At 34.8% G+C, this 137,408-nt stretch overlaps 2 protein-coding genes across 2 annotated transcripts; both read left to right on the top strand.

Moving 5' to 3' along the window:
- The first annotated feature begins 32,188 nt into the window (after positions 1–32,188).
- LOC129228022 (single-minded homolog 2-like) lies at positions 32,189–77,999 on the top strand. Its single transcript, XM_054862649.1, has 9 exons — positions 32,189–32,363; positions 33,391–33,566; positions 35,777–35,888; positions 37,627–37,712; positions 38,424–38,653; positions 40,999–41,105; positions 47,190–47,337; positions 51,125–51,393; positions 77,917–77,999. The coding sequence occupies exons 1-9, from the start codon at positions 32,189–32,191 to the stop codon at positions 77,997–77,999; spliced, it is 1,386 nt and encodes a 461-aa protein (XP_054718624.1).
- An 18,464-nt stretch (positions 78,000–96,463) lies between these two features.
- Positions 96,464–106,302, top strand: LOC129228066 (TD and POZ domain-containing protein 1-like). The gene is made up of 3 exons (XM_054862701.1): positions 96,464–96,559; positions 103,661–104,105; positions 105,324–106,302. Exons 2-3 carry the CDS (start codon positions 103,664–103,666, stop codon positions 105,899–105,901), a joined length of 1,020 nt encoding a protein of 339 aa, XP_054718676.1. The 5' UTR covers positions 96,464–96,559; positions 103,661–103,663; the 3' UTR covers positions 105,902–106,302.
- The last annotated feature ends 31,106 nt before the right edge of the window (positions 106,303–137,408 follow it).

Raw genomic sequence — 137,408 nt, 5'->3', positions numbered from 1 at the left:
AACACTGCATGATACTTCATCTGAGGCACAGCAGTTACACATTTTATCTTTCAGCAAGATTCTACTCCGTGTCACATCTCTAAATCCACTCATAGATTTTAAACAGAAAGAGGAATTTGGGTATCAAACTGGTCAAGCAACTCTACCATACCAATCTCAATTCGATCAAGAATTTGTAGTACCGTCAAATCTAAAGAAAGCGGTTCAAGACCTGGTGCCTGTCAACCAAACTGAGCTCGTTGCCGCATTAAAGAGGGTATGGAAACAGTGTCAAAAACGTTTAGTGTAAACAGGTGGTAGAATCCGTGTGAAAAAGGATTAAAGCACTGAATTTAGCAAAAAAGACGCATTCTAGTATTGATATTGTTTCTTTTGAAAGTGTTTTTCCCCCCTTTAATTTGAATATTCTAATTTTTTGACTCAATGTAAATCTTCATCACTATAAACGTTTGGATTATTCTGTCTAAGATTATTTTTAATTGAGTATATTTGAAAGGGTCCAAGAAACTTTAAGGTCCAACAAAGGGGCACGTTCATTTAAATACCTATTTTGCACTTATATTTGGTTGGAATAAACTTTTTTCCAAAAAGTGAGAAGTATTCCATTATTTTGAATTTGGGTTATAAAGTGATCACCGCTATGAATCATGTTTGTTTTAAAAAGCTTTGAACCAATAAAGCAAAAATGCGCGCTTTTTTTTAAGTGGAATTCTGCATTCAATTTAAGAGAACTTTATTTAATTTTTAGATTAACCAAATGCCATTAGAAGTATACTGTTTATCAAAAACCCCATACTCTGATTATTTTAAGAATTTTATCATAAAACAGTATGAAAAAGCAATTACAAAATTCAGATTTTTCATTATGCGATTTGAAAAATGCATCTCTTATTGATTGCTAAAAGTAGGTAGTACAGTAAAACGTGTGACCACCCTTGTAAGTTGACCACCTATCTAAGTTGAACGCTTTTTTCAGGCACGGAATTAGCCCTTATCACATAAATCAATCTTTGTAAGTTGACCACTTGTTTAAGTTGACCACCAAAGTAGTGCACCGCAAGTGGTCAACTTACACAGGTTTCACTGTAATTAATTCAGACATTATGTCATAAATTTTCCTATAGTCCTCGGTTTTAGTATTACTAAAAGTGTGCAACATTCTGCCCTCCCTTCATTTCACTATTCACCGGAAAAAAAAAAAAAAAAACTCATTTTACTAAACGAAGGCAAAGAACAAAAAAAAAACTGCACTAATGCATCACATGTTTGTGGGAAATGGTCCGTCACATACGCTCAATTCATTTAAGCGGCGTGTTTGACTCCAATTTCTGGCAATTTTTTAATGTTAAAGCTGAATTTCATTGTTTTTGAGGAATTGATTCATTAAAGCAGCCGATTCAATTGTCCGGCGCCCGATGTAACGGCATTTTTAATACAACATTCATAACTTTCAGTTAGTGTGTGCATATATATATGCACACATGCAGTGGCATAGCTACACTTTCTGCCGCCCGGGGCGGTTCCTCAATTTGCCGCCCTTTTGATGAGAAATAGTTAATACATTAAAGAGTCAAAAGTATTTTAATAAGATTTTAATGAAGAAGAAAATAAATTTATTTTTTCCCTTCTTATTTTTCTTGCAGAAGAGAAAACAAAAGGTCTTCGTAGCGCCACCGAAAAATTCCAAAATGTTAAGTCAAAATTGAGAATCTCAGGCAATTTTAGTAACGCATATAGAAGAAAGACTTGGAGCTCCCCTTTTTTTTTTTTTTTTCAAAATTAAAATTATTTTTATTTATTTGGAAACGTTAGGAGGTCGGAACTTCTCCAGGAATTTTTCGGAAATTAAAGGGTTAAAAGGGCAATTTGAGGCTATCTTTGGATACGTGAAGATATTGGAGAAGGTTCAGGGGCGCTCTGCCCGGAAAGTTTTTCATCTACACTGAAAAACAAGTAAAAGTAGGCTGTAAATGGTGTAAGGGCCTCCCCTAACTCCAACAAAGACCCTCTGGAATTTGCTGGAATTGAAGTTTAAAAACTCAATATTCAGCTAAAAGATGAAACGTGAAGGGCTGGGTGAGCGTTATCCCTTGGAAATGTTTCGAGACTTAAGGCCTGATACTACACTTTTAGGCTGTTTAGTGACGTTGAGGGACAGAAAGGTTCTGTTGCTCTTCCCGAAAAATATGAGATATATTGAGTGTTTAACAACGCAATTTTAAGCTGTCTTCGGAGGGTTCAAATCCAAATTCTCCGAGCTCAAAACACATTTTAAAGTTATCTTTGGCAACGTTGGACAATGGACAGCGGAAACGGGGGATGGGGAGGAAAATGGAGCCCCCCAAAACGCTGTTTTAGACTATGTTTAGCCAAGTTAAGGGAGAAAGGGATAGTAAGTGGAAAATACATTTTATGCTTTGTGACAGTAGGAAGGAGCATAAATGTCGGGGAAATTTTCCTAATTTAAAGTTTTAGAATCGCAAATTTACGGTCAATTTAGTTTCTCAAAGGGAGTTATAACTCCTTTTTGGATTCGCGCTTGAACGAATCACTTTAATGTTGACAAACTCAGAAGTTGCCACCATCCAGGGTAGGAGTAAGTCTCCCTCCCCCTCCCCTTCTCTAGATCTGGTACTGCTATATTACCAATTTTAGATGATTCTCTTTTTCACTGATAGAGGGCGATAAGATAAAGAGGGCCTTTTTACATTCGTTTACCCATAAGAAAAGCTTGCATCAAAAATCATTACTTTTTGTGTAAATATGAAAGGCTTTGCCTAGACATGATTTTACTGACTAAAAACATTTCTTTAAAATGAATGACTAAATGTGAAACTCATTGATTAAAGGAATTTGTTGATGTAAAACAGTATTGCAAGCAATCGTTATTTGAGTTGTGAATAAGTGTTTTTTATAAAATTAACATAAAATTCATTTTGTCTTGATGCAAGTTTTGTAATCAATTGCCAATAAAAGCAATTGTTGAAATGCTATTCTGAAAGTGAGCAAGAAATCGCCTACTATTTAAGACCTCTCTTCTTTTCTCTTGTTACACTTTCCTTTCAAAAAAACAGTGTTTTTATATATATATATATATATATATATATATATATATATATATATATATAAGGTGATTTCCAGAGGGAACTTTCTTAAAATCAAGGAGTAGCTTCATCATATAACGAAAGATTTGAAGCTTATTGTTTCCATATTAAACTTATTTTGTTCCGATAGTTAACCTTAACAGTAAAAGGAGAAAAAAAGAAAACAAAACATGGTCTCTAGACTATACACTACCACCTCCCTCAGTCTGTAGTTTCAAAGGTAGGAAGAGAAAAAACAAACAATAGCAAAGAAATGTCCACAAGAAAAACACATGTTTTGTATATTAGAGTACTTTTATTATCATAGTCGTAACAAAACCGTACAATTCGAAGCTTTTTTTTTTTGCCTCCAGTAATAGATTAAAAGCATGACTTTCTAATTGAGAAAACGCGTTGAATTTTTCCGCATCAAAAGTGTGAAACTGCCGCCCCCCAAAAAGTACCGCCCGGGGCACACATGTACAGTGGCTCCCAAAAGTGCTCGTACACTTTGAAATTTTTTAGTAAAACCAAAATTACGCAAAACTGAATTCAACTATGAAGTCCAATATTTTTTCACATCATTCCTATGTCATTCTAAATACAACCCAGTAGTGTTTTCAAAATATTGACGGATATTCTCTTTGAAATGTGTCGAAAAAACGAAGAGACAGAGAAATAACACTCCACAAAAGTCATCGTACACTCCAATATTTTCGAATAAATTCATGATTAAAATTATCATATGCCATTTATTTAATATTTTTGCATTGTGTTGACGCTTAAAAGTCATTTGACTTTAATTTTTTGTTTATTTATTCCTTAATATTGTGCTTATTACTTTAAAATGGCTGGTACTCGTAAAAAAACAACAAACACCATCCGAAATTTGATTTTTTTCCTCATGGTAGCGGTAAATTGGTTTAAAAATGTCTCAGAATTAGATAATGTATACCATTCGATAGTAAAGTGCTAGATAAAATGCTTTAAAGAAAAGACTCGGACCGAAAACAAGGTAAGAAAAGGTCAACGGCAAAGTTAACAAAGCGTGATCGGAGATTTAAAGTTAAAAAAAATTATGAACAATACACATTTGAATGCTGTAAATGTTTCTTCAGAGTTAAATGAAAAATTTTACATTTAATTTTCACCTAAAATTGCTCACCAAGTTCTGTGATTAGCTGGATTAAATGGGACCTCTTCCCGCAGAAATTTTCTTGGTCGTGCGAAAAACAGAATGCTTACGCTTTTCGTCGCAAAATCAATGATAAATAAGCTCAAAACGTTTTACAATTACGTCTTACTTACAGATAAAAATGAATTCAACATTTTTTGGTTAAATTGTTGTATAACTGTAAGTAGAAGAAAAAGTTTGGAATTTAATCTTAAGAAATTAGTTGGATTAGTTAATACGGTTTTGAAGCGAAAATATAGCTAGAAACAGTAAGACTCAAAGTGTGGTTGAACACTTACTCAGAAATTACGCAAAAAAAGAAAGAAAAAAGAATGAAATTTATTCCCAGGCGTTTAAAATGTGTTGTTGATACTGCATGATATTCTACTAAATAATAACTTAATAAAAAGTTAGATTATTCAATAATATATGGATATTTTTTAATGTGTACAAAGACTTTTGTGAGATAAAATTTCGGGCACTTTTTGGTTTTTTATTTAAAAAAAAAATAAGTTTTAACGCTTTTTAAAAACTTTTCATGTAGTTTTGTTAAAAAATGATAATAGATCTTATAATTAAATACCTATTCCGAAATATTAATTCTAACCAATGTAAAAGTTTGAGAGGTTATGAAGACACATGTTTGCACAAGGAATGCAGAATCACTAGTGTTCAGGCCCGACTAACTAAAAGTGAGGCCCAAGGCCCACAATAATTTGGAGGCCCCCTGAAGGCTAAGTAATTTGGGCCCCTTAGGAAGAGGGGGCCCCAGGCCCAGGCCTAGTAGGCCTGCGCAGTAATCAGGCCCTGCTAGTGTTGCTTCTTGAGCAAAGCTATCGAGCTGCTTGGCATACATAACCAAGTGCTTGGGGATGCTGTCTTGCTCATTCTGTCAAAATACGCTTAAAAACTGCTTCTTGTAGATTGACAGAACGTTGTATCTTTTTCTCAATTAGGGCCATAATAGCCCGCATTTACGGTATTTAAAAAAAAATCGTTTAATTTCACCCCTGCCTAATCACTTTTCTCAGGAGTGTTTGATCCGAAAATTTTAGGTTGCCGTTTCCGAAAATTTTGAGCAGACCAACACATTCCAAAACAGGAAAATTATTTAAAAAAAAGAACTTTTAAAATGATTTTTTTTTCAATGATTTTTGTATGCATATTTGATGAGTTTTCACGAGGGAAAGGGTGCTTCCTCATAGTTTTTGAAAATTTCGCACTGTCTTCAGAAAATTTTACTTTAATCTGCTATCACCCCTGGCTTTTCTACAGAAGTGAAACCCACAGAACACCCCTATAACACCTCCCCGAAGCTGTACAATAACAAGTTGGAACTTCTGATACTGTTGGGGGGGGGGGGGGTCCTAGCTTTTTTTTTTCTTTCAATATTGAAGTCAATTTTTAACTGTATTTGGTGATTTGAGGATATTAAAGTCTGAAAAAGTGAATTTTATGTTGTGTTTGATAACAATAGAGGGGGTTCCCTTTCAAAATTGTGTTCGAAACTGAAGTCAATTTTAGGCTATCTTGGGGAGGGGGTGAGTACTCCCTACAGTAAAACCTGTGAAGTTGACCGCTTTTTTCAGGCACGGAATTAGCCCTTACCAAAAAAAAACAACTCTGTAAGTTGATCACTCAAGTAGTGCACCGCGAGTGGTAAACTTACACAGGTTTCACTGTATGATATTGCTGAAAACGAAATTTCAAACTAATTTAGGAAGTTGAGAAAAAAAAATATTTCGCATTTTAGGCTGCATAATGCTCTTTTAAATATCCTCCCTGGTTCTCTACAAGCAGCACTGTCCCGTTCACCGGAATCCACTCCTCTTGGGCGGTTGCTTCCATATCCTACACATACACATACACGCTGGTAATTGCGAAAAACATAATTTGAATTCAAGATGTCAAAATGTTATTTATTTATTTATTCGTCATCTGTTTTACGTTAGCTTTATTATACAAACTCGCTTATTTAGTTTCCGCTGAAAAAAACTTCAAATACCAAGAATTCCCTGTAGTTAGTATTAAAACCAAAAAGCGGTTTTTTTTTTTCAAATATCTCAAAACGTCATTTCCGTAGATACACTGCCCACGACAGAATAGGATTCTACATACATTAAAGTAATAACCTGGAAATTGCCATTTTTGGACGAACGTCAGTCTGGCCCTGAAGTATACAGTTCCCTTGCAAATTTCTGAAAGTCATGTTCGCTTTTATCATTAAAGATCACTGCCAATTGCAGTTTTTTCCCAAAAAAACCTAATAAGGCACTTCCAACAGAAAAGCTTAAAATTGCCAGAAGGATGTTTAGCAACTGCTGACGCCTCTGCTAGTACAATAATGACGAATGAGCATTTTGTTTCGGCTCCAGACAGTACGTGACGGAACATATAATAATTCAATCAGTTACCATTTTTTTTCTGCAATTGCAGCTAAATTTCTCAGCAAATACTACGATGTGTGGCGACTGTGGGAGTTGGAAGAAAGAAAAATCTACATACAGGAGCAGTCGGAAATAAGATATGAAGTGTCAAGTAACGGCTATGTGAGTTACCTTGAAAATGAAGTGTCGTTAAAATGTTTGCAGTAATTTTCGTATCCTTTGCGTCATCGAGCTCAGAAAGTAAATCCAGGCAAAGCAATCCTTGTTTGGATTCGGGAGCGTCCCAATGGGAGGTCACGGGAAGTCGCTGTGACCTTCCAAAAATTTCCTTATTCGACAAATTTTCTCTGACGATTCGGCAAAATTATCATTCAGGAAAATTTGGAGTTCCTTATGTTCAGCAAAATTTTCATCATTTTTGCCGAAATTTGGAGTTTCATTCGTCAAAAATATCATTATTCGGCCAAAATTTAGTGTTTTATGCGGCAAATTGAAGATTTCTACCCTTTTGAAAATTTAAGTTCGGGGCACCCCTGTTTGGATTTTACTTTTCCTCCCGTCACTATGTCTTCGTTTCTCCTGATGCTATGTCTTTGATTTCTGTACAGGATCGAAACACAGTGTCGGATCTGGGGAGAACAAGCAGCCCCTTGCCCCGGGCGTCTTCACCCTAGTGTTGTGTGTGTTTTCTCCCCCCCCCCCCCCCGTCGTAGATTCGGCACTGTCAAAACAAGCGCACCATTATAAGTTAATCATTTGCATACTTTCAAAGTCAATATAGCGAGTTAATAAACACAGTTTATTTCTAATTGTACGAACTTTTGCAGTGTGGTTTTACGCAACGTAATGTAACATAGTCTTTCGCTTTTCAATAGCACTAAAAAAGACTAATAATGCTTTTTTTTTGTTCAATAAGTGCCATTATCGTTGATCTTCTAATATGGCGATATATTCGTGTCTCATTTTTTTTCAGATCGATCCTTTAAGCAGCGGTCGGCAACCAGTCGATCGCGGCCGTATTTCATTTTTTTTCCTTCTTTTTTTCAATTTAGAAAATTTATAGGCCAGTGCCAATAATGTTTGAGACTTAAAAAATTAGAACAGGATGAAACCCATTTTAAAAGTAAGAAAATATAATAAAATTAATTGGAAAAATAATTTACGGGCGATCTGAGTTCGGGAAAGGGAGAGGGGGGAAACTGTTTATCACGATTTCCGGCAAAACTACGAGTCCTATCAAAAAAAAGTAAATGACAAAGTTGTTTGTGATAACAAGAACTACAACTTTTGCATTTGCACTTTTTTTACATAACCTCAAAATTTATGCGAAAAATTCAAAAAAAAAACCAATTTTTTGGTTTTTTATTTTTATCTCCCATAAAAAAACTTTTTTTTTTTTTTTTTTTTTTACGAAACTTAGTGAAAAGTTACCTTTTTATGTCTCAAATACACTGCAATTTTTTGATTTAAATTATTTATTTTTTAATTTAAAAAATCGGAGCGTGTTTTTTTCGTTGGAATCTCACTTTCTGATGGTATAAAAAATATATACAATAGTGTGGGAAAATTTCGCAGAAAATTAAAAAACACGAAAAAGTTCGAATTTGAAAAAAAGAAAAATCATCATTACGTAAAATTTTAAGTTATTTATTAAAATTTACGCTTTAATTTATCAAAAAGTGTAAGATTCCATGTTAAATTGCTAAATTAAAAATCCATGGAGTATAGAGATTGCAAAACACACGCGAAATTAGTTAACAAAAGTCGGCATACAAGTAGTATGATAATGCGCTTTTAATACAATTACGAGTAAATTAAGCACATTTCTCAAACGAACTATTATGTTGTTATCAAAATTATTCTGTGTGTTTTGTTTTTGAATATGCTGTAATTTGTTTTGTGTTATCTCTTGTATTGTTATTTTAAATAGCTTCACATAATGTTCGGGTATATTAGAAAGAAAAGTATGAAAGAAATTTTTGATTAAAAAAACGACCATTTTTCTGCATCATTCAATTTTTCTTTAGGTTATGTTAAATTAAGCATACTATTAATGAAAGAAAATATAATAATACTTTTATTTTGTAGCTAATTGATTCAAATTAAAATACACGTAGTATTTACTTTACCTGTAGATTCCAAAAGTTTATTTTAAATAAGTAAATTCGTCACGATTTACTTTAAGTAACTTAACCTGGACGTGTATGTTTATAAATGATGTTGTTCATTGCTCGAACGATCTCAGCAGCTGCTGCGAAATAATCAGCAGGTAGTAAGGCCCAGACCTTTCTAGACCATTTCCCACTTCTGTACGAAATATTTTCTGAAGGCTACAATGTTCTATAGATCATTCAAGTCAAAAGTTATCCTCACATATAGAATAGTGAATATCACTGATCGCGTAATGCTCTGACGTCACCATGAAGAAAAGTGTCGACAGTAAATATTTGAGAATTTAACTTCAGCTTTAATTCATCGAACTTGTCAAAGTCAATGTAATGATGAGACTGCAATAGCTACGTTTCGTTCTTCAAGACAGAGAAAATGAAAGGAAGGAAAAGAAATAAAGACGCTCTCACATTTAATTTCCAATCTCACGTTGTAGTTATGCTTTTTTTTTTTTTAATATTTCAAAAGAAAAATACGACCGGTTTAAAATAACAATACAAGAGATAACACAAAACAAATTACAGCATATTCAGAAACAAAACACACAGAATGATTTCCATAACAACATTATAGTTCGTTTGAGAAATGTGATTGATTTACTCGTCGTTGCAATAAAAGTGCATTATCATACTGCTTGTATGTCGACTTTTGTTAACTAATTTCGCGTGTTTTTTGCAATCTCTATATTCCGTGGATTTTCAATTTTTTAATTTAACAATTTAACATGGAAACTTACATTTTTTTGTGCAATAGCGTAAATTTTAATAAAAAAAACTCCAAATTTTACGTAATAATGATTTTTTTTTTCAAGTTCGAACTTTTTTGTGTTTTTTCATTTTTTGCGAAAATTTCCCACGCTATTGTATACAGGGTCTTCCATTTAACCTGCAGGACCTTTATTTTCGCAACCGTTTAGTCCTAGATGTATGCTTCCAATTGCGAAAATGTTCAAAATCAGATGCAGAGTTGAGATATTGAAAAGTTTGAAGTGAAAATAAAAGTGAGTTAAAACATACAAACTTTTAGCTTTTTATACGGGCCCCAGGTCCCCCCCCCCCCCATAAAAAAGGTTTGCTTGTTTTTGTATAAAATTACTTTTTTTACAGTAAAAAACTATTATTTAGACGGACTTAAACAGCAAAACTTCATCTAATTACAAAATTTCCAGATTACTAATCCCCATCATTTAAGACTGTAACTGATCTTTATGATAAGTGTACTGGTGGATATCGGCCATAAAATCTTTTAGCTTTATGACCGCATCCCAATCACCATTTCCTATTTTTTGATGGATATGCCTCGTATTACTTGTTCTAGAAAATCACCAGTCATAATATGACAAGTGCCAATTTCTTGGCCATTTCCATTCCATTTGTAGAAACAAGAAACGAAACGAGTAGAATCCTATCGCAGTTCGTGATTGCGACGAACAATAATTTGAATTCAAGACGTCAAAATATAAGTGATTTTTCATTTCCTTTCTTTTTTTTCTCTTTCTTTTCTCTCTCTCTCTGTTTTTTGCAGATTTTCTACTTTTTAATGGCTTAATTTAGTTATTTGGCGGAACATTTTTCATTTTAATGGGGCTTTTAGTCTCGTTTTTTGACTCGTTATGCTCAAAAGTCCAACATGCAGACAACGTATGGAATCACCAAGCGAGTATAATTTCTTTACTTTATCCGAAAAAGAAAATGGCAATGAATTAAAATGAAATTTAATTGCCATCATTAATCATGCGCCAAATGTAATGCTTATAATCAGGGCTGTGGAGTCGGAGTCGGACTGATTATGGGGTAAAGGAATTGTAGTCGGAGTCGTTAGAAAACATTCCGACTCCGACCTCCTTTTTTTCTTGAATTTTCGCTGACTCTCCTTGCATTTTTTAAAAAACTGACTACGAAATTGAAAAATTGGTTCGATTACATGTATAAAAGCCTATTAATAAGAAAATAACTCATTAATAACCAGCTAGCTTGATTGTTTATCGAATTTTCTGTAATAGCCACCTACGTTCGTTCCCTTGTTTTCAATATTCTTGAACTAATAGCAACTATGAGCTTGGTTTTCTTATCTAACATTTTATATATTTTTTTAAACCACTTTTAAACAAAAATAATAACATTTTTTTTTACTTCGATCTCAGTTATAAAATCGTAAAAGGAATGTACCCCTTGAGCAAGTCGGGGCCCGTAGTTCGAGAGGTATGTGGATGTGGTGGTTGTATGTATCGGTGTTCTGTAATTCAACTTAGTGTTGGCGTGCGAAGGCGCAAATCCAAAAGATATAATAAAATATATGTTTTTTCAATCTAAAGACTACATCTACAACCTTGATTCTCAACAAAAAGTATGAAATAGAACAAGTATATGATTTCTTGGTTACAACACTCAAATAATTGCAGTTAATCTTAAAATCTTCATATCAAGGTTAATTCTAAAGCAGCCAATAAAATTAAAATTAAAAATTGAGGGAATAATTATAGGAAAAAGAAAAGCTATTTGTACAAAGCTGTATACCGCTGCATTTTCTATAAAATTTTCTCCAGGCGTACATGTACCCCATATTTCCCCGCAATACAAGTATAGTGCCCTATTTTCGTTGAAATTTCATAGATGAAATATAATTTCAGATTTAGTGGGGATTTTTTTTCAGAATTAAAGTCTGTGTAAGGTGTCCCCCACCAGATGGATCCCGGCCGGGGTGAACCGAACCCCACTCAAGAAAGGTTTTTTGATTTAGCAAGAAAAGAGTTTTTTTTTTTTTTTTTTTTGTCGAATTACAATTTTCAAAAATGAAAAGCACACGATTTGATCAACATCTATTTGTTGAACATTAATGGGGAGCAAGTTAAGCCTTTTCCATTTTTTTTAACAATGGGATGATTATGTGATTTCAATTTTAAAATCGTAATTATTGAAACAATTTGATTTTCAAATTCAATTTCTGACGTTGTATGCTTCTTGGGTTTACAAAAAAAATTACAACGTTTAAATTTTATAAAAATCTAATTAATACTTCAATCTCTGTACAGAGGTTTTCCCCCTTTTCATGAGGGGTGGGGGGGGGGGTGAATTGAAAAAAAAAAAAATAAATGAAAAAGTCGGAGTCGGAGTCGGGTGTTTCGAAATCCCGGAGTCGGAGTCGGACATTTTTTTTCCGACTCCGCAGCCCTGCTTATAACGAAAAAGTACCGAGAAATCCCGTTACAATGAAGATTAAAACAACGAAATATTCGTTTCAAGGAAAAGAAATCAGTCCCGATTTAAGTAAAATTACATTGCTGAAATTTCATTACAACGAAAACTTGCTGTCCCTTAAGGTTTCTTGTAACGGGATTTCACTTATCTGCGGCACATTGCTTGAGGACTACATATCAATAGTTTCACTCAGATAAAAATTGCTTCGTCAAAAGTGTTTTACTGGGGAAACCTTTTGATGACAGCGTCAGGGCATTGCCGTAGAAGGGAAGACAATTATTTATCCAGCTCTTTAAATCATTCCGCGAACTACACCTTCACAAACTGCCCCACGTGCGCAAACTCAACCCCCGACCCCTGACAAACGCATGTAGTCAAGTTTACACCTCTTCGATTGTTGCCCTCAACAATAACAGGCTGGAGTACAAAGAGCGCACGTGCACGCTTCTAGGTAATGTTGAGAGAAATAAAAAGAAGGAAAAGAATATCCCCTTTTTGAATTGTAATCCATTCACATTTGGAAATCGAGAAGGTTTTTTCAATTATTTCCGAGAACATTCTCTGATTCGGATATGGTATTGCTTGATCATTCTTAATCCAAAAAGTGCTTCCGACTTCCAGATATGTAACAAAAGAAAAAAAAAAAGATGCCAAATCAAAGTTTTCGCAATTTTGAAACATGCTTTTCATTTTTTCTTTTTGTTTTTGAACTTCTATGCTCTATAGCTAATTGTTCTGTGTTTCAAGTAAAAGTCGGGGGAATGTCACAGAACCTCTCCACTCCTGTACATTACAAAAAAAAGAAAAAAAAATCGTCTGAAATTGCGCATTTAAAACTTCAATATCGAAACATTTCCGGGTCACAATTCTGAACCTCATGATTTCGCCGAATATCACCAAAGATGGTCTTTAACTTGCAACTGCGTTTATAGGACTTTTAATTCTAAAATTGTTTCCAGGGAGTGGGAAAGTTCCCGATCCCTTCTTATGATAACATTTTTGATACTCATCTAAAATTGCTCTTTTAGAGCTTTAATGACGAAAAGGGACTGGGGGAGAGTTCCTGGAACTCCGTTCCTTTCCTTGAAGCTATCAAAGATGGTCAACACCTCTCGTTTTATATTCTTCAATTAGAAAAATTTTCCGGAGAATATTCTCCGAATTATCTTCCTCTAATCTAATGAATCACAAAGATCGTCGAAAAATAACTTTTCAAAACAGTTTTCGGGGGAGAATCCGTTTTTGCAAATAGCTAATTTAACTAATGATTTCGTGACTGTGTGACACAATTTTTCTAACATGAATACTATCACGTGTATTGAGTTGCTTATTTGATTCTAACCAAAATTTTACAATGATATGGTTATCTAACACGTCACGTTTCTTAGTTATAACCTCCATAACATTTTCGCATGCTCCCTCGCTTATAATGTGATAAAAATAATTTAATTCCAAATACATTTCAATAATTAGAAACATAAAACATTGGTATATATTGTGAAAAATATCGTCTGCAACAGTTATTGTTAAATAGAATACTTACTTCAATTTGAATGGCTGTAAAGTTTCTACAGTGGCAGCAATCATTATTTTAGCTTACCTCTTATTCCGCAAGAAAATGATTTTTCCATACTTACATATAAAACTCGGTTTGACGAAAATGAAAATATCCATTAAATTTCGCGAGCTGAAAATGTCGCTAATTTAATATGAAGAGAAAGTTGATTATGTATGTAAATTAAGCATATTTCGCGATAACGATGGTCTCACGAAAATTTAAACCTCGCGAAAATAAGTACTTTCTTTACACACAGATTGAGGTCTCTGCTATTCCACTAAGGACGCTTATAACTCCATTTATCCACAATGTTTTTCGAGTTTTTTATTCCAAGGACAATACACGTGAAAGGTTTACAAATACATAATGGGGTTGGGAAGATCACCCAGGGCTACAGGCGGGGAATCGTACCCGCGCCTCTCTGCTTACAAAGCAGTTGGCGAAAACACACGGCCACCGAGGGCCCTAAGTACTTTTACAATATTTTACTTTAGCCAATATGAAGTAAAGAGATGCCATTTTTATGTTGTAATCTTCCTCTCATGCGTAAAAAAAGTACCATTAAGGGTCTAACTGACTGTTAAAAATAGCTCCCCGAGTTCTCAAGCGAAAACAGTTTTTTAGTTAGATAATACTAGATCCAGAATAATAAAAAAAAAATTTTTCTTCATTCATTTGGACTAGAAATTTTCCATTTTTATTTAATCACTTCACATATATTATCTATAAAAAAAAAGACATGCTTCAAATCTACAACTTTTTTATTTTATTTTCATTACCGTATATACTCGCGTATAGGTCGATCTCGCGTATAAGTCGACCCCCCCTTTTTCAGAGAAAAAATCCAGAAAAAATCTAAAACCCGCGTATAAGTCGACCCCCATACTTTCCAAAACCATCGCGAATTATTTTCAAAGAAATTTCAAAATAATGAACACATTTATTTACAAATAAAATAGGAAATAAATAGGAAAACATTTCTAAAAGCCTTCAAACTCGGATTCCGAGTCGGACGCAAAAAAAAAAGTTCATTAAAGTCCGCTTCCGTCGTCATCGTATGCATCGTATGCATCGGCGGCTGCAGAATCGTCAATGATATCAGAGGTTGCGTTCGACGAACCTCACCTGTCAATCGGTAAGTGACCAGTTACTAACCGCGGCGTTCTATGATCAACCGGTTACCGCAGTGGTTACCATTCTAAGCAGTTGATTGGTTGATTTGAGCACGTGATCATTAGCTGTCACGTGATTAACTAACCGGTCGCTCCCGGTCGTGCTCGTCGAACGCACTCTCAGTCTGAATGGCGTGACTGTTGACGATAAATATTTTCATACGTTTCACGATATTTGTTAATTGCTGATTTGATCCTTAATTAAGAGGAATAAAATTATCTTTATGTGTATTATTTAGGTTTTTTTCAGTTATTATTTTTGAATAAGTTTAATTTTTCACACGATCAACTTATCAGCAACTACCTGTAACCGCACATCGGCATTTCTCGTAGCTTCCCGGCTCTCGTTGATCGGAAAAAAAATTTCGGAAAATTTGACCCGCGTATAAGTCGACTCCCCTTCCTTTGATCTCATTTTTCGGACAAAATTTCTCGACTTATACGCGAGTATATACGGTAGTCACCCCCCCCCCCCCGCCAAAAAAAAAAAAAAAAATCGTCAGGATCTTCCCTTGACCGATCAGTTGAGAAAATCCTGCATTGCTTTATCAGTAACAATTAAATCTTAATAAAGTTTGATAATATATGTGTAACGAACTGCTCCTGATGACCAGTTGATTCGTCTAGGATAGAAATTTTGTGATGTTGTGCAACACAGAGGTGGAGTTTCAAACATTTAAAATTTTTATTTTTTTCTGCTTTAAAGTTGCACTAAATTTTTATTAAAATAATTCATTATGCGTCTAGTTACTGCAGTAGCTCAAAGCCACCCTACATGGCAGGATACCTCTGAACCAGGCAAATAATTAATTTTTCAGATGAATTTAATGCTTCTTACTTCTTAACTTTTGAATAACTTAAGGAATTTCCTTCCGTTTTCTACCAACAAATAGAATGAAACTGCAGTACAACCTCGTTTATCCGGACTAAAGCAGACCACAGGCAGTCCAGAAAATCGAAAATCCGGGTAATAAGTATAACACATTCGTAAATAAGCACACCTATCTTTTATTACAGCATCGCTTTGTAACAAAATTACTTAAGATTGTAACTCGCACACACTTTATCATTTGAGACAGTGAGAATCAAAGGGAAGGGATGCAAGTACCAAAATGAAAATTTTGGAGACAGTCCAAATGATGTCGAGCTTCCCGGGAGCCGGATATATCGTCCAGATCCAAAACGTTCATGGACATAACGTCCAGATCTTAAACGTCCGAGGGACAAAACGTCCGAGGGACAGAACGTCTGACGGACATAATGTCCAGCGGACATAACGTCCAGCGGATATTACGTTCAGGGGACATAACGTCCGACGGACAGAAGGTCCACAAAAAAAGTCCACATTTTTGGACAGCTAGGACATAACGTCCAGTTTTCTGAGCAGGCTGGACAAAACGTCCGGATTTTAAAGTTTTTCCTTTGTCTCAACTAGTTTTGTTGAATTATTTGTGTAATACGTGTTTTTAATAAAGAATGAGTCTGTGTCTGTATAGATCCCTCCCCCCCCACACTGACAAGAGGGAAAGGTAATTTCAGTATTAGAACCCTCCTTTTTTCGGAACTTCCCCTCTGTTTTAGAGGTACTGCTATACAGCATGATTTAGAACTAAATTTGAATGAAAGTCTACCTAGGATCTGAACTTGGTACGCGTTTCACTTGAAACTTTAAAAATTTCACTTCCATCTCTTTGCCACCTCACTGCCTCATTTTTGGTTCAGCTGCAATACGACATTATATGTTTATTAGTGGCACAGCGTTGTGGGAGGGGGGGAGTGAAAACACCCCCTAGATTCATTGGTTTTAACATAAATGCAAATTCTAATACAGTAGCTTATGCATATGAAAAGGCTGTTTTGATTAAAAGGTGTTTTTGATCAAAAAAAAAAAAACCATCAAAAGGTGTTTTTGATCAAAAAAAAAAAACCCCTCCAAAAATAATTATTGATATATATATATGAAAAAAAAAAAAAAAAACTCTCTAGAAGGTATTTTTCATCAAAAAACGTCCTCCAGAAGTTATTTTTAATCGAAAACTCACCTCCAGAAGGTATTTCTGGTTGCCTTAGTGGATCACTATAATTTATTGCTCAACCTATGAAGGAAATGTGTATTTAATCAAAATAAAGAGCGAATACTTGGCACATTTATAGTTCCATTCTTGGTATCAAAATTTAGAATCATTATTTAAGTGAACTCATTTTTTTAACTCTAAAAATTTGATCCGGAAAAACGGGGATGCAAGGAAAGTTCTCGCTTTTCATCGATGTTTTTCCTTGTTTAAGAATAAATACTCGCTATGGATCGAAGCAGTTAAGAGTGACTGTGGGGGGTGGTGCGTCCCTGAAATACTCCCGAAGAGAACCACGTGCGTTTTTGTACACGCACCTGTGTGAGAACTGTGGGATTCGGTGTGGTCCTTTGTCATTGTTTCGCATTCGGCAATCCCTCAATTTCGCTTTAAAATCACATTCAACAAAACGTTTGAAGATGGATCTTTGGCAGAGATCTATAGTTATTACGGACCATTGATATCCATGGAGTGAAGTGGTTTTCCCCTGGGTTCTTGTCTCACGTGAACATATGTTTCCTGAAAAATTTAATGTTTTCTGGGGAAATTCAAAATGATTTTGCTTTTTTTTCACTAGTGGTACCCGCACGGCTTTGCCCGAAGTAGAAAATTAAAAGGTCATTTGGTTCGCCTGTATATATACAAATAATGGATGATGAATTTCTCGCCAATTGGCTATGTTTATTCGCTCTTCCATGCTACGGTTCCACGTCATGATAATTTCGTAATTTACTCATCCATCTTATGATAATTTTGCTCTGGAAAATGTTCTTAAAATTGGAATAGAAAAAGAACAAAATCGAATTTTCGAAAAATCGCTTCGAGGTGCACACTCCCATGCTACAAACTAACTTTGCCAAATTTCATGAACATCGGCCGAACGGTCTCGGCGCTATGCGCGTCACAGACATCCAGATATCCGGACAGAGAGACTTTCAGCTTTATTATTAGTAAAGATTAGAAATTCAATGCATTTCATATTCTGAACTCCCATATTTTTACTTTTTGCAAACATGCAGGATGGGGCCAACTAGGGTCTCCACTTTTTATAGGCCCTAAAATGTGTCTAATTGGTGATTCAGCCAATAGTTAAAATTGTGAAACTTGACTACAGTGAGCCCCGAAAAAGTGTTTATCCTAAGGCCGTCCTGATATATTAACCTAATTCTACTCAGAGCGTTTATGTAAAAAATGCGACTAAAATATTTTCCATTGTGCAATAAATTATACAATCACCCTCACCAGAGCCTGGTTAAATATCAGTCCTAGAGCGGAACCCGGTCTAGTCCAGGTCACACTGGCAATTTCATATACGGAATTTCACCCCCCCCCCCATATCCCAATTCTGATGGGTAGAAACAGTATCGGATTCTTAATTAACTTAGCTTTGTGATTATTCAGATATCAGATTTTAAGCAATAATCTGCATTTTTTTTCAAAAGTTTCTGCTCTAAACTTGAGCCTCCAAATGTGTCCAAAATCAAGTATTTTGAAGTTCATGAATTCTGAAGATAATTAGTTACTGTTTAAAGATATTGCACTTTTGGTTCGTCTTTTTTTTTTACTTACTCGTTCATAATCGCAGGGTCCAATTAAAATGTCAGGAGGACATAGGCCAAACGCTTTTTTGACCCCCTCCCTCCAATGTTGTCAAACTTCACAATTTTTGCCAGTGGCTAAAACAGTTTTAGCCAATAGGGGGCTCCTAAAAGATGTTCGGCCGTAGGCCATGGCCTAGTTTGTCTATCCAGTAATTAGGTCCTGCGCAATGGACCCCGTCCCAGTTTTCGAATTTCAGCAAAAACACTTAGACTTGACGATGCAATAGGTGGTTCAAAAAAAACTTTTTTTCATCTAGAGTCCAAGACACCCGAGACCCCCCCCCCCCTTTTTTTAACACTTACTAATAGTATTATGCTGTAAAAGTTTTAGCTTCATACTCAAATTTTAAGAGGGTGCCCAATGACCCCTTCATTTAACATTAGACGTATCATAGAAAATTACAAATTTAGAAATATTAAATTTCCCCAGCTGGTTTTTTGTAAATAATTATTTCATTGCAATGTATATGCATATTACTCGTGCATATTATAATATACATCATTGTTTTTTTCAGTTCAATGTATTTTTTAACCACCCTCCCCATACTGATTAAGTTTGGGGGAGCGGGTTGAGCACCCTCTTTCATTTGAATAGGAAGTTAAAATTCTTCCAGTGTATATAAATATTGAGGGGTGTCCTGTTATCTCGGAGAAAATTTTTTCCACGTGTATTTTTGAACCACTTTACGGTACATACTTCGTCTATTTCTATTACATTACTTAGCTCCATCTATTTTATGTAGTTTATTAATGTTTCCTCTTCCAGGTGAGAAAGTAACTGGGATTATTGAAAAATCCAATTAATTATTTGACATTTAAAGCAAAATTTTGAAATTAATAAAAAATTGTCTTTAAATGAAAGAAAGACCGCGCTTATAGACAGTAAACATATTCAAAATTTAATCATTCTTAGTTCAACTCATTCTCTGTTCAGCTAACATTTACAGCAGTTCAAATCGCAGACGATTTTAAATAAATATTGTATCAAACTTGATCACTGAATTTTTTTTACAATTCAAAGATTATTATTTTCTTATTAAAATTGTTTCAGTTCTTCTTCTATGCAAAATAAAATTATTATCACATTGCCTACAACGTCTTGTACAAAATACAAATCTTCTCCAGACGTTTTCCCCTTTCTTTCAATGAACAAACTAATGAACGTCAGTTAAAAATGTAATAAAATATCTTACTACGGTGTTTACGAGCGTGGACATAAATAAAAGAAAGCATTTCCCACTGTCAATCATAGCTTAACAATTCCTTTCGAAACGCTGTATAACTACAGGCAACTTCGTCAGTGGTCCGCCCCTTTTCCCAAGAAACGCCTACTACAGGTAAGACAAGTCCCAAAGCTTCAACAGGTGCTCAATTGCTTTCAATGAGAGACAGGACGAAAGGGAGTGTAGTGTGTGTGTGAAATACACCGGTTCGGGCTCCTATGGTGAGATAGATACATTGGAAATATTTTGAAGTAGTGGGATAGATCGAGAAGAGTGAACTATTGGAACAAGCGTGATCTTGTTTATATCTTTTGCTTTATAATGGGCTTTAGTGTGTTTCAATTTTAAGGAATGGATACATTTGATCAGCTATAGAAGTAAGTGATTTTTTAACTACAGTTAAACGTGGAAAATCCGAATGTTCTCCAAATGAAGTTTTTATATGTTTTCATTTTTGTTCAGTCAACAAATGACAGCTAATTTTTGTTAAAGTTTAGTTAATGTCTTGTTGTTAATTTTAAAAGTAGGATCTTGTTTATCCAGCCTTCGTTTATCCCGGTTTATCCGGGTCAAATGTATAGAGTGTAAAAAAAATCTATTCACTTAAATAATAATTTTCAAGTATCATACACAGAGCGGAAGTATAAATACCTCGAATATTTTATTTTTAATTTGATTAAATGTACAAATACTAACTCAACCGTGCTAAATTTGGTGGTACCTCATATCACAACATTTAAAAAGTAGAAGAGCTATAGTATACGATCATTATATAAGATGTGGGTAAACTTTGCCAGTTTACCCTAAATATCAAAGTTATCTATGATATAACTTTTAGTAGTAAATACAGGCTAAACTTGGGAGTGGTTTTGAGATTTGCAATGAGATCAAATTTTTGAGGGGAATTTTTATCAGCAAATAAGATTTTTTCCTTGTCTTAAGCATTTGCAAAAATATCAATGACATCTTTGTACTCTAGATTTTGAGTGAAATCATTATTTATTTTTAATTAGCAAGATAAATTAAGGGGATTTTGGTCTCCCTGAAATGTAAGAGGAGGGGCCTGTGCCCCGCATGAACCTGCAGTAATCAGGCTCTGCATCACTGCAGCTGAAATACAAATGACAAAGTGTTTGGGAGAGAAACGATATTTTATGTAATTTTATTGCAAAGAATTGTTTTTTTCTCGCTATAATAAAAGATAAGCCTGCACAACTACGAATGTATTTTACTTATTGCCCGGATTACCCGAATTTATACGGATTTGTTTATACGGATTGCCTTTGGTCCCAGTTAGTTCGGATAAAAGAGATTCGACTGTGTACATTTAACCTGAACAGTATTTGTTTTGGTTGTTTTCAAAAACCCGAACCCCCTATGGTTCCTATTAATTCGGATTTTTGACGCTCTACTACACTAGCGCAGCCAGAAATACCTTCTGGAGTTTCTTTTTTTTTTGATCAAAAATACCTTCTGGAGGGTTTTTTAAATCAAAAATACCTTCTGGAGAGGGTATTTTGATCAAAAATACCTACTGGAGGGTTTTTTTTAATCAAAAATATTTCCTGCAGGGGATTTTTTGATCAAAATAGCCCTTTCATATGAATAAACTACTGTATAAGAATTTGCATTTATGTAAAAACCAATGGCTGGGACGGGGGGGGGGGGGGAATTCAAGCCTAAAAATCCCTCTTGTCTGCGCCACTGCTCTACTATATTGTAATCTTATTTAGAAATTAGATCTATTTTAACCCATTTTGAAATTATGTTATGTTTATCTTCATATTCTTTGAATTTTAAATGTTTAGATGTACATGCTAAGGGGCTAACCGTAAATGTCTTACTTTTTTAAAACAAATTTGTACCCTTTGTCACGAAGTGTCACACTTCACTGTACCCCAACTCTCCTCATGTCACATGTGACGCTATTTTTCGTAAGCATATTGTCATAAAAAAGTGTGATGTCATACTTCTTGAAACCCCTTCCCTCCCCCTTGTCCCAAATTTACTCTCCCTCTCCCCACTCAAAGCGTTTGATTATTTGTGGACGTCCCCTTTATGAGTTTGAAAGAAAGTTTCTGATCAGTATCTTTCTTTGTAATTACCCGACTGTGTAGAACGTTTTGCAACTTTAAGATTTAAGTGAACTAAAAAAAACCTAACCACTGAAAAATCTGCTCTACATATTGTAAACTTGCATTAAGTTGCATGCTATTATCATTATCATTTTTCAATGCATGAATTAAATTAAACTTTAAATTTAATGAAACTTTATTAATCAACATTAATTATTTATATCAGTTAATCTGTATATTTCTATGTGTATTATATTTTCGTTAAACAGGAAGAGGAAGGGATGATGTTGCCTGATCCTTCTTAGTTTGTATTTTTTGTAAATGTACACCGAAAATAACTAAGTAATTATCTTTACTGATAATAAAGCTGAAAATCTCTCTGTCTGGATGTCTCTTACGCGCATAGCGCCTAGACCGCTCGGCCGATTTTCATGAAATTTGGCACAAAATTAGTTTGTAGCATGAGAGTATGCACTTTGAAGCTATTTTTCGAAAATTCATTTTTTTTTCTTTCTCTATGTTTTTACTTGTACCACCATTGGTTGATTTAATTCCTCTGCACCTAGCGAATTACTATAACATGGATGAGAAAATTACCATAACATTCACGAGAAAATTAACATAGCACATTGGCGAGAGAAATTCATCATACATTATTTGTATATATAGAGGCGAACCAAAAGTTTAAAAGGCGAAGCAAATCTCCTATTATATAGGATTTAAACTTCATTCTAGAATCTAAAGTTAACATTTTTTTTTAGTTGTTCAGTTCGAACGAAAATTCATCTCATTAGATTTCAATTTGAATAGGACAATTCACTCCATACTTTAAAATTTTCCTTTTTTCTATCTGCATTGAAATAATAAATACATTGTTAAAAATGTAACCCATTTTTTCTTGCTTTTAAAACAAATTTTACAAAAAAAAAAAAAAAAAAAGTGAATTGAAAAGCTTTTCTCATTAAAATTTCACAAAAGAAAGAAAAAAACCATAGAGAGGTTTTACTTCTACAACCACTTTTTTAATACCGTCACTTTCAAGGACAATTTTCTGTAACCATAAGTTGAATTACAAATCAAAAATACAGAACCAGAAAAATTGGAAATAAAGTTCCGGAATTTAGTACAGACCATTCCCGCTTACCCGGACTAAGTGGGACATAAAGCAATTCGGATAGACGAAAATCCGGAAAATACGGGTAATATGCTAAACACATTCTCAAATAAGCAGACATATTTTATTACAGCAAAAAACGATGTTGTGTAATAAAACTACATAGGATTGCTAAACTACACTAGCGCAGCCAGAAATACCTTCTGGAAGGGATTTTTTGATCAAAAATGCCTTCATGAGGGATTTTTTTTTTTAATCAAAAATACTTTCTGAAGGGGTTTTTTTGATCAAAAATACCTTCTGGAGGGGCTTTTTTAAAATCTAACATACCTTTTGAAGGGGATATTTTGTTCAAAAATACCTTCTGGAGGGGTCTTTTTTTTTATCAAAAATACCTTCGTGAGGGATTTTTCGATTAAAAATACATTCTAAAGGGGTTGTTTGATTAAAAATACCTTCTGGAGGTTTTTTTTTTTTTTTTTAAATCAAAAAACCTTCTGAAGGGGATATTTTGATCAAAAATACCTTCTGAAGGGGATTTTATGATCAGAAATACTTTCTGAAGAAGATTTTTTGATCAAAACAGCCCTTTCATATGCATTAACTACTGTATTATAATAGCTGCAGTAGTGTTGGACTGACACTCCGAATGCGTCAAGTTGTTTATTAGATTACTATAATTTATTGCACGACCGAATTGTACGTTGAACCAAAATGAAGAGCAAATATTTGGTGCACTTATAGTTCCGTTCTTGCTATCATAATTTGAATTATTATTTAAGTAAATATAAACTTTTTAAAACTGAAAAAATTTGATCCGGATAAACCCGAGAACCGAATAAACGATGTTCTTCTGTATACTTGTTTAGTGTTATTGCGATAGTCAACAGCGCATTCTTTCAGACCAAAACAGCAAATTATAATTATTTGGTGGAATGGACGAGCACGTTTTTGGATGGGCTCGGACCCCAGGAGCCCATAGTCGACGCCACCCTTATCAGTTAGATAGTTGTTTTAAAATTTCATCAATTGCTTCAATATGGATCTTTTCACCAAGGAGTAAAAATGTCGTGTTTGGTTGTAAATGCAAGCAAACAAAAGACAGGGAGATAAAATGGGTGATAATCTGAACTCGTTTTGGATTCTCCCTGAGGAGGGTGGGACCGTGTCTTTGATCTTTCAGTTTCGCCGCTTAGTGGCTAAAGGAGGGGGGAAACGGCCGTGTCTGACGTCATCCTGGAAGCACTGACTTGCGTATTTCCATAGCTCAATACTGGTTTGCATCTTCAATTTTAATTTTTCTGCTCGCACTGTTTATCGCACGGGCTCCCCTTTCCCGTGCCCTGGGCATGACATTTCCAAGAACCAGGAGAATTTTTTATACTTCATTTAAATTATTTTTCAAAAACTATCCTAGTGTTTTGAAATAAATTCTTTAATTCTTAGTATTCCTTCCTATATTGTTTTCCCTTTTTCGTTCGGTGAGGGGGGGGGGGTGTAGTTTATAATGAATTTAAAACACAGAAGCAAAAATAAAATAACTGATGACGAAAATTAAGAGCAGCTGCAACATAGGTTTTGGTATAATTGGAAAAAAAGGGGTCAGACAGTGATAGGGGCGGACGGGCCCGCCGACCGATGCGTCCTCAGTGTACCTTGGTTATTATTATTTTCTTTTTTGCACCCTCAAATTTGTGTGACTTCGGTTTTTTTTTTTTTTTTTTCATTCATTCTTTTTTTTTTATTTTTTTGCACCTTTTCAATCCTGAGCCTCTTTCTTTTTTTTTTCCCCCTTGTTTCCTCAAACCTAAGCTCTGTTTTTCTTTCATCCCTTGAACCTGTGTACCTTCGGTTTATTTATTTTATTTTACTTAATTTTTTACGGACTAAAACCTGTGCGCTTTAGGGGTGTTTCCCCCCCCCCTAAACCTGCGGACTTTCGAGGGTTTTTTTTTTCTTTTTTTTTTTTTTTTTTTTGAAACCTTTGGGAGTCAAGGTTGGTTCTATCTTGGGGAATCCTGTCCGCCCCTGAATAGTTATGGATTTCGGAGTGGTTTTTTAAAAATTACCTTTGAATTCGAAATGTTATGCACTTTTTTGTTATTTCATAATCAATGATGTTTATTGAATGAAATTATTTAAGAATGTAAATTAATTGGAGATTAATAAAAAATATGCATATATTTGATGACTTGTGCATCTTTTCATTTCAATTCGGAGTGTGCTGTTTGAATATCTCTTGAAATATAGTATGAGTTCTCAAAAATGTTTCATAGGATAATAAATCTCTTAATACAGCAGTCAAATATTGGAACAATGAGTGGTTTAAATGTCAAAGAATCAATATTTTTCCATTTTTAGTTGTTTTATCTATTTTGCAAATTTAAATATTTCATGGATTAATTTCTAGCAACATCTTAAACTGTTAAAAAACAAACGAACGAACAAAAAATCATTGGATGATGAACTTCAACGAATCGTTATGTGGTGTCATTTTCGGAGATTACATATTTTTATCATCTAGAGTTGTACATATATTCTACAAATGCAAACATTTCAGTACATTTATTCATTATAGTTTATTTCATTTATTTGTTCCATAATCATCAGTAATTACGTAGCTGATTATAATTTGAATTTTTATCATTGATAACCAGTTAAAAAGTCACAACAATAGTTCTTGGAAATATCTGTTTAAAGTAAAGGTAGTTGTTTTAAAAAATGATTCAATTGAATAATATTCCTTTGTGGGGTTATTAATAAAACGTTATGTGCCAACCTGTTGTGTCAGTTTCGTATAACGCATATTTTTCCATCTACAGTTGCGCATATATTCTACAAATGCAATTTTTTTGCAGTATATGTATTTATTATAGCTTATTTCATTTATTTCAATCATAAACATCAGTAATTACATAGTTGATCATACTTTGAATGTTCATTAGTGGTACCCATTTGAAAAGTCACAGCCAATAGTTCTTGGAAATATCAGTTTAAAGTAAAGGTTTGATCTTAAAAATATTTCATAGGATAATTTTTTTTTTTTTTGGGGGGGGGGGGGGGGTTATTAAAGAAACGTTATGTACCAACCAGCTTCTGATATTCCGTACATATTCCTCTATAGTTATTTTAATATTCTGCAAAAATAATATTTTAATATATGTATTTATTGTAGTCATTTATGTACACAGCTATTTGCATTTTGAATCAACATAGTAGTTACAAAATCTTTCCATTATACACGAGTAACAGTACTTGGGAAATATCTGCTTGTAATAACAGTAATTGCTTTAAAAATGCTTCATGAGGGTATTTAATTTCTTTCATAAAAGACGTATAAATGAAGTATTACCATGTGGTAATCAGTTTCTGAGTATTTGTATTTTTTCCTCTATGTTGTTGTATATATTTTATAAATGTAAATATATAACTATTTTGAACTAATATAGTTACTATATATTATTAAATTCAATCATTATTCATTGAAAAATTCGTTTTTTACTTCTCAGAATTAATATTAATTTATTATATTATTAATATTAATAATGATTCTTTCTCTCTTCTACAATTTTTTGAAGATAAACTTTAAAGTAAATGAATAACAGTAATTTCTCTTCCAAATCAGGAAAAGATTTTTTGTAGCAGTTTACGAATTTAATGACTCTCATAGATTACCATTTTCTTCAAATAAAATTATTTTAAGTTGTATTCAAACTTGGTTTAGTTTCATAATAATTATCGTTTGACATCACTCATGATCAAGTTTTGTTCTTCCATTTTATTCGAATTGAAAATAATTCTCGTAAAATATGGGTGAGACACTAATATCAAAGAAGGTAAGTTAAGACACGAAGACTTAATTTTTTTTTTTCCGAATTATGCTTTTACGTGCAAAAATAGGAGCGAAGCAATGCCATTTCCTATTGAAATCGTCTTAAAGTGCTCCGCGAGTGCTTCCGGAGCTACGTCACCAATTTCATACCCCCACAACCTGTTTCGGGAGATGGTCCAACCCTTACGAAGATCCCTACTGATAACCTCTGCTGTTCTACAACATTCCCCCTATTCTCTGTTGACATCTGAATGAAAATGGTAATTCACCAAACCTCTCTAAGGAAATTGGAAAAAGTACCTGCTTTGATTTCATTCAGCAAAAAAAATCGCTCAATACAAACCACCATAAACACAATAACTATATGAAAATATTCGTGAGCAGTTATAACTCACCGATATCAAGGAATCATTAACAATTTCAAAAACAATTATTGAATATTTTTAATATTCTGTTCATATTAACCTATACGGGATTTATTTTTTAAAACGAAAACTTTATGTTTTATTCATATAACACTAGTCAACACCAAAAATGCATTCGGCTCAAAAGTAGCTATTTTGGAGTATTTTACCTCGCTAAACACAAAAATCATTACAAAAAGTTGATATTAGCTCTAGTTTTCAAGATACAGAGCCAACTAGGATAGTGAATTCTCACTAATGCTATTTTTCCTGGCAAATAGAAACCCATGGGACTGACTGTCTTCTATACCTCGACCCCAGGTTAGGATAGAAAATCTCACTTCATGAAAACCGAAATGGACTTCAAGAAATTTAAATTCTGGGAAGAGAAATGCCCAAAATCAGTCTCTAGTAGATCCACCCAATTCTGCTTCCACCTATGCTCATTCTGCAGGGATTAATGAAGAATTTTTGTGAAAGTTGTGAGCAAAGACGGTTTTTCAATACATTAGAGGAAAATTTCCAAAATTTATTGAGGCTAAGGTTAAGGAGAGAATTTTTAACGGTCCTTCAAACACGCGCAGTTATGAAAATTTTATTTTTGAATAAAAAACAAATGTGAGGTTAGAAAAAAAAACCCAAGAAGCCTTTAGGTATTACAAGTATTTCTAGGCAGCAGAGAAGACAAGAACTAAAAACAGTTGGTCAAACTACAGCCGCTATATAGATAGGCCGACGCATCAGCTTAACTTAAGCCAGTTTGGCTCGGATTTTTTATTACTGTGGAGCTAGGGTTACCACAGCAAAGTTTCGTGTTTCGCCGAATTTGCTTTAAATAATATTTCATTTAATAAACAATTCACGTGTGTGCAGCCAATAATCGCTCGCAGTGAACAATCACCAGACGCGACGGAACTTCTGTGATCATTGACAAATGATGTCTCTGAAACTCTATTTTGTTCACTTTTTCCAGGATATATATTTTTTTAAAACTAAAGCTATGAGCAGGGAGCATGAGGAAAGGTTTCTCCAAATTATTTTTATAATGGAACGCAGATATTAGGGTCCTTGGGATGAGTTAATGCTCACCAAATGTTGCTGAAGTATTACAAGAGATGGTCCTTCTTTGATGTACAATAAGCAATCGAAAATAAAGCGTTTACAGCAATAAACCAAAAGTAACCCCTGCTTTCCGAGAAATAAGCATTGTTTAACAAAACAGGACCTATTTAATAACATTTATTGCACAGGATATGTTTTTACTTTTTAACGTTACTTTGAAATCAATGTGTGGTTGCTGTGCATCATCCTCCAGTGGACTTTTACGCATCTTAAAAACAAGAGCTAATTTAAAAAAAAAAATCCACTAACATATTCGTTTTTCTCAACCCAAAATTAGTAAGAATTGACTATTTAAAACCAGGATGCAGACAAAAAGTTCTTTTTTGTTAACTAGTGTAATTAGACGTTTTTGGATGAATAATTGCATTATGTATCTAAATTGTTAACTCGAAATTATAACCAAGCAGGTCCGTGCTTGAGATTTCGCAAAGAGAAAAACGCCTTGTTTGAAAAATCGGACATTTCAAAAAAAATAATTAAAAAGTAACTATTGGGAAAATGAAAGTATTTTCTGGGTCCATGTTATTTGTTTTTGCTTATTCCATCAATTTCAGTGACAAAAAGTACTACTTTTGACTGAAGGAAACAACCCCATTGCAAAAATAAGTAATGCTTGTTCAAAACAATTTTTGATAATGATATATTATATGTATTAGGTTTTATAATCTTTATTTCAATAAAACACAAACCTCCAAGCTTGTATGCCCGGGGTAAACTTGGAAGATGCCGGACCGATTTCGTTGGAATTTTTAGTTTGTGTCGGTTAGTATAGTGCCGGGAAGGTTTATAGACCGTTACAAGAAAACTTCGATGAATAGTGCTTTTTTTTTTCAATTCTAAGTTTAAGTTTTGGACCTCAAAATGGCTCTTTCTACTGGAAATAGTTACCATATCATCTCGATTTTAGTTTCATTGGAAAGAGCGAAAGAAATACCTCTTTACAGCAGAGTTTCGCACACAGGAATGTAGGTCCTTAATTAACGAGGGAAATAGTTGTAAGCATTTTAAGTAAGAGAAATTCAACTATTTATTCCGATATTTGAATTTTTGTCATTTTTGCTCAAATATCTTAATATATAAAATCTTCTGTGCGGACGTTTGTCACCATAAGGCGGTCCGTCCTATATAAACGGCTAGACCGATTTTGATCAAATTTTTTGTGGCTAATTAAAATGTGGTGAGCATGGTTTCGAAGCGCGATGGATCGAATCGGAAACGTTTTTGTTAATTAATTAACTAATTTAAACATTGGATGGTTATATCTACCAAATTTTTAACATTTATTTTAACCTATTGTTGTGCGAGAACTGAAATAAATATTTAACCCGTTGCCAAAGGACAATAAGAAAGCCAGCTCTGCTTTTTATATTGATATTTCTTACTGTGATATTTCAATCCAGAATAGAAAAACGTAGAGAGTGAAGCCTTCATTTCTCTCTCTCTCTCTCTCCTGAAAGCAAAGATTTTAGATCCCGTGATATACTATTTTAAAGTTAAGTTGGGTAACGACCCCAGTAATTGGCACTTTAAGAGTTTGTCCTTAAACTTACCCCTGTTTTCATTACTTAGGAAAAAGATATTCTCTTGCAAATATTTTTATATCAAAGAATGCACATCTCTGCATCTATTTAGTTCATTAAAAGCAAAAATATTTGAATCGATATTTTTATAAAAATATATGTATAAAAAGTTACCAAAATCTCCAGTAATTGGTATCTCACACCCCAGTGTATGACACCTTGTGATCCAGGGATTGGCGCGTGTTAATAGAACCGGAAAATCACATTATTTTTCACTTTTAGATTACATATAAATTTCATCATTATAAGAAACATAATCAATGTTAATTTAAAGTAGGTAATTTTACACAAATTAATGTTTTATCACACATCTTTTGACATTGAAAAAGTATTTGAGAAATAAAAATTAATTTCGAGTGTTACATGGAAAAAAATGGAACCGTGGAAACATCGATATTATTGCTGTTTCATCAGTCGGTATACAGTTTTGAGTTTACGAATTATAGCTGTTTCCACAGAGAAATGAACATTACCGGATGATTCTAACTGACCATAAAAAAATGAAACTATTCTCTACAATTGCAATATCTGATTGTGATGACCAAACATAGTTTTTTTTATTGTTTCTCTTAAAAATTTATCAGTAGATTCTGTAGGATTTAAATCAATAGTACAACCCACATAATATTGTTTCAGCAAAAGTGTCAGGATTTAAACTAGTGACACATTGCACAACACATTAGTGACTATTGGCACATGTTGCCAATATCCATCATTACTTCAAAAATCCAAAAAGCGACAAAAATATATTTCTACCCCAAAAGTAACACATTTCAACTAAACAAAACTTTTGAAAACTAAAATTCAAAATATATTTTAAGTCAGATTTTAATGGATTGATGTGCATGCGTCCCTTAAGCCAGTGAAGAAATTTTTTCAACAAAAATGTCTGATTTGATACAAACCACAAGTTTTTTTCTCCTTCCTATGAACTGCTACTATTTTGTATTATGAATTAAAGATATAATCCTTAAAGAAAATGTATATTTAGTTGGGATATAGCCTTCTTTTTTTCAAAATTTTGGATATGAATCTTATTTTAGGACATTTTTGTTGGCAATGCCAATCACTGGGGACGTGCTAATTACTGGGGGTGTTACTACTGGAAGAAATCGGGTTTCTTTCACTAACCGAATGATCAGAAAGTATTGTACCTAGCAAAATTTGTTTTTCGGCTCAAATCCATCTGAGTTTTGGCACCAATGGCAAGTATCATCAAACTAATCAGTACATTATTGAAAGAAAAGACGGTGGAATTTAAAGGCGAAACAAAATTTATTTTAATTCAGATAAATTACAACATAAGATCAGTGCAGTGGAATAATTTTATCCTTGGCGGAAAGATCAAATTAGGCAATATATGAAGGTCATTCAAGTACGCAAGGAAAGATGGTAAGGGAGACAAATGCTCAGCGAGAGAGCGAGATTTGAAAGTTTTCGTTCAAAAGATCGGACCGCTAATCGGTCGGAGTTCTCTTCACTCACTGATCGTCTGGATTACAGTAACCGTGGTGGCTAGGCAACTTTGGCCATAAAACAAGTGACGATTATTTGTTTGCATTTTAAAGCTACTGTTAATGTAATTTATTGTATTTTTTGTTTATTTAGCGAAATATTTCAAATTGCAAAGAATTGTTTTTCGTTCTTAAAGAGTGTTCAGTCATGTTAGTTGAAGAATGTTCATTTTACATCGGAAAGGGGGGTAGGTTAAGTGATTTTCACTTATTCAGGGATCTGTTTTTACCTTTATCATTTTTTTTAAACGATATCCTTTCAATTGTTCTATTCTTTTTTCATATGGGGGATTGTTACAGTGGGATTTTCCGTTTATTTTAGATGTGTAGTTAGCTTTTTTCACTTAATATCTAAAGACGATTTTTATCCTTTGAGGCTGAAGGAATAAATCATACAATCTATGATGAAGATCTTTCAAGCACCGCGAGAAAAAATAGTTAAAAAAACAACTGCTCAGTGGGCATTAGATAAATCAAGTTATATTAAATATACGCATTCTGACACCAAGCAGCTTAAAAACATTTCCTTTTTACTTATTTTTTTTTTCTAGAAAAAGGTTCAAGCACTAGACTAGTGTGTTGACATTTTTCAACTTTTCAATTTACAAAGTTTTGAACAATACAACTGTCGAGTCCTCTAGTGGACAAATAAAATTCAACTGTTTTTAGGCTTCTCCAATAATGGTGAACTTGAAATTTTACTTTTTTTTTTTTTTTTTGTTATTCAACGTCTATGTATTTGTTTGTGCAGCCTAAAACCCCTGCAACTCATACTCCCCCCCCTCCGCTCAACCCCACTTTTTTGGTGCACCAACTGCCTACGATTTATATTTTGATTGTTTTCGACAGGAGGCGATTGCTACAAAAAAGAGGAAGATGCTGATGTCCAGCTATGACCTAAAGTCTGTCACATGAAAGAACGTTCCAAGACAGCGGCGCGGACCCGCCGTGAGAACGAGAATGCCGAATTCGAGCAGTTGGCGAAACTGCTGCCTCTGCCCTCCAACATCACCTCTCATTTGGACAAGGCTTCGGTAATACGCCTCACAACATCCTACCTCAAGATACGAAAACTATTCCCTTCAGGTGAGTCCAGTGCTTTGAATATGTACTGTACTATCATTCAAAGTCACTTTGATCCCAACTTTCTCTAATTTTAACTGTCCCACTTATATAATATTTTGAGTGTTTTTGCTCCTGCTGTCATTTAACTGAAATTTTACAATTGTAGAACACTTTATGTAAGAAAAATTTGTAGTATCTATTAATTGAGGAAAAAAAAATTACAAAAGTCGTTTGAAGTGAATTATTACCCTGTTGCAGAGTAACCCTATCCTGTCACTTAAGGTGACTTTGTGAGAAATGTGATCTCAAATAAATTACTTAAATAAAAAAAGTGAAACGTTTAAACAAAAAAAAAAAAAAAAAACTAAAATTTATTATAAAGTTTAAAACTGCACATTTTTATTTTACACTACACTCTGTTCACGGAATACATACATAGACCAAAAGGAAACAAAAAGGTTTCTAGAAAGTTTGCCACTATGCCACTTTCTGATATTTTCTCTTTATTAAAAAAGAATTAAGAAACCAATGGGAGTCGCATTCGTCGTCTGATTGGCATCAATTTGTTCTTGTTCAAGTCAAGCACGTGATTAAGGTCGTCAAATGGCACAATTCTTTGTTTACGTCTAGTCTATCTTTTTCCGAGGAATCAAGTTTAGCTGCACTGATCGGCGTCGCACGTTCTAACTCCAAAATAAAGGTTGTTGACGCATGTGTTCAACAATCAGGCTAAAGTAAAAGAAAGAAAAAGTAGTGTAAAATTTCCCTTCAGCGTGAAGAAAAGAACAACTTTATGACTCAAAATTTTAATTTAGACCATTTTGGATCCCCCCCCCCCCAATTCTAAAGATTCAATCATTGTTATTAATAGGCGTAAAACTTTCCGTTTTACTGGTTTTCCGAACCCCTCCCCTTACCTATGTAACTTCCTGAGCATCAAAAGACCTCTGTGCCAAATTCGGAAAATATCCGACGCTAACTGGATTTGTTTTTAAGGAACAAAAACACACGTATGTGAATATTAACTGTTTTTCTTTTCCTGCAATAGGATTGGGAGAAGATTGGGGTGCCGAACCAGCTACATCCACAGACAGCAGTCGCATTTTGAAAGAATTAAGCTCTCATCTCCTTCTTTCTTTGGATGGCTTTGTCTTCATGTTGGATCCAGATGGGAAAGTGATTTATGTGTCGGAAACGGCTTCCGTACATCTGGGATTGTCACAGGTTTGTATTCTTATTGTGCTTGAATCAGTCACCTTCCTGTATTATAAATGCTCAAAATAACAATTTTGAGTGAAACATCTGGTTCTTTTAATAACGCAATCAGTATTTATACAATGTAGGGTGAGCTGGGCTTCATACCAGGAACAGATCCAGTAGGGAGGGGGATCATGGATGCCATGTCATGTCCCCCCCCCTCCACTTTCAGTGATCAAAGATAGCCTGAAGCTGCTTTTTGGGAAGCTATTTTTCGAAATATTCGCCCCAGGATTCTCCATTTTTGCCCCAAAACGACACTTTTGACCTTACCTCCTCCTGGAAATGCTCCCTCCAAAACGTAAAGCTAGACCTACCCATGCTTCATTACATTAATAAGGTGGATTCATATATATATATATATATATATATATATATATATATATATATAATATATATATATATATATACTATATATATAATATATATATATATATATATATATGTATAATTAGCCTCTTTCACATGAAGCAACTTCGTTGAATCAACTTTGGAACAGGCTTTTATCAGAATGTGTAACCAGCCAGAAAAGTGAAGGAATTGCCCAGCATCCTTCCCCACGACGATCAACTGATCAGCCGCACCAGGCACATGCGCCGCAGCCATTCTCATCCCGATGAGTTGAATTAACTTTTTAGTTGACTCAATTCATCTGGACATTGGCGAGTGTTCACTCTACACACGAGTAAGCTAGTCGAGTCAACTCGGTTCAGTTTTAACAGAGGTTGTGGAGCAGCTGCTCGAAAAAATCCGGCTTATAAGAAGAAAAATTGATTCAACTAAGTTGCATCGTGTGTATCAACAAAAAAACATCAGTCAACCTGCTAACAGGCAACTTTTTCGAAAATTTCATTCAACTAACCGCCTGTGTGTAAAGGCCTTAAATTTATTATTATTTTTAATTTAGATCAAGATTTAAATATTTTTCTACTTTCTTTTAAGTGTATTTCTTAACGTTCAAGCAGAAATTTCTTATAGGCCTAGTTCAAATTTCTTAGTTACCAAAGTTCCTTTCTGCTTTTGATTCAAATTTTCTACTCTATTATGTTAACGTAGTATATCTTTTTTTTTTTTTTTTTTTTTAATTCTCATCTGCTAATAAAGCTATTTAGTGTTTAAAACTCTCTAATTCAAGACCTAGTCTGGTATATTATGTCTCACACAGAAGTATACTTTTTTATCACTGGTGTACCTTTGACGCTTCTCGAGATTCATGTACTTTTCCTGAGTTTTAGGTTGAAATGCGTACTATTAATTTTCTTGTCAGTAGGGGAAAAAAGTGATTAATTTACTCTGCTTTTCACGTCACCTATCTGGTACTATTTCAACTATGTAGTAACACACGTAATGTATTCGAGTTAGGAAAAAATTACCTCAAAAAATCTAAGAATATGATAATGCAAGCAATTTTTCACAAGTGATATTCATATTGTAGTACTTTGTTGTAAGACAAAAATTATTTTTGTAATTTTTTTGGAAAAGTTCTTGTTATTCACATTTTTAATTTTCGTTGAGACTTACTAATATTCAGTGCGCTACTTATTTGATCAATATTAAAATTATTTTTATTTTAAATGTGTTGTCCAATTAGTTAAGTGCATGTGCGACAAAGTGAAATTGTTCATTTCGTTTCTTTATTCAATTACTTATTAAGTCCCTTATATAATTCAGTTACTAATTAACTCACTTATTCATTTTAAAAAATCACTTATTTATTCACTCATTTGTCTATTTTCTTATTCATTTACTATTTTATTCACTCATTTATTAATTCTCATACATTAATCAATTAATTTACTAACTTATTCGTTCGTTCTTGCACTATCTATTCATTAAATTTCTCATTATTTTGATTACTCATTCATTTGATCAAAAATATATTTTAAAATAAGATATAAAATATTTATTTGAAAAATATTTTATTTTTTACTTTGCCTCATAAAAGAAGTGAAAAAAATTCACACTTTATTGAATGTACAAATTTACTGCCAAAAACAAAATATATTGTTTCGATGCAAGTTTTATTAAAAATACATTATTCTTTTTTAATTAATTGTAATTTTCAAAGAAAATTTCCATTTTGTTCATTTTGGGAGAAAAAAATATCTATTTCACTTTGCCCCACATTCCCCTATACATTTAATATAATTTTTATATGTTTATTTTTTTACTCACAGATAGAGATGACGGGCAATAGCATTTATGACTTCATTCACCAATCCGATTACGAAGAAATGCGTTCAATATTGAATCCTGAGTTATCCTCGCAGCAGAAATGCTTTTATGAAAGTAAGAATATATTTCATATTAATATTTACTAAGTACAGACTGAACGATCGTTCAGCTCCGATAAGAAAGACTGTCCAAGAGGAAAGAAACTCTTTCAAGGTCAAGACTCTTCTTGCTGGAGATGAACGATCGTTCTAAATACTGAATAAGAAAATTTTTGCCAAATTTGCCTTTGTTGATTTTCTATATAAAGTTATGAAATTGTCCAATATTTCAAATCTCTGAATGAATGTACAGAATATATTAAAAAATAAATAAATAAATAATCAAAATTGTGAAATTTAAAAAAAAAAATTCTAGCTCTTTCTTGCTATTTAATTCTAGGTTTTTTTTTTTTTTTTACATAAGCCGCATTTTAATGAAAGAACTCGACATTTTAAACAAATTTGTACATTGATTTAGGAATGTTACGTAGCAATTATCGATGTTATTATTTTAATTTAATAATTCCCTTTGCTTTATTTCATTTATTAATTAATTATTATTTTTATCAATACTTATTCATTTTTTTAAAGTAATAAAGTATTTTTTCAGAAGAATTGCATTATTTAAGCATTACAAATAGTTAAATTACCTAATAAATTGTAATCAGATAGTGGATCTACACTTTTGTTTAAAAATGTAAAACATGCAAATTATAAATTTTAAAACGTACGAAACCGAAACTGAATATTAAAATACATTTTGAATTCGGAAAATTTTGGGTTCGTAAAAAAAAAAGAAAAAAAAAAGTCTGTTGAAAATTAAATTTTACTTATTTTGAGAGGGGTGTGTTATCTTACCTAAAATCTCGGTTTATCCCCAGTTTCGCCGACATTTCAAATTTCCTCTCCCCTTTACTATATCAAAAGGTATGATTGATATTGAAATACAGGGAGGAGGAGGGGGGATTTTGTGTCTTCGAAACTGAGACACCAAAAATCTCGACAAATAATATATCAAATACATAAACTTTTTGAAAGTATTTTCTTCACATTAGAGCAACTAAATTTGAAAAAAAAAAAGGCCGTTTTTTCGACTCGTAACTTACGGTGATAAATTTTGAAATGTTTCGTTTCATCCCTACGTACCTCTCGTTCTAGAGTCAGAACTAAGCATTCATGATTCGTAGGGTTTTGGCTACAGATGTTGCAATCCTAACAACACATTTTTTGTGACTGCAGGGGTTCCCCGCCCTAAGAGTAAATGCGCCCCCCTAAGTATCGCAAACATCCCCCCCCCCAAAAAAAAACTTCAATGGCTCAGTCTGCGCCATGACGACCCCTGGGTGGGCACCCCCTAGTGACTGCATCAATGCAACATCAGGAAGCTATTGCAACATTGGTCAATATGTTATACGACCGCTGCAATATAATTTGCTACAAACCTCAAGCCCGCGTATCCAAGTCAAGAGTTATTCTCGTAAGGTCGCGCGCACGTTTGACCAGGACAGCGGAGTCAGAGTCAGACTGATTTTGGGGTAAAGGAGTTAGCACCGGGACTCGGGAGTCGAAGGTTTAAAACTCTTAAGAGTCGGAGTCGGTCCCACTAAGTCTGCAACTCTGACAGTGCTTGCAAAATCGAACTGATTTTAAGGCAAAAGAGTCGGTGCCGGAGTCGAAATCTCTAAAATTCTCAGAGTCAGCGCCGGAGTCGGTCATTTTCCCTCCGACTCCGCAACCCTGCTTTCGACGCCTTCATTTCAAAGATGCAACTTTCTCATTTTCAGTTTCTCACTGCTGTATATTTTCATTAACAGATTTGGAAATTCAGCTGAAGTTCTGTCTAAGGATGAAATGCGTGTTGGCCAAGAGGAATGCAGGTCTTGCAGTGGATGGGTATAAAGTAAGGACTTTCTCATCCATGTATAAGATTTTGTATTTTAATTTACTTTCTGAATTTTTTTTAATGCTGTGAAGTAATTTTAAAATGCCGGCACTAAAATGATTTGAAATTTTTGTGTCATATATATTTGAATCACTTTTTGTTAAAAAGGTGTAAGTCAACATTGTAAGTAAGTTTACTTACGCCTTTTCAACAAAACTGGTTCATTTATAAAAGATGTCTGTTGTGTTTATAGTATGTTTGGAGTGACACACAGAGGAAAATTTCAAGGCGGGGTAGGGGGGGGGGTCGAAGGTTCGTATTATATAGCAATACCTCTCAAACATATTCTGTTAGTTTAATCGTTGTCGGGAACAAAAACTGCAAAAAGAAATTACTGAATAAATAATTAGTATTAGTAGATTTAAAAAATTGGAGGGAGGAAGTTGTGTGTTAGGGCAATTTCTCTAACACGCGTATAATCATGTTCCTTAGTTAATAATATTTTAGCTTGCCTCAATGCAATACGCGAATAAAAAACAGTTACCCTCAAAAGTCCCCCATAAAGACAGCTTTCCTCCATCTGTATTTAAAAAATGACAAAACACAGTAAGCATTGGGAAAACTAAGATGAAATTTACAAGGTATGGATGAAAAATTAATTTTTGCTGTAATGCCCTCGGAAATAACTGAATAAAACTTTGACTTTTTTCTACACTTTTTGCCTTTAAGGTTATTCACTGTGGTGGTTATTTAAAGCTGAGAAAAGAATCGGATGCACTGAATGATGGTCAGCTGACAAACAGCGAAGCACAGAAAGCAAACCAACAATACCAAGTTGCTGGATTGGTCGCCATTGGCCAATCGCTGCCTTCATCTTCCATCACGGACATCAAAATGTCATCGCATACGTTCATGTTCCGGGCCAGCCTGGATTTTACCTTGATATATTTAGGTGCAAGGTATGTATTCATAAGACGTAGAAGTATCGGCAATGTTCAGCATTAGTGACACTGTCAATGTTGCCATTGCCAAATTGGCACTTCATTGACTTTGCCATTTAATTTTGACAGCAAATGTTTCGCCAGCATAGTCAAACACCAAATAATTCCTTATTCCAGATGTGCAGCAAAAAACACAACGAATGAATAGCTTTTTTGGAACATTCGATTGCAACCGAAGAGAGAATTGCTCAACTTAGACACATTACAGATCCAACATATAAACTTTTAATTCTCTACGGGTAATCATTTTTGAGATGTAAAATACATACTCCCATAAACACATACATCAAAGCAATAATGTTTAAAATGGACACAATCTTGGACAAAATGGATATTTTGGTTGCCCATACGATCATACGCGCATATGTACGAACGGGCAGGGGCTGCTGGTCCAAATTTGATCAGAGGTGATTAAAGTGGAAAATCGGGTTGAAGTATGAGTGGAAATTTTTTTGTGAATGCAATAAATCTTTTACTTTGCGCAAGGAAGTAAAAAAAAAAAAAATGCAGAAAATAAAGGTTTTGTTCCGTTTGTTTTATTGACTTGTACTTGTATAGTTCATTTTCTTAACACCTGAAATAATATACATTTTCGGAAATTAAACATCATTTCATTTTCTATGATATGTGTGTATTTATTAACTTAATGGTTGTGATGCTGTACGTTTAAAACAAATTCTTTGTTTACTTATTTACTATTATATTGCTGTCAAATTTATCACAAACAAAACCTTCTTGGGTTACTTTTGCTTCAATCAACTTTTCCTTAATATTTCAAATTATAATGTACTGGTGGAAGAAAAGCTCGAATTTCAGCAAGTTTTATGACAAAGAGAGGTTTGAATTTTTCTTCTATAAATCTTTTGGAATTAACTTAATAACACTTGTTACCTAGAATGGCTTTCAGCCTCCCCATGACAAAGTATTGTCTTTAAAATCCGTAATTATTAGATAGGGGTGGAATGGATTGCGAAACACGCACCAACTGAACAATAGGGAAGTTTTCGATTTTTCAATTTTATTTTTATATGATAGAGTAACATGTATGAACATCATAGGTGAAAAAAAATTTGCGATACGATAAGTAGTTTTTTTTAAATTAATTTTTAAAGTTCAAGCACTTGTGACGTCAAATGGCATAGGAAGTGACATCATGCGCTCTTCCGATAAGGGAGAAATCGAAGGACGTGCATTCGACTTCGAAGACAAAACGTAAAAGGCTTTCTCCTCGCATTTAATTCCTCGCGTTTCTGGAACATTAAACCTCTCATCCTCTCGGAAATATTGGAATATCATATTAGTGTTACTTGAGGAAGATTATTTAGATTGTGCTTTAACGAATCCGGCCTCCATAGTGTGTTCAAAAGGATTATTGAATTTCTAAAAAATAAAAATATCAGCGCGCTCAAAATGTCCCTAGCGAAAACAAGGGATCTTCGGCGGAAGGCTGCCTATTATTGCCCTGTGACGTAAGCTCGTGACGTTTCAGAAGAGCGCACTTTTGCGCGTGGATTTTTAAAAATTCATTAAAAATCAATCACGGTGTTTTAAAATTCGGCGATGGTGAATTTTTTAGTTTTGAGGGTCAATTAACAATATCCAATAGCCAAAATATGAACATTTAATAGGTTGCAACTTCCCTATTGAGGGCACGCTTAGAAAGCCCTCTTCAGTCACGTATGTAATCTAATGTTATATCAGACCAAAGATGGCTGGACTCTATTTGTCATTGAGATTACTTTCGATATGTCAGCATGAAAGAGTTTCTGAACACTATCAAGTGACCCTTTCAGGATCACCAAGAGCCAAGGCGGACCCTTGGTCAGTTTGGTCGTCGGACCCTTTCCCCCCTCTCCCGAAAACACTTGTCGAATTTTTAATACTCTGGTTTCGAGCCGTGCCTCTCAAAGGACGGACCCCTAGTTTCCGACTAGCACGACATGGCCTCTCGTCTTCCCTGGACCCATTGGCACACTTAAAGGTGCAGCTTTCAGCCGTTTATTCAATAATTAGTCTTTTCTGACAAATTTAGTCAAATAATTGTTTTAATTTCACTACCTCCACAGCGACAAAGGCGCCAATTACAAATACCCTAATATTTCTTGAACAAACTCCTTTCTCATCCTGACAGCGTTTTTCTACCTTACCCACAACAAAATACGCATTCTACACTTATTACATTGCTATGAGGGGGAAAGCAGGAAAACATTTCGAAAAGGAAGTACAAAAAGTTCACTGAGTTTTATTTGCTAGCTTTTTTTAAACATAAAACAGAGAAATTAACCACCATTTCTCTTTTTCAGGATCACGGCGTTCACAGGGTACGAACCACACAAAATGGTTGATAAAACACTCTACCAATTTGTGCACTGCTGTGATAGCGTACAGCTGCAAATGGAGCACAGATCGTGTAAGAAATATGTTTGCTGTCAATTGAAGCAGTTTATTATTTTCATCTTTCTCCCCTTTTTTTCGTTTATTTTTAAGTTCGCAGGCTTCAGTCATGTGTATGATTCGAAAACAACAACACAGTATTACAAGAGACAGTACAGAAAGGATCTTTGATTTAAGTCTCAAAGAATTAGAAAATTAATTAGCTTATGTTTTTCGATTCCAATAATTTCTCAGAACGTCAAAGCACAATTTGAGCTAGTTTGTTTTTAATTACCTGAGCTTTGCATCAGAGAGCTTTTCTGTACTTTCTCTTATGATGGTGTGTAGTTGTTTTCGAGTTATAAATATGACTGAAGTCTGTGAAACTAAAAATAATATAAAAAAAGGAGGAAAAAAAAGAAACAATATTCTGCTCTCTAATTATGACTTTATTATTATTATTATTATTATAATTATTATTATGTGTAAAAACCCAGGAAAACTTTCATTTCAGATTACTAAAACAGAAAATCTACATTATCAAAGAGCTTTTAAATGGAAGTACATTAGTACAAACGTGAAAAAAAAAAGTTAAAAAATGGATGCGCTTTAGTAAGAACTACAGAAACTTAAGTAATAACAGTTAGAAATAATTAAGAATTGTTGAATATTTAGGTACAAACCTTGCTAAAGCTCATCCATAGTGAATTATCCCACTAAAATTGCTTCTAACGCAACAGTAACAACGAAGCTTTTTTGGAAAATGTTAATGGCAAAAAAAAAAAAAAAGCATCTTGATACTGCTGAGTTCCGATTACTGGCAAATTTGTCTGGTTAGTCCCAACGAAGAGGGAACACTTCCATAGGATGTCTTGTTTAACCACCAGTTTTGAAACTCGAAGCCAATACTAACCAGTAAAGTGGACAATTTCAGTTTTTGGCTCAAGCGCCAGTCCGTGTGGGGGTTGAATCTATATGGTTGAATACATAGTTGTCCAACCGTAGTTAGACCTCTTACCTCCATGGATTGAACCGTATTTCTGTTGACTTCATCTAATACTTTTTGTTACGTTGATCAGTGCTGTGGAGTCGGAGTCAAACTGAATTTGGGGTTTGGGGTTAAGAAATCGAAGGGTTAAAATTCCTAGAGTCAGAGTCGGTCATTTCATTTTCTCTCAAAGTCCGCAACTATGACAGTGCTGTTGGAGTCAGACTGATTTTGGAGTAAAGAGTCGGAGCCGGTCATTTTCCCTCCGCCTTCTCAACACCTACGCTGGCGCTGAGACAAGGGAATCTAATCTTCACTGCTTTATGACTCTTCAGGCAGGAAAAGTTGTTTTACGCCCAAAGTAAATCGTTCCTATACCGTTTTGCTATACTTGACATTTCTGGCCACAAAGCTGCAAACTCTCAGCGGGTTGACATTTTATTGTTTATTTATTTTTGAAAGTACAATTTTCCCTTTTTTTTTTGTTTTAAATTTTATTTTGGCAACAGAGGAAAAACAAAGGATATTTTTTGTTGATGTAATGTATTTTTATGAGCTTATTATTTTTATGATTGGTGGTTGTTATAGCGACAATTCAGGACTTTGAACAGTTGAACACTGCTAAAAATTCAGTAATATAATATTACTGTAAAATAGAGTGTTTACAGCATCAATTTTTTACCGTAAATTGTTACGTAAAAAATAAGGTCTTACAATGCCAATTGATACTCCACGTAACTTATTGTGTGAAGCATAAACTTCCCCATTCCCGCTCCTCACGCGAATCCCATTCATTATATATAGAAGCTAGCCCCGTACTCCCAAACATTAAAAGGCAGGTTCGAATCCCACTGTTTGTTTCTCGTTCTTTTTAATCAGCGCAGCACCACAGCACTCGTTTTTCCTACCAAAAAGTTTTGCAGTAAAATCGAGTTTTACAGTAAAAAGTAGTGGGTACATGGATTCCAGTTCCTTTTTGACCGACTTCAAAAAAGGAGGTTATGATTTCGTATTGCGCTTTTTTTATGTGTGTCTTTGAATTATTCCAACACTACTGGACCGATTTGAATTTTTTTTTTTTTTTTTTGTTTGGAAGGGTATACTTCCCAGATGGTCCCATTGTAATTTGGTCTGGATCTGATAAGGAGTCTCGGAGAAATCCAAGAAACTTTAAATTTCATACGTCATGATCACGTGGTGGTTGCTGTGATCGGTGTATTTTCACATCTAAGGTTTTGGCTTTCTCTTGAACAATATTTAATTCTCGCGGCACATGGATAATTAATTTACTCAACGCTGCGACGCATGGTAATTTTTTTATTATAGGTGTTACTAATGTATTTATTACTGCGTAGCAAAGCAGTAAATTAAATATATTTTGCTACTTTAGTAGTTGAATCAATTACCTTAACATTTTATTTACTAATAAATAACTTTATTTAGGCACTAAAATATATAGTTCTTTATTTAATATTCCAATTTTTAAATATATTTAGTGTTCAATTGAGGGGGGAATTGAATACAGAACACCCCTCCCCCACGATTTAATTTATATTCTTTAATAATAATAATATACATCATAACTGTGTATGATTTCTGAAGTTTGACCAATATTCTAGATTTACTATTTCACGATGCCGCCAGTTCAATTTTAAATTAGGGTTATACTAATTAGCAGGTTTCAAAAAAAGGAGGAGGTTCTAAACTCGGATTTGTTTTTCCTTTGTACAATGTTCCATAAATACTCGAAGACACCTGTACCCAGGGGCGTGCACAGGGAGGGGGGAGGGACACCTGTTGGCCCGGGCCCGAGCCTGGAGGGGACCCAATATTTTTGTAACTAACGGTAAATATAGGGGTAAACAATATGGAGAGCGGCCCGGAAAAGTCATTTGTGATGGGCTCCAAAATTTCTGTGCACACCCTTTTCTGTACCGATAAGGAAAAGTCTTTTTTTGTTTGAAACAGCATAGTTTCTCAACGGTCTAATGGTAATCAAGTTCAGGTTTGATGAAATTGAGGGAACTCTTCAAATATCATACTCACATTTAAATCGATTTGTACCTTATTAACTTTGTATATCGTCTCACTTAGTGAACCGGTTTTTATGCCTTTTTTTTTTTTTTTTTTTTTTGTTTAGTGGTGGTTTTGTTTAGGGGTGGTCTAACTTAGGTTCCAAATCTTTGATTTACCGTATTTGTTCTTTAGGGAAAAGTTAATGGTAAAACAATAAATTTCATGCAATTTCCCTCACAAACGATTAAATTAAAAACCCATTGATAAACAAAGACCATAAAACAAAGGTTTATACTTTCTTTACCTATAGTTAAAGAAAGTAGTAAAAATATATAATATTAAGAGTAATGATAATGAAAATTTTGGATTAAGGATTCTCTGAAGCAAACATAAAATTCATTCTAGTGAAATTTTTAATCTTCATCTATAGTGGGGCCATGTGAAGAAACATGCGACTTTTATCACGAGTTACATGACACGTATTGCGAAACATAAATTACAATTCTAAAATTTACAATTTTACAAATTTAAACTCAAAGCGATTTTTTTTAGTGACTCGCGCATTTGCTTTCGGAAAGCAAACTTTGATAAAGTTGAACAAATGATGTAGACAATTTTTTTTTTTTTTTTTTTTTTTTTTTTTTTGTACGTAGTAGTTACGCATTTGAAAAAGCCTTTCTTCACAGTCGTCGGAAATCTACGAGACGCTCGCCGTGTTATTTAAGCACTGGTTTCCTTGGTCGCGTTAACCGCGCCCATCGCCGACGTCAGCGTGCGACGAGTTGAAGAGCAGCGAGGAGCTACGCCAAAGTGGATTCCTAGGCAACCCCAATCGCGCGCGGGAAATCTGAACGAGTTTTTTTCGCGAGAGCAGTTGCGTTGCAAAACTGAAACAAATCGAGAGACAAAACGAGAAATGGATCTTACAACTAAAACACGTCTTATTATAGCATTGCAGCTGGAAGAGGAAGAAAATGAAGAACTAATAACATTAAATACAAACAATTGTGAACTTTAATTCGTGTATTTCCAAAGTACGTTGAAGGTGAATTGTTTAAGTAACGTTTTGATCACATCTTCTTATTTAGAGGCAGGGAAAATCAAATTATATGCATCGTTTACATAATAATGAATTTAGTTCATTTTCTTAGACATGAAAACAGTACTTTTTTTAAAATAATACTTAGCTTTTAAAATTACCTGGAACATTTATCGATTCTGAAATTGCTTTCCAGCAGTTTTCTTTTGCTAGTACTAGTTGGTCCTTGTGTCCTTTCTTCGATACGTTATATAGCACAGGATTCAGCTGAACCATCTCAATAAATGTTTCTTCTGGGAAAAAATCTAGCGACATTTTGATTGGATTACACCGGCGTAGATCTCACGCTTGACGCTGAAATCAAAGTCGATTCCGACCTGGCGATGCACCACGTCGATTTAGCTCGGGCGCGCATGCGCAGAAGAATCAAGTTTTCTTCTCGGCGGAGAGCGACGCCGAAGACTGGCGCCTTTGCTTCTAGGAAACCAGGGCTTTACAAAACTAAAAAGCAAAAAATAAATTACTTTTAACTAAAAAAAAACCGCCTTCAAGAAATACCCAGGAACTAAAAAGCAAAAAATAACTGATTACGCTTACATTCTATTTCCTACCCAAACATAGAAATGAAATTTATTTTACAATTCCAGTACAAAAATCAACTAAACTAAACACCGAATTATAAAATAAACACTGATTTAAATTACTATACGATGAATTATTTTAAATACCTAACTAATTATATACGTTCTCTTAATTTTTAATAACCTTTTGAAGTCGGGGCCTCCTATAAACTATTACCTAACGTAACTGAGTAGGTTTAGTTTTAAAGACTAATTTCACGTATAGTTAAATTAGTGTTTAATTCAGGATTAGGTGGGTTGTCAGTTACGTTATGTAGTTGTTTATAGGAGGCCCCGACTTCAAAAGGTTATTAAAAATTAAGAGATCGTATATAATTAGTTAGGGGTTTAAAATAATTCATCGTATAGTAATTTAAATCAGTGTTTATTTTATAATTCGGTGTTTAGTTTAGTTGATTTTTGTACTGGAATTGTAAAATAAATTTCATTTCTATGTTTGGGTAGGAAATAGAATGTAAGTGTAATCAGTTATTTTTTGCTTTTTAGTTCCTGGGTATTTTTTGAAGACGGTTTCTTTTTAGTTAAAAGTAATACCGTAAAACGTTTAACAGTGTTTCATTGTAGTTATTTTTGTTAATAGCTGTGCAAATTTGTTTTTTGAAGTTAAATTGCTTGGAATTAAAGCGATATGAAATTACTTAGTTTTAGATATGAAGGAAAATCTACCACACACACACACACACACACACACACACACACACACACACACACATATATATATATATATATATATATATATATATATATATAAAATTATGGAAAATTACTTATCTTTTTATATTCACGAGAATTTGTATCAAGAGAGGGGAGGAGGGATACTTCAAAATTGCTTTTTGCTTTTTAGTTCCTGGGTATTTTTTGAAGGCGGTTTTTTTAGTTAAAAGTAATACCGTAAAACGTTTAACAGTGTTTCATTGTTGTTATTTTTGTTAATAGCTGTGCAAATTTGTTTTTTGAAGTTAAATTGCTTGTAATTAAAGCGATATGAAATTACTTAGTTTTAGATATGAAGGAAAATCTACCACATATATATATATATATATATATAAAATTATGGAAAATTACTTATCTTTTAGTATTCACGAGAACTTGTACCAAGAGAGGGGAGGAGGGATACTTCAAAATGGGATCTGAAGATAGGATGTTGAAATGATATTTGAGCAAACTAATATAACTGATATTAATATGTGAATTAAATACGAGAGCATAAGCATTATTAAGATTAATACTGAAAAATGAATTCAGTTTAAGAATTCTTCATGTGCTGGAAAATTTCATTACACTTTTAGTCTAGTGATCAATCGAGCTGTTAGTAAAAGTATATTAAAAATAATGTGATCTTTCAACTACATTATCGCAGGTAGATAAGCAATATTTAACGTTACACTTTTTATGGTATAACTTTATACTTTTTAATTATTTTCATTTTTCCAACAGTGCTCAGTAAAGGCCAAGTGATTACCAAATACTATCGTTTGCTTACGAAGAGTGGAGAATGGATCTGGATCCAGAGCTACTGTACTTTGATTAACAGCAATAAAGCATCCAAACCTCATTGCATTGTCGCCTTGAACCATGTAATAAGGTAATATTTTTGTCTTAGGGGCACTTAAGATCAGCTGTTAATGATGTAACTATCTACAGTGTGTGTAAATGTACGTTTTTATGCTATTGCTGAATGTTCAAAATTTTACACATCTTTGCAATAAGTGAGAAGTCTTAACAAAACCGCAGTATTACATAAGAAATTGCTTAACACTTACGTATTATGACGAACTGTAAGCTTTTCCTCTTAAAAACATCTTTGTGTTCATTCCTATCGCTTCGTGAACCTCAACTTGTAAACTAGCATGTTATAATTAATGACTGTCCCTTTGCGAATATATTCCATTCTAATGGTCATAATTCAACCAAATATGATATTCAGGCTCATTTGAGCACTTTGAATTCAATTTTGTTTTCAAAAATAGGACGCTGTAAGCAGAATTTCGAAGACCATATTCATTTTATAACGAATACGAGGGGGGACCCAAAAGAAACAGGACTAATGGTGCGATGTAGTCAAATTCTAGATGTAGTAGAGTGTTCTCCAGCTAGATGGCTCAAGTAGAGACCTTCACAAACCAGCTGTGCAAGTGGAGTCAGTTTAATTGATAACGTCTGATGGTAGTGTTAGTATTCTCAGGTGCTGTTGCTTTCCGCCTCTGCGAACTCATTATGGCAGATTTAAAAGAACAAACTGTAAGCTTGAAATTTTGCTTTCTGCTTGAAAAGTCGGCAACGGAATAGCTTACCAAATGCTTCAACAAGCTTTCAAGAACGATGTTATGAGCCGTACAGAAGTTTTCGGGTGGTTTGGGCGCTTTAAACAACTAAGCATGAATGTTGAAGATCATGCTCACTCTGAGCGCCCTTCAACGTCTCGAAATGATGAAAACGTTGAAAAAATCTGCCAAAACATCAACGAGTGTCGTCGTTTTACGATTGACGAAAATTTTGGAAGAAACAAGAGTGAGTTGGTGCTCGCGCGGGTGATCAGAAGAATGGTTCCTTCACCATGATAACGCTCCCGTACACTTAGCCTTCACTATTAACCGCTACTTTGCCTCTCAGTGGTGGCCAGTCCTTCCTCGACCCCCGAACTTGCCCGACCTAGCCCTCTGTGATATTTTTCTGTTCCCAAGGATGAAAATAATTCTGAAATCGAAGCGTTTTGATTATGTAGAGGCTGTAAAAACTGCTTCGCAACGGGCACTGAACATGGACAAAGCTAAAGAGCTCCAGGGGAGCTTCTAACAGTGGAAGAAAAGAATTAACAAGTGTATCTCATCTATGGGTGAACACTTTGAAAGAGACAAAAGAAATTTTGTGAATAAACTAATATATAAATATTTTAGAACAAAAATCCGGTTACTTTTGGGCCCTCCATCGTATGGCCCCTTTTTAATTTCCTTTTTTCAATAACATTCAAGAAATCTTTTATATGTACACATAGGCGGCTGGTGCACCAAAAAAGTGGGGTATCAAAAAAGTGTGTGGGGTTAGGGGGCGTGGCCCCTGAGCTTTCTCTTTTATTTTTTAATTGTAGAATTGGGTTGTATTTAAGGCTTTTAACATTTATGATTTTATGACCTCCAAAAAATGTGGAATATGGCCTCAAAAATGGGGACGGACGACCTTTCCCCTTCGAATACGAAATTCCATTTTTATGAAATGAAACCATAGAAAAAATCTTTTTTTCTTTGGAATTTTTAGTTGTTATACTATGGTGAAAAAATAAATTCGCTCTGTAAAAAGTCATTTTTATACCGATTAGTAATTTTAAACTCTGAAATATGAGGTGGCAAAGCCCCTTTACTTTTGAAAGTGAGGGGGCAGTTACCCCTTTTGTCCCCTCCCTTTATGCCGAGTTATAAGTATTTTGTTTTCTTTCCCTGTACTGACTGTACATATAACTGTCATGAGCTATTCTGCCGTGGGAATCTGCATCTGCAAAATTTTCTTTCTTTCTTTCTTTTTTTATTTTTTATTTATTTGTTGTGCTTAAGCTTTCTTTGAAAACTTGTTGATTTGGTTTCCACTGGAAATAAAGCTCAAAACAAACGTCAAATTCCAAAATTTCCCTATTGTTAGCATGGAATCCAAAACGCATTTCCTCAAATATCTCAAAAACTCAGCAGATACAGACCTTCACCTTCTCACGGCAGTGTTGTACAAAACGAACATTAGTTTTTATAATAAATTAGTAATTGCTTTTTTATCATATTCTTTCTTTTCAGTGGCCAAGGATCTCCAGAAATAATGGATTCTGAGCAAGCTCTATACGAACAACTACACGGCAATTATGGAACGACTGCTAAATCAGTGTCGTGCACCAAACGTGTCCAAAAGAATCAACAAAGAAGCAAAGTGGAAGGAGTCAAAAGAGACGTTGGACCTTACATCATCAATGAAAGCAGCAGTATTTGTTCAGTTATACCGGAAAGTTTTGAAAGCTTTCAGTCATCAATGCAGGTTGTCGAAAATAATGGCACAAGTGATTTGCATAAAATAAGTTCCTTGTCTGAAACTTCTTCGTCTGATTTTATTTCAGAGGATATTATTGATAACAATGGAACGCGAATGAAAAGTATATCCTGGACAAACGGACGACCATATGCAAAAAATATTCTACTGATGAACGGAGGTGTTGTTCCAGAATTGAACCAAAACTTCCTAAATAGCTACTCTTATTCGTCAGAAAGCAACAGTCCAGAAAATGAAATTTCTATGGTGAATAATTATTCTAAAACTGATGATACCAACTCTTATACCAAATCATTGTCTTGTAAGATTGATTCCGTCTCTGAAAATGAATCAATAAACGGTTGCCACTATGTTGTAAATAGCACAGATTGTAAAGCTTTGGCTGTTAACAGAACGATTGTCTTTCCGAATGGAATTCATAGCACTGAAACTTCACGTGACTTTGCAAATCAAAATGCCAGTGAATCGCCATACTTTGAAAAAGTAAAAAACTGTGGTGAAATCAAAATTTTGAGCCATCAGTCAATTCTTCCTGCAGGTATTAAATATTTTAATAAGAAAAAAAACGACACTGAGAAAAAGACGGCGAAGCGGAAAGTGGAAAATAAAAAGGATTCTAATAAACTGAAAAGATTTTCAGCTAGTAGAAATAATATTCTTGAACAGCAACTAGGCTATGGGGATAGCAGTAATAACTATTTCTCGAATTCGCTTGCTCCAAAGAACGACTTTTCTGTAAACGAAATTGGTTGTGTTGACGATCATAGTTCAAATTCTTGTGCTCAAGATATACCAGCGACTGATTTAAAACATGCTGAAAATGGTACCATAACAAGTTCAAATTTCCAATTTCCATATTTTAATAAGTTTCTGGATATACGAAGAAGTCCTGCTGTTCTACACGATCATCCTGCTGCTATGGTTCATTCTACTTGTTATGAAATGCTGAGGGCTGCTTCGAACAGCGGGTTTGATGTAAATTCACCAAGCATTTCCTATAGTTGCAATGGCTGTTGCTCTGGCAATTCTTTTGATTTAAATGAGGAACTTGTGCTAACTGATAATGCGACTTACGATCGAACTTCGTTTAGGTCTACAGTTTCTCAAGGTAATGAATTGTGTGATCAGTTGTATTTAAACTGTGGTAATTCTAATCTCCATCATGGTCTACAAGAAACTAGAACGGTACCAAGCAAGGAAATCTCTCCGTCAAATATGTCCTCGTGTTTAGAATATGAGTCATATTCAGCTGATTCTAAGCCGATGTCAAACGACGACAACTCCAGCTTAGCCACGGCGTCAATCGGCAGTGATCATCAAGGGTTCAGCTGTACTCATCATTCCAGAATGGACCTAAATCCAACATCTTCAAACGGAACTGGAACTGACATTTCTGAAACAGAAGTAATACCATTTGACAAATCTGATGCAATGTTTACGGCTGCAAACAAGGATCCCAGTGCATTTGCTTTTGATGGTACACCATCAAGTGAGCCTGTGTTTGATAATTTCACTAATATGACAGTCGATATGGAAAACGAAAGTTTTTCGGACGTTGATTACAATTGGCTTTCTAACCCATACCTTGCTGGATGTGACCTAACCGTACTTCGACGTTCTTTTTCCGGTTCGCTGCACGGACAAAATAATTGCAGTTTCGAATCAGTGCCGATAAATACCCGCCACTCAAGCTAGACTACCATCAAATTAAATGAATCATAGGTTTTTATTTAGTAATCAAGAAGAAATTTCATCATAAGACGAATCTGGAAGAGGGATATTGTTAAAGGAGTGTTTTTGAGTGTCAGTCAAAAATAATTCGGTTGATTTCTTAAGGATCTTTTCATGTTAAACAAATAAAAACCAGTGCAAATTGTTATTAAAATGAATTCTGTAGCGTCTTTTGTGAAATAACTCAAATCTTTTCTATCACACCACATGTCATCCATTTGCTCTAACCAGGTTCACTCAAACTTTCTACTATTCAACATGCTAAGAGTTTTTCATGCGTGACAGTGAGGTTTTGTTCCCCAGGGGTGCCCACCTGGGGGGGGGGGGTCATGGCGCAGATTGCGCCATTGAAATTTTTAGGGGAGTTGTTTTAAAGGTATTTTCCTCTTTTTAAAGGGGAGAGCTTCCAATTTGAGGGTTTCTTCGTGGTATTAAGGGGGGGGGGGGGAGGGTGCGCCCTTGCTCTTAGGGGCGTGGACACTAGGGTGGTTCAAAAAAACTTTTTTTCAGCTTGGGTCCAGGACACTCCTATTTTCTTTAGACTTACTAATAGTACTATGATGTAAAAGTTTTAGCTTCTTATACTCAAATTTTAAGAGTTTTAAAAATTAGAGGGCTCAATGACCCTTTAATTTAACATTAGCGGTAGCATAAAAAATGTCACAAATTTAGAAACATTAAATTTTCCTAGCTTTTTTTTGAAAATAATTATTTTATTGCAATGTATATGTATATTACACATGTATATTATAATATATAGAATTGTTTTTTCAGTTCAATGTATTTTCTTAACTTTCCTCCTCATACTGATTGAGGGTTGAGCACTCTCTTTCAATTGAAATAGGAAGCTAACATTCTTCCAGTATATTACTATCCACAAGTCTAAAAATATGGAGGGGTGTCCTGTTATCTAGGAGAAACTTTTTTTTTTACATGTATTTTTGAACCACACTAGTGGGCACCCCTGTGTCCTCTCAGAAATTGGAATTAAAAAAAGAATTCAAGTAGCCAGGGCGCGTAAGGCTTTCTTTTAACTATCCTATAAGCTAGATAATTAGTAAATAAATAATGAATAACTAAATAATTATTGAATCTATATTCTGTTCTTTCCAAATTTTCTATGCTGCGCTTTAATAAATTTCATATTTCCAAAAGTATACAAATTTTGCCAAGTCGGACTATGCTATCGGAAGGCCTAGGCCAAACACGTGTTCGAACACCCCTTTAGTCAAGTCTTATAATTTCAGCCATTGGCTAAACCAATTTTAACTATTTAGGACACCTAAGAAGCAGGGATAGTAGGCCACGGCCTAGTTATCCTATTCAGTAATCTGGGCCTAGGTTCAGCAGAAAAGGGCGACCAGATTTTAAAAGTTTAACTCCGAAACTGTTACACATGTTTAAGTAATTGGTGCACGAAATTGAAAAAAAAAAAAAAAAAAAAAAATATATATATATATATATATATATATATATATATATATATATATATATATATACATATATAGCACCTTTTGGGGGAAAATATAGTAGTTAACAAGTGTTTATAAATTCTATGTGTGCATAGAGTGTGGTCTTTCAAATTGTTCGAGGTTTTGTAGTGTGTTTTTCGTATCACGGCATAACATTTGCATTTATTTTTGAACGGCAATGAAAAATATAATGACCTTGTTTTTCTTAGTTTGACGATCTTTCATTCTTCTGAAAGGGCGATAAGTTCCAACTTCATCTTCTGTATGGTGCCTTAAAACTTTGAAATGGAATATCTCCTTGAGTTTTGGTCGCACAACTGTCAAGTTTTTTGTGTCAGTAATAGTTTTCAACGAAGATTATTTCTCTAAACATTAGTTAGGGGACCTAGGGCCCGTATAAAAAGTTAAATTTTGTATTTTTTGACTCATTTTAGTTTTTGCTTCAGACTTTCAATATCTTAACTCTGCTTCTGTTTTTGAACATTTTTGCAATTGGAAGTATACATCTAGGACTAACGGTTGCGAAAATAAAGGTCTTGCAGAACTAAATGATTATTTTTAAAACTAGAAAATCGCCCGTCAAAGTATGATCGGTGAAAATTGCTTCTACATTTGAACGAAGCAACTGCTGGGTGATAGGGTTAAATTTTCAACTTTCAAAATATTAACTCCAGTGGATCAACCCTAAACTCCAGTAAAATAGCTTTCATTGTTAACCACCTCTTCGTCTCTTCACTCTCCTAAAATGAGTCTTACCAGTAAAACAGTCAAGTTACCGGTCCAGTTCAGTCTTGTCAAAATAAAGCATTTCCCTGCATGTCAAACAATACCAAAAAATAGTATCAAATCATCATGCTATGTCGCGAGTTTCATTGTTGGTGATGTCAGAAGCTTTACTCGATCAGTGAATTCGCTATTATATATATGAGGATTAAAAAAAGAAACAAGAAGTTCTGTCTAGAACTAGACGAGCCTACTTTCCCGTATACCCATACTACTTTCTAATACCTAATCAATATTCTCAAAAATAGTTAAAATCGCAAATGTTTTCAAACATAATTTTAAAATACTTTAAGCTGATTTCTAGGAATAAAATATTCCTCACTCATCTAAAAAAATTAGATGCGTAAAAAAACGAACAAATAAAATAGCAGCAACTTTTAAACAAAGCAGCAAATACACTTTTTCCCATTAAAAAAATCTTTAACAGCTTTCAAAACGAAAAAATAATAATTAAAATTAATAAGCTCATTAAAATAAATACATCATATCAAAAATAAATCGTTTCTTTTTCCCCTGTTGCCAAAAACAATTTTTTTAAATGAATTAATGCAGTTACCAAAATAAATAAAAACAATAAAATGTCAACTTAAAGAAATAATTTTCATTGTCAAAAAAAAAAAAAAAAAGTCTGAGCATATCTTTATGTAGAAACATAAATGACTTCGAGTTTATTCGCTGAAAACTGAATACCTAAATTAAAACTTTAGCGTAAAAATAAAAACAAGTCAGATCAACAATAATTATTTCACAGTCAAAACCATAGCTGCGGAGTCGGAGTCGGAGTCAATCTCATTTTGGGGTAAAGGAGTCGGAGTCGAATATCTAAGAATAGGAGTCAGTCATTTGTCCTCCGTGTATAAATTTTTGCCAAAGCTACGAAGTCAGAGTCGAAGTCGGGGAGTCGGAGTCCGATTAATTGTCGGGCACAGGAGTCGGAGTCAAGTGCCCCTAAATTCTTGGAGTCGAAGTCTGGAGTTTGGCGTCAAGAGCTATTTCCAACAAAATTTGTTGGAAGTAAATCCGCCTTCAAGTACGGAATCTACATTGACTTTTAGTTTCCTCGTAGGCGCTAATGTTAAGGATTTTAACTGTTCAAAATTGAACGGAAAATTGTTCTAATCAAAAAGATATTTTATATACAAGTTTTTCATCAAAAGCTTTTTCCTACAAAGTTTGTTTGAAGCAAATTCGTCTCTCAGTTCGGAATTGCCTTCAATTTCCCCGTAGGCGCTAATGTTAAGTTTTTTTTGAACTGTTCAAAATTGAACAAAAAATAGTTCAAATCAAAAAGTGAAATATGGGAATGAGGTGTCCTCGCCGAGATCTTTCGAACAAAAAAAGTTTGTTCGAATCGGACCATTCATTCAAAAGTTATTAGGGGGGGGGGGGGGACAGACAGACCGACAGACATTTTTTCCCATCTCAATACCCTACTTTCCAATTTTTAATATTTCGATATTTATTTAATTATTTTATTTATTTTTGACTTTTTTTTGTTTTTCGCGATATTTTTAAGATGCATTAAGCCTTCTTTCATGCTTTTTTCTTCTTTTTCTGACTTTTACTGGGAAAGTAGGCTAAAAAGGAAAGAATATAAAGAAAACTAACATTATTTTAACAGAATTGAAGTTTTAAAGGTTACAAATTAATCAAATCTCCTAAAAATTTCAGAAGTAGTTTCTTAGTGTTTATTATATAGTTTTTATTGCCTGCATCTTTAATGTTCAGTATTTTTTGCCATGTATAATTGTAAAATAAAGCTGAAAAATTGCTATTATGCATTCTATTCGTTTTATTTTCCCATTACTTTTCTGTTTTATCAAAATCATGATTGTTATTTTATAGCCCCGAAATCCGCCAAATCTTAAAATCCGCACAATCTCTAGTACCATGCTGTGTGAATTTTCAGCTACATTCTTTTGCGCTCACAAGTGCATGCAAAATTTGCCATCTAGAGGGGGGGGGGGGGGGAGAGGCACAAAAATCTTTAAGTGTATAATTTACTATTCCTTCCTGGTATGTTATCCTCATAGAAAAAAAAAAGCCAATGATCGAGTAACCCGCGAGTCTCAACAATGAAACTCGCTCCAAGGCATGATAATTTGATAATATGTTTTGGTAATGTTTAACATGCAGGAAAAGGCGTTATTGTGACAAGGTTGAACTCGATCTGGTAACTTAACTGTTTTACTGGTAAGACGGTCTCATTACAGGGGAATGAAGAAACGAAAAAAAGGTCAACAATAACAATGAACGCTACCTACTGGAGTTAGGGTTAAAATTTCAACTACGAAAATGTCATTGAAAAGACAATGGCTTCGCTTAAATGTAGAAGCAATTTTCACCAACGGGAGACTTTCTAGTTTTATATAATCCTAATTGGCAATATGATTTAAAATTAAAACTTCCGGCTCTGGGGTAATTATGCCATGCGCTTTCTTGTGAAATTAAAGCAAAATGAATAATTTGACACACTGGTATGTGCTCCCCTGACAATTGAAATTATGAAACAACTAAAACCCATTCCTTCATGAAATCCTGGGCACGGGCCTGCCCCCAAAACAATTCCAACGGCCAGCAGCAGCCCCGGATCTATAAATTTTGGGCACCCCCTGCAAAAAATCAGCAGGACCCTAACCATCCACTCAGGGCCGAATCCATGAGGGAGGTTTTAGGAGTTAAGTTCCTGCCATTAAGGGGAAAAAAAACAAATGAAGAAAAGTGCGCATTCGACTTGAAATTAACTTAAATGTTGAATATTTATGTTTATGCATAGCATTTTTTTAAACATTTCCTTTAAAGTTTCCCGGAAATTTAGAAATACACTCCCTTTATCGACTAAAATTATATTTTGAAAAAGCAGTGATGGAGGAAACGTTGAATAGGCTGTCAATACAGAGCATTCACTGCATTTAATATTGCTTCTCATACGGAGGTTAAGATTACTTGGATGTTTCACAAAAACAGGTAAATGCTTGTTTTTGGTAATGTAATTGCATCTGCAATGAACCTCTTCCAATTTAGTTAATCAGTTTGCCAAGCATTATATTAACTTGGAATATAAAATCAGAAAACAATATGCCATAAAATATTTTGAATTTTTTTAGTACTTGTAATAAGCCGCACAGTAAACATATTAAGGTTTGAATCTAAACAAGCAGTAAAATGAAATGTTTACTAGCGCAACGAAACTTTACTTTCTCAGAGTTGGTGTTCATAACGGTCCTTACTTGTACAGAACTAGCGCAGCCAGAAATTCCCTTCCTTTTGATCAAAAATACCTTCTGGAGAGTTTATTTTGGTTCAAAACAGCCCTTTCATATGCACAAACTAGAATTTGCATTTATGTTAAAACCAATGCCTCTTTTACCCCCAAAACCGCCTCCCCTTCGCTGCGCCACTGATGTACGGTAGGGTGTATCGAAAAAAACTTTTTTTCGAAATTCAACTTGTCAAATTGATAAAAAAGTTGCCTCTATCGACCAATATATTAAATAAAAATTTTTATTCAAATCGAAAAATATTAAGGTGTCCCGCATGAGGCCTAAAATTTATAATTTTCTTCAAAAAAAAAAAAAAAAAAAATCAATTTTTTTTTTTTTTTTTTGAGTAACGGAAAAAAAATTTAACATTTTTTCCAGTTGAAAAATGTACACAGCAAACTAGGAGAAAAAAGTAAGGGGGGGGGGGAACTATCATAAACAATGTAGTATAGGTGTCATATATTTATTCTACACTTCCGTGATTTTCACAAAAAAAAAAAAAAAGCATTTAACAAGGCCATGTGGCTTGGTTAGAAATAGGGTTCCCGATCTCGAACACCTCGGGATCTCGCATGATATCTCGCGGGACTAATACCCGGGGCCCGATTAAGATATAGAGGGGGCCCTAGGCCAAATACTTTTTTGGGGGCCCCCTGTATTTAAACTTTAATACTTTAGCCGTCAGCTGAAACAATTTTAGCCATAGACAGAAAGTAATTTCAACCAATGCCATCGAAGATTGTCAAAACTTTTGAATTTTTGGAGCTTTAATTTCGAAAAAATCGCCGGAATCGAAAACTTTTTCGAAAATGTCGTTAATGAGGGCTTTCAATTATGTTTTAAAAACTTTAATTCCGAAAAAATTCCGGGGGAGAGCCCTCGATCTCGAGTCCTTCTCCGAACGTCAATGAAGACCCACTAACATTATGTTTTTGAATTTTCAATATTGAAAATTTGACGGTTTACTCCTGATTCCATCCCTTCCCTTTACGCTACTAAAGATGGCTAACCATCGTATTTCAAAGCTCCAATTTAAAACAATTTCCAATGGAAAGTTCCAAATCCCGTTCCTTCCCCCTACGTCATAAAAGATGGCTTACAACTGCGTTTTGAGACTTCAATTTCAAAAAATTTTCGGAGAGGAGCCCCCATGTCTTTCTTTCCTCATCTTTCAACATCATTCAAAGATCGTCTAAAACAGCGTTTTTGGAACTCCTACATCGAAAAGTTTCTGATTAAAAGTTCTGAACCCCCATGTCTTCTGCCACTTCATCAAAGATGGCCTACAATTGCGTTTTTAAGACTTCAATTCCAAAAATTTTCCCCCGAACCCCCTGATTTTTAGCAATACTAAAAACCAGGGGCTAACAATACTAAAAACCTTTTTAGCAATACTTGAGTTTTTGAAGCTATCATAAAACGACGGGTGAACTCATGTCTCTCATCTTTCCCTTCAAGAACACAAAGATAGCAAATTATTGTGTTTTCAAAAATATACCCTTACATTTCAAAAAACAAATCCGGAACGGGACCCCCAAACCTCCCTTCCACTTGTTAACCTCCAAATAGTCTAAAAAGGCGTTCCGAACAAAAATTTTCGGGAGAAAACCTGCAAACACTCCTTCCTTTGGGCGAATATTAAACAAAACTCAATCAACAAACAAATTCAAAACTATCTTCAAATTTTACTTACAAATGCAATTTTAGTATTTCATTATGTTCGGTACGTAAACTGGTAAAAAGAGGCTTTTGGTGCTGCAACCTTTCTTTTATAAGGAAAAAAATACAGTTGAGGACCTGAATAACAACTGAAAAAACTTCACGAGTTTTCAAACGAACCAAAAGTTAAAGGTTTTAATTTAAAGAATAGATCTAGAATATTAGTAGAAACTCTTTTTTCAATTTTTTATTCTTGTGTGTGTGATACTCGAAACACTTATAACTTTCATTCAAACTCTTTGAACGAAGAACATTATTCGGAAAAAAAAAAAAAAAAAACATGCTTCAGTTCCTAAACTTTTTAAAAAAATTTATTTTCATTAGTCCTCCCCCCCCCCCCTTAATGAATTACTCAATCGCCCCTCTCAAAAGGATCGTCTGGATCCGCCACACTGATCGCTCCCCTAAAATGATCGTCTATATCCTTTCCGCGACCCCCCCCCCCCCCCCATTGGCATGCGCTTTCAGAAAAATTGGGGTATGCGCCTTTTTCAGGACCCAGTCCGACCCTGGGGGGGGGGGGGGTGCGAGCTTAGGTTCAAATTAAAAAGTGGGTAACTCTATCCATCCTCGACTACACTAACTGTCTAAACTTAATTTTAAGTAAATTTGTGGAATGTACTTGATTGAAATTAGTAGTGATTGCTAGTAATTCCTTCAATTCTATATTATTGGTATTATAAAATGACGGTCACGGAGTGGGCGGTCCCCCCGCCCCCAGTAAATCAGCCACTGATTCAACTGATTGCTAGCAATCATGATTTCAGAACCCATGAAATATCAATTTTACATTTTATAATTTATTACCAACCAAGAGTACATATAAATTTGCCTACGAATTGAAAATTTCATACGGTAAATTTCAGATGTGTCCATGTTAATTTAAAAGCCTTTCATTTAAAAAGATTCGAGAATTCATATAAGATGCGAGATGCAGCCTAAAAAATCTTCGTGTGGCCATTCATTAATTACGTAAGGGTCTCAAGGGGGAGGGGGGTTGAAAAAATCTCTACATACCCTTATTGGGGGGGGGGGAGTGGTCAGACCGTTACGTAATATTTTTCAAGTCGATATTGTATATTAGAAATTGCGCGGTCAAGTGGTTTGGCAGGGATCATATTTTATTTGCTTCGAGAAGGTAAAAACGTATAAGGATGAGCTGTTTTTACTTGTTTTTCATAGAATGAATAGTGTAAAATATAATAAAAGAATCGCACTGTGTATGGCATGTCTTATTTTTAATTAGTATCGCATTATATACAAAAAATATTTGTCGAAAAAACATTCAGTCTAGAATCCTTTTAGTAAATATTTTTTTACACCAAAATGTTTTTAAAAAAAATAATTGATGATTCCAGCGATGTAAGATTTGTTATTTTATTATTTTGAAAATCGAAATGGAATTTTACGTAAGATAAGGGGGTGGAGGTGAAAAATCTTACTTACCCTTACATGGGGGGAGGGTGGGTCGAAACTTGCCAAAATCATCCTTACGTAATTAATGAATGGCCTCTAACGATTCAAACTGACTTACCCGGAATCCACAAAACCATAAATTAGTTTTTCGTCGACGAGAAACGTATATACTTTAATGTTTCACGTATAGCTGAATTAAAAATTAGTTACAAATTAGGAAGATGCGATTCTGAAATTACCTCCAATAGTAACTTTCCAAGAGAAAATTATTTTGCGACATTTTTTTTTTTTTCAAAAAATAAATTGAAAGTGGTTCTTTAAAACTGAAAAATCCCCGCAAAAATTTCGGAAAACGAACCGATAGTAAACTTATAGGATGTGCGGTGGGAAGTTCTTGCCCACAAAATGGCGGACGATTGTTGGTTGAAAAGGAATCACTTTTCTACCACAGGATGATCCATCTAGTTAAGTGAGCGAGAGCGAACCTGTTCCCATGTCAGTGGCGCCGACTCCATGGGGCTTGAGGGGGCCCGAGCCCCCTCAAAAATATTTTTGAGGGGGCAGAGCCCCCCAATAAATCAAGAAAATTGCAAGTTACATTATGCTTTCTAAACTCATAAATTTATCTTTCATTTTCCTTGTTTGAAGATAGTTTACCTTGTAAAATATATTCAGTAATGAGTTAAAACAAATAATTATTACGTTTGTGTAAGCAGGTTTACTGAAAACGAGTGGTGCGAATGATGATAGTGTTACAGTGCTGCGAGTTCTGTAAAAATTTGTCCCAGTGCGCGAACTTACGGGTCAAGTCTGTTGCCGGTGGGCAGCGCTGCGGCGCGCTCACCTAAGTGTTGCTGATCTGGAAAAATATATATGAGAGTTTGTTTTGTATATAAAATGGGAGGCGTGATAGTTTTGAATACTTTTGGGAATCGTGTTTAAAAGAAAACTTCACAAAATGATGATCCTTCCCTTCCTCGGAATCGACGTGTACCAAAGCAGTATGAAAACAATGAAGGCAGCTCACCGCACACTTTCAAAATCCCAAAGGAAAACATTTGACTCGCGCTACTTATGCGAAATAGCTATAACACGATTTTTTCTCCAGTATTCAGATCTAACGCGAATTCCTCACCGCAACACGAAAATTCTCGGAAGGGAATCGTGGTGTGTTCGTATCAGCTTTGTTATTGGCTACTAAAAAATTTTTTTTCATGAATGTATCTTTATCCTTTTACCTTCGCTGAGAGTAGAAGTTCCCTTTTCATTTTAAATGCAAAAGTTAATGAAATATAATGACACCTAAGAGAGCTGTTTCATCTAAAGTTTGTGAAGATAAAAAGAGAAAGTTTCATGACAATTAAAGAAAAGTTAGAGCTTCTTGAAAAGCTGATGGTAAACTAAAAAATGCGTTGAAGGTAGCACGAGAATTAGGTATGAGTGATTCTTCCGTACATACAATTACAAGTCAAGAAAAGGAAATCCGTAAAAATTCACAGAGTAGTGTCTTGCAAAAATTTATGAAAATGGAAACTGCTCATGTATTGTGTACGAATATCATTAATTGATCGACTGTACAGTACAACTAAAGATGCATTTGCTTTTCTTACTATATACTGTGTCTACTGTATACCGGTTTATTTTTTCTTTCTTTCCCATTAATCATTGATTTTGTACATCGTAGCAGTATTTTATGTTGAATAAAACGTTTTTTTTTAAATACAAGTAAACATTCAGTTCTTTATGTAAGAGACAGTAATGTACAGTACAGTTAGTTAAGAGATGGTTTTTAACAGTTTGAGGGGGTGTTTACAAGTGTCTAAAATAATTGGGTACGTTTATAAAAAAATTTACACGTACCCTTTTCCACAACGCGAAAATTCGACCTACGCGAGAGGTCTTGGAATGCATCCCTCGCGTAAGACGGGAGTTGACTGTACTACAAGGCAATATACATTGAGGTTTGTAAAATATTTGCAATTTTGCATTATTGGGCGATTTATATCAACTGGACGCACACAGGTCATTGCAGTTGAACAAGAGTGCTTGCTTTTATTAAACAGAGGTGAAAGAGAAGAGAACATTTTGAAAAATCAACTGAGTTTTTCAAAAATGACCTAGACATTGAGAGACTGCGTTTACACTTGAATATGTTAGCTGATGTCACTAATGTAAAAACATCTGGTCTTAAAAAGCATGCGTAAATTAAATTTCCTTTTTACAAAAATACTGTGTGTGTTTGTATTTATTTCTTCCGTTTTTCGAAGCCAAAAAAATATGTGTCGGGCTTGTCGAGTTTTCGAGGTTCTAATGTTGATTACATGATTTTAAAAAAACTTTAAAACTCACTATTTTTCATCTCAAATTTGGAAAATTTCCTGCGGCATGCCCCCTTTCCCCCGATATTTTTTAAGTCGGCGTCTCTGGCAGTGCCCTTCAATGCAAGTCAAGCGCCCTACCTTTTCCATGCCTTGCTACGGCACTGCATGACTCCCCATAAAATAGAACAAAAAAATGTTTCTTACTAAGACAAGTGACATGATCTAGTTGAACCAGAAAAATTTGTATACCAATTTTTGGATTGTTTTACTTTGAAAACGCCATGAGACATACTGTTTGTTTTTTAAATTATACACACCAGAAAATATGTAAATTGGCATTTTCAAGGCACAACAATCAACCTTTATTTGGGGGGGGGACCTCCATGGGATTACATAACCCCCTAAACCCCCGGTGATGACTGGGCCAGCCCCCCCCCCCCAATGATTTTTGCAAGTCGGCGCCCCTGTCCCATGTCTATGGTCTAATATGATGAACGATGAAAATGAATTTGTATTCTCATTCGAGGTTTCAGTTTCATACGTTCAGCAATTGTGAAAATGCGGAGAAATTATAAACATTTTCGAAAACTGTCACTAAAATTCACCCAGAAATTTGCGCTTTAGAAAAAACTGAGAAAGTGCAGCACAGATTGCAAAACCCACTGGAGTAGTCAGAATACAATGTTGGAATGCTTCAGTAAGCTTAAAGAAAACACTCAAAACCATTGACATATAATAGTGCACAATATTTTTCTTCGAAGAAGAAAGCAATGAAAAACCCATCATTATTTATACTCTCTAAACTGTAGAAAGTGCCTGCCGATGTTTTTGTCACCATGAAGCTGATATTATAAATGTAGGTGGTAAATTGAAAATTATGAAGCTGATATTATAAATGTAGGTGGTACCTTGAAAATTATGTTTGATAAATTAGCTGACAAATCTGCAATATTCCACAAAGAGGCGAGAGAAACTTGGATGAAACACAGGATGACTCGAAGTACGTTAAGCGGCTCAGGTTTTGGATGTCTCTTTTAAGTGAGAGGTAAAATTAGCGAAGTTATATAAAAACTTTTACTGAGACTGTGACTTGGTGAAATCAATCAGCCTGCACCCCCGTGCTGTAATGAATCAAACACACTGATACAATGAACAACGTTACAATACACAAATCAAGACATCGCATTTGTCCGAAATTTGCAGTTCTTGAACAAAAGCCAAGCATGACTCCCATATGAAAAGAAAAATAGTATTAGAAAAATTATTAGAAGATCATGAGGTTAGTGAAGATCTTTTGGTAAATGTCCACAATTATTTAAACTCTGTAAAACTAACTGTTGTAGAGCCATAGCCCCCGTTTTCATCAATCGCCTTATTACTTCCTTTTATAAAAAAGGAAGTGTTGTATTCGCAAAAAAAATTTCACTCAAAAATCGACCTTAATTTCCATTTTGCTCACCCATGAATGAATGTTAAGTTTTTTTTTTCGTTTTTTCCGACACGACCACACATGGATAAGTGCCTAAGAACGTATAGACACGCGAAATAACCATTTTGACGATTCCCGAGTGAATTACAACGAGTATTGTCGCGACGTCTGTATGTACGTATGTGCGTATGTATGTCGCATAACTCAAGAACGGAATGTCCTAGGAAAGTTGAAATTTGATACGTAGACTCTTAGTGGGGTCTAGTTGTGCACCTCCCTTTTGGTTGCATTCGGATGCTTCAAAGGGGGTCTTTTGCCCCTTTTTGGAGGGAAATCATCGTTAATTTCGATATAAACACAAGTGGTGTTATAATTAGGTGGACACTTGGCGATATATCGCCAATCATTTGGTCGCCAAGTTTTGTCGCCAACTTGGCGACAAATTTGGCGACTTTTTTTAATTTTTAATTTTTATTTTTTTCAAATCTGGTTTCAATTTGGCTACTGTTGGTGATATTTAGAGAGTAAACTATTGAATCATATTAAAAATGCCAATAATGAGAAAATGACATTAAATTGGAGTAAAAGGAAGTCATGTGATGCACACATCAGCTCGTTTTTTTGGGAAAAATCCCATCCCATACGAAGTAAAGGGCACACTTTTGGGTAGTGACCGGTCACGTTTGGGTACCAAACGATAGTTGACTTTTCAGTACTCTACAAGTGGTGTACTGAAAAAGCCTCCAGCAAAACTCACGCATCCTTGCTGTTGAAAGACAGTACTAAGGAAAAAGCTTAATATGATAATACACATAATATTCTACATATGTTTTGGTGTTTAGTTTTTTATACTTAATAACATACTTCTATGCAATAAAATGAAAACGATGTTTGCAAGATTATATAGAAATCGATTTTTTTTTTTTTTTTTTAACTTCACAAAACGTATCTAACAATATTATCAGAAAATAAATTCAAATAATTTTCATCTATAAAACGTGAAGAAATGCATCGAGAATTATTTATTAGCAAAGAAATTTATTCACCAATATTTGCAAAAAACATTTTAAAAGCTAATACATTTATACTGAAAATTCTAACTTAAATTTTAAAAAAATCCTCATTTTTTCGCATACAATGCGGGAACCTAAATGCTGCATGAGAGCAAGACCTATTATTTGACGATAATTCCCGACTTTATTACTGACAATTTTCAAATTAAAAAAATAAATAAATAAATAAATAAATAAAGAAATAAAGAAATTTTTTTCTGCAATTCAAAAAAAAAAAAAAAAAGAGGAAAATTATAAACTTTAATCCTCGTGCGGGACACCTAAATATTTTTTTGATTCGGATAAAATTTTTTATGTAAGATGTGGGTCGGTAGGGGCAACTTTTTATCAACTTGACAAATTGAATTTCGAAAAAAGGTTTTTTTCAATACACCCTAATACAACTCAACTATTATACGGACAAATTGGCACCAAAGGGAATCCAAATGAATGAAAATCCCGTTGATCACTGATTTTGTGCATCGTAACAGTATTTTATGTTGATTAAAAGTTTTTTTTAGAAATACAAATGAAAATTCAGTTCTTTATGTAAGAAACGGTAATGTAAAATTAAGGAATGGTTTAAAACAGTTTGAGGTGGCTTTAATCAGTGTCTAAAATAATTAGGTATGTTTAAAAAAAATTACACATGCCCTTTTCCACAACGCAAAACTTCGACTTACGCGTGGGGTCTTAGAACGCATCCCTCCAGTGTTGCCCATCCCTTCCAAGTTCAATGGCGCAAATCCCCCCCCCCCTAAAAAAATTTCAACTCTCTTTCGATATTTTAATTTTTAGCTCTCTTTTTATTTTATTAATTTTTTTAATATTTTTTATTTAATGAATTATTTTTAATACTTTTAATTTAATTTCAATTAAAATTTTTTTTGTATTTTTTTGTTTTTAATTATTATTGTTACTTTATTTGAAAAGTGCTGTGCTACGCCAATGGTATACACACACACAAACTAAATGAATAAATGAAAAAAATATATAAACAGAATAAAATAAAATAAAATTTGTAATCTAAATTAAAAATGAATCAATAACTTATTTACGTGAAATACACCTTATTATGTATAAATTTAAGCAAATAAAGTATAAACGTTTAAAAAATCCCTCCCCCCCCAAAAAAAAAAAAATTGATGCCGCAACTTGCGCCATAATCCCCCCTGTGAGAACCCCTGCATCCCTCGCGTAAGTCGGTATTCGACTGTTACGTGTTACATATTTATTCCTTTTTCCCTTCTATTTTTATTAATATCCGACAGATGGCAGCATGTTTTCATTAGGCTTTCAAGGGAATTCTTTCATTGTTGTCATTTTGCACGAATTACGAACGCAAACAAAGTTTCTTCGTACTACATTTCTAAAATTTCTTTCAATTCCAAGATATATGGTCAAGAACAAGTAAGTAGTATCTGTAATTATGCATTTTTAGATACCATGGTTGAAAAATTATTTGAACGTGTTTTGTTGCAGCTACTTGGAAAATAGTATTGCATTTTATTGTTAGCTAACACGTGTTGCATGAAATTTTATTTTTTTTTTTATGATTAGAGATCAAGCATTGTTTTAATACATTCTATTAACTCAATGAGGTATTTTTTTCCCATATCGCGTGCTGATTAAAAAGCTAATTGAAACTCGTGGAATGAATCATGTCATGGATTTGACATTTGAATGGGTTTGCTTTTCCATGGAATATGGAATTGACTCAATTTAAAATCATTCAATAATCTAAGAAACAGTAATGGCAGTTTATTATCACGATTATTTGCAGCTATTGATTCATTTGATTTAAATGAAGATACTATTCAAGGCCTAATTGCTGAGTTGGCCAACTAGCCCGTGGCCTAGGGCTCCAGCTATTTTAGGGCACCCAAATGGCAAAAAAAAAAAAAAAAACTTTTAACTAATGTTAAAATTGTAAGGTTTGACGATAAGGGACCCCCGAAAAAGTGGCTGGCCTAAGGTCATCCACAGAGGCGGATACAGAAATGGTTTTTATAGTGGGCGCGGAAATTGCAAAGCACCCTCCCCCCTCCCCTTATACCAAGCCCCAGGCTCGGACTGGCCCGCCTGCCAACCTGCCCGAGGGCAGGTGCGCCCTTCCTACTTTTTAAGATGAAATGCAATATAAACGCCTTCGCTGAAAAAAAAAAAAAAAAAAAAATTAACTCTAATTTGAATTCCGAAACTTTGAATTCAAATTATGTTTTTCGCAATCACGAGTTGCGACAAGACTCTACTGGTTAGAGTTATTGTTTCTAGAAATGGCTCCCCCGCCCAAGCATGTCCCTCCTCCTGGGTGCTTACGTGTATATAGTGGTGTGCGTGTGTGTGTAGGCTTACGTGTGTGCACGTAGGCGTATGTATGTTGTGTAAAGGCGTGTGCGCGTAGGCGACTGTGTATGAGCATGCGTGTGAAGGACATGGACGCCACCGCCCAGCAAAAGTGGATTCCGGTGGACAGTGCTCAGGACCAGCCGCGCCGCCGCCGGTGGACGGTGGTGCTGCAGCCCTGGTCCAAGCTGAAAAAGGAACCGGAACATCAAGGACTGTCAAGTGAGAACAATAAGCAATCGTGATTGCTCAAAAAAAAAACTTGTCTTGCAAATTCAGAACGAAGTTTTATTATTGATTCGAAAGCTCCCATACCTTCCCCTCATTTTGAAGTTTCGAAAATTTTCCTCTGAGCCTGGTTTCTCTAATGTTATCGTCTAAAATTTTCCGTCTTTTGAGTTTCAATTTCGAAAAATTGCCGGGAAAAGTTCCTTCTATCCCATCTCCCCTCCCTTTCCGTAATTTTTCCAAAGATGACCAACAAGAGCGTTTTTAAGACTCTTATTTCAAAAAAAAGAAAAGGGAGAGACCTTCGAATCTTCAATCAAAAAGACTGCCTATTCTGGAACTTCGATTTCGAAAACGTTCTGGAAGAAAGTTTCGAATCGCATTTTTTTCCCTAACGTCATTAAAGTTGGACGGCAATAGCGTTTTAAGATTGAAATTAAAAACTATTTCTGGAGGTAACGCCACTAGACCTTCTCTCTTCATCTTCTAACATCATGGAAGTTAGTCTTAAACTGCATTTTTGAATTACATGAAGAAGTTTATCATTGTTGGTAGAGTCGGTACGGGTTGCCGTTTGAATGCAGTTGTCTATGCGTTTGTCAGTGAGTTTTTCTACACTTAGTTTTAATGAATATCATAGTGGAAAAGTTGAATTTCGTATAGATATGTAGCAGTGCATTTTATAACATAATGACCACTTGACATCAATGTCGCCTAGTGAAAAAAAAATATCTCCCAGAAGATGCGAAATCAAACCACTGGGCGACTTCAGAAATTTGGAATGTACTTATTCATTATCTTTTCTAAATTGCCGTTTTTGGCACTTGATTGAAAAAACTAGTGAAACGTGCTTTCCCCTAAAAGTTTACAAAGATGGCCTACAGTCAAGTTTTTACAATTTCAATGTGAAGTCCACAAAATCTCTCCTCTCCCAAATAAACAAAAATCGTCTAAAATTGTGTTAAAAAAATTCCGGGAAAAGGTCACCCAACTCTCTCTCTCTCCACCCCCCCCCCCCAACACATCACAAAAATCGTCTACAACTGTATTTTTATGACTTTAATTCCGAAAATTTTGCAGGGGAAAGTTTCTCAATCCCCTCTCTCCAATGCCATCGAAGATTGTCAAAACTTTTGAATTTTTGGAGCTTCAATTTCGAAAAAATCGCCGGAATCGAAAACTTTTTCGAAAATGTTGTTAATGAGGGCTTTCAATTACGTTTTTAGAACTTCAGTTCCGAAAACATTCCAGGGGAGAGCCCTCAATCTCGAGTCCTTCTCCTAACGTCAATGAAGACCCACTAACTTATGTTTTTGAAGTTTCAATATTGAAAATTTGAGGGTTTACTCCGGACTCAACTCAATCCCTTCCCTTTACGCTACCAAAGATGGCTAACCATCGTATTTCAAAGCTCCAATTTTTAACAATTTCCGATGGAAAGTTCCAAACCCCGTTCCTTCCTCCTACGTCATAAAAATTGGCTTACAACTGCGTTTTTGAGACTTCAATTCCAAAAAATTTCCGGAGAGGAGCCCCCATGGCTTTCTTTCCGTCTTTCTTTCCTCATCTTTCAACATCATTCAAAGATTGTCTAAAACAGCGTTTTTGGAACTCCTAACATCGAAAAGTTTCTGTTGAAAAGTTCTGAACCCCATGTCTTCTGCTACGTCATAAAAGATGGTCTACAATTGCGTTTTTAGGAGTTCAATTACAAAAAAAAATTCCGGGGGTAAGCCCCCGAACCCCCTGGTTTTTAGCAATGCTAAAATCGCATTTTTGAAGCTATCAACTGGGGAGAACTCATGTCTCTCATCTTTTCCTTCAAGAACACAAAGATAGCAAATAATTGTGTTTTCGAAAATATACCCTTAAATTTAAAAAAAATTCCGGAACGGGACCCCCAAACCTCCCTTTTACTTGTTAACCTCCAAATAGTCTAAAAATGCTTCCGAACAAAAATTTTCGGGAGAAAGCCTGCAAACACTCCTTCCTTTGCGCGAATATTAAACAAAACTCAATCAACAAACAAATCCAAAACTATCTTCAAATTTTATTTACAAATGCAATTTTAGTATTTCATTATGTTTGGTACGTAAACTGGTAAAAAGAGATGCAATTTTGTTACTGCAACCTTTCTTTTATAAGGAAAAAAAAAAAAACAATTGAGGACCTGAATAACAACTGAAAAACTTCACGAGTTTTCAAACGAATCAAAAGTTAAAAGGTTTAATTTAGATAATTAGAAACTGTTTTTTCAGTTTTTTTATTCTTGTGTGTGTGATACTTGAAACACTTATAATTTTCATTCAAACTCTTTGAGCGAAGCACATTACACATTGTTCGGGGGAAAAAAACATGCTACAAATTTTTAACTTTTTAAAAATTTTTATTTTCATTAGTCCATCCTCCCCCCTCCCTTAATGAATTAAGCAATCGCCCCTCTCAACAGGATCGTCTGGATCCGCCACTGATCGCTCCTCTAAAATGATCGTCTGTATCCTTTCCGCGATCCCCCCTCCCCCATTGGTATGCGCCTTCAGAAAAATTGGGGTATGCGCCTTTTTGAGGACCCAGTCCGACCCTGCCAAGCCCCCACTTCATAACACAGTTTTCATGACTTTATTTTTCAAGGTTTTTTAGGATCCCTTAATGCCAATTAAACTGCTTTGAAGAACATAAATATTATGCACTAATATACTTGGAATGTGGATGTAAAATGTCTTTAACATTTGAAGCCAATTAAATGATATATATAAACCCTATATAATTTCACCTCCGAGAAGCTATAAAATCAGCGGTTTTAACTAGGAACATAGTCGTTATGATTAGAATACGAAGCCAAAGTTATTTAATAAACCCATACCTCATTTGCGTTTTTAAAAACTATTATATTTTTACTATGTTCTATGTAATTAAGAAATCAAAGCTTCATAACATATTAAGTTTTATTTAAAAACTAGAAAATCGCCAGTCAAGGTATGACGGGTGAAAATTGCTTCTTGTACATTTGAACGAAGCCATTGCCTGTTTGGTGATAGTTTGATAGTTGAAATTGTAACCCTCACCCCAGTGGATTAACTTTAAACTCCAGTAGGTAGCGTTCAATTGTTGACCATTTTTTCGCTTGTTTATTCCCCTGAAATGACACAGTCTTACCAGTAAAACAGTTAAGTTACCGGATCGAGTTCAACCTTGTCACAATAACGCCTTTTCCTGCCTGCATGTTAAACATTACCAAAACATATTATCAAATTATCATGCCGTGGCGCGAGTTTCATTGTTGAAACCAATGAAACTCGCGGGTTACTCTATCTTCGGCTGTTATTAATGTGAGGATTCGAATACAATTTCTTTGTGAATTTCAAAGCAGTTGCTCATTTGTTCTCAAAGCCGTGGTACAGTTAAAATAACATTTTGTTACTTTATGCAGCAATGCTGCTTCCATTAATATTATGGTTTTGCGAAGAAACTACTATGTGGTTTCCTTTCATTTTGTATTTTTTATAAGCTGAAAAAGAAATCTATTATTTCGAAATAGCTTCCTGGATCGAAATGATTCTTCTAGGTACGTCTATACACTTTTTTTTAAAATTTTAATGAGGTTGTTTCCTTCAGTCAAAAGTACCGTATTTTCGGGAATATGCACCGCGGCGCATACAAGAAAAAGTAAAAAAAAATTGCCGGTGCGGCGCATATAACGGGTGCGGCGGATACAGTGTTTTTTTTCCCCAAGTTTAAAAAAAATCGGAAAATGCTGCTAACAGATGGCACCACATCGTTTGCTTTCATTTCGCGGAAATCCCTCGCCCTTAGGCGACAAGTAAAGCAAAGAGGGGGAGGGAAGGTGAGTCAGCGATTACGCGTGTTTCACTGAGGAAAGAAATGCTGATCCACGTGCGCGAGAAAGCCTTATCGCGTAGGAGCGAAGGGACAGGAAATCCTTCGGCCTTGGGCGACAAGTAAAGCAAAGAGGGGGAGGGAAGGTGAGTCAGCGATTGCGCATGTTTCACTGATTAGAGAAATGCTGATCCACGTGCGCGACCAAGCCTTATCGCGGCGGAGCGAAGGGGTGAGGAAATCCTTCGACCTTCGCGACAAGTAAAGCAAAGAGGGGAAGGGAAGGTGAGTCAGCGATTGCACGTGTTTCGCTGAAGAGAGTTGATACACGTGGGCAAGCAAGCCTTATCGCGTCGGAGCGAAGGGGTCAGGGAGAGGAGGCAGCAAAAGTACTAGTGAGAGAGAGGGATGAATGTCCAGTGTGTAAAGGGAATTCACCACCTCTCTCACGAAAATAGGTTGCTTGGTCAAGCAACCTAATGGGAAACTTGTCTCCTAGCTTTAATTTTATTATTCACTCACATCGTCGTGTTGCATCTTTTGCTGCCGTTCGTGCGTTCTTGGCTTATCCTTTTTTACGAATTTTTTTAGAGTTGCTTTTGAAATGGCTCCTTAGCAATTGAAAAGTTATACTGCAGCCTTTAAGTTTAAGGTTATAAAGGCAGAAGCAATTGGAAATCGTTTTGCTGCCAGAGTTTGGCACTGACGAGATGCGTTTGCCGTTGGAAATCGGATAAAATAACCATCGAAAGTGATGACCAATCGAGGGATGCCGAAGGCAAAAAGTGAAAAATGGGGATTTTTAAAAATATTTCTTTATTGTTAATTAAAAATACTCACGAGAAATAAAAAAATATTTTTTATTTACATTTAATCCAGCTTGCTTTACTACTGATTGTGCTTTTAAGTTGTTTAATGCTGAGTGAGCGCTTATGGAAGGTGCGGCGCATACATTAAAAAACATTTTCTTTGAGAATATATTACGATGCGGCGCATATTCCCGAAAATACGGTACTACTTTTAGTCACTGAAATTGATAGAATGAGTAAAAAAACAACATGGACCCAGAAAATACTTTCATTTTCCCAACAGTTATTTTTTAATTAATTTTTTAAAAATGTCCGATTCTGAAAACAAGGCGTGGTCTTTATGACGTCACAAATGATGCAATTTGGCGCATCTTTCATTCGCGTTTCCACGTTATGATAATCAAGAAGCGAATTAAATACTGCGCTCTACGCTTGCTATCAACCATATCGTTGCCAATACGCGTGAGTAAAGATGCAACACAGAATGGCATTTCATCATTTGTGATGTCATCGGCAAGAATTGTAAACAATGAGAGCGCACCGATTTAAGTATTTTTTAAAAAATATTAAACTTATACAAGATCCTATGTTTTTAAGCATGTTCTTTCAGAAAAAAATACTTTTAAAATTTTGGAAATGACCCCATTATTCGTACGAAAAGACTTAATTATTTGAAATGGAACTGTAGCCAAAACAAGCAATTTCCACCTCCAGAGTTATGAAATGTTAAGCAGCGCGCTCATTGGATAGCCATAAATCCGCCGCAATAAGCCACGCCTACTCAACGAACGAAAATGGCGGGAAAAACAAAATTTCTTGTAGCTGATGTGGAATGAAAATAAACTGGTAGTAAAAAGAAACACAAAAGTGAATCAACTAATTACGCAGTTCGAACAGCATATTTTGGAGGGTAATTGTTAACTTATCGATAACGGTATTTTTTAAGCCTACTTTCCCAGTAAAAGTCAGAAAAAGAAGAAAAAAGCATGAAAGAAAGATTAATGCATCTTAAAAATATCGCGAAAAACAAAAAAAAAAGTCAAAAATAAATATAATAAATAAATAAATATCGAAAAATTAAAAATTGGAAAGTAGGGTATTGAGATGGGGAAAAATGTCTGTCGGTCCGTCGGTCTGTCTGTCTGTCCCCCCCCCCCCTAATAACTTTTGAATGAATAGTCCGATTCGAACAAACTTTTTTTTTGTTCGAAAGATCTCGACGAGGACACCTCATTCCCATATTTCACTTTTTGATTTGAACTATGTTTGTTCAATTTTGAACAGTTCAAAAAAACTTAACATTAGCGCCTACGGGGAAATTGAAGGCAATTCTGAACTATGAGGCGAATATGCTTCAAACAAACTTTGTAGGAAAAAGCTTTTGATAAAAAACTTGTATATAAAATATATTTTTGATTTGAACAATTTTCCGTTCAATTTTGAATAGTTCAAATCCCTCAACATTAGTGCCTGCGGGGAAACTGAAAGTCAATGTAGATTCCGTACTTGAAGGCGGATTTACTTCAAACAAATTTTGTTGGAAATAGCTCTTGACGCCAAACTTCAGACTCCCACTCCGAGAATTTAGGGGCACCTGACTCCGACTCCTACTCCTGTGCCCGATAATTAATCGGACTCCGACTCCCTGACTTCGTAGCTTTGGCAAAAATTTATACACGGAGGACAAATGACTGAGTCCGATTCTCGGAAACTCGACTCCGACTCACTCCTTTATCTCAAAATGAGATTGACTCCGACTCCACAGCTATGGTTTTAACTGCGAAATAATTATTGTTGATATGACTTTTTTTTTATTTTCACGCTAAAGTTTTAATTTAGGTATTTAGTTTTCGGGGAATAAAGTCGAAGTCATTTATATTTCTATATAAAGATATGCATAGACGATTATTATTATTATTATTTTTTTTTTTTTTTTGACAATGAAAAGTATTTCTTTAAGTTGACATTTTATTGTTTTTATTTATTTTGGTATGTGCATTAATTCATTTAAAAAATTATTTTTGGCAACAGGGGAAAAAGAAACGATTTGTTTTTTTTTTTTGATATGATGTATTTATTTTAATGAGCTTATTAATTTTAATTATTATGTTTTCGTTTTGAAAGCTGTTAAAGATTTTTTTTATGGAAAAAGTGTATTAGCTGCTTTGTTTAAAAGGTGCTGCTATTTTATTTGTTCGTTTTTTTTAAATATAATTTAATTTTTTATTTTTTACGCATTTATTTTTTTAGATGGGTGAGGAATATTTTATTCCTAGAAATTAGCTTAAAATATTAAAAAAATATGTTTGAAACAATTTGCGACTTTAGCTATTTTGCGAATATTGATCAGGTACTAGAAAGTAGTATGAGTATACGGAAAAGTAGGCTCGTATAGTTCTAGACATAACTTCTTGTTGTCTTAGGTGAAGTGGGGAGGCTGGGGGGGAGGGGCTGTTGAAGGTCATTACCAGCACTAGAGATTTGGGGTGAAGGATCCGAATTAGTGCAAGTTTCAATTTTATTTCTCCGGTTCAGGGAGTCTTTGAGATTTTGTCGTTTTGGACAATTTCTAAAGTTAGCAAGATGTTCACCCTTGCAGTGAAAACATGAGGGTGGTACCTTTTGGGGTTTTCGGCAATCTTTAGTTTTGTGCTGTCCCGCACACACAAGGCAGACGGGAGGTCGTGCACAACTAAACGAGGAGTGAAAGAATTCTTGGCAGTTCCAGCACTGCATAATGTCTTTTTTGTGAAGGATTCAAGGGTGATATTGAAATACCCTAATCTCTCAAGCGACCATATTTTATCATTTGCGTCTTGATCTTTCAAACAAATGAGAAACAAGGGCAATGTGGTTCTATCATATGGAGATGAGTACATTTGAATACTTTTATCGCATATATCTTCTTTCTGTTATTGTGCAAAGAAAAATACGAAAATTTTTACCAAGCCATTTCAAGTAAGGAAATGTTATTTTAATTAAAAAAAAAAAAAAAAGATAAAAAGGACAACTAGTATTGATCAAGCTTTATCGAAATAACTTCTAGTTCTGTACTACAGTGGGCGCCGGTTAATTGAATAAGTGGAAATCAAAACAATCGCTTTAATGAAACAAATCGCTAAAAACTAATGTGACCAGATTTTTCAAGCTAAAAATCAGGACACATGACGGGGGAGGGGGGGGGGGGTAGAGTAGTTTTTTTTCCCACGGGCTTAATATTTTACGTAACAGAAAAATGCCAAGAAATAACTCAAATGTACCAATAAAGAACTCAAGTTGAAAATAATTTAATAGTATTGATGTTAAGAATATTGCATCACACAACAAATTTATTAATCAAAATTATTATTTTCAGTTATACTTGCTGTTAGAAGCAATTTTAAGACGCCAATTCTTGTTGCCTTTCATAAAACCAAGGAATTCCTTGCATGAATAAGAAAAGTTAATTTTAGTTAAAAGAAGACTTTTTCAAGGAAAATGTTCTTTCAACAACTGCTGTTGTGCCTGGCAAACTGAAACCAAACTCAACAATCTTTGTCAAGCAGTTGATTTCAATCGCCTGAGTGCGAAAATGAGTAAATATCTCCACCCATTGCTTATCTCCAGAGACTCCTTCTGCAGCCCATTTAGACGCTTAACAGCTCCTCCTCTTCAATCCAAATCATGGTGGAGGTAGTTCAGCGTATTAAACATTAAAGAATAACATTTTACATGGCGTTCTTACGTTTACTGACAGCAAAAAATCGAATAAGCATTTAAAAAATCTAGATTGTATGTATATTTCTTGTGTGACGGAATTTAAACAAAAAAAAGCGGGACTTTTTCGACAAAGCGGGACACTTTGGCGGGACAGTAAGACAAAAAGCGGGACGTCTGGTCACATTACTAAAAACAGAACAAAATCCAGCTTTATTGAATTAGCCGCTTTATTCAATCAGCCGCTTAACTGAATCAGAACTGTTTGGGACAAACGTGATTCATATAAGCGGCGGGCTCTGTACGAAAGTAATGTTTTTTTTAAAATCTGAAACAACATAGGTGTTTATGGGGCATAAGTTTTTCCTCTAGAATTCATTGAAATCTGTTGTGGAGGATAAAGTACCAATAACCATAGGTGGATTTGGGACTGCGTTCATGGGGGGGGGGGGCGCTGAGTTTTTTTTTTTTTTTTTGAGTGACATTAGTTGTTATCAGGGACGGATTTAGAGTTACGGCCCTAAGCTATTTCAGGTATGGGGTCCTTTTTGTAGTTCGGACGACTGTTCTGTCGGTGGCGAAAAGGGACATTTTTAAGTGTCCCATCCCCCGAATATGTTTTGCCTTTCTCCTGTGATATGTAAAGCCATACTTCAATTTTTTGTGTGTTTTTATTATTTTGTGTGCCTGCTGTCCTTTTGACCTTAAATTTTGTAAAATATATATAAAATTCTGCAATTTGGAAGCCTTATAAGCGGTAATTGTGTTGCCAAAAATATTGGGAAAAAAATAAATCACACAGTTAAAAACACATTTCATTGGGTAGTCAAGTGGATCTAACGAAAAATGTGCTAAATTTCTGTGCCGGGAAATACATTATCCTCACCTTTTCTTTTATTCAGATGTTTTCTCGACAATGTATGATTCTGTAAAATCTGAAATTTAGCTTTGAACTGCTAAGGATTGAGATCCCTGTTTTTTCTCCTAAAAAAGCAACACATCGATTACAGAGCTTTTATTTTCTGTTTGTGCATATAGTTAAACTATTTATCCAGTTTTTACTTTGTTCTTTAACTAGAGATGAAAACAGTCGGAAAAAAAACGGAAAATTTCGGGGGGGAAAAAAAAAGTTTCTTTCCGAAGAGGTTTATTTCTCCTTCGGAAAAATTGAAAAAATGAATTTTTTCAACTTTTCAAGAAGTTTTAATTGAAATTTTCAGCAAAAAGTGACTAGAAATTTCTTGTACTTAAATTCTGATGCAATTTCCTCCCCCACCCCCTCTTTGTATGTTAAAATGCTGTCTAACTTTGATAATGCAATATGCTTGAACCAGGCATTTTCAGCTTGAACCAGGGGCCTCTGCAGCACCACCGCCCACCGACCTCTGCAGGCGCGTCGGCATCCGCTTTACCTGGTCGGAGGCGTCCATGTCCTGTACACTAGGGTATGTCATAAAAATAAAAGTTTTATTTTCGACTTGGAACGCGCACTTTCCTATGGATTCACTAATTCTAAGATGTTTGGTACAAAAAAAAGTTTTTTTAAGCAATTTTAGCTACCGGAAAATCGCAATTTACATAAAATTCCGGTGTTTTTTTCGAAAAATCCCATTTTTCATCCTCAATACACAATATAGCTGCTGGTAAAATTTAAAAGATGCTTCGGCTACCTAAAATACATGTTTTCAGCTCTAATGAACGTACTTTTGTTTGACAAAATACAAAAAAATATGTTTTCGTTTCATAATGCTTTGTAAAAAGAGCTGCGGGTATCGATGATCATTCCGGCTGAAACGGATTACGCTTCCGGTCAACTGACACTGCTGACTTCGTTGCGCAGCCGGTCGTTCAGGGGAAATGGCCACCTGCATCTGGGGAAGTGACACGCCCTTTTACTCATTTAAACTCCCCCAAGATAACCTTTGACCAGCGGGCACGTTTGGGCTAAAATTTCTCTCATCATTCCTAAGATTTTTATACCAGCTGCACTTTCCGACAAAAGACAGAATGGCATTCCCTTTTTTGTTTTCTTAAAGGGTGGGTTTATTTTTACAAAAAAGCTGGAACGCAAGAGACACTAGCAATTTTAAACATCGAGGAAGAAGGTCTTACATTTTGATTCTCCAGAAATCTATCGTCGTCATGTAATACCATGACACCGAAATACTCTGAAAATTTTTGTGGTACATCTGTACAAAGCTTTTTAATATACTATTTCATTAACTTTTACTTTTACCCTTGATGAATCTACTGCGCAGCTGACCACTCATCTGTGCCACACGCGTATTTAACTGTTTAGATACGCAATATTCCAAGAAATTTTCATAGATTGTTTTAATAATGATTTGGAGTCAAGATGGCATCTTCTGTTGCCAAAAAAACCAGGCGAGCTTTGAACACTAAGCTGAGTGAATATCTAGGAGGTCCGAAAAATTTCCTACCAACTGAGTTCCCAACTTTACGTGACTGTTTGCAAAGATGCCTCGAGTTGCAGCAAGATGAAATCGTCATTAGTGATCAAGATCCACGCGATGTTTCAATGGCAAACATTTTTTCTCTTGTTGCTTTTGAGATTGCAGAAAGGTGGTCAAGTTCTAACAACGAATTGAAGGAATCAATAGTTTGTAGCACAAAAGCTATAGGACAAAGACTCAGTCGGAGTTGGTCCATCTTCTCTGACATCGCCCGAGAAAAAGTTCGGAAAACTATTAAAGAACTGTATGAGCTTAAACTTGATGAACTTTTCGATATAGCTTTGTGCACATGTAAAATCGTACTTTGTAGTGAAGAAGATGCTCCATGTAAGCAAACTTGTAATGCCCAGGTTCACTGTCTTTGCTATTGCGATGCAAAAGTAAGGCTCCCACAAAAAGAACTACTTTGGATCAAAGCCCAGAGGGAAAAAGTAGGTCCTGTTTCGTCAATGCAACAGTCCGGCCTGGATTCACAAGAGACGGCTAAGCTTAGAAAAAAGAGTCTACGTAAGTCAATCGACGAATCACGTCTAGAGCGACAACGAGAAGCAACTTCAAAATCAAAGCAAGAGGCGGCTACTATCATTGACCCTACAACTCTTGCGTTTGAGGCTGATGATCCGAAAGATGACATGGAAGTTGATTGTTCGAATGAAGAAATAATCGGCAGTAGTGAAAATGACTCAGTGCGAGAAAAATCAGGAACTTACCTTAAACGAAACTATCTTGATATTAGTAATGCGGCCGCTGCTTCGGTCAGGTTCGGTGTTTCTTCAACCGCTACAGCTGCTATCATCAATGGTCTTTTGAGTGATCTTGTGAAGGCAGGCCATCTCGGTGAAGATGAAAAACATCTCATATGTGATAGTAAAAAAGTGTTTCGTGCCAAAGAGCGTGTTATGAAGCACTCAAGAGCAGAGGAGAGTTTCAATGTCGCAAAAAGTAACATTACTGGCATTTTTGTCGATAACAGGAGGGACAACACTCTAATTATTAGGCACGATGAGAACACTGGTAGCTTTCGAAAGCGCATCATTAAAGAAAATCACATGACAGTGACAGAAGAGCCCCGAGGTCGCTATCTCACTCATTATACACCAGAAGGAAAAACAACAACGGCAAAACCGGCTGAGCAAAATGCAATAGGATTGTATGACTGTTGAAGGACATTGGTATAGACATTAGCCTACAATTGATTGGGAGTGATACCACCAATGATATGTCTGGCTGGAAAGGTGGCATGCTACATTATGTTGAAAAATTCCTTGATCGCAGACTTTTCAGATCTTTCTGCTGGCTTCACATCAATGAGCTGCCATTGCGTCATATAGTCGCAAAACTTGACGGACCAACTTAATCAGAAAAGGGCTGGATAGGTACTATAGGCAAACTCTTTTCCCAAGTTGAGTTTCTTGAGAAAAAAACAGACTTTGAGCCTATTCCGTTTTTGGAGCCCCTTGTTAATATTGATGAAATTGCTGCAAGCCAAATGATCACTGACAGCCAAGTAGCATATAAGTATCTTCACGCAATTGAAAAAGGGGGGCTGGTACCAGAAGTCGCAGCTCTGAAATGTGGCCAGCTCTCCCACAGTAGGTGGCTTACGTGTGGCATGAGGTGTTTGCTGCTCTATATGAGTAAGCATAATCTTGGACCTCAACATACGGAGATCTTGAAGCTTCTTGCAACATGGGTAGCACAAGTTTACCTCCCAATGTTTTTCGAAATTAAGGTCAAACGTGATATAAAGTATGGACCGTCACATCTAATTAAATTGTTTAGACTTTGGCAGAAGTAAGATGTAAGGGTTAAAGAAGCTTCTGAATCCTGCATAAAAAACGGGGCCTGGTGGACTCATCCTGAGAATTTACTGATTGCTCTTCTCTGCTCTGAGGACACAAGTAAAAAGGCCTTTGCTGTTGACAAAATAATGTCAATTAGGGCTGGAAAGGACTTAGGATGCACTTCAGTACGGTCTTTCAAAGTTCCGCAGACAGTAAATCTTAATGCTTGCGACCTTACGGAACTAATTGACTGGGACACAGAAACCCTCACGGAACCAATATTTACAACAAATTTGTCTTTGGCACAGCTTGCAGCATTGAATGTTACCCCACTGGAACTACCTCCATATCCATTACATACCCAAGTTGCGAGAGAGCGGTGAAATTAGTGACCGAAGCTGCTGAATCAGTGTGTGGTTGGGCTAAGAGGGATGGTTTTATACGAACACAGTTGCGTAACAGAGAACTAATGCCATCTTTAAAAACAAAGAAAGACTTCCTAAAAGTGTTCGAAACTTAATGAAAAAAAAACTATGTCAACAGTTATGTGCAGTATTGTGTTCAGGTACAGTAAAACCTGTAAAGTTGACCACCCTTGTAAGTTGACCACCTGTCTATGTTGACCGCTTTTGTCAGGAACGGAATTAGTCCTATCTCATATAATGCAGGAAAACCTCTGTAACTTGACCACCTCTCTATCTTGACCACCTGTCTATCTTGACCACTAATGTTAATCAAATTTGGTTTGAACTACTGTAAAAAACCCTTTGTAAGTTGACCACTTGTTTTTTTTTTTTTTTTACTTTCTTCAGCAAATTATTTTATTTTATTATTTATTTATTTATTTATTTATTTTTTCATAGCTTTCCAAGAATGTTTTTAATACTTTGATGACAGAACAGTATTTTACTAACTAAACAGCAGCATAAAGCTTAATGCTGCTCTTTATTCTCCAAACTTGTTTTTCATTTGTTGTTCTATTTGAGATTGCTTTTTGTACTCTGTTCAATGAAAATAGGTGTCAGTAGAAAAGTTCAGTCTTTCCTTTCAGTTGCAATATGTTGTGACAAAACAGGAATTGTGCTAAAAAGAAATCTTGTACATTTTGATTCCCCTGCAACAAAATATGTAGGGCCTCTCCCTAGTGACCAGCAGTGTCGATTAGTAAAGTAAATAAGTCTTAGTGCTAGTTTTTTTTCTATTTTTTTCTTCAATTTCTAGGGCCGTTAGCCCCTTTAAGGACGCGGGCCTATCGCACTGCGGGTACGCAGATCTGGGCTTGCTAATGAGTAAAGTTACATGTTTCTGGTGCAAGGGATAAGAGATAGGATATTTTGATTTTGCCTTTATGAACTGGGAGAGTCGAGCTTGTTGCTCTCTGTGCTATAAGTTTTACATAAAAAAGCTTCAAAAAGAAAGTTAGCTGAACTTAAGATTAATAAAAAGTATGAAATATTAAAATTAACTGAAAATGGAAAAAGCCAGAGAATATTAGCTGGCATATATGGAATTTCTAAAACTAAAGTGTCTAATATAGTTATGAACAAGGAAAAACTAACAAAATTATTTGAATAGTATTTTTAATTATTGTTTCACTTTCAATAATGTTAAACAATGAAAGTGAGTTGAACAGAAAGAGTAAGGGTGAATTCCTCAAAAAATGAATACATGGTGCAAGAAATGACCAAAAAAAAAAAAAAGTAAAATAAAATAAATTATTACCGCCCTTTATAAGTTGAGCACCTGTCTAAGTTGACCGCCAAAGTACTGCACCGCGAGTGGTCAACTTACACAGGTTTCACTGTACTATATAAATGTAAGTATGTTGTTCGTAAACTTGTCCACATACGCATATTATTGTAAATTATTGGTATTTTACTACTAGAAGTATCTAAAATTTGTTTTGTTTTACATTTATCATGCCTTTTACTTATTAAATAAATGATTTAAATGGTAATAAATGTCTGTATCCATTAACTAAAACGCCGGAAGCAAAATAGTAAAAATGAGCATTTTCGGGCGTTTTTCGTTGCCATTTCCCGGTAGCTAAACTTTAATATTTTTCAAAAATAACACCAGAAATGAATTTCTCATGTGCAAATATATTAGATCCTAGATGTGCAAGTCAAAATTCAAAAAAAAAATTTTTTTCGCTAACGCATGACATACCCTACACACACACATGCTCACACACATACACACTCACATATACACACGCCTGCGTGCATACACACAGGTCTACGCACACACACAAGCCTACACATGCATGCACGCGCGCCTACTCGCGCGCGCACACACAACTATACATAAGTAACCGTCCAGGAGGAGGGGCAAGCTTGGGGGGACAGGAACCGTTTCTAGAAACAATAACTCCAACGAGTAGGGCTCTGTCGCGTGTCGCAACTCGTGATTGCGAAATACATAATTTGAATTCAAAATGTCAAAATTCAAATTAATTTAATTTCTTTTCTTTTTTTTTGCGCGAATAAAATTAGTTTTATTAACGCAACAATATGAAAGATAAATCGTAATTCGGAACTCCAGCGCTCGAATACGCTACCTTGCGGTGATTTATAAAACTGCGTCTGCACCTAAAACATTGCCACGTTGCGCATCACGTGTGTCTGTTGACGTAAACACAGGCAGTTTGTTCTGAGTATTTATTAACGCAATCGATGTGTCTTAGTTTGCTTTCAGCTACAGAAATTAATTCGTCCCTAAGGAGTATTCTCGAGCTTCTCAAAATAATGTTAGTTTTTCTTATTTCTTTCAAAAAAGTATTAAATGGTGGAAGCGTAAACAAGAAAACTCTGGATTAACAAAATTGGATAACGTTATACCAGGTAAAAATTTTTATTGTTTTGTATGAATTTGTAAGAATATGAGTTTTTTTTAATCTTAAATTAATTTAACTAATCATATTTTACAGCAGCATTTAGTTGGAATGGACAGTATGCAAAATATTTTCTTGAATATATTATCGTAGAACAAAATGAATAACCGAGAAAGAATTTACTTTATTCCTTTTATTCTCAGCTGAAAGGTTTCGCCAAATTTGTTTAGGGTTATAGTAGTTTTAGTATTGTGCAAGCAAAGTAGCCTTGGCGAGTTTTCGCGTTTTTAGTTAAACCATTTTTAACTTTTATCATGAGTGGAATAAAATGATAGTAAGATTACAGAATTCGATAAGTAAAAAGAAATAATGGTCAATCAACTGAAAAGAAAACTACCACCATATATAAACTGTGAGTACACATTTTATTTATTTTGTTCTGAGTGAATTTGAATAAATATCAGTTTTTCAATTCGATGAAAAAAAAACGAACTTAACAACATTGACTGGACACTTTTCTTTAACCTAATTCCACATAAATGATTTAAATAAAATTTGTTACTACAGTATCCTACTGAAATAGACAGTATGCAAATAAATTTTCTTGAAAATATTTATCGCAGAACAGATTGAAAAATCCAGAAAGAACGTTAAGAATTTGAACAATAAAAAATAAAAGTTCGCCAAAAATCTGTTTATAGTGTTATGGTTTTAAAATTATGTGAAAGAATAATGTATCTTGACAAGATTTCGCATATCAGGTAAATTATTTCCATGACGAATGAATTAAATGCATGATTTCTTTGGATATCCAATCATATAGTCATAGAAATAAATTATCTAGTGTTAAACGTTACTCTTGACAGTCTGCCACGTATGTGCACTATGTGACAAAAATGTCAACAAATGCTGGAAATGTCACGAAACTGAACTTAATATGTACTAATGTATAGAAAAAACGGTACAAAATGAAAATGCCATTCGAAGCGAACCAAAAATTTATGAATTCCGAATTCAACATCGTGAAAATGGCTGCTTCAGAACAACTTACTGTGTGTTCTACATTAATTGTTTACTTTCGTAATACTTTTTGGTTTCTAATCTCTTTCTATATGGGTCAGAATATCCACAAGACTTTGAAAAATCTTTTCAAACGAATAAAGCGAAAAAATCATACATACGAACAAAAATCACAACACTTTTAGCATTTTCTTCGCTACCACATGCGTTTGTTTTAGTTTTCAATTCCGCCATTAAACAGTGACTGCAGTGCCCCCTATAGTTCGTTGGAGTTGCGAATAGACCGTTACCGTCGCAACAGCGACGGCATCGAATGTGTTGCGATGGCATCGAATAGACTCGTCTGCGTATTTCGCGTGATTTTAACTGTGGGAAATGATCGTAAATATTAATATTACCTCACTGCTTTTAAATGTTTAACTGTTGCCATCTTATGTTTGTGAACAAATAAAATGTTTGTAATTAATTCAAGCAAGGCTTTTAAAACAATTTTCGCTCTTTGCTTTGCCTTTGAGTTAATTCGGAAATTGGGACAGTCGACAAGTTTTTATGTGTGTAATTTTATTTTTGCTGGGAATATTGCTTTCTCGTCAAGCATGGGGAGAGATCAGAATTCATAGAGAGATATAGAAAAAAGTTTCATGATGGCCTCAACATACTAGTTTCTTTAAGTGTTACATAAATTCGTTGAGTATATTGTAAACTGTTACATTTATCAGTATTTTGCTGTACAAAAACCTTTTAGCCTTTGTACTTCTTTTGCAACAGCATTAATTTCAAATCAGGCAATTTTGTTTCAACTCTTTAACAACCCAAAATATCTCGCTTTTGAAATCACACCGAATTGGAAATAAACATTCTGAAAATAAAGGAAACAAATCACAACGAGTAGATTGTTTTGTTTCTTCAAAAAAAAGAGGGGGGGAGGGATGTTTTAGCTTCTAATTTGTTTAAAGAATCGTCGATTATTTTTAGTATTGCAGCTGAATTCATAGATCATTTAGCCTATATTTTCATTCATATACTTGCCCGAATGGTTTTCAGTGGAAAATTGTCGTTTTAGACTCATTTTTAGCATCCAAGTGACTTTAGAACTAGCATTTAACGTACGGTGTTGTTTTCCTTTTTTTCCCATCAGAAAAGGACATTCGTTATTTTCTTCATTTTCACTTCTCAACTATTCAAAAAAGAAAAAAAAACTGGAAAAAAAATCAAAAATTTTTTAAAAAGATTTTGAAAGCTGTGGTATGTTACTAAATAAAATCCTCTCAAAATGGAGGGCGGGGGGGGACATTGCCCCCTATTCCTCACTCATGCCAATAACACTGCGCTTCAAAAGCGTAGATATCGCAACCCGGCAAGGAAGTGACACAACTCAAAAAAAAAAAACAGCATTGTGAGAAAAATCAAGGTTTTGCGCAATAGTAGTATTAAGCCATTTGTCCCAAATTAGAGACGTACCGAGTAGCACTTTGGCCGAGTAGCCGAGTACCGAGTACTCGGCCTTTCACTACTCGGCCGAGTACCGAGTTACCGAGTACTCAGTTTTTCACTACTCGGCCGAGTTACCAAGTACCAATTATGTTTTTAGAAGAACCACCAACACACATGTGATGAATTTTGAACTTATTGGAATAGTAGTATAGACCTCCTTGTCCATATAATAGTTTTTAAAACTGAATTCCTGCTGAAATTTAAGTACGCATTACATAAACAATTTTGTTTGTGTCAAAAATTTTACAAAAAAATTTTTTTTTTAAATAAATAAATAAAAGGTATGATAATCAAGTTGGAATTAAAACAAATTACAGTAAAACCCCTCTAATGCAGACACTAACAGGACAATTTTTTTTGTATACCTTTTTTGCATAATTTTTAATAAATAAGTTTTATTTACTTTGGGGACATTAAAATAAAGATTTATTCCATTGAAGCATTACAAACTTCATTATTCTCAAAATTTAAATTTGACTTATAAGTTTCAATTGTAAATGATTGCAGAATATAATGCTTTCTCTTCTTTTTTTTTATAAATTTTAGTATCTGTCTTGGACAATATTCAATTTTTTAAAACTACTCGGTATTGGCCGAGTATCTGATCAGAATTTCGCCGAGTACCGAGTACTCGGCAAATTGGCCGAGTACCGAGTAGTTACCGAGTACTCGGTACGTCTCTATCCCAAATATTACAATACGCGCAAAAAAAAATTATAATGTGATGTTTGCAGGACAGTTTTTGTTGTCTACATTAATAAACTAAACTAAAAGTTCGAAGAATTTGCTTTTAAATTAGGAAATTGTATACTGTGTGTCACTCTTGACTATTGATTATATCGTTTTCGCTTCACCACGCACCAGTTATGTAAGCTATATTTGTGCGAGTTTTGTGGCAAGAATGAGCATCAAATTTAGGCTAGTACGTTTTTCCCAAATTTTGAGCTGTGTCACTTTCCATGCCGGGGTGCGATATGTGCATGACTATTTTATTTCATTTCTTACTTGAACACTTTAGTCGTCACATAAGAATTATGTAATTATATTTATTTATATTTAGGACATGGCAGCAAGATGCATCGAGAGAAAGTCTAAAAAGGTTTCGGACTCGGTAAATTTTACTTGGAAAATCAAGGATTTTACCGTCGATGAACTGCCAAACGATGAGCATCGCTTGAAAAGTCCTACATTTAAATGTTTCAAAGCCGTCTTTTGTTTGGAGATGGTTCGCAGCTCCGGAAACATACATCTGTACCTCACTCAAAGTAATAAGTCCAATCCGCCTTGGATTTCAGAGTGCACAATTGGACTGACGTACTCGGATAAGTGTAACCAACATTTTAAACAGTTTAGTACACCAACGAAACCTGCAAATATTACCTGTTCTTTTGCTGCCAGTGCAATAAAGAAAGATTCAGCTGACAGTGTGTTGAGTGTTTGTTGCAACTTCACAGCCTCGACAATTGTGCAAACCTTCGATGATGAATCAGAAACAGAGTCGGATGTGTTGGAAGCGGAGCCAGATGTTTTAGAAGTAGAGTCGGATGTTTTGGAAGCAGAGTTGGATGTGTTGGAAGCGGAGTCAGCTGTTTTAGAAGCAGAGTTGGATGTGTTGGAAGCGGAGCCAGATGTTTTGGAAGCAGAGTTGGATGTGTTGGAAGCGGAGTCAGATGTTTTGGAAGCAGAGTTGGATAAATCTGATGCAGAGGGAAATGAGTCAGACATAAAGTCGAATCTCGAGTGGCATGAATCAGAGAGAGAGTCTGATGAGTGGGAGACAGAGCCGGATGAACCAGATATCGAGTTTGATGAGCCGGAAACAGAGTCGGACGAGTCAGAGACAGAGTCGAGCGAGTCAGAGACAGAGTCGAGCGAGTCAGAGACAGAGTCGGGCGAGTCAGAGACAGAGTCGGATGGTAAGTATTATTTTTTATTAATGCATTTCGATGTGTTTTATAGGGATGCTCTTGGGCTGATATTAATCGACAGTGATCATTACTCGGCCATAATCGGCCTGATTTTACCGATCAATCGGAGGAAGCGTTATTTTTTTCATTAAAATTGTTTTCTTACAAATAATTATTCTCATTTCTTGTTCATATCAATCGACAGTAATCGTTATTTGGCCATAAACAGCCAGTTCTTACCGATCAATTGGAGGAAACTTTTTTTTTAAATTAAAATTGTTTCCTTACTCATAATTCTCTTTTATTGCTCATATTAATCGGCAGTAATCGGTATTCGGCCTTAATCAGCCAGTTTTTACCGATCAATCGGAGGAAATGTTATTTCCCAATTAAAATTGTTATAAGTATACCAATAATAAGAAACTAAGCTAAATAAAATTGTTACGAGTAAATAATAGACAATTCTTTTTGCCTAAAACATAAGATATAACATGTAATTTTGTGTTCTGAATAAAAACAAAACGAAAATCCAAAAACCCAAGTAAAATTAAATTAAAAAATAATGCTCACTCAGGGTGGCGACAGATGAGGGAATAGTCAGGGAACTTTATTAATCAGGGAAAAATCAAGGAGATATCAGGGAATTTTGAAAAAATAACAAAAATTCACGAAAAGTTGATTAAATAAAGGAACTTTTTTTTTTTGCTTTGAAAAATTAAATACCTTTTTTTCCTATACATTTTCCGCCAATTATTTGTTTTAAAAAAAGTAAAATTAATGAGGTGCGATTATACACTGCGCATATTTGTGTATCTTTTTTCCTCAAGGTCATAGTATTGAATCTTAATTACAGGATGAACTTCCTAAGATTGCTTCTGTATCTGTAAAGTTGTTTATTTTAAGTAGCTTGAATTTTTCTTCCACGCATTCCACGTTACGTAAAATAAACAACTCTACAGGCAAAGAGGAAGCCGTCAGCTCCTTTGCCTTCACTCATTCTCTTGAAGTAATTAGCGTACTGTAATCACGATTTCTAGAAAAAGATCTTTCTTTTTAGATTAATACTGATAAAAGCTTAAAAGTCATTACTTGGCATTTTAAATTTAATTGCTAAAATTGAATATTAAATGAAAATCAACTTCGTTTTTTGTCATCCTATTATTTGTTGTCGCCTCAGATTATACGAAGGGTTCTTTTTTTCAGACTTTAAAATTATTTTATTTTAAAACTAAGTTATATACATATACATTTTGAAATGAATAATTGTTTTTTGCATTTCAATGTTGTTTGTTACAAAAGTAGTCTGAGATTATTTTTTTTTTTTTTTTGACAAATAATGAAATCATTTGAAATTGAGTTGTGTACATAAGTAAATATTTTTATTATTTTTCAATATTTAAAATGCTGTATTCATTCATTAAAACTTAAGTTCCTGAATAGAGAATAGCTCAATATGACTGGTTGTCAAAGGTTTCAGTTTGTTTTACATAAATATGGTCTATTATTTACGTAAGTAAAACTACATTAGGGGAGACTGTTGTACCTTGGGACATGTGTACCATGGGACACTGCCAATTTCTAAGAATCTATTTTTAGCAGCCATGTTTTTGTAATCTCTAATGGTAGCCTTCATCACCAAATGCTGCCACAGTAAAAATCAGCATCAAATGAGTAAAATTGACGATTTTGTGAGACAAAGAAAATTTTATGACTCCAAAGCAAATATTTTCTTCATTTTTTTAAATTTTTTGCCTTTGTATTTGTAAATCTAATCAACTGAATTTTATTTTGTTATCAAAAAGAAGTACTTTAAATATTTTGTTTAGGAGAAAATAATGATATTGCATCTGGATTGACCATCATTTTGGTTTTTCTTAAACCACGTGATGATTTTACCTTCAGACAGAATTTTTAATTAACAACTTAAAACGTTTAAAACACTGCATTTTATTTAATATGCAATTGTTTTCAGGTAGGGTAAAGAAAGGAAACCATTATTATTATTATTAACGTAAATGAGGGAAATTCAGTTAACTTAATCAGGGAAGTCAGGGAACTTTTTTTCGCAGTTCCTGTCGCCACCCAGTAACTGCTGATACTGACATGTGCAAGGGTGCCCCTCTCTTTCCCCTTAGATTAACGTTTCTTAAATAGGGAAGTTTTCGATTTTTCAATTTTATTTTTATATGATAGAGTAACGTGTATGAACATCATAGGTGAAAAAAATTTTGCGATACGATAAGTAGTTTTTTTTTAATTAATTTTTAAAGTTCAAGCGCTTGTGACGTCAAATGGCATAAGAAGTGACATCATGCGCTCTTCCGATAGGGGAGAAGCCGAAGATCACGCATTCGACTTCGAAGACAAAACGTAAAAGGCTTATCTCCTCGCATTTAACTCCTCGCGTTTCTGGAACATTAAACCTCTCATCCTCTCGAAAGTATTCGAATATCATCATTGATGTTAAATGAGGAAGATTATTTAGATTGTGCTTTAACGAATCCGGTCTCCATAGTGTGTTCAAAAGGATTATTGAATTTCTAAAAAATAAAAATATCAGCGCGCTCAAAATGTCCCTAGCGAAAACAAGGGATCTTCGGCGGAAGGCTGCCCATTCGCGCCCTGTGACGTAGGCTCGTGACGTTTCAGAAAAGCGCACTTTTGCGCGTGGATTTTTAAAAATTCATTAAAAATCAACCACGGTGTTTTAAAATTCGACGATGGTGAATTTTTTAGTTTTGAGGGTCAATTAACAATATCCAATAGCCAAAATATGAACATTTAATAGGTTGCAACTTCCCTATTGTATTCCGCGGAATCCGAGAGTTCCATGAATATCACTCAAGGGTTCCACGAAACTTGTTTTTTTTATTTCCTTTTTTTTTTTCAAATCGTTCTAATTAGTCACTTAAAAAATAATATTTGGAAGTGTTTCATGGGTATTTTCCGAATAGACGGCTGAGAAAATATCAATTCCGGATTAAAAGCCATATATAGTCAATGTCTGTCCTTCAGTAATGTCAGCTATAGAATACGACTCTTTTACTGAAATGGCACATGATTCTTCATTGCACCAGAAACAATGGCGGCCCTTGGTTTTGCGGGGCTCTGGGGCGAAGATTTTTTGCGGGGCCCCCAATCAAAAATATGAATGATTGTATTAATTATAGGGATGTCCATCGCAAGAGTAATGTCACCCCCCACCCCATTACGAACGATACCCCTCAAAAAGTGAGAAAAATCCCTAGAAACAGTCTCTGAAAGATTCCAACGTATTCAGTTTCAGCCATGCCTTTCCACTTAGTGTACACCTCTGTTAATTTATAAATAAAACGAATGTATATTGATATAATTTGATCCTAATTATAACTGATTAAAACTCAGTAAACATTTTTTTCTCGATATAATCCCCACATGTATACATTTTATCATTGACTTTAGAGGGAGAGGAATATCAGGAGAGTGATTCAAGGACCATACTAAATGCGATATAGAATATCGGTAGTTTAAGGGGGTCCGTTGGTTTTCCCCCCGGGCAAAATTTTGAAAAAATTACATAAAATTCTGCGTTTTGAGACCTTATAAATCATGATTCAAATGACAAAATACCAGGAAAAAAATCGGCTAACTAAAACTTTTTATAAGTTTCACTCTTTTGCAAATAAAGGAAATGCAAAATAAGAACTTTTCTCTGGTTCGATAAATCGTCGACATTGATCGACAGAGAGATGAGAAAAGACAACATATCGTCACTTGCTCACATTGGCTTTTGGTAAAGTTGATTTTTGATCATCTCCCAAACCCAAAGACAAACAAAATGATCACTATTAAAAATGCATCAAACTCTTAAAAGAGATGGTGTGGTGATTTAGAAGATAGGTAACGAGAGATTATTATCCCTATCATTCAAACAATTTATAGTTTGCACTAGATAAAAAATAAGATTGAAGCAATTTTTAAGTAGACTCAAAGACTTATTTAATCATTTTCAAGGACTTGAGAACAATTAAACTTATTTAAAGCATTTCATTTACACTTTTCAGTCTCCAACATTTCAATGCTTGATTGTATCGTTTTACCGAATTTTTCTAAACTTATAAGGAACTTCTGTTTTAAGTTGTTTCTTTACTTCCTTTTACAAAAAAAGAAGTATTGTATTCGCGATAAAAATTTCACTCAAAAATCGACCTTAATTTCCATTTTACTCACCCCGAATAAATGATGAGTTTTTTTTTTCGACTCGACCACACGTGGATAAGTGCCTAAGAACGTATAGACACCCAAAATATCTATTTTGACGATTCCCGAGTTAATTACGACGAGTTTTCTCGTGACGTCTGTATGTACGTATGTATGTATGTGCGTATGTATGTCGCATAACTCAAGAACGGTATGTCCTAGAAAGTTGAAATTTGGTACGTAGACTCCTAGTTGGGTTTAGTTGTGCACCTCCCCTTTTGGTTGCATTCAGGTGTTTCTAAAGGGGTCTTTTGCCCCTTTTTTGGGGGGAAATCATTTTTAATTTCGATGTAAACTCGAGTGGTGTTATAATTTGGCGGACACTTGGCAATATATTGCCAGTATTTTGGTCACCAACTTGGTGACAAATTTGGCGTTTTTTTTTTTAAATCTGATTTCAATATGGTCATTGTTGGTGATATTTAGAGAGTAAATTATTGAATCAAATTAAAATTGCCAGTGATGGGGAAATGACATTGAATTGGGATAAAAGGAAGTCACGTGATGCACACAGCAGCTCTTTTTTTTTTTTTTTCAAATACTGTAGATTTCTCCTTACAACAATATTTTTTCGAATACAAGTAGTGTGGAAAAATAATAGAGATAGAGAAATTTTTTTTTTCTTGTGCTGATCAGATTAACAGTATGCAGTAGAAGTAAGATACAAGCAAGCAATAACAGAAGAACTTCCAAAATGCTGAATTTGGGATCAAATAATAAACAAGATATGAAACATGTGAATCACAAAAAAATATCTCAAGCTATATGTTACAGAAACGTGAGACCCATGATTTATACATTTTTGATGCCGCAAGTAGCAAAGAGCTGAATTTGGCAGAGTTTGGTCTTCCCCCTTCCCCTCACATTCGTTAGAAAATTTAAAATTCAAGGTTTGTAACTACATTTTCTAAATGTTCAAGGTTTCCAAACACTTAAAACTGAAAAGTTTTTTTTTTTTTTAGTAACGAATCATGTAGCTTTTCGGGAGTTGGAGGCACACAACAAAGCTGGGTCTCTGAGCTATAACTTGTTTCGCTTTTAGGTAAACCTAGGCCTGTTAAAAACTATACGTTAATTTAGAGACAAGTGCGGTAGAGGGGTGGGTAGTCAAGAGGAAAGACTCTCGCTTGACTCTACTCTTCATCTGCAACATCCACTCGACGAAGCTTCTAAGTCTTTAACGATTCCAAAGCTGACCCCAGTGCAGTGGCTGACGCAGGAAAGTATTTCTTTCTTGCGATGTTTGGAGCAAAGAACACTGAAGATCTAGATAGCTTTCGCTACCAGTGTTTCTTGCAGGTTATTGCAAAGCAGCCCATACATTCATTGTTCTCACACACACACACACACACAAACACACACGCTCACAAGTTGGCTTACCCGCACTTCAACAGCAACCAGGCAGCATTCATATAGAACCTACCACCAGGTTCAGCAGCTGCTGGATGAGAAAAAGAATTTACCTCCAGTGGGGGTGGAAGAAGATTGGTGAATACCTGAGACCAATTACAACAATGCGTTCTGCAGCTTCGTAGGAATTACTATCCCTCATAGTGCGCGTTTACAAAGCCGAATGCTTCCGTAACTGCGAGTGAAGAAGTAGTGGTCTAAACTGCTCTAGGAAGTAATAACAGGGGCACTAATATCATAGACGAAGATCTAGAAGAGGACGGTGGTATGCTTGAAGAGGACTGAATACTGGTGAATAATTTACATCACAATATGTCGCATTCAACGTTCTACATTTTTATTAAATATTAGTATTGAACTCAGTTTACGAACGAAAAAAATATACAATAATAAAATATGGTTGCAATATACAGGCAAATATGCCTATTTTCTAAAGAAAAAAATTCAACAGCTGCACTTATAAAAAATTTTATCATTAAAAATGATATAACTATAAATCATAATTGTTATGAATTTTTATAATTTAAAAAATCATCTATGTTTAAAATATATTCATTTTTATTGCGGCATTGTCTAGAGAAAGTTTGTGTTTCTCCGTGTCGCAGATTTATATAGCCACGGTACATGAATGCTTCTTCTCCCATAAAAGTAGAGCACCTTGAGTAGGTGGTGAGGTTGTCGTTCCTTCAAGGGCTTATCACAAACATATCACCGGCCCTATAGATCGCAATTTGCTTTTACAAAGCACTCCTCATACAAAACATTAGTTTTCTGAGTGGTAATAAATATTTTTTCCGAAAAATCAAAAAAAAAAAAAAAAAAACGAAAAATTTCTATTTTTTACCTGCCGTAACTCTGCAACCGTTCACTTAACAAAATAATGTATAGGACCATTTTGTTCGAAATTTAGTGCAGATTATTTTGTACATTGCACTTTTTGCGCTAAACATCATAGTTTTCTAAATATTTCGCAAAACTGATAAAAACTATACTAATTTACCAACTTCTTCCCCCCCCCCTCCCCCCAAAACCCGACGCTGAAAACGGTGTAACTTTTTACCAAACAATATGTACTGTATAGAACAATTTGGAGATGGAGGGAAACTTTTACTTTTGATGTTGAGGTAAGGCCTTTTTTTTGGTCTATTTGCACCGTACTAATAACTAGTATAACAATTTCTTATGTATCTTTTCATCTCTAATTTGTTAGAACAGTAATTTTTTATGTCACCACGCATATATAGTTTTTTAAAAACCTAAGAAAGGAGAGAATATCCTGACAATTAATTTCATTCTTGCCTTTCTTCTTTTTTTCCAGAGTATGAACGAGACGATTTATTCTTTGTTCCATCGCAATCATTGGGGCTCAGGACCCTCTCAAAAATGGTTATAAATTTTGGAGGAGCTTTACGACATGTCAGTCTTTCCGACGTCACTTTGAAAGTGGCGGGAGAAGAATTCAAAGCCCACAAAATAATTCTGGCAAGTCGTTCTAAAGTGTTCTATGCAATGTTTGAAAACGACATGGTGGAAAGTCGACAGAATGTGGTTGATATACTCGAAATGAAGCCTTCCACTGCCAGGGAAATGTTGCTGTACATCTATGCCGGAAAGATTGCAATATTGTCAGCGGATAGTGCCATGGATCTATACGTTGCCGCTGACAGGTACGATTTGCCAGAGCTCAAGGAGTGGTGCGGAGAATTCGTGCAGAAACACGTTTCTTCTGAAAACATATGCCAAGTAGCGGAACTTGCATATCTGCACAGTGACGAGAAACTTGCTAGGACTGTACGAAGGGTTTTTGAAGAGGAATCGAAGACAATATCGGTATCCACTGAATGGAAAGAATTAGCTAAAAGGATTCCACTTTTGTATTCCAGTCTTATTGAGGGAATTTCATTATTCGAAAGATAAATTTTTGTAAAATCTGTATTCATTATTATATAAGAAATGTTATAGAAACTTTGCATGGTCTGCTCCGTGGCTATAGTTATTATATACTTAAAAATCTAGACATAAACTAATAAGAGATTTCAGCTCCATTATTTTCGAAATTAAATATATATCTTAAAAATTCATCATAAAAAAGTATTGAAACAGTGAAAGCGTCATCTGTCTCAAAATATGAATGTAAACATTGCCCAAGGACTGTAATTAGTTCTCCACATGCCTGAAAATGCATATATATATATGAATCAGGGAAATATCAGGGAATTTCGAAAAATAACAAGAATTCAGGGAAAATTTATTAAATGAAGAAAAAAAAAATTTTTTTTCTTTGCAAAATGAAGTACTTTAATTCCCTACGAAGTTTCCGCCAATTATTTGTTTTAAAAAAGTAAAAATAACGAGGTGCGAATTCAATCTTAGGATGAGCTTCCTAAGATTGCTTCTATGTCTGTTAAGTTGTTCATTTACCTAGCTTGAATTTACCTTCCACGCATTCCATGCTACGTAAAATAAACAACCCTACAGGCAAAGAGGAAGCTGTCATTAATGACTTTGCTCCCTTGCCTTTACTCATTGCCTTGAAGTATAGCATACTGTGTTGGGGGGGGGGGTATTCATACAGTACTATTTTTTTTAAAAAAATATGTCTTACAGAGAGCGTACTCACATAGATTTGTGTGTAAATATTCATAAATATTTTCAGTAATAAAAGAATAATTTAAATAATAAGTTACCCACGATTACATGCAAAAATAGACGTTCTAGAAAAGTTGTAAAACACAAAAAATAACAAATAAAGTACGATGACGTGCTACATACAGAAAATTCTGTAAAAGTGGCAAAGTTTGTGTTCCATAATTAACTACATGCTACCTACTACATAATATTTTCATTTTGTTTTATTTATTTCATAAAAAGCTTTCTTCTGGATTCTTTAAAAATATTGATCACTGTAATTCCAATAGTCAACGTTTGGGAAATTACTATTTTTTTCCTTCAAAAATAAAAACTTTCAATGAAATATCATTTTACATGGCCTCATTTACATAGCTCCTGCCCAATGGCTATAATTCTTACATTATCAAAAATCTATACTTAAACTGATTAGAGATATTAGCTCCATTATTTTTACAATTGAATATGTCTTTTTCTTTAAAACTTTCATTCATCATAAAGAAGTAGGCATCTTTAAAAGAAATAATTAAAAAAGATTTTTTGAAAAAACCCAACCAATCACAATGCTGCAATACTGTTTTAAAATTTGGCCAAATCGTTGGCAAAATTTGACGCGAAAGAAAATTTTTGGCAGTTGGATTGAAGGGATCCTCCCTTCTCTGGGCGTCATCAGCGGCAGGCCCTCAAAACTCGAATCATTTTCGCTTTAGCTTTTTCAATCTAGTTTTCTTAATATCCGAGAGATGGCAGCATGATTTTTTCTGTACAGAAACAGAAAATGAACCAAAACTTCTTTTGTTTGTTATCAACAATTCACATGTGAAGTGAACGGCAATTATATCTGTATTTCAAAGATTTATGCAATACTGTTCTGGCTTCAAAAAGAATAAGTGAGTATTATATGTACTTTTCCACATTTTAATACTATGATTGAAAAATTATAGAATTGAATTAAATATGGGACCACGAAATCAACGTTTTATCGCAGGTACTTCACTTGCAATTCAGGCATGGCAGTATTTTAATATATTTAAGGGGTGGTTTTTTGGGGTTCAAACGTTGGAACCTCCGATGAAATTCTTCAATTTGCTGCATCCGCTGACCCCTTCATGGCCCCAATCTTGAATTTTTTAGATGTCTTCAATAAAATACATTAAAAAGGTTTTTTTTTTTTTTTTTTTTCAAAATACCTCAAAAGTTTTTTAATTTCAAAAGTGCGCGAACAATTTTTTTTTTTTTTTTTTAGAAAAATGGTGTACATTTCTTATTAAATTTTACAAAGTGCATGCAATTCTATTTTAAAATGAGTTAAAATCCAGCAGGCCCGGATCTATAAATTTTAGGCCCCCGTGCAAAAATTATCAGGGCCCCTATCGCCCACTGGATCCCCCCCCCCCCTTCAAATGAGACCTAGTTTTTAACTGCTTCAATATTTTTACCTTAATTTTGAATTCATTTTTTCAAATGTTTGTATTAATTTAGAATTACTAGAGGGAGCTCCGCCCCCCGCTCATGGGTGCTCATATGGGGGGCTCAAACCCCCCTTAGAAATTGGAGTTCTTTTATTTTAATACTTTTTTCTTTGCAAAAATGAAAAGCATTTTTTCTCCTGCCATTAAAGAATAAGCTATTGAAAATTTTAATTACTCTAATCTGTACTGAAATCGGTTTCCATGGGGAAAATATCCTGCTAAACCAAGGCGAAAATATCTGATCCCCTCCCTCCCATAAAAATTTTTATATGGGCCCCCATGCGCCCTCCTCATTGACTACCTCTTGTGTCATTCGCAAATATTTAAATCGTCATTAGAAAGAAGCAGATTAAAAAACGCGTTTTACGAGTTCCAATTAAAATGAAAATCCCATCTCCCTCCGATTGAAAATGGAATTTAAGTAGAGTAAACTCCCGATTATCCGCAGCATTATACACTTCAAATAATGAAAGAAATATTTAAAAAAAAAAGTTTCAGCGATAATTAACTGAATTTAGATAAATGAAACCATTTTAACTGTAAATGTTAAAAATCTATTCTATGACATTCCTATTTATTTCTTCCTCTTCCTACCAATGATATCAAACCTTCCAAAGGCACTGAAACTTGATTTTTAGATCCACACTAATAAAATATTTTTTCGGGGCCGCCGCGAAAGTAGACGGTAGGAAGCTCTGCTGCTTCTGAGCTGCTTTTCATTTGAGTTGCGATGGCCCAAGCAGCTGTAATGTCCAATTTTATTTATATCATTACTTATGCCCATTTCCATAGAATTGGCCCATTCCTTTGAATAGAAATTAAATTAATAATGTCTGTTTCCTTGTAAAGTCCATAAATTTCTGAACTGATTCTTCTTCTCCAGACGTCATTTCAATCATTTTTTAATCCTCGTAAATACGGATAACTTGTACTGACGGAAGCGAAAAGCAATTTCTATTTTTCTGGAAAACAATGATGTACTTGTGCTATTGGTTCATTAATAAAGAATTTCCTGAACAAAAATATAGATAAAAACAGGCACTAATGTACTTAAATTCATGCACTTAAAATGTGTTCGGCTGTGTAAAATACATACCAATACACTGCACTGCAGGTATTGTAATGCTTACATATTCTCTGTTTCTAAGAAATTAAAAAACCAAGAAAATATTTTTACCATCATTTTTATCTACTCATGAGTGTATCTTACCAAAATGCTAGCTTTACATTTAAGAACAAAATAAAAAGTCTATTTTTGTAAAATGGGCTGGGAGGAGATATTGTTCTTGAATTGGTTTTGGCAGTTATAATCACGGTAGCAGAGCGTGGGTTTCTTTTCGAAAGTGGCAAGTTTTATTTTAGGCTTTTGACTTTAGAAAATTATAATTGCCATTCCGCTGACACAAATTATGAAGAGCCGGGATCCCAGCATGTGAAATAACTAGTTAGGCGGGCCTCTTATGAGTTTGGTTCGCTAGGTCCCCTCTTCCCATACATATTGTCGAATTTATACTTCAGTGGCGGCTCGTGCCTTGAAAAAGAGAGGGGGCCAAATCATGGGTGCACTCGCACCCAGTTATTTGAAAAATAAATAAATAAATAAATATTTTTTTAATGTTTAAACTTTCTTGAAAATAATTATTTGCGAAAAAAAAAATAATTTTAAACATAGACAAGCTACAAAATACTTAAACTACTAATTAAATCACGAAAGATATTAATATCATGTTTATGTCCATGATTGCCGGCAGGGTGGTGCACTTTCACCCCCTGACTTTCAAAAATTATATTTAATTAATCAGATAGGGAAAAGCTGCAAAATACGTCACGGAAATTATTAATCTCACGTTTATGTCCAGTACGCCCCCCTTATAACAAATTATTTTAGTAAACTTATTTTATTTCAAGCAAGACCAAATTGCAAAAGTGCCAAAATATTGTGATCAGACAAATAAATGTAAAAATTATGAATTAAATAACTTTAATAATCTAAAAGTAAAGATCTCTGTATTCGCCTTAAAATAAATACAGTAAAAATAGATGAACTAAATTTAAAAAATAAAATAAAATAAAAAAAATAAAAATAAATAAATTAAAAAAACAAGTTTAAAAAAATCTTAGCGATTTACATGCGGGTGCACTCTTCTGATTCCATGGGCCATGTTTGGAATTTTTATGCAGACTAAGAAAAAAAATATCTATCGAACTCTTTATTTTCTTCAAATTATTGATACCTTGCAACATTTTCTTCAAAACTACATGAGCAGTAATTTAATACTTTCTGTGTAACAATGGGAAGACATTTTTTGAATAAAAAAATAATCTTGTAACTAGAAACGTACCGAGTACTCAGTAACTACTCGGTACTCCGCCAATACCGAGTAGTTGTAAAACATTTAATACTGTTCAAGACATATCTTAAAAATAATAAAAACGTGCAAGCATATACTATATTCCAATCATGTACAATTCAAATTTACAATTTTGAGGATAATGAAGTTTGTTATGCTTCAATGGCGTAAATTATTTTAATGTCCCCAAAGTTAATAAACTTATTTATTAAAAATGGGGCAAAAAAGGTAAGAATAGAAGATATGAAATTTTTATATTATTAAATGGATTTTTGCTACAAACAAAAATAATTCATAAGAAATATAAAAATACCTTTGTTTAAAAAATAAAACAACGTTAAAAGCAGGAACACTGCAGACACGTGTTTTGGCGTTACAAGGAATGCATTTTTCAATTCCCAAAATGTGAGCTTATGGATTTAAAGACATCCGACAAAAGTTGGGTTTTGTTCCGGATGTCTTTACATTAGTTAGCTCACATTTTATGCTCTGAAAAGACGTCCCTTGTAACGCAGAATCGCGTGTCTACAGTGTTTCTGCATATTTGTGCTTTTAACGTTTTTTTCCCTTTAAAAATTATTTGTGTTTGGCGGACTAAAACTATAATAAATTAATATAATGTTTTAATTCCAACTTGATTAATCATACCTTTTATTTTTTTTTTGTTTATTTTTAACTAGTGGTACCCGCACGGCTTTGCCCGTAGTAGAAAATCAAAAGTTCATTTGGTTCGCCTGTATATTTACAAATGATGGATGATGAATTTCTCGCCAATTGGCGATGTTCATTCGCTCTTCCCATGTTACGGTTCCACGTCATGATAATTTCGTAATTTACTCATCCATCTTATGATAATTTTGCTCCGTAAAATGTTCTTAAAATTGGAATAGAAAAAGAACAGAACTGAATTTTTGAAAAATCTCTTCGAGGTACACATCCCCATGCTACAAACTAACTTTGTACCAAATTTCATGAAAATTGGCCGAATGGTATAGGCGCTATGCGCGTCACAGAGATCCGGACAGACTTTCATCTTTATTATTAGTAGAGATTTTAAAAATAACTTTTTAAAAAATTTTAAGACAAACAAAATTTTGTTTTAAAAACTATTATATGGTATTATGAGGAGGTCTATACTACTATTTGAATGAGTACAAAATTCATCATGTGTGTGTCGGTCGGCCGACTAGTGAAAGGCCGAGTATTCGGTACTCGGCCAAAGTGCTACTCGGTAACGATAAAGGCACACACGTACATACACTACAACACACAACAGTGGCGCAACTAGAAAATAGTTTTTTAAGGGAAGAGGCGGGAACATAATAGAGTAAAAATCTCATCAATTTGATTGATTTGATTTGCTCATCAAATCTCTTAATTTTGAAACTTGTAGTTTTAAAAACCCAATTTTAGGAGGGCCTTATTCATAGGGAAAAGAATGGTACAGGGGACTCCGCGGAAATTTGTAGAAATTGAAGCCTTAAAATGCGGTTATAGTCCATATTTATTGACGTTAGAGTAAGTTCATATTTATTGACGTTAGAGTAAAGGACAGAGCCCCGAGACTCTCCCCGTTTTTTTTTTTTTTTTTTGAAAAATAAATAGAAATCAATCTTTCCTCCCCCCTCCAATTTTTCGAAATTGTAGTTCCAAAAACGCAGTTGCAGACAAACTCTGAAGATTTTTACAGGAAGGGGTTCTGGGGTTCTCCCCTTTAATTTTTTTCAAAATTGAAGTCCTAAAATCGACCTGAAGAAAAAAAAAATCTTCGTACAATCCGCTGATAATACGATGCAAAAAAAGGAAGTTTTGATTTAACATACAATTTTAGCAACTAAATTTAAAACGTGAAGAAGTAATAACGTTTAAGAATATATTATATTCAAAACTAATATAAAAAGTAAAGGTTCTTCTCTAAATTAATTGTCATTATAGTACGCTAATTACTTGAAGACAAAGAGTCAAGGAAGGAATAAACGGTCTAATCTTGTGCAAATGAAGTTTTCTTCCTTTACTGTTTGTTGTTTATTTTACCCAGCCTGAATCGCGTGAGAAGAACATTCAAGCTATGTAAAATAAACAACGTACAGGCAGAGTAACGGTATCGGCGAACCCTGCTGTAAATATTGAGGTTCTATGCGTTGGTATTAAAGGGGGAATAAAACAGATAATACGCGGCAGCGTACAATCCGCACCTCATTAGTTTTACACTTTAAAAACCGATAATCCTCGAATTATGCGCAGGAAAATACGGTACAATCCTTTTTTTTTTTAATTTTAAGCACGTTTGCACAAAAAGGGGGGGGGGAATAAATAAAAAGTTATAAATTATTGGGAGGGAGCCCGGGCCCCTATAGCCCCTCCCACGAGCCGCCACTTATACTCTGATTTAGAGCCGGGCCCCTAGTTTCTGGCCCTGGTTTAGGTCCTCTGACCCGCCTCTTAGTATAAGTTTTTATTGGTGAACAACCGTGCTTCTTCTAATAAAAAAAAAGGTGTGTTTTAAAACCGACTTTTCCCGTTCTACAGAGAAAACAGCAAACTTTATGTCCATTTTTAACTTATTTTCATGTTTTCAAGGGATTTACGATTTTTTTTGTAAACCAGAACATTCATTAACACAGATAATCGGGGGAATTTAATTGCATTGTTTATGTTCTTTTCCGCAAATGTACTCATTCTTTCAGGAGCAATGGTGCACTCTATCTTAAATGCTACGGGGAACCTCAAGAACGAGAGCACAAAAAGAGAAAGATACCATATAATTTACCTGTTTAAAAATTTCAGTGGCATTGTCTGTGCCTTGAACACCCCCGCCCTCTGTTAGAACCCCAGATTTCAGAAACTTATCAATCAGTTTAGTTCCTGGTTATGAGTACACTGTATGTTTCAAAAAGTAGATAAACTGCATGTTCCAAAAGGAAGATTAGTTGTTTGTCTTGGTCTAAGAATATAAGCTTTTTTTTTTAAATCTTAATGCTGTTGAAAAGTACGTGATCATCAAGTTTGCTAAATCTCTTTTGTATTCACATCTGATTCAAAAATAAACAGGATGTCTCAAAACTGTTGCTAACTTTTAGGGGAGTAAAAGACATCTGAAAAAAGCATGATAATTGCATAGGAGCCCATTTACTAGAGACGTCAGGGAAGAAGGTAGCAGAGGTAGAAGGTTTGGATGAATTACGCGAGAAAGTGATTAATTAAAACAGTTATTGGACATAATTAGTCAAAAACTGAAAGAACACAGTTCTTAACATTCCAACAGATTCTTCTAAGGTATCTTACTGGACTTTTTCCAATTAGAATAATTCAATGTGTTTTTGTCCGGCTTCTACTGCTACATCAGAGACACGTAAGTAATGCATCATCTTGTGGAAGCTTCGAGCATCTGTTGTAGCATTATAAACTGCATTCATATAATACGCCATTTGTACTAGTCGTGTCCAGTAAATGTCTCCTATAGACTACTGCCTTGTCAGTGGCGGATTCACGCGTTTGAGAGCTCGTCGCATTACATTTTTGGGGACCCCTTCGTCGAACGTACACTTTTTCATGTGTAGTTTTAGATGCATTTCGATCCCTCATGTTCTGGGAGCCCTTTTCAGTTACGAGATTTGCGACATGGTATGTCCAAAACGGTGCCTTTTAACTGTTAAAAAAATTCCTGAAATTTTGCGGTAAAAATTATCGGCATCCATGTTACCAGTAACAGTAGAATAAACGAGAGTTGAAAAAAGCAACATGCGAGCAGCAGGTTCGATCTCGGGATCTTCATATTGGCAGGCGGGTTTGCTGACCACCATACCGGTTTTGGGGCACATCGAGTGCGGGGAAATACGGTGTTATATGCATTGCACTGTAAGTCACGTGGTGTATCAATTGGAGCTGCAATTGTTAATTTTTTTCGGCACAATTTACTGTAATTTTTTTCTGTAATGTTTAACACTCCATTTTACAGTAATATTTACCATGAAAGTTTCCTAAATTTTTGATAGGGTTGGTGTCCTTTCAGATCTCCTATCTGCTGTTATCTCTTCTCCCCTGGCTTTTGGCTCCAATGTAATTATCATACCGTTTTTAGATATCATTGACTTAAAGTTTGTAGCAAGTTTTGAGATATCCGCTATGGAAGAACGAAAATTAGCGAATTATTTTCATTTATATTTAGGACATGGCAACAAGATACATCGAGAAAATGTCTAAAAAGGTTTCGGACTCGATAATTTTTACTTGGAAAATCAAGGATTTAGCCTTCGATGAACTGCCAAACGATGAGCGCCGCATCAGAAGTTCAACGTTTAAATGCCTCAAAGCCGTCTTTTGTTTGGAGATCGCTCGCATCTCAGGAAACATTCATCTGTACCTAACTCAAAGTAATAAGTCCAATCCGCCTTGGATTTCAGAGTGCACAATTGGGCTGACTTATTCAGACAAGTGTGACAAACATTTTAAGCAGTTTAGTACACCAACGAAACCTGCAGATATTACTTGTTACTTTACTGCCAGTGCAATCAAGAAAGATTTACCTGACAACGTGTTGAGTGTATGTTGCAATTTCACAGCCTCAACCGTAATGCAGAACTCCGATGATGAGTCAGAGACAGAGTCGGATGGTAAGTAGTTTCCTATCTTATTAATTCACTTTGACACTTTCTAATGAACCTATTTCCAAATCAGTTGAGGTAATTGAAATGGCCCTCATTTTGCATTTGCATTCATGTTGAACGAAAGGGCCAAATGTCGAAAACTATTTTGAAAAGGACACTCCTCTCCTGAAGGGCACTGAATAGACTCGTCCCAAAAATGCATCTTCGCTATAAGAAACTCTTCACAAAAAGGGGAAAAAAGACAGGAGAGAAGGGAAAATAGTGATGGGGTTTTGATTCACCCGTTTTATACTTTCTCTAGGGCCTTATTAAAATAAAATAAAAGCCTTGAACAAATCGTCATCAAGACGCGTTTTGATGTAACGAGCAAGTACAGTGAAACCTGTGTAAGTTGACCATTTGCGGTGCACTACTTTAGTGGTCAACTTACAAAGGCTGATTTATGTGATAAGGGCTGATTCTGTGCCTGAAAAAAGCGGTCAACTTAGACAGGTGGTCAACTTACAAGGGTGGTCAACTTCACAGGTTTTACTATAACACTCTTTAAATAACCCCATCTTCGTTCGAGAAGGATCACATTACCGACGAGGTGATTTGATGGTATGAGTTGGAATCAGCATAGGCGGGTATACAGACCACCTGCATATCATTCGGAATTGCCCTAAATTTCCCTTAAAGGACATAGCGTTTTTGCAAATGAGGAAAACTTTCTTCTCAAGAAAGGCAGCTCAGATATACGCTTGCAAATCTGTGCAGAGTTGTTTGGGGAGTCCTAACCCATTCAAAACCCACTAGCGTACCAGGCATATCGTACTGTACTCATGGTTCATGAGTAGTATGCACCTTAATGAGTTGAGTCTGAATTTCCCAAAACAACGTAGTTCTTGAAGGGAAAAAAAAGCGAAGTACCTACTGTGTGAATGTGATGGCCAAGTTTTTAAAACTTAATATATTGCTGTTCAGGAACAAAATAGAATTGCAAGCATTTATTTACGACGCGATTACAGCTTATGAGAAAAAATCGGGTAATTATTATCCACATATTAATTTAACTATTAAATCATAGTATATTTATTGCCCCATGCAACTAGAAACGTAATGTTTATCTTTCCATCTAAGTGATTGTGAAACAATAATTTCGTATACAATTTGCATAAGAATTGTTTAAAAAACTTAAGAATGGATTAAAATGTTCTTTTAATTTCGTTCTTACTTTTCTTCCAGAGGATGAAGATGAAATCGAATTTTCAAAGTCTGGACCATTGGTGTTGGCAGAAGATATCGGAAAAGCTATAGAACCTTGCCGTCATTCAGACGTCACTTTGAAAGTAGGCAAAAATGAATTCCAGGCTCATAAAATAATTCTGGCAAGTCGCTCCAAAGTGTTCGATGCAATGTTCGAAAGCGACATGAAGGAAAATCGACAGAATGCGGTTGATATAATTCAAATGAAGCCTTCCATCGCCAAGGAAATGTTGCTGTACATCTATACGGGGAAAGTCGAAAGATTGTCAATGGATAGAGCTCTGGATTTATACGTTGCTGCTGACAGGTACGATCTGCAAGAGCTCAAGGAATGGTGCCAACGCTTCGTCCAGAAACACGTTTCTCCTAAAGACGTATGCCAAGTAGCGGAACTTGCAGAACTGCACAACGACAAGAAACTTGCAAAGACTGTACGAAGAGTTTTTAAAGAGGAGTCTCAAAGAATATTGATATCCAAGGAATGGAGAGATTTTGCAGAAAAGAATCCTGTTTTGTACTCTAATCTTATGGAAGGTGCCCTATTGAACAAAAGTTAAAGTTATGTAAAATTTTTATCCTCTTAAGTTCTCAAAACGTGTTGGCGAAAAAGAAAACGCACACATTCATTATTATATGTGCGAATATTCGTAAATGTTCTCAATAATTCATTAGCTTTTTGAGTGATAAAGGAAGTTTCCCTATAATTTTACAGACATGTTTTATTCAAAAAAAAAAAAAAAAAAAACCTATACACCATTCACTGTTTACGCATGAATCACACGGGTCAACAACGTTTCAGTTACTGGGGTGGGAAAAAAATAATTGTTCTGTGCCTAATTTTATTGTTGTGATTCCAAATCTGTTGAAATTTGACTTCTCCATCACGGCGGGAATTCGACTTACAGAAACTTCCAATGTTTGGACATTCCGAGACTGTCTCGTCTCACTTAACTAAAATTCAGGACCTGATTACCGCACAGGCCAAGTAGTCCTGGGTCTGAGACCTCATATTCCTAAGGAGCCCCAGATTTTGAAAAACCTATCCATAGCATTCAATAATCGTATATTTTTAAGATAATAATAAAAAATCAATGATTTATTAATAGAAAAAAATTCTTCTGATACTTTATTAGCATTTCTGTTATTTAAATAGTTCTGTATGAGTAAGGAAGCTTTATTTCTTGAATTTAATGCAAAGTTAAGCATAGTTACTTTTTTTTTTTTTTTTTAATATATTTTCTTCAGTAAACTGACTAATGAAATAAGAAGACTGAAGGAAAAAAGACTATTTGGTAAATGACCAATTTTTTTCTTTCGAATATTTGTGTGGGAGGGGGGGGGGGCAATCTCTTCTTCACTATTTAATTGATCTATAAAAGCATTAAGTCAAAAAATGATTGTGAAAAAGCAGTGGTGGTGCTAGACACAGGCAAACTGTGATTGCACAGGGCTTCGTTGCGCTATATATAAAGGCCCCGAACGGCTAATACCGACACTGCAGAAAAGTTAAACATTATTTTGCGTTGACTGAAAAGCGATAGAATAGAAGGGGGCCTGCTAAAATTTAAACAATATTACCTTACTTGTGGCGTCAAACATAGTTTAGATTTCATCTGAATATTTTCATAATAGTCGTTGAAAATCAAGCATTTCTTCAAATATGTTTTGCTCCAACAGCCAGAAACCAGAAGTCACTCGTCATATTTGGATTGTGACGTAGTTGGCATTTGTCTGTTGATTCCTTGGTGGAATCCGTCACCTTTCTCATCGTTTACGGTCGTGAGTTCAGCGGAGAAAAATCCGAAAGATTGTGCACAAATTCATTTTTTTCGGCATTCTAATGCCCACTTATCTGTAAGCCTCTTTGGTATTTAACCAGTAATTTGAGAGCTGTAATTTTTAAGAAGTTCTTTTGCCATTAAAATAAAAATATCTTAAGTTACTAATTCTAGTTCATTTAGTTCCAGTCTGAACTTAGTGTCTCTCATCAATTCACGAATCTGTGGACTAATCCTCCAGCTTTGATAGCTGTGATCTCTGTGTGAGCTTTTTATTTATTTTTTTTTTCAGATGAAGGCTTTTATTTGTGTTTTGATCTTTGACTAAGTTCTTCACGAGACTCAACGCTAATTTTATGTGGAGTCGTGGCAAATTTGGGGGCACGGCAGTGCCCCCGCCAAGTCGAGCGCGAAGCAAACACTGCCGTACCATCCTTTACTGGAACCATTTCGCCACATTTTCAGGCCCCTATTTGAGAACCTTCTTATGAGACTAGAACGCAGAAATTTTCGTCATCCAGTAAGCTATAATCACATACTTAAAATCCGAAATTTCAAGTCTGTAGGTCATTTAGTTCCGAAGTTAAGCGAAAGCAAAGTTTCGCATTTATGACACTCACTCACTCACTCACTCATGATCATCAAAATATAGAACTAGTACTTCCCATAAACTCAGAGAGGTGAAATTTGCTACAGAGTTAGGGTTTGACGGCCACATAAAGGGAAAACTATAAAAACTAGGCTAATTGAAGATCTGGAGTGACCCTGATTAGAAAACACAAGAGCCCAACCAAACTATTAGAGATCGACATACAACCTTTACAAAAAATATTCAACTTGGCGGGCCGCTTCATTTGATGTCAAAAATCGAAAGCTGAAGTATCTAATGAAGAACCCTCAGGTGTATTAGAGATATGGTAATGCCCCCTTCTACTATTGGTACATAAAAAATCGACTGTCATTGCAAAAGTCCAGCGTAGTGGGACACCATCTTCTAACTTAATCTAGCCTAACTTTAGTCTACTCGAACATTACACAAATTAAATGTTTCTACAAAAAGAAGTGAAATCCCACCAAAAACATTCTGTAAAAAACTAGCCAAGTCTCGATGGAGCTGCTTGTTTATCTCTAAAAAATAGTGAAATCTAGACCAAGTCATGACAAGTCTAAGGTTCCTTACTGCGATTTCTTTATTATTATAGTTAATGTTGTGTGACTTGGCCGTTAAAGGGTACACAAGGGTACAAAACCAGGTGCTCCATGACACCATTGCACCAATCTTTCGCCAGAACCACTACCCATTGACGATGGAAAATTGCCACTTGGAAAACGTGTAAACAAAATTGACCTGTACCCACTAAGGTATAAAGAATGTCTAACGGCCAAGTCGCACAACATTAACTATAATAATAAAGAAATCGCAGTAAGGAACCTTAGACTTGTCATGACTTTGTCTAGATTTCACTACTTTTTAGAGATAAACAAGCAGCTCCATCGAGACTTGGCTAGTTTTTTAGAGAATGTTTTTGGTGGGATAGACTTTTATTGGAATCAAAGAATATTGACCCATCGGTCAACCGTGTCGCGTCTCACTGAACCTCTTTTGTTTGAACCAGAGCCGGCTACTTGCCGACATTTCAATAGAGCGAAAGGTGGTGAAAATATAAGTGATGAAAATATAGTTTTAATTAACTATCTCCGCCAAATAACGTCGTTCAAAGAAGAGGTAAAGAGGGTACAGACTGATTTTAGTACTAAAGAGATGTTTAAATTTCGTGTTACTATGCCTTTCTGCTGGATTACTTTTAGTCAAGAGTTGAAGTTACCGTGGCAGGCGTTCGAGATAAACGAACATTTAGGTAGGAAATTTTGGTTTCATTAATTTGATTGCATCTGAAAACGGAATAGTAATGCATGTTTTCCTTTCGATAGGAGAAGAAAATAAAACTCATACTGCAAATAATTTCGAAACTAATATTCTGTAAGGTATGTGAGCCAAATAAAGCTACTCTAAAGTTTGTAACCTAATATCTCACTCAATTATAATTCATTTGGCTCCAAATTTCGCATTCGTCAGCAGACTCGTAAAAAAAATAAGAAGAAAATAACTCGTATGTTAAGTTTTGTTTTAATTAAGATTTTCAGCAGTTTTAACAAAGAAAGACGATTTTTCCACCATTTTAATATGGCCCCCAATAAAAGACCAACTTTGGGCAAGTATTACTTCACAAATGGTTCAAGGAGGAAGAAAAAGAAATTTTTTAAAAAATATCAAGCACTTTTCATAATGCACTCAAAAGGACAAAATAACTTTTCTGGATCAGAAAGGACAATTTAAGAATTCCTGTAGTTTTCGAAAATTTCCAAGAAAATGACACCACAAATAAAGAAAAGTGCGACTCAAATCATGAAGAGAATTTATTATCATTATCTAGCTTTCAATCATCACTTTGAGTGTTTAAACATGCATATTTTTCTTATTGGGAAAGTTTGGTTTGAAATGACTAGAACCGCCCTTTTGTTCCTTTGTGGTGTCATTTTCTTGGAATTTTCGAAAACTACAGGAATTCTTAAATTATCCTTTCTGACCCAGAAAAGTTATTTTGTCCTTTTGAGTGCATTATGAAAAATGCTTGGTATTTTTTAAAAAATTCTGTTATTTTATTCTTTTTAGTGTAAATGTAATTCAGAAATAGAATAATTTTACCCTCACGAAACTTCACCTTATTTTTTCATATAAATTCTCGGTACTAAAAGGGAAAAAAACCTATATACGTGTCCAATTCTTTAAGCTGTTGGCACTAAAATTTAATCCTTGTTCCTCTCTAGGATTTATGCTTGCTTCAGAGAAGCCTTGATTCAAAATTTTCTTTGTGATTGCTTTTAACAATACTCTTTCAAGGCAACGAAATTTGTAACAATGGATTTTATATTGTTAAGAGTTCAGCTACTTCAAGAAATTGTTTAAATGACGACACAGTTCTTGAGAAAACACGGGAGATTTATTTACAACTATGTACAAGGAATATCGTTAGCAACTGCTAAATTAACCATGGCAATTAGGCAAATATCAATTAACACTGTAAACTCAACGGTTACACACGTATTTACATCAAAATACGCGAAAACACAGCGCAAAGGCTAATACACACAATAAAAGAGCTAACGGCTCAAACGCAACTCAGACAGTTTAAAAAGCAAAACTAACTCTCATTCAACTGACACACGGCTAGAGCAAAGAAATATCCAGAAAATCCTACAATGTTCTACAAATTTCTCCTATTTTCTTTTTATTCATTCACAAATCTTATCATTCAGAAATGGGGGCACCGTATACTTCAGTCGAATGTTAGGGGTTGTATGTACATTAAAAGAAACTATTTACAGGTTACGTTACTAAGGTAATTTTAGATGAAAAATAATGGAATGAACGCCAAATTTAGCCAGATTACAACAAATTAATCACAAGAATAAAATAATTACTATTTACAGAATTTGTGACATTATATTTAAACATTTAATAGGGAAATTACATGAAATTTGCTGTTTTCCATCCTGACTGAAATAATTTTAGAATTTTAATTTTTCAGCTCTAAGTTGTACCTTAAGATTAAGCAAATCATTTGGTGAAATCCCAAAGTCTCTAAGTGGTCTAGTTGCAGAGATATAAGCAAAACCAGGTCTCAGATTTCTCCATGACAATCAGGCCAAGTATAATAAAAGTGCTTTAAAAAGCTGAAACGTACCATTGAACTTTGGAATAAAAAACTTCTTATGTCAACAGAAAACATATTAAACTACATTTGATAATTTCAGAGGCCTTATCAAAGATTCCATGTTAACTTGAATGGAAAGAAAGAAGGAAAATCAATCTTCACATTGAGGCTCTGAAAATTCGTTATTTTCTGTTTTTTGCTCACTTCTGCCAATTCGTGCACACATTTTTCTTTTTGAATTCGCCAACTACATAAATTAGGCTTCAAAAACAATAAAAAAGTTCTTCCAGACTAGTAAACTACAAGAAGCATAAAAAACTATACTTACTGTGAAATAAGATCATATAGTTTTGACAACTCTTCTATGATAACTTTTACTACTGTTGCCTGTTGATAACAGACTGATTGTTGATAACGCTTTATCATCAGTTAGGCTTTCTGACCGCAATGAAATAACGCTCTAGCGAATTTTTGTACTGGAATTTTAAAAAAGGGGGGGGGGGAGAGAATAGCCTTGTTGGCATACATTTTCTATTTTGGCACTCCCACCCTACTAAAAACTTCAAAATTTGACTTGTGAAACTATCCAAAACTACACAGTTTTGAAGACATAACTGCAGATACAGTATACAATTTCGACTGCTTCTGAAAAGATTGATATTCAATGACACCTGTAGGAATACTAGGCAGAAAGTCTGCGAGATATATTTGAAATGTAAAAGTTTTATGCATATGATATATAGCATAGTCGAACTTCGTTTTTCCGATACCTAGATGACAGCCTTCTGTTATAGAAACCGGAACTCATAGCATATAATTTTAATTTTAGCTGTATTAGCTTCAAGTTGCCCGTCACTGTTTCATTGTCAAGCTACTCTGATTACCACGACGGACGCTCCAAACTGTTTATACAACGAAATTGAATTTTTCTCCACAACTTGTAGGCAGGTCCGTCATTTCGAAATTTTCCGAGGCGGAGGGGGGGGGGGGGAATCAAAGAATAATTATGATCGAGTGAGGTTTTTATGATTATGAGATCTACGAGCATGGTTTTTAAGACAATATGAATATTATATCAAAAACTACGTTCACATACCTATAATAAATACCTCGAATCCTGAAATAAGCCAGGGAGAGGCAACTGTGCAGCAGTACCTAGAAGGAAATTCCAACCAGGGCGTGGGAGGGAGTTGAACCCTCAACCTCGGAATATAAGACTGATGCGTCTGACTAAACTTCGAGCACTAGAGTAGGCCTGTCGTTTCAATTTTTAAAGGGGGTGGGGGTAATGGGTCAAAGAGTCAAATGACGCCCTTGACATGAATTTTATTATGATTATTATTAAACTTTAATTTCTAGATCTGAAAAAAAAAGTACAGGGAATCAATGTGGCTTGGTGCTGCAAGATACACTCAATAACAAAAAAATCGACGCACCAAGAAGAAATCATCCGATTGCTTTGAAATTTCATATGCATAAGTGTTTCGACCAGATATGCAAATGATTAAAATTTGGTGTCCAATGAATGAATATTTTGATCTCCAGCGCATCGGAACTAGGCATCCAGCAGATGTATATAACGAGCAGTTCTTCAACTGTTGTTAAAAATTTCGGTTTGATTACGATTCAAATTTACTTTTAACAACTTAAAAAAAATGCCTCGGCGCAGAGTTCGTGCACATTACGAGCTACTATCAGAGTTTGAGAGAGGTCTTATTATTGGATTGAAAAAGGCCGGTTGGAAAAAATCGGAGAATCGCTCGTCATTTGAGTTTAGCGATTCGAAGGTGCTGGCAAGGATAGGTGGAAAATGGCAGAGTTCAGCGTCAGGATGGTAGGGGTCGATCTAGGACCACAACAGATCGTGAGGACAGAGTGATTGTCCGATCAACTGTCACAGCAGCTTCTTCATCTCTATCAACCATCAGACATTCAACCCAAACACCAGTGTCCATCATGATCATTTACAGACGATTGAGACAGCGAAATCTACGCTCGCGCCGACCGTTACGCCACCTGCCACTGTCAAATGCCACAGGACACCTTCCGTTAAGCTTTATTGGTCTATGCCACGCCGTGCTTCAGCTTGTATCCAGGCTAGAGGCGGGTCAACACCATATTTAATTTGTTATTGTAACTCTAACATAAATTATTCAATTGTTCTGAGATTTGAATCATTTACTATTCTGTACATTGTCTTTCTATTCGCAGCTCCAGAGCTCGAATACGCTATCTTGCGGTGGTTAATAATATTAAAGAAAAAGGTAAAGCATTTCATTCCATGTGTTTTCTTTGGGGTAAATTACAGGCTTCAAACAGTTTGTGATGTTATGTAGTTTCAGAAGAATAGAAAAGAAAGCTTCCCACAAACACGATGTAAAATTCCTGTCATTCACTCGAGTGTCAAAGCAAAATATAAGTTACGGCATTTGTTTGTTTAACCTTTTTCATCCGCCATTAGACAGTGGCTGCAACGCCCCCCTAAAGTTTATTGGAGTTGCGAATCCACCAATTTTCGTGTCAATCGGACAACTCCTTCCTGGTGCGTCGATTTTTTTGTTATAGAGTGTATTTCTTCTCAGCTCGTCAAAATACAAAGGATTGAATGGGTTTGTTTACTGGACTAATTGCTATTTTGAGTTCTCTGTTCATTTTCAAAAGAGCAATATGTATACTCAAAGCTCACGCTCACGGTAATGTGTTCTACTTGTTTGCCAAAAGAAATATGACTTTTGATGAAAATTTGAGGGTATACGATGGTTGCGCTAAAAAAAGAGAAAAAATTATGGGAGAGGGGGCGATTTGAAAGAGTCTGGACTTCTTTTTTTGGTGGGGGGGGGGAGGTACGCTCAGCAACATTTGGGGATGGTGAGCCAAAATCATCCCCATTTTGGGAATGGGCTTTCCTGCTTAAAGGATACTTTTTTGTGTTGGAGGTTCCACGCTGGCTCATTGAAACTTGACCCCCACCCCCACCCCCTTTACTAAAATTTCTGAATCCGGCCCTTCAATGGGTATATAATTAACGCGTAAAAAATCGAAAAACGACAAAGCCCTCACCCACAAATATAGAAATACAGTCGACTCCCGCTACAACGCGATCCGACTTACGCGAAATGGCTATAACGCGATTTTTTCCCCGGTAAAAAATTTTAGACCTAACGCGAATTCTCCGCCACAACACGAAAATTTTCTGAAGGGAATCACGGTGTGTAAGTATCGGCTTAGTTATTGGATGACTAAAAAAAATTATTCGTGAATGGACCTTCATCCCTTTGGTATCACTGAGAGTGACCACATACAAGTCTGAACATCATAACTACTTCTCATTTTCCATTTATTTTTTTCATTCCATATGGGGATGTTGATGAAATATAATGGCATCTAAGAGTGCTGTTTCATTTAATGTTTGAAGATAGAATGAAAAATAGAAAGTTTCTGACAATTAAAGGAAAGCTAAAAATTATGTGTTGGAACAATTATAAAATGCGTCGAAGGTAGCACGAGCGACAGTTATGTATTACTGAATTTTCCATATCTGCAATTAAAAAACAAGAAAAGGAAATCCGTAAAAGTTCACCACCGAGTAGTTTCTAAGCAAAATGCAAAAATTATAAAAATGGAAGCTCTGCTCTTGTATTGTGAATTTAAGAAACCAGGAAGAATAGAAACGTTATGAAAGAACTGGTGAAGCAACCGTATTTCGTATTTAAAATTATATAAGCTTACGTTCGACGAGCACGACCGAGAGCGACCGGTTAGTTAATCACGTGACAACTAATGATCTCGTGTTCCAATCAACCAATCAACTGCTTAGAATGGTAACCGGTTGATCATAGAACGCTGCGGTAAGTAAACGGTTACTTACCGGTAGACCGGTGAGGTTCGTCGAACGCACTTAAGAATATCGGTTTGATCACGCGGCATAAATCATCACCATCTGCGCCTTTTTAGGTTAAATATTATTATTGGATCTATTGTACAGTTTACAGTACAACACTATAGTACAGTTACTAAAGTGCATTTGCTTTTCTTACTACATAATGTACGTACCGTAGTGGTTTATTCTTTCTTTCCCATTGATCATTGATTTTGCGCATCGTAGCAGTTTTTTTAAGTTGAATAAAACGTTTTTTTTTTTTTTTTTAAATATAAGTAAAAATTCAGTTTTTTATGTAAGAAACAGTGATGCAGTTAAGAAATGGTTTTCAACAGTTTGAGGTGGTGTTTACAAGTGTCTTTAATTATATGGGTATGTTAATAAAAGTTTTTTTCCACAACGCGAAATTTCGACTTACGCGAGGGGTCTTGAAACGCATCCCTCGCGTAAGTCGGGGCTGGATTGTAGTACATACTTTCTCAAAGCTAGCGTGGGGGTGGGCATTACTGGAGTCCCTATTTGAACAGAGTACCTATCTCTTGGCACTACGACTTTTGCTCTCTCGTTTCCTTTTCAATCAGTGAGTCCGATAAAAATACACTTTCTTCATTTTTTTATTACCCATTACATTTTGATTTATGCTTTAATATTCAGTTAATTAAAAAAAATTATCTTTACTCCATGCAGCCTTTTCCCTGCTCACTCATGTTAACTGACTGTGGTTGCGTTCGACGAACCTCACCGGTCTACCGGTAAGTAACCAGTTACTAACCGCGCCGTTCTATGATCATCGGTTACCGCAGCGGTTACCATTCTAAGCAGATGATTGGTTAATTGGAGCACGTGATCATTAGCTGTCACGTGATTAACTAACCAGTCGCTCTCGGTCGTGCTCGTCGAACGCAACCTTTGTTGCTATGGCATCACGTGACGACGCTTTTTGTTTTTATTTTGTATGATTTTTCTCCGAAGTTTCAATGCAAGATGCTGTGATTATGAAATACATTGTTTTCAGAGTTTCCTCAATTTCTTAATACTGTATCTGCAAAGTATTTCACCTCAATGAGTGCCGAACTTAATTTGTAGCAACTTTTATCACTATGAATGATGAGGAATTTCACAGTTACAAGAGTATGACACTTGTTGATATTTTTTATTCAATAATTACGATTGTTAGTTCTTTGTTTTGTTTGGATTGTTGACATCAAATGCGATGAAATATTCTGTAATTTCCAAATAACGTTACGTCATTTTTTATTTATTTATTTTTTTGGAAGAATTTATTAAGGTCATTTGTCATATCGCAATGTATACGGAAGAATCTCCGATTATGTGCCTGAAAATAGTTTTTTTTTTTTCCAGCATTGAAAATTTTAAAACATTTGTGTCTATAAGTGCATGCATATTATTCTGGATTTTCACAGAATTCAATGTTTGATCCTACCGCTTAAAATGTAGGCCAAGAAAATATAATAATTACTTGTGAGCAGCTCATGCACACATTTCGATTGCGTCTATATAGAGCATACTACATTTTCACAGAATTAAATGCTGGCTGACATGCAAATATAAGAGGTTCCGGCAACATAAAAAATTTTGAAAAAAAAATAGAACCAACTTCAAAATTGCTCTAAAAAGTGAAAAATAATTTTATTCTTTAAACACCATCGCTAATACTTTTAAACATATTTTTTTAAGTTGGCGCAAAAACAAAATGTAAAATCCAGTTTAACCATGCTCCCTGTTCATATTTTCTTCGGAAAATCACCCACTGTTAAGAACGAAACATTTATATCGTTGCTCAAATATATGCTGTCATCAATGAATAATGTATGTAGTAGTGAAAAAAGTAGGCCTGGTTAAATTTATAGTTGTAGTTGAGTTAATACTGTGAATGATCTTATCTATCATTTTTGCGCCAACTTCAAAAATTATGTTTAAAAGTAGTACGGATGGTGTTTAAAGAATAAAATTATTTTTCACTTTTTAGAGAAATTTTGAAGTCGGTTCTATTTTTTTTCCAAATTTTTTTATTTCATTCTTTTTAGTGTAAATGTAGGTATTTCAGTAAAAGTAAGAAGTTACCATCAAAAAACTTCACCATATTTTTTTCATAAAAATGCTCCATACTAAAAAAAGAAAAATTAATTTGAATTTTGACATCTTGAATTCAAATTATGTTTTTCGCAATCACGATTGTGTATGTAGGCGTGTGTGTTTGTGTGTAGGGGGTATGTGTTTGTGCATGTAGGCATGTGTGTTTGTGTCTGTGTGCTGGCATAAGTGTGTGGGTAGTTGTGTGTATGAATATGTGTGTGTGTGGGGGGGGGGGGGGGTGTATGTGTGCAGGCATGAATGTATTGTGTATGCTTTTGTGTGTGTGTATGTGTAGGTGTCTGTATGTGTGTATGTGTGCGTGTGTGTGTGTAGTTGTGTATGTACACACATGTGTGTAGAACATGGATGCAACCTGTAGAGGGCTTTCGCTATCGGAGCAACATCGTGAGGAGCCGGTCAACGGTGATGGTGCGGAGGGTGGCGGTGGGAAAATAAAATGATAGGACACCAAAAACAGTCAAGTGAGAACAATAAGCAATCATGATTGATCAAAAAAAAAGAAGAAAACTATAAGCACGCCTTAAACTTTAAGCGATTGGCACTAAAAATTTATCTTTGTTCTTCTCTGGAATTCATTTGTGTGTTAATTTAATTATAACCATTTAAATATTTTTTTCCCCTAAACTAATTTGCATTTCACAGCATACAAGTTGCTTCTGATGCAATCCTGTATAGTTGAGGTAAACCTAACCTGTGGTAGTATTGTGAAGGCTAAGCAGATCCTGATTACTGCATCACCTCGCTTCCAGGTTAGGTGTGCCCTCACTATGGAGCAATGATACTGAAGAAACTTGATGCTTGCTTCAGAGAAGCCTTTATTCAAAATTATCATTACAATAGCTATTAATGTTACTGTTATATGGCACCAAACTTTTATAACAATGAGTTTCATATTTAATCATTAAATAGGGAAATTGCATGAAATTTACTGTTTTTTAACCGTAACTTTTCTTCTAAGGAATAAATATGGTCAAATAAAGTAATGGGACCTAAGTTGAGCCATCCCCTATCTATTAAAAAAAATAATCATCAAAATCGATTAACTAGGTGATACGCTGTGAGTGGACAAACAAAAAAAAACATACATACGGTATGAACTGATAACCCCCTCCTTTTTGAAGTCGGTTAATTAAAATTCTAAACTTCTTGTTACACGTAATGACTAGAAAAACAGTTGGGCATGATAGTGTGAATTCGGCCAAAAAAAAAAAAAAACTAAAAGAGAGAAACCTCACAAAATATTGTTCAAAAATATTAAATCAATGAAAGCCTGGAATGAAAATTCTTGCATAATGTGTAAATAGTTTAATGCTGGACTTGCTTTTAAAAGAATTGTCATGCTTGATGGTTTTATGCTTGGGATGCTTAAAATTTGTATAGCTTGTGTCACAGAATGAGTCATAAGCTTAGAATCTGTTCTTCTGAAGAGGTTTTATTCGGTTACACAGTCACAGTTTTCATTGATCAAATATGGGTTCAATGAAGTAGAATTCCTTGCTTTTGTTGCTCAGTATGTCTCAGTATTGCAGCTAAAATTAGAGATGTAAAATTTCCAGAAATTTTGAAGCTCCGGAAGGAAACTTTTTATTTTTTCATTCTTGAAAAAAAAATTGAAACATTAATTTTTTTGCGATTTAAAATGTAGTTAAAAGTTATATTTTCAGAGAACAAAAAAAAAAATTTTTTTTTTTGAAGCCCTAAAAGACATTTTGCAATCCATCCTTTTCTAACATAAATTTACATCAAAATTTTACTGTTAAAAAAAAGCCAGTAGCTTTTCGTTCAGAACATCAAACCTTGTCTAAATTAGTCAAATCATCAATCAGCAAAATGTTTTTTGTGAAGGGGTGAAACGTTTTCTAAATGGGCTGGCAGTGGAATTCTGTGACACTCGATACAGAAGTTGGGGCACCGTCGACAATAATGCACAGAAAATAATGGCGATTGTGTATAAAAAATAGAAAAACGTTTTTTTCTTTCCAATGCTGTAAATTTCAATAAGAATAGACAGTGCTGTATATATGTAAAATTGATGGAAACCTTACTTTTGGATTGACCCTTTTATTAATTTTAAAGACCTTTTTTAAGGTAGTATAAAATTGAACTCCAAATTCAATGTCTTCATCACCTAAAACCTAAACTATTTAGTATGACTTTAAGCAGCTTTAAAAATTTATTTATACATTTGTGTTACTTATCATTTTGCTATTTGTCGCTCAAGGACGGATACAAGGGAGGTTCAATGGGTGTGATTGCCCCCCCCCCCCCTTGAGGGGCCCTGTGCTGGCAATTTTTCAGAATGGAAGTCCTGAAACGCAAGTGTAGGTCATATTTAATGACGTTAAGGAAAAGAATGGAGTTCGAATCTCTCTCCTGGAATGTTTTCGAAATTGAAGTTTCCAGAAGGCAATCTTTGGTGATGTTAAAAGCAGGCTGGAGGCCTTCCCCCAGGCATTTTGCAAAACTTAAGTCTCATGCTTTTTATATATGTGTGGTTTTACGAGTGATTTTAGGTATGTCAGGTCATGGTAAGGAAATAATTGGTTCAGTGACTTTCCTCCTGTAGTTTAAAAACATTTTCCCAAGTTTCAAAAAGCGCAATTTTATGCAATCTTTGATAATGTTTGAAGGAGAGGATTTCAAAAACTATGCCTGGAATTATTATGGAATTGAAAGTTTTAAAACACAGTTTTAAAATACCTTTTTTAACAAAAAAAATCGAAGAACCTCTTTGGAATAATTTCTATATTTCAGTTGTTTTGGATAAAATGCAGTGTCAGCTCCCCCCTAAGCAGGAACAAACCAGATGCGTAGTAAGAGGTTAGTCAAAAAATCAACCGCCCTCTCCTTGAAGCATTTCTAGATTCACCCTTGTTGTCGCTTAATTGAAAAAGAAAACCTTAAGCCATTTGAACAAACTAGACTCAGTGGCACAACAGCCCATGGGGGCCAAAGCCTGCTGTGCCTATCTCAGTTTTCATGACTGAGGTCTCTAGGGTGCAAAAGCAGATGTTAGGGTTAGGTGGTCAGCCAAACCACCTGGGTTTAGTTCCCAAGCATGCTTGGTACTCATTTTATTGACCCACTGATGGGATGAAAGGCTGAGTTGACGGTGCCCAACGAGAGAATCAAACTTATATCTGCACCGTGGAAGTGCAAAGGCACTACTATTAGGGGTGAATCAATGCGAAATCACTGTGACCTCTAAAAAATTTTACAATTCAGCAAATTTTGTTTGATGATTCGGCAAATTTGGATACAATATTGGAATTTTTGTAAAAATTTTTTTATAATGATTCCTAATATCTCTTCTCATTAGATATAGGTAGATATGTGTGCATGCTTGCATTTTCATATTTTAACATTGGATAAAATTTGTTGTTTCATCCGGTAAATTGAGATTGTTCCATCTCCCAAAAATTAAAGTTCAGGGCGTCCCTGGATACCACTAAGCCACTGGTCCTCTTAATCCGTTTTAACTGTTAAATATATTCATTGCGTCAATTCAACTTGCATATCCAAATTGTAATACAAATTTTCTTCCAGAACTTTTAAATATGAGTCATATTGATTCAAATCTGTTTCAGGATTGCACTGGAGGAAAAAATTGTTGGTTCTTTCCGATCTTAGTAAGTACCAAATTTCTAAAGTAGGTATCATGCTCATTTACTTATCTTGGTAAATCATTGCTTTTCCAATTCTTACCAAGTTGAATGTTGCTTAGCTGGTTATCCTTCGAAGTGGCTCTCCCTCGACCATTCTTTTTAACATAAGTGTCATAATTTTCAGAAAATAAATAAATATTATCATATTCAAAGTGATTTTTAACTTAAAAGAAAACACACAAATGTTAAATTTAAATTCTGTTGCCCTTCAATTTTTCTTAAATCTTTTGACATCTTACCTTAAGTTTTAGAATTTCTAATTCATTTAATATGAAACAGTAACCAGAAAAGAGAAGAAGGAAAACAAGCATAATATGAAGTGTAAAATAAGATGTACTGACGTTTAATTGCATCCAATTGCAGATTACTACAGACACGTGTTTCGGTATTAAATGGAACGCTTCTATCGGATCGGTGTGCTTTCATCCATAAGCTGACATCTTTTGCATTGAAAAAAGCATTCCTTGAAACTCCGAAACACGTGTCTGCATTAGTCTAACTTTCTGCAATTAAACATTGTTATATTTATTTTACTTTTCTTGATCATAGTGTGGAGTGTTCACAAATGTGTAAAGTCTTTTAATGTAATATATCTATGACTGCTAATATTTTATCATTTACTCAGTTGCTGAAAGGACTAAGATAACAGAAAATCACTTGAGTAAATTGTAATTTTTGATGATATTTTGAGCAACTTGGGTTTTATCGAGTATTTGTATGTATAAGGTAAATACAAGATTTTTTATTTATAACATTACAATTTACGCTAGTTATCAGTTATGAAATCCTATATCAGGAAATCAATTGAATCTTTCATTGACATTGATCCCAGGCAGTGATGTTCCCATCAATTTTTCGGAGGGCATACTCCCAGTAATGAGTTATGCACAATATGTGAATGTGATCATATACATAATATGTCATAATGTAAAAATTTTTGAAACTTGAGGGTTTACACTATATGTTTTTAAAATGTTTGAGGATATACAGCGTATATGGAGTATACCCTATGGGAACACCACTGATCCTGATAGTAGAAACAGCGTGAGGCTGGACATATGTTGCAAATTCTTGAAAAAGTCTGTATACTACTTCTTAGTTGGGGCTAAATTAGCTTAAAGTTTTTTCATAAAAAAATATCTGTCAGAGGAAGCAAAGATTTATGTGTATTTTTAGGAATATCAATCCACTTGTAGCATGTAATCGTAGTTTTTAGCCTACTTTCCCAGTAAAAGTCAGAAAAAGAAGAAAAAAGCATGAAAGAAGGCTTAATGCATCTTAAAAATATCCCGAAAAACAAAAAAAAGTCAAAAATAAATAAAATAATTAAATGAATATTGAAAAATTAAAAATTGGAAAGTAGGGTATTGAGATGGGGAAAAATGTCTGTCGGTCTGTCTGTCTGTCTGTCTGTCGGTCTGTCTGTCTGTCCCCCCCTAATAACTTTTGAATGAATAGTCCGATTCGAACAAACTTTTTTTTGTTCGAAAGATCTCGGCGAGGACACCTCATTCCCATATTTCACTTTTTGATTTGAACTATTTTTTGTTCAATTTTGAACAGTTCAAAAAAACTTAACATTAGCGCCTACGGGGAAATTCAAAGCAATTCCGAACTGTGAGGCGAATTTGCTTCAAACAAACTTTGTAGGAAAAAGCTTTTGATAAAAAACTTGTATATAAGATATCTTTTTGATTTGAACAATTTTCCGTTCAATTTTGAACAGTTCAAATCCCTTAACATTAGCGCCTACGGGGAAACTGAAAGTCAATGTAGATTCCGTACTTGAAGGCGGATTTACTTCAAACAAACTTTGTTGGAAATAGCTCTTGACGACCAACTCCCGACTCCGACTCCGAGAATTTAGGGGGACCTGACACTGACTCTGACTCCTGTTCCCGACAATTAATCGGACTCCGACTCCCCGACTTCGACTCTGACTTCGTAGCTTTGGCAAACATTTATACACGGAGGACAAATGACTGACTCCGATTCTTGGATATTTGACTCCGACTCTTTTATCCCAAAATGAGATTGACTCCGACTCCGACTCCGCTGCTGCGGTTTTAACTGTGAAATAATTATTGTTGATATGATTTGTTTTTATTTTTACGCTAAAGTTTTAATTTAGGTATTTAGTTTTCGGTGAATAAACTCGTAAAATATGCGCAGACGATTTTTTTTTTTTTTTTGACAATGAAAATTATTTCTTTAAGTTGACATTTTATTGTTTTTTTTTATTTTGGTAAGTGCATTAATTCGTTTAAAAAATTATTTTCGGCAACAGGGGAAAAAGAAACGATTTTTTTTATATGATGTATTTATTTTAATGAACTTATTATTATTTTTTCGTTTTGAAAGCTGTTAAAAAAATTTGTTTAATGGAAAGAAGTGTATTAGCTGCTTTGTTTAAAAGGTGCTGCTATTTTATTTGTTCGTTTTTTTGAAGAAAAGTAAGGAATATTTTATTCCTAGAAATCAGCTTAAAATATTAAAAAATATATGTTTGAACAAATTTGCGATTTTAGCTATTTTTGAGAATATTGATCAGGTACTAGAAAGTAGTATGGGTATACGGGAAAGTAGGCTCGTCTAGTTCTAGACGGAACTTCTTGTTAACTTTAGCTTCTTATTTTTATCAATCCTTGGTACTGATTTAGATTCAGTCATGAAAGTTTTCCGCATGTTTTAAAGGTATTCTCTCTTTTTGAGATTAATCTAAATCTCGTAAAAAATTGTAATAAAAATGCGGATAGAGATAACATTCAAAAACTAGTTGTAGTAGTTTGGATGAATTTTCCTCACTTCACAAAATATAAGTGTAGAATAGATTTTTTTCGGAAACACATGCCAACATTGAACACGTACATCGTTGAAATTGGCATGCCATGTTAGAGAATTCAATCGTTATGCATCCTACAAATGTTTCATTTCTTCTGAAAATTGAAAGCTATTTTATCACATGCAACATGTAACCTTCTTAAATTAATATTCATTTTAATAATTTATTATTAGTTTTTTAGTATTTTTAAATCTTTGGTAGTTTTTAATTTGTCTCATTATTTCCTTTCGCTATGCAATTTAAAGTATTTTTAACGCATTTCATAACATCCTGGTTTATGTATCTAGTTCTAAATGTGCTTGTTCTTGCTGCGGTAACTTTCATAGGTGAATTCAACTTTTTTATCAAATTGTTTGGTTAAAATTCCTTGTAGTTTTCCCATTAAACTAAGGTCCGTTCATCTTGCAGACTAGTTTTTGGGTTTTTAATGTGAATAATATATATATATATATATATATGTATATATATTTTGCATGTAACTGTAATTGTATGCCAACATGAGTATGTACTTCTGCATTTTTGCACAGCTAATATTAAACCTTTGTTTTAGATAAAGGAAAAGGTTATGAGTGTGACCAGTGCTCCTTGCTCTACACATCTTCTGAAGCCCTGATGAACCACAAGAAACACAATCACCGGAATGAAAACCCCAAGGACACTCTTCACCATTGTAGATTCTGTCCGTATTCGACGTCCGTCCACAGCAGCTTTAGGAGGCACGTGATGATACATACTGGGGAAAAGCCCCATGAGTGCCCCCAGTGCAAGCAACGATTCATCCAAAAACCTGCTTTAAAAACTCACATGAGGATACATACTGGGGAGAAACCTTATGTCTGTGATGTGTGCTCCCTGGCTTTCACTTTTAAGAGTTCCTTGAAGCGACATCGGAAGCAACACTCGAAGGAAAAGTACATCTTGTGCAGATACTGTGGTAAAAGTTTCATTCAAAGTATTCAGCTGAAGAAGCATAAATGTATTGATGATTGATTCATTTAAAAATGGAGTGTATTTTTGGAAGTCAATTTATGACTTTGTCAGATTAAAAACAAAGGTTACTTACATTGCAGCAGAAGAGCTGCCTTTGAACAGACTGCCTTTGGTGGAAATTTTCTGTTATTGTATTAAATTGATGAGAAGCCTATTGTCGTCAAGTTAATGCATGGCTATGACAAGCTTATAAGCTCACTAATATTTTGAAGTTGGAAATATTAGTAATCTTATAAGCATGTTATACCATTAAATTGTGCTTTATGGGGCCAAAATTGGTAATTATTCACTTTTTCTTTCCTTTTTTTTTTCTTTTCTTTTCTTTTTTGGAGGGGAGTGCATTTTCTTAGTTAAAATTAAGCCATCAAGTAACATGCCTTCTCATTTTTAGAATGAAAATTTCACTTTAATGTGTGCAGCATCAAAATGATGCAGCCAGTATCTTTCATATCATGTAAATATTATTTATATTTTTATATGCAAAATCATTTTTATGCTGTTAATGCATGTTATGTTTGGTACTTTTATCTACAGTAATGAACAGGCCAAAAAGCACATGATCTTTTTAATTGTAAAAATGTAAAGAAATGTGAGAATGTCCAAAACCTCCTCAAACACTTTTTGGGGTAAATGAGCACTAAAGCTCATCTAACATTGGCACCTCTGCCATTCATTATAGAAAGTTTTATTGCAATACTGTTGGGGGATTTTTTTTTTTCTTACTTAGCCAAATTTTAATTTCAGTATTTTTGTGATGCTTTTTTTTCATGTTACTTATGTTTAATTCCCAATGGCCAGACAGAAATTTTTTCAAAAACAAAAAAGTTAAACATAGTTATATTAGTCCGTGGAGTTTGTGACAAAAATACTCAAAACATTTCACTTCCGGATACCAATCTGAAATTTTGCACAATGCTTATGTACATATCTAAGAACAAAAATCCACCGGGAGGCATTTGAACAGAGGTCACGAACCCCCTCTGATGACGTCATCAAAATGGCCGCCTTTTTAAGAAAAGTACGTTCGTTTAGCTGCTTAGAACTCTATTATGGATCTTAATATTGTGATATTAAAGTATATCATTTAAAAGCGCTTTAAAAGAGCTTTTTAATAGTGATTGAAATTTTTTTCCATCGCAAATAGTTTAAGAGTTATTACAATTAACGTCATCAAAATGGCTGCCTGGAAAGGTAAGTATGTACGTTTAACCGCTTAGAACTGCATTACAGATCTTTATACTGTAGTATTATGATGTGTATCATCTGAAAGAGCTTCAAAAGAGCTATTTAACAGAGACTGATTTTTCCTCCGAAGACAAGTAGTTTTAGGGTTATTAAAATTTCCGTCATCAAAATGGCTGTCGTGAAAAGGTGAAAAGTTTCGTTTAACTGCTCAAAACGCCATTAGAAATCATTCTTTCGTAAAAAATAGGTGCACTAAATAAAATCTCTAAAATAAACTAGAAAAATATGCATTCCCCCCCCCCTAATAAATAGTTTTAAAAATTTCACTGCAATAACGTAACTACATGGAGCGGGAGAGGGGGGGATTCTCATTGAAATGTTCCAACTGTTCCGCCGCATCTAACCCGCAGGGAAATTTTTAATTAAAAATTCCTTAATAATTAAATATACATATGTATTGTCCTCGGATTAAATACACATATGTATTGTCCCATAATAATTCACTGCTCTTGCAAGTGCGAACGACTGCCATCTAGCGGCAAGAATCAGAACGACTACTCGATTTTTTCCCGCCAACAAACTGTAACTTTGAACTGCAGTCCACCTAGCTCGTTTCTTTCCAGTTCTGCTGCTCTCAGCAAAAATTAATTCCATAGAGATATGTTTATTATTCAGATATAATTTTCAATAACTGAATATTTGACTGGTTAATGCTGTAGCAAGTAGTATCAAATAAAGGTGAGTCATATAATTCTATTTAGATTTGAAATCGATAACTTCGATTGTTCGTTCCATCTAGCATTAAAATTATCATATATAGCTTGTATTCATTCCTTTACGTCATTTTCTATAAGCAAAACGTATTAAAAACTCGCAATATTTTTTAGAATAAATTTTTCTTCTTCATTTGTTCCATGTGACCTCAAAATACTAACATATGTTGCAATCACTTCTTTAATGTGCTTTTGAAAAAGTAAAATATTTAATGAATTAAGTGTTTGTAATCTAAGTCCCATCTACGTGCCCAGCTATAATCTATTCAGTGGGCTATGCCTTATGAGTATGGCGAAAATGAAAAGTTGGTCATATTAGGTGGTCTCCACATAGAAATGGCTGTTTCATCTGCAATAGGTTGGACTTGAAGGAAGTGGATGAACTGAACTCCTAGTAGAAACTCGCGTAACAACATCGGGAAGAGAAGAAGGAACACTAAAAGTTTCGTATGTGAAGAGAAGTCGATACGCTCACGATTTTGCAGTAACCACTCTCCAAGTTCTGTTAGAGAAAGAGTATCAAAATCGAAAGGATATCGACGAAACATTTACAGACTGGGTGAAGCGAAGATCAGAAGAATAATCTGGTGCGCATTATTCGTCAAGGAAATTTCTCAGGTTTTACTGTCACTCTTGAGAACATATGTCCATAGATGTTTGCTCTTGATCATACAAATTATGCCCGACGGCCTTCAGCATTTCTCTTCAATTGGAAGCAGTTACCAGAGATGCATCCAGCTATTTTCCAAGAGTTTCATAAGGAAAATATATCCGGCTCCAAACTTGAAAGGAAATGTTCTAGGATGGCACACGATACGATGGCGCATGAGCAAAACAACAAATTAATTTTAAAATCATCAACTAATCTATCCCGTTTAAGACATATAAGGCTTCATTAATACAATGGATCGTTACTGGACCGGAAGTTGTGCCCATGATTGGGGAGTTTGAAGGAAATCAGAGCCTGAAGTCTGACGTCACTACGGAAAAGCTAGATACTAGATACATGAAGATACTAGAAGCTTTTGTATTCAATATGAAACTCATGTTTCCAGCCTAGTTGAAACAATTGAAGAACACGGGAATCCTTTCGAAGATGACGACTTAACTGCAGTAAACAGCAATAAAATTATTCTCTCGGAAGAAAGTGCCATTTCTGTGATGTCAGCGCAAGCCAATTCAATACATTTGTAGAAGATCGCTTAGTGTTAAGAAAATTATCCATACATGATGTTATTAAAAGAAACAATCTCCTCTTGATGAGCAGAAAATATTTCTGTTCAGTCCAAAGACAAGCAAAACATTGTTGATTTGAGGAGGGGCAGCACTCTTTTTACTAAGCTATATGTTGCCAGCCAAGCAACTCAAATGGATGTAAAAGAATTTTTTCCCATGAAAACAGCTCGCGTCCACCTTTTATATCCAACCTTGGCAAACTTAGGAAACCAAATAATAAGTCTGACGTAGTTTCTTGTATCGTCCAAACTACTGGGCTGGATTTGACGGCTATTCTGGAACCAAATGCTTCTTCTTTTATCATTTATGGGGATGCACTGATTCACCTGCTTGTTCCTCAGTCTACTCGAACTGTCTAACAATACTGCGATCAGATTGTGAAGCCGTACATATTAATGAGACTAAAAAGCGTTCATAGGGTGGATTTAGTTTTTGATCGGTATTCAAAATGAAGTTTAAAAAGACACTGTAATTGCTTCAGTCAAGAACAATTTTGAAACCATGTCTTCTGTATCCCACGAAGAAGCCGATGCGATGCTATTCCTTTATATGCAGCATGCAATAGAATACTCGGGTCATGCTAAGATCACCGTGAAAGCTGTTGACAGGGATGATGTAGTGATTGCTATATTCTGAGTTCCAAAACTGCAAGAGCTATGGGTGGAGTATGGAAGTGGAGAATATCTGCGGTATCTTTCCATCCACGTTTTGCACCGTAAAGTTCCACAAGGTGTACCAGATCTTCTGCCTTTTTTTCTATGCCTTTACATGAGTTGATTCGGTGTCTAGTTTTGCCAGCATTGGTAAAAGTAGGTACTGCATGGATAATGTGGGTGGCGTTTAGAGATGTTTACAAAGTTTTTTTGTACTATACTAAAGTACCTGAAAGCATCAATGAAGTCAATAAGCATTTCCTACTTATTCAGCGTTTTTTTGTCCTGACGTATCATTCATCAAGCTCAGTGGAAACCGTAAATGCGGCTAGGAGAATTTTCTTCACCCAGCAAAAGAGACCAGTTGAATGTATTCCACTATCTAGCAACGTTCTTCTGCATCACTTAAGGAGAGCAATGATGCCGTGTTCACTATGGACAAAATGTCTTCAGCAAAATTTTCAACTTTTGGATCCATGTCAGTGGGGATGGAAAAAAATTGGTGAAAAATTTGAACCTCTTTGGCATGCACACCCAGAAATAACAATTGAAAAATTACAGGAACTTATATCATGCAAGTGCAAAGAGGTGTCTACACGCTGTCGATGCGTCAGATCAAGTCTGAATCGTACACTTCTTTGTAGTTGTGAGGGTCAGTGTAATACGTGAAACGTTCCTTTAAAAAAACTTATTACAGTTTTCTTTATAACAGGTACTTTTTCTTTGTATTAAAACGTGTAATTTTCATCTATTTCTCTTAAATGTTTAAAATGTAAGAATGTTTAACAAAATTGTTTTATTAGCATTAATAGTTAAGTCCTCGATCCATTTGGGGCAGTGACTTTGATTATTTCTGCATTTTAACCTCCTTTCATTCAATATACAGGTAAAATACTGACAAAAGGTTTTAAAACATGAAGTACAAATTTAAATTTAATGAAACTGGAAAAGGTTCTTTTATAATGCAGGTATAACAGTAAAAAATTTACTCCAATATCGGCGAATACAAGAAAGTCATTGTTTTCCTTTCAATTTTCCCGTCGATATTGTAATAATTATTAAACTATTTGTTTTCTTTACTACTAATAATAATAAAACTCAAAGTTTGTCTAGATATCTGTCGGGATGTCTGTCCGGCTGTCTCTCTGTGACGCGCATAGCGCCTAAATCGTTCGGCCTATTTTCACGAAATTTGGCAGAAAATTAGTTTTTAGCATGGGGGTGTGCACCTAGAAGCGATTTTTCAAAAATTCGATTTTGTTCTTTTTCTATTTCAATTTAAAGAACATTTTACGGAGCAAATTATCATAACGTGGACGAGTAAATTACCAAATTATCATAACGTGGAACCGTAACACAAAACAAATTGTTGAGAAGGCCAGGGCTTACCCAGGGCTGTCTTGCAACTAAGGAAGGAAGGAAGGAAGGAACCATCAAATGGCAGAGCAAATTAACATAGCAAATTGGCGAAAAATTCATCATCCATTGTGTGTAAATATACAAGCGAATCAAATGACTTTTTAATTTTTTTTTACTGCGAGCAAAGCCGTGCGGGTACCGCTAGTAGAAAATAAAACTAAGCACTGTTCAAGAGCTTTTTTAAACGGCTTTCAGATAATGTATTTGAATTTTACAAAATATAATCTATTATGTAGTTCTAAGCAATTAAACCAACGTACTAACCGATACATGGCGACCATTTTGATGACGTCACCACAGGGGTTTTTTGACTTCCAATCGATTGCCTCCCGGCGTTTTTTTGCTCTCTTATATGAACATAAGTGCTGTACAAAATTTCATACTGGTATCCGGAAGTGAAATGTTTTTGCACAAACTCCACCGACTATATACAAATGAACCAAGAACAAGAAAACCAGAGTTATGGTCTAGTGTGCAATCTTGCTTCCCTCTGAGTCGCCTCTGTCTTGATTCCTCTAAGAAGCCACGAAGAGCCCCACAATGGGATGGGGTAGATGCTCCCTAGATCCATTGTTTCTCCAAAATTGCAAAGTTTAGTAGTAGGATCAGATGTAAATCAGGGCCCGATTACTGAATAGGTCATGGCTTAAGGCCCTCTATTATTAGGGCCCCCCAAATTGCTGGAATTGTTTTAGCTAATGGATAAAAGTTTTAGCCATAGCTAAAACTAAAGTTTGATTACAGGGGGCCCCCGAGAAAATGTTTGGCCTACGGCTTCCTGATATCTTAATCAGGCCCTGTGTGTGATGCCTGTATGATGCTGATGAATTGTGCCTAGTACACAATCAAAAAGCCACAATTGACTTGCATCTTGGTCCGAAATTTGATAGGGAATTACTTGGACACCTGAGAAGAAATATAGGGAGCAAACGCCAAAAAAGTGCCAAATAGTTCGAACTTTAATTTTGGGACCCAAAAATGACATTAAATGACTCTTTTGACCCTAAATAATTATCCGATTTTCTTGACTCAAGTCCCACTCGAAACGCCGTGAAAAATATCCCTAATATTGATTTACTTCCTTCGAATTAAAAAAACAAAGATTGTAAAATCATGGGGGGGGGGGGGGGGGGGAGTTAAAAGCATTTTTAAGCCTAATGGAACAACCAAATCAAATCGGAAATTTATCATTTGGAACAAGCTCTGTGAATGAAAACATTTAAAAGAAATCACTGTTGCCTTTTTTTCCTTGACTGGAAATAATTAAAATACTCACTTTTGCTTTGAGGTAAAAATTTTTCCTTTTGATTATTCTGTGGTCATTTATCTTTTTATTTTACTTTATTTTTTGTACTGCCAGCAGAAGATAATCAAGGATTTTAGTGGTATTAACAGAGAGCTGTGTTTAATTTATTCAGGACTTAAGATTTGCCGTTGACGAAATTTAAGAATCATTATTTTGTCGGGAAATTTTAGTTTTTTTCCCTCTTATTTAAGCTTAATTATTGAACATGCATCGCTTAACGTAACTTTTCTTTTCGAGGTGGACCGTACAAACCCGAACCACATAGCTAGTACGTAAATAAAAGCAAGTAGTTAAAAATAATAAAATGATTTGTGAAAAAAAAAGCACAATTACTGAACATGCTAAATTGAAACTGTGATAAACTGTTGCTGCCATCTTTTTTTTTTTTTTCATACACCTAAAGGTTCAATTGAAGTAAATAAGTGGAGGGTAGCATTAAGCCCAGTGGTGCAGCCAGAAGATCAGACATACTCAGAAGGTTATTTCTGACTGTGCTACCAATAGAGCACAATGTGTTATCTTGTATTTTCTAATGATCTGCTTGAATATTCGTATGTTTCCATTCTTTTCTCTTCTTTTGCACATTATCTTAGTTTGTATGTACGTATGTTTTTATGTCTATGTGTATAGATTTTGTATTTACCAACTCATTTTTGAATGCTCAACCTTTTCCTTGTGGCAGCACAACTGTTAAGTTTTCCAATTTAGATAATTGTTTTAATGCAATGTACAGCTAGTTGGTTAGCAGTGTTCCTCCAAACTAATTCAAGTTTTTACTATAAAAAAGCTAAAATTAATAGCAGTTGTACAAAGTACAAAATGTACCAAATGTACATTGTCATCTTTTTCTGGTTTTAATGCAATTATCATTCACATATCTCTAAATTTGGACTTTGGGCATTAGCATACTTCAAATCTGAGCAAGGTATTGAATGTACAAGTTATGCAGAGGTTCCCACCTGGGGGGGGGGGAGAGTGATGGCGCTGACTGCGCCATTGAAATTTTAGAGGAGATTTTTTGAGGGATATTTATTTGTTTTTTGGGGGGGGGGATCTTTGCAATATTTAGGGGGGTGTACGCCTTTGCTCATAGGGGTGATGGGCACCCCAAGGTAAGAATATTAATATTAAGTTTTACACACAAACTAATTTACATTACTGGCTACTTTAGCCAGCTTTAGAATTTTCTCATTCTGGATTTCCAATTGTACTAGCTGTATTGTATAGGGGTATAATTGTAATTGTATGTGGGGATGACATTAGTTTTAAAGGGGGTTACAAAGCCTGAAAGGTTGTGAACCCCTGATATAGTCAATGACTTTTGGTCTTTATTCGAAGTCAGGATGCAAAGGAGGATTTTTTCCAAGCCATGAGCATTTCTAGAAAAACAATAACTGAAGAAAAAGCTGTAAGACAGTTTAAAGCAAACACAGCACAGAAATACAAACTTAACAAAGCAAGCATGTTAGTTGTTTTTATGATTTTACTCACAAACCGTTATTTTTTTCAATTATTATTTTTTTTTTTTGCCAGCACTTGGTCATAGCAAGCAAGCAAATATCATGGTCCCTTCATGCTTGTTAAAAGCAAGCTTGACGGTAATTCATGTGAAATAAATTTTCTTCCAAATAAATAAATAAATAAAAACGTGGAATATGTATAGAAAAAGATTTGTTACCATACCAAATTTAAGGGATATTGGTCAGTACTATACATCTGTGTTGAAATGTCTTTTCTTTGTAGTAATGTTGAAAACGTTTGTTGTTTTAACTTTCTATTTTGGGAATATTCTGCTACTTAAAAGTAGGCTTGCCAGATTTCTTAAATAATCAACCGGGACACAGGAATGCCCGCCTCTTCCAGCGTCACTAGTATTCAAATGGGCACACTCCCCTGGCAGATTTTTGGAGCATTTTATAGGGCAGTTTATTCTCAAAGCTATGAACAAATGGTTACTAATTATGAATCTAAAAGAGTGGTAATGAATCTAAAAGAGAAAACTGGGGACTGTCCCGGTTAAATCGGGACGTCTGGCAAGCCTACTTAAAAGTCACAAATTGTAAGAATTTGTGAAGGCACATATTGAAAGATATACAATTTGTGAAAGAAATCTACAGAAATTTTCATTGTTTTATGATAGAAATGTGCTAAAACAAAAGAGAAGAAAATGAAATAGAGAAGCTAATTGACTTTCTTTTGTCTTTCTGAAACAGAATGGGAATGTCTATAGTGTATTGCGTCACATATGTGCCTTATTTTACTGTGATAAATTTTTGAACAGTGCACATGTCGTGCACAATGTTATACTTCTCTTTTGAACTAGATGCCACATATTATGCAATTTTTGACTGCTAAAATGTTGTTGGAGTTTGAAGTTAAGATTCAGCATTGGGTTACCACATTAGTCACTAATGCAGCAGTAGTGCACTCAATTCAAAAAAGGGTAAGTTCAAATTTCTACATCGTAGATGTTTCTCTGAGAGATAAAGAGATGATCACCCATTAGCCGCGTTTACAACACACTTTTGTACCTCGCAAATAACTGCTCCGGCTCCAAAAAAACGATTGAAAAATTCCCCCTTTACATCTTCAAAGAATTTATCCATCGTACCAGAGAAAGCGGTTTTTACCCAGCATCCTTTGAGGCTATACCCAGCAAGTAGACAAACTTGTTTCGCGTAATGAATTCTGGGTAAAAACTCGAATTTACTCCGAAAGGAAGCAGGAGAGAGAAAAATCCACATTTCCCCGGCAAATAACTGGAAAGCGGTGAAAAGCAGGTTATTTGCAGGGTCAAAACTGTCCATGGAAACACGCCTTTTGTGACACATATACAGAGCTTATTAAACTTACCTACGAGAACTTAAATGATTATCTCATTACAGAAGTTACCAATGGTAATGCTAAGCATGTGTGAAGTATGCGACTGCTCCAGGCCCCATGTCACATTCTAGAAATGTGGGGCTGCTGGCAGCCTGCATACTGCCGTGCTGAGCACAAGTCTTATCCTGCAGTTGAATTCAAAGTAAAAAGTTGACGTTCAAAGTTTTACGTCTCCTTGTATTTGATTCAGATGCTACTTTTTAAGAATTTTTTTAAAAATATTCTCTCTGAAAAACGACCATAAAACATTGTGTTTAGGTGAAATATGTGATACGAGTTGCGTTCGACGACCTCAACCGGCTGACCGGTAACTAACCGCAGCATTCTCATGTCTGCACAAGTAATCAGTGATCAACCGAAAGCATTCGATGAAGCATTGGTTGGTGAACCACTGGTTAGTAACCTCTGACGTCATTAGCTGTCATGTGATCAACCTAAAGCCCCTCTATATACGAACCGGCACATCAGCTTAAGATCAGCCATTTTGGAATCGGAGCGCATGTTTGCGTGGTTGTCTTTTCTGGCGAGTTATCGCGTTTGGTGATTGTTCACTGCGAGAAATTATTTGCTGCATGTGAATTATTTATTAAATAAAATATTATTTACGGCAAATTTGACGAAACACGAAACTTTGCTGTGGTAGCCCTAGCGCCGCAACAATGAAAAATCTGATACAAGATGGCTAAACTTAAGCTGATGTGTCAGGGTTTAAGCTGGGTTCAAAAGTTCTATAGCATAAAAGCTAAAATTGATGGAAAAATGTTAGCAAAATGCTAAAATGTTACACATTCTCATATATTTATATATGCCTCAGTGTGTTTCATCTCCAGTTGAAAATAAAATTCATATTTCATTTGTGACATTCTTGAAGAAATAAGTACAACAGCAGTTCTTTTAAAACATAAAATAAAAAAAGAAAACATGATTGGTGTTTAGAACATTGCAGTTCCCTCCTCCTAATAAAGCAGTTTTTTGGGGGGGGGGGACATAATGCTGGATAAGACTAATAGTTATTGAACTTAATTGTAGTTTAAACATCTCAGCTAAGATTTTAAAAAGATTAAGTTGATTATCGCCATGCACGCTTCCTCTCTAGGATCATACATTTCTTCTTTATTTAAAAAACTAATTTATTTTTTATTTGAGCAAAAAAGCGAAAATGCATTGCTTTATTTTCGCAATTCAGATAGTGTTTTCGCATTATGCGAAAAATGCGACCGTAGCGGAAACCCTGTGATGTGTCGGCCTATCTATATAGCGGCTCTAGATCAACCGACCGTTCACTACCAGTCAAGATTATCGAACGTAAGCAGAGAACCACTCTGACCTTAACTTAATTTTGATAAAAAATGCTTATGCGACTTTTGTGCTTAGCACGGCAGTATACAAGTTCTCTCAAACTTCTATTGCATAAGGCTTGCAAAACTGATGTCACCACTGGAGGTTATGTGACAAAACTGTTCACGTCATTTTTATAATGCAGTATCTATTCTATGCTGTGATGAAGGATTTTTGTAATAATCTAAGACATATTTTTAATACTGCTAATCCCATAAGCAGCATGTGCCATTCCAGTGTTGACCATCAGTGTATAATAACCAATAAGTTTTAGTTTGTTGCCAAATGTTTAATCAATGAATGCTTATCTATCTTTTATAAATAAAACACAAACTCCAAATTTGTATGTCCAGGGTAAAATTTTAACTACCCGACCCATTTCATTGAAGTTTTCTTAGTTTGTCTAAGTTACTACAGGGAAGATTTATAGACTGTTTCAAAAAAAAAAAGATGAATAGTCCTTTTCTTATCTGAAATTTAATCTTTTAAAATGTTTCTGCAACTATGTTTATTAGAATAAGCTTATTAATATGCATGCTTGCTTGCATTTTTAGCAGCCTTGAAAATGCAACCTTATCATATTGATGTTACAAAATCATTGATATTACAAAAATTTCTGACAAGCATCATGTATAATATTGTTAAAATGAAAAACCAACATAAATAATGCTCAAATTTTGAAGAAAATACAGCATATAGCTACTTCAAGGCTACAATGGAACCTCTTCATCAGTGCAAAAAGTTCTCTTGTGACTTTCAGTTGCGTTGTTGAGCTTTTTGCACTGATGAAGAGGCTCCATTGTAGCCTTGAAATAGCTATATGCTGTATTTTCTGCAAAATTTGCTTTATTTACGTTGGTTTTTCACTTTAATCGTATTGTAGCACAAAGATAATATGATTATTTTTCATTTAGTCATGTATATTGTTTTTTTTTTTTTTACATATGTCCGTATAACATATTTTTGTATCCAAATATGTATCTCCCATCAAGTTTGTCACATAATTGTACAACATTTTGCATCTTAGTTTTAAAATGTTTTGCATACAATCTGCTGGTATGTATGATTACTTGAATGTTAAATCAAAATGTTGTAACGAACTTTTGTGCACAATTTTTATTGTTAATGGCATTTTCCGTTATGTGCAAATAAATATTTTCACTTTTGTATTAGCTGGCTTGAAATTCTGAATTTTGTTTCAAATGCTCTTTAACCCCGTAAATTGCGAGTTTTTTTTTTTTTTTTCTTTTTTTTTTCCAGAAAAACTATAGTTGGAACAAACCTAAACAGGTAGCTTCATAATTCTTTGATTAAGACCTGTTTAGCCTTCACAATGCTCTTAGGTTAGGTTTGCCCCCAACTATAGTTAAAAATGATCATGTTTTTTTTCAAAAATTTTTGATTGAGAATGTCCTCAGGGCTGGATATCGGGCCCCTTATCCCTGATCTCTTTAGGTTTAGATGGGTTAGGGCAGAATGGCTTCTTCTGGATGTCCTGTATCCAACGGCACCAGCATTGACCTGGTAGACATTGCCAGTCCTTGGGAAAAAGGACTACAGATGCTCGCAGGTTTTGACAGTATAGATCAGGGGGTCTTTAAACTATGGCCCGCGAACCAAAAGTGGCTTCAAAGCATATAAAATTTGGCTCGTGACAGCAGGCCAGCTTTATCTCAATAAATCAACAAAGTTATACTTTTTAGGTATGTTTGATTACGCTGTGAGAATTTCTTATCCATTTACATTTGTTAGTTTCTAATTTTCGCATATATTGCATAAATGCGATATCAATCGTTAAAATGTTCAATATGCAGGGATGAAATTTTTCCGGCTTTTGCCGGAATTCCGGCTTTTTCTGTTGACTTTTAGAACCTTTCCTCCTTTTTTTGCTTCTTTCAGGCCTTATTTTTCTCAAAAGTCGGGAAAAAAATACGATTTTTTCAAACTTTCGGTCCCGATTTCTTAATTTTTCTATTTTCCTCCTTTGAATCTTCATCCTCCGCGATATCTGCCAAAAACGTATGTTTTGGAATCATGCCAACGATGTCAAACACGTGCAGCGCCGAAATTTGCATGCCTCGCTTGAGATTTCAATCTTTTTGCATCCTGCAAGTATTTAAATTATTTTTAATGTTGGGTGGTTTTTCACTATATGCTACCTTATATCTGCTTATTTTATTCATCATTTCAATAATATTTTTATTTCTTTAATTTATTTTGGAAAAAATGCAAAAGTCAATCAATAAATGTGGCATATCACCCACATTCTCGAATTTTATTGA

This window comes from Uloborus diversus, chromosome 8 (assembly GCF_026930045.1).
Source record: "Uloborus diversus isolate 005 chromosome 8, Udiv.v.3.1, whole genome shotgun sequence".
In the NCBI taxonomy this organism is placed as follows: domain Eukaryota; kingdom Metazoa; phylum Arthropoda; class Arachnida; order Araneae; family Uloboridae; genus Uloborus; species Uloborus diversus.
This window is presented reverse-complemented; position numbering and strand designations above follow the sequence as displayed.

Excerpts from the sequence above, each read along its gene's own strand:
- LOC129228022 (XM_054862649.1), top strand. The coding sequence starts at position 32,189 with ATGAAAGAACGTTCCAAGACAGCGGCGCGGACCCGCCGTGAGAACGAG. Across the intron at positions 35,889-37,626 it reads GCAGAAATGCTTTTATGAAA|ATTTGGAAATTCAGCTGAAG; the intron begins GTAAGAATATAT and ends TTTCATTAACAG. Across the intron at positions 37,713-38,423 it reads TTGCAGTGGATGGGTATAAA|GTTATTCACTGTGGTGGTTA; the intron begins GTAAGGACTTTC and ends TTTGCCTTTAAG.
- LOC129228066 (XM_054862701.1), top strand. The coding sequence starts at position 103,664 with ATGGCAACAAGATACATCGAGAAAATGTCTAAAAAGGTTTCGGACTCG. Across the intron at positions 104,106-105,323 it reads GTCAGAGACAGAGTCGGATG|AGGATGAAGATGAAATCGAA; the intron begins GTAAGTAGTTTC and ends CTTTTCTTCCAG.